This window comes from Orycteropus afer, unplaced genomic scaffold, assembly GCF_000298275.1.
Source record: "Orycteropus afer afer isolate SDZICR_OR568_19922 unplaced genomic scaffold, OryAfe1.0 scaffold00282, whole genome shotgun sequence".
Classification (NCBI taxonomy): Eukaryota; Metazoa; Chordata; class Mammalia; order Tubulidentata; family Orycteropodidae; genus Orycteropus; species Orycteropus afer.
Window position 1 is genome coordinate 1,578,890 of NW_006921869.1, and position 134,239 is coordinate 1,713,128.

A 134,239-nucleotide genomic window follows, 5' to 3' on the forward strand; every position below is an offset into this window, starting at 1 on the left:
TTCTGTAAAGATTTACAGAATCTTGAAAACCCTATGAGGCAGTTCTACCCTGTCCTAAAGGGTTGCTATGGTTGGAATTGACTCAGTGGCTGTGGGTTTGGGTTGTACTATTAAAAAAATAGTTGCTGTAGAGTTGATTCTGACTCATGGTGACCACACGTACGTCAGAGTAGAACTGTGCTCCATAGAGTTTTCAATGGCTGAATTTTTGAAAGTAGATTGCCAGGCCTTTCTTTCAAGGTTCTTGTAGATGGATTCAAACCTCCAACCTTTTGGTTAGCAGCCAAGAGCATTAACTATTTGCACCACCCAGGGATAATACTTACTTAAAGTATGTTTTCTCTATGGATGGAGTTTTAAAATGTAAACACATTTTTAAAAGGAGACTTTTATTCACAACTAAACCTAAACCAAAACCAAACCCACTGCCAACGAGTTGATTCTGACTCATAGAGACCCTGTAGGACAGAGTAGAACTGCCCCATAGGGTTTCTCAGGCTATAATCTTTATGGAAGCAGATTGCCTCATCTTTCTCCTGTGGAATGGCTGGTGGGTTTGGATGGCCATGCTTTTGGTTAGCCACCCAGTGCCTTAACCACTATGCCACTAAAGCTCCTTGTATTCACAATTAGGAATGAAAATCCAGTATCCTTTGCTTAAAGTAAAAGGACACAGAGGCGGGAAAAAAAACACGGGGAAGTGGGAAGAGAGCTGTTACATTTTGGAGATTGCAATCCATGTCATGAAACAAAATGTGTATGAACTGTTGAATGGAAAATGAATTTGTTTTGTAAACTTTTACCAAATCATAATAAAAAGTAATAAATAAATAAAAATAAAAGGTGTATGTAAAATACACATGCATGGAAACAAGATAATGGCACTATATTCTAGCCAGGAGGCTCTCAGTGTGTGGCCTGTGCTTCTCTGTTACAAAGGAGAGAAGCAAGTGCTGGAGTCTGAGAAAGATGTATTAGCACCTTCCTAAGCCACTCCTCGGAAGGAAGGTTGGGCAATCCTACTTCCGTAATGATACTGCCTCGGAAACCCAAGGAGGGGTCGCTATGAGTCGGGGCCAACTCGATGGCAAATAACAACAACAACAACAAGACTTTCTCTGTGATAAAGATTAGAAGAGAGTTAAATGAAGAATGATTTCCTCCATAAGTGTGTGTTGTGATTTGCCTGCCCTTGGGTCTGGGTAAGGATGGGGCTGGCATTTTAGGAAACACTACAATCTCCTACCCCAGGCTTAGCTGACCTGTTCTGTCCTTGGTTTGTGCTCTGTGCAGGTCAACCACGTTCGCACACGGGACTTTGACTGCTGCCTAGCAGTGCCGCTCCTAGCTGAGGCGGGTGACGTCTTGGAGCTGGTGGTCAGCCGCAACCCACTGGCCCAGGCCAGCCGGGCCCCGCGCACACCAGGCCCCCGCAGCCCCCGCATGCTCTGAAGTCAACTTGTGGTCCAACACTCAAGGGGCGGATCCTGGCTCCCAGACCTGTAGCCACTCGGAAAAGTGGCCACTCATTCGGGCATCTGTCTGCCCAGCAGGCTTTGAGTCAGGGATGGGATTGTGTCTCTGTTCCCTAGTTCTGTGGAGACTGGGTGCCAGGCACGGGGTCTGTGTACTCCAGCTGGAATGTCTTCTGGATCTTTTGTCAACCTGGGTCTCCGAGATGCCCAGAAGAGCCCTGCTTGTGTGTGTTTCGGGGGGGTATCAGGGACAGGCTGTTCAGCCAGGATTCCCTGCTGGACTTCCTTGGAAGGGTCACAGGTTGTGGGAATGCCCAGCTCAGTGTAGGGAGTGCCTTCTCCCAGCCAAAGCCATGAGACTGGAATGAGTTGCCAGGAAGGATAAGTTCCCTACAGGAAAAGGGGATTCCCTATCCGAGGAGGTGAGCAAGTGCGAGCTGATGCAATTATGGACATGCTGGGGATACATCCACACAGGCTTACCATGCGTATCAGCACACTGTGCAGATGGTGAGTTTCCTTACATGGGGAGGATTCAAGGTAAGGTTGAGGGAGGTGGCACACCATATGGATAGCATGAAGCAAGGAAGGATGTTGCTCTGGGTGAGAGCTCAACCCTTTCCCAGGCTCCACAATGCCGGTTTTTGAGGATTGTATTCCTACTCATAAGACTCTGAGCTGGAGCATCTGTGATCCCAGGAAGCACTGGTACTCAGAAAGTCCACGACTCTCTCATTCCAGTGTCTCTTGTCCAAAGCTTCTGTGATTTGAGACTGTGGTTCTGAGCTCATTGAGAAGCTCAGGGTCCAGCTTCTGGCCTCAGCTCCTCCTGCATCTTTTTTAGGGCCTGGGGTCATTGACCCATCAGCACACATGCCTCTCAGCCCAAATCCCTCAATGTGGGAGGGGATAATTTTGGGACTAAGAGGTTCCACTCACTTGCCATTTCAACAAAGATTGGAAACCATGGAACTATGGCATGTATGATACATGTAACCATACAATTCCTCTCCAATACCCAAATCAGTGATGGAGGGGAAAGAGGGGGAGATGCACAGAGACGAAAAAAGACATGGCAGAGCAAGATAGGAGAGATGGAACAAGCTCTACCATCCAAAGGCAACAATATGCAAGGTAGTCAGCTGTTGTCCAGTTCATCCCTACTCACGGTTACCCCATGTGTGTCAGAGTAGAACTGTGCTCCATAGGGTTTTCAGGGACTGATTTTTTGGAAGTAGATCAGGAGGGCTTTCTTCCAAGGTGCCTCTGTGTGATCTTAGGCAAGTGGCCCAGCCTCTATGGGCTCTGTCAAGTAGCAGGGCTGGACAAGACACTCAGGGGCCTCCAGACGAAGGACGATACATCCTGACTCTGACCGACACACTCTTTCCTCCTCAAACTCCAGGTCTCTGCCATCCTCCCAGATGTATGCAGCCAGGCCTTGGTGGGGTTCCTTGCTGCCACCAGGCCTTCTCATATGCAATATTTCTCTGGCTTTTTGTGGGGACTGTTCACCCCAAACTTGACCTTCCCTTACTCCCCTCCCTGGTGAACCTCCTGCCTGCCTATGCATTTTGGGTACAGCCCCTGTGACATGCCCCCAGCCCCCCAAAGCTGTATTTTTCTCTAGCTGAGATTAGAGCATATTCCTTGTAAAGTATTTTTTTACGTGGGATTTTCTTAGGTCTCTTGGGAAGCACAACATGACAAGGGGCTACATTACAAAGGTCATTTGAGGTTTATCTGGGAATGTGTAAATCTCATCCCACCCAGGGTTGCAGTGACTTGGGAATGAGGTAGAGACTATTGGGATGACTTTTTTAAAAAAATAAATAAATAAAATTATTTCAATGCACCTGGAGTAAGTATCTTTTTTTTTTTTTTCTTTTTCTTTACCATGGGTTACTCTTGCCAAAGAGTCAGTTTCTGCTTGGAATACCGGGCAGGATTTTGTGACATCTCACTTGCTTTTGATTGATTGATTCAATCATTCATTCACTCATTCCTATATTCAAAAATTCTGCTGCGCATTAAGCATCGTTATAGTCCTTGGGAAAACAATGTGAACAAGACAGACGAGGTCCTATCTGCATGAACTTATATTCCAGTGGAGGACAGAAAAGGGAACAGGGATAGAGAGTGACTTGGTGGAGAAGGTGGACTTTAGCATAGGAGGTCAGGAGGAGCTTCTCTAAAAGAGTAACATTATATGATGAGACCTGGAAGACAGGAGCCAGCCCTGTGAAAACCTGGAGGAAGAGCGTTCTAGGCAGACTGGACAGCAAATCCAAAGGCCCTGAGGTAGGAATGAGCTTGGAGGGTTTGAGGAAGGGAAAAGTCATGGCTGGAAAGTTGCATGAGGCTTGGCAGGGAAATATGGCTTTTATTCTCAGTGCAGGCAGGGGAAGCCACTGAGGCAGGTGAGTGATGTTTTGCCATAGGAAACCCTTTAGCCAGGGTGGGGAAGAAAGGGACTGGGAGAACGGAGCCCGGCTGCTGCTTCTGAATCTCCACAGGGCCCAGGGCCTGGTGAGCTGAGTGGTTTGGGGCCTCACAGCCTTGTGGTCAGAAGAGCTTCTTCCCATCAGATGTGCAAGATGGGAGTGAGCGCCCAGTCTGGGAGAGGTGTAAGCAGAGATTGGACACCTTATGTGATCATGGGGGGAGGAAGGGAATGCCAGTAGTGTTGACTCTGACTCATGACAAACTCATCTGTCAGAGTAGAACTGTGTGCCACAGGGTTTTCAACGGCTAGTGTTTTGGAAGCAGATCACTAGGCCTTTCTTCCAAGGTGCCTCTGGGTAAACTGGAGCCCATAACCTTTTGCTTAGCAGCCGAGCATGTTAACCATTTGCACCACTCAGGGACTCCATACTATGCTGGGGCAGGAGAGCAGGATCCCAATGCCTCAGTGTTGTGCACAGGGCACTGCTGCTGTTCCTAGTGTGGAGGGGAGGGCTCAGGGGAACAAGGCAGTGGGTGAGGGCCAGGCTAGGGTAGACAGAGAGGGAGGGACCAGGAACCCGCAGCCTTACAGCACCACTCTGAGCACCTTGCATGAACTCACTGGATCCTCTTAATAGCCTCGGATGTAGAATTTGTTATCATTGCCATGTTACAGGTGAGGAAACCAGGCATAAGTAACTTGTCTGCTATGGGTTGAATTGTGACCCTGAGTTGTATGGAAGGCACTCTAGTGGCAAAGTGGTTAAAGCATTTGACTGCTAATCAAAAGGCTAGCAGTTTCAACCTTCCAGCTGCTCCATGGGAGAAAGATGAAGCAGTCTGTTTCCCTAAAGTCTTGGAAACCCTATAGGGCAGTTCTACTCTATCTTAAAGGGTCGCTATGTATCAGAATCTACTCAAAGGCAGTGGGTTAGGGATTTTTTTTTTTTTTTTCTTCAGTAGTGTTGACATTTCAGACTCCCACTATTCTGTTCTCAGCTATGCAAATATAAGAAAGCTCCACTTTTTACTTCTGTGTTAAGTTCTGCCACTAGCTGCCCATGCAGTACTCCTTGGATCCTAGCCAGACTTCATAAGATGGAAGGACACCATCCTTCATACTGCCAAATAGGCAGACACCAGCTGCAAGTTTGGGAGCCCACTCAACAACCTCCTTTCTGACCTGCTGACTACGAATTTGGAGTTTCCCACTACCCCTTCAAGATGCCAGCTGCAAAGCTCAGGAGCCTCCCCTAGGCTTCATCACTTTTGACCTGCCAGCTCCTACTACTCCTTTGGTTAAATAATTTGCTGGAACAAATCAGAACTTGTGGAAAGTGCTATACTTATGATTATGGCTTTATTGTAACAAAAAAGGATACAAATGAAGAGATGCATACATACGCCAAGGAGGGTTACCAGCCTGATGCTTCCATGTCCCAAGGGACACGCTATTCTGCCACATACATCAATCTTTCATCAGCCAGGAAGCCAGTGGAGCTTCTGTGTCTAGAGTCTTTATTGGCTTCATTACTTCAGTCATGGTTGATTGGCTCACCTCCCACTTCCCCTGAGGTCAGCTGATAACAGGCCATGTGGTGGTGGTTCTTGTCAGTCCAGCCCCTACTCATTAGGGCAAACTCCCAGGCGTGGTCTGTTGTTGTTATGTGCCGTCCAGTTGGACTCATAGCGACCCCTCCTTGGGTTGCCGAGGCAGTATCACTATGGAAGTAGATTGCCCAACCTTCCTTCCGAGGAGTGGCTCGTGGGTTTGAACTGCCAGCCTTCTGGTTAGCAGTCAAGTGCCTTAGGCACTATGCTACCAGAGCTCCCAGGTGTGGTCTAGAGGTCTAGATAACAAAGCACCTCAACTACTCAGGAAATCCCAAGGGTTTAGAGCTATCTCTCAGAAACTAAGGACAAAGGCCAAATTATTTTAGGTAAAGTAACAGGAGGCCTTGGGTGGCACAGATAGTAGAGTGCTCCACTGTTAGCCAAAAGGTTGGGAATTCGAGCCCATCCAGAGGCACTTAAAAGACAGGCCTGGCAATCTGCTTCTGTAAGTTTACAGACTTCAAAACATTACAGAGCATTTCTATTGTGCACACGGCTTTACTCCACATCCTCTAAAATAGGTGTTGGAATCCTAAACCCTCTCCTGATGTAATCTAATGTAATGTGATCAGTTGAGGTCCTACTGGTCTACGATGGATCCTAAATCTAATCACTTGAGTTACGTGACAATTAGACAGAGATGTGCATGCAGACGCAGGAGTGAAAGACACTTACTGAGGAGGATGCAGGTAGATGCATATACAAGTCCAGGAACCTCAAGGACTGCTGGAAGCTACTAGAAACTGAAATAGACAAAGAAGGACTCCCTCTAGAACCACATCTTGGTATCGGACTTCTAGACACCTGAACTGTGGGAAATTTCTGTTCATTAAAGCCATCCTCTTGCAGTATTTGTTACAGCAGCACTAGGAAACCAATACTGTTGCCCAAGATGACGCAGGTGGTAAGGAATGGAGTAAGGACTAGAACACTAATCATGTGGCAAAACTGTTAAGAGGAAGGGAGGTGGGCAGAGGCCATCAGAAAGGCAGAGACAGCCAGAACAAAGGAGTTTGTGTTTTAACACATTGTCTGTACATAGTTAGGGAGCTCTGGTGGCATAGTGCCTAAGGCATTTGACTGCTAACCAGAAGGCTGGTGGTTCAAACCCACCAGCCACTCCTCAGAAGGAAGTGGGCAACCTACTTCCGTAGCGATACCACCTCAGAAACCCAAGGAGGGGTTGCTATGAGTCAGATCCAACTGGATGGCAGTGAAAAAGAAACAAACAAACATAGTTAAGGAGGCTTGGTGGTACAATAGTTAAGCACTCAGCTGCTAACTGAAAGGTTGGGGGTTTGAACCCATTCAGCAGCTTTGTGGAAAAGACCTATTTACTTCCATAAAGATTCCAAACCAAAAACCAAATCAAACACACTGCCATTGAGTCAATGCCTACTCATATTGACCCTATAAGACAGAGTAGAACCACCTCATAGAGTTTCCAAGGCTGTTATATTTTAATGGAAGCAGATTGCCTCATCTTTCTCCCACAGAATGGCTGGTGGATTTGAACCATTGACCTCTTGGTTAGCAGCCCAATGTCTTAACCACAGTGCCACCAGAGCTCCTTCCATAAAGATTAGAAAACACTATGGAGCAGTTGTATTTTGTCACATGGTGTTGCTATGAGTTGAAAACCAACTCCATAGCATGTAACAACTAACAATATAGTTACTAAGAATGAGTTTTTTTCCCTCTAGAAATTGGGGGAGGGGACCTAGCAGGCTCTACCAGCCTTGCAAACTCACAAAGGGGGCAGTTGGCTGAAAGGCTGCCCAAAATAACCTGCTCTGTGTCCCTAGCGAGGCCTATCCTCTCCTCTAGCTTCTTTCCCCATCTATAACATGAGAATGTGCGTACCAATCATTGACCTTTTGAGGTTATGGTGTCCTTCCTTCTAAGGTCCCAAACCGGATGCAAATAGGCATCATCCCTATTTGCATCCTCTCAGGGCCAGTTCACCCCTACTAGCTTGTTACATCCTGGACTCAGCTGTCAGAGGGAGGTCATCAGTGACTGCACCTGGGGGAGTATCTGGGTGGCACAAATGGTTGAGCACTCGATTACTAACTGAAAGGTTGACAGTTTGAACCCATCAAGAAAGGCTTTAGAAAAAAGTCCTGGTGATCTGCTTCCAAAATGTCATAGCCTTGGAAACCCTAAAGAGCACAGTTCTACTCTGAAACACATGGGGTCGCTATGAGTTGGAATTGACTTCACAGCAACTGGTTTGGGTTTCCAATTTGCACTTAGGGAAAGGTCGGGGAAGGACAATCTTCTCAGATTAGTATTCCCTCTTCCACACCGCTTCCTGGACCTCCAAGGTTCTGTCCCTGCCTCCAGATGGATAACCCTTGGCTAAAAAGAGGGGAGGAAGGCTTTTCACCTGAACTTCTGAATGCTTTATGGCATTACCTCTAATCATCCTATCAGTTTATTGATAGGGGAAACTAAGGCTCAGAAAATGTGTGTGAGATCTCTCAGCTGTACAGAGCTTGGCTTGAATCAGTAGCCCTAGAATCTGCTGAAACACACCCAAGTGTCTGAAGACATGGGTGCAAATCAGGCTCTTTTCTGCCTTGCTGTGTTCCCTTGGACAAACAACTTATTCCCTGGATAAAAATACCCACCTTTCATGAGCATCTGAGGATGGGACTCAAAATCCTTTGCAAAAGGCAGAATTTGCACAGGGAGAAAAGTTGGGAGGCAGGAACACATAGGCAAGAAGGACACAGGGAAAGGGTAACCACAGGAAGGAGGTAGGAGGCAAGATGTTACACTGTGGAGAACGTCACCAATATCACAAAACAAAATGTGTATGAACTGTTGAATGTAAAATTAATCTGCTTTGTAAAATTTCACCCAAATCACACATACATACACACACACAAATCCTCTGCAAACTTTAAAGCACCTGCTAAATGTGAACAATCAGAACCAGAATCAACATGTGTTGGATTTTAAAAAGGAAATGTTTATTTTCATGTTATAAGGTGAGTACAAACTCCTCTAAAAAAAGCAAAGATGAATTTAAAATATCAATATACATATTTATCTAAAAAGCAAAAGAAGAAAAACTCTGCAAAATGCAGAGATTCATATCATAAAACATTTATACACAAAAGCTTGTATACTGCAAGAATGAATTACACACCAAGGATCTTGTTCAAATACAAAGGTTCCTCCTCAGGAGAGTCTCCTGTTGGTTGATTTTATTTAAAAAAGTTTAAAATATCTTAAAAATATTTTGAGGATTAAAAAAAAAGTCCTGATAAGCCAGACATATTTCTGGAAGGAGGCAAGACCCATGTTCTCAGCTTTCCCTTGTGCTAAATACAGAGTCACAGTTGCTAGGGATTGGAAAATTAATTGCGTTAAAAAAAAAAAAAAAAAATTGGATCCAACATCTCCACCTGAAGCCAGATAACAAGATACTCCATCCCCAAGGGAACACATCCAAACCGTCTGTAGTGACATTCACAAGAGAACAATGAAAACTAGTTTCCTATTGGAACAATGAAAAATAGCCTCCTGTTGAAACAAGATACATTCCAGGGTTGAGCATTGGGAGAAATGGAGAAAGGAAGAGAAAGGACCACTGTTCCTGAGCCTCTGGGTTGCCTAAACCCCTCTCCAAGTTTTGAAATCTGGGTTTTGTTTTTTGGAGGGCTTTTGCATTGTTGGACTTCTGCACAAGGTGATTTTTTTTTCCTCTTCATTTTCCCCCCTACATTTTATTTTGTTATTGTTGAGAATTTACACAGCAAAACACACAGCAACTCAACAGTTTGTACATGCACAATTTAGTGACATTCTTTGACTTGTGCAACCGTGCTTACCCTCATTTTCTGAGTTGTTCCTTCTTCCTTAATATCACCTCCCTGCCCCCTAATGTTCCTATCTAATCTTTCGAGTTGCTATTGTCAGTTTGATCCCATATACATAGTTCCTTAAAAGAGCATAATGCTCAAGGCAGATTTCTTTCTTTTTTTTTTTACTAGTTCAACTAAACTGTATTGTTTGGCTTTAAGACGATTTCAGGGGATATTTTTGGTTTCAGTTTTAAAGATTATCTCAGGGCAATAGTTTCAGGGGTTCATTCACCCTCTATGGCTCCAGAGAGTCTAGAGTCAATGAGAATATGAAATTCTGTTCTTCATTTTCCCCTTTTGATCAAGATTCTACTGTGTAATCTTTTATCAAAATGTTCAGTTATGGTAGCTGGGCACCATCCATTTCTGGCTTCATGGCAAAAGGAGGCAATTAGCTACATTTCATATCTTCTTTCTATTCCTTCCTGACTTTCCTCCTTTCTCTGTTGCTGCAGGTGAATAGAGACCAATTGTTGTGCCTTGGATGGCCACTTGTGAGTTCTTAAGAACCCAGGCCCTATGCAATGAACTAGGAGGTAGAAGCACGAAACATGGTATTAGGCCAATTAACTGGGATGCCCCATGAAACCATGACCCTAAACCTCCAAATCAAGGAACCAAATTCCATGAGGTGTTTGGTTGTATATAAGCAGCCTCAGAGTTATAGTTTTTGTTTTATTTTTCAGTTGTAAATATATTTATCACACAATTTTTGCCAATTGAACTGTGTACAAGTGTACAGCTTATTGACAACAATTACAATAATTGACTGTGCAACTCTATCCTTAATGTGATTTTCCCATCACTGTTAACCCTCTTTTTCCCCTTCCTTTCTACCCCTGGTAACCACTAAACTTTGGTCTCTATACACTTTCCATTTCTTCTCTTTTTATATACGTGAGATCATACAATAATTTTCCTTTTTTAATTGGTTTATTTCACTCAGCATAATATCTTTAAGCTCTTCCATACTGTAGCACATATTGAGACTTCATTTCTCCTACTGGCTAAGTAATATTTCATTGTATGCATATATCACATTTTGTTAATCCATTCATCTGTTGATGAGCATTTAGGTTGTCACCACCCTCTGGCTGCAGTGCTGCAATAAACACTAGTGCACAAGTCCTTTTTGAGACTCTGCTTTTGAGTCTTTTGGGTATTCTCTGAGGAGTGGAATTGCTGGGTCATATGGTAGTTCCTGGTGGTACAGTGGGTAAAGTGGTGGGCTGCTAATAATAAAGGTGACTAGTGGTTCAAACCCACCAGCCACACCATGAGAGAAAGAGGTGGCAGTCGATTCCATAAAGATTCACAGCCTTGGAAAGACTATGGAGCAGTTCTTCTCTGTCCAATAGAGGCCCTATGAGTTAGAATTGACTAAACAGCAGTGGGTTTTGGTTTTGATTTTATAGTAGTTCTACTTTTAGTTTGAGGAACTGCCACATGGTTTCCCACAACAGCTATACCATTTTGGGTTCCAATTTTCCCATATCCTTGCTCTCCATTTATTTTATTTTTAATTTCAGTCATCCTAGGGGGAGTGAAATGGTATCTCATTGTGGTTTTGATTTACATCTGATAGCTAATGACACTGAGCTTCTTTTCATGTGTTTGGGGGCCACTTGAATGTCTTCTTTGGTGAAATGACTATTCAAGTCCTTTGTGTATTTTATGATTGGGTTGTCTTTTTGTTGTCAGGCTGTCAAAGTTTTTTATATATTTTGTTTATTAGACTTTTGTTGGCTACATGGTTTCTGGAGATATTCTCCCAGTTGGTAACTTGTCTTTTCACATTTTTGTTAAATTCTTTTGATGAACGAAAGTTTTTAATTTTTATGAGGTCCCATTTATTTTGTCTTTTGCTGTTTGTACTTGTGTTATTGTATAGATAATCCATTCTTAAAAGCTGTGTCTGAAAGCATTGTCCCTGCCTATTCTCCTAAGAATTTTATACTTTTAGTTCACACATTTAGGTGCTCAATTCATTTTCAATTTGTTTTTGTGTATGTGTAAGGCATGGGTCCTGTTTCATTTTCCTGCATGTAGAAATCCAATTTTTCCAGCACCATTTGCTGAAGAGACTCTTCTTTCCCCATCGACAGGACTTAGCACCCTTGTCAAAAACTGGTTGGCCACAGATGTGTGGGTTTGTAAACCTCTGGACTCTTAGTTCTATTCCACTGGTCTACGTATCTATTGTTATATCAGTACCAGGCTGTTTTGATTACTGTAGCTGTATAATATGTTTTGAAATCAGGGAATGTGAAGTCTCTTACTTTGTTCTTCTCTTTCAACATTGTTTTAGCTATTTAGGACCTCTTGCCATTCCATATAAAGTTGGGAACTGGTTTTTCTATTTCTGTAAAGAAGGCTATTGGAATTATGTTGAAACTATGGATTATTTTGAATAGTATAGGCATTTTAACAATATTAAGTTTTCCAAGAAATGAACATGGAACATTTTTCCATTTATTTTAGTCTTCTTTAATCTCTTTCAGCAGTGTTTTATAGTTTTTACTGTATAAGTTCTTCACATCCCTAGTTAGATTTATTAATAGGCATTTTATTCTCTTAAATGCTATTGTAAATGGAATTGTTTTCCTAATTTCCCTTTCAGGTTTCCCTTCGTTGGAGAAACCCAATTGATTTTTGTTTGTTGGCCTTATACCCTGCAACTTTACTAAATTTCTTCCTCTATTAGCTCTAGAAGTTTTCTTTTGGACTCTTTGGATATACATAGGATCATGTCATCCACAAGTAGAGATAATTTTATTTCTGCTTTTAAAATCTATATACATTTTATTTCTTTTTCTTGTCTTATTGCTCTGGCTAAGACTTCTAATGCAATATTGAATAGAAGTGGTGAGAGCAAGCACCCTTGTCTTGTTCCTGATTTTAAGGGGAAAGCTCTCAGTCTTTCTCTGTTAAGTATGTTGGCAATTGGCTTTTCATATATGCCCTGAATTATGTTGAGGTATTTCCTTTCTATTCCAATCTTCTTTTCATCAAGAAATAGTGTTGGATTTTATCAAATGCTTTTTCTGCATCCATAGAGATGATCATGTGATTCTTTTCCTTTGTTCTACTGATGTGGTGTATTACATTGGTTGATTTGCTAATGTTGAACCATCCCCACATTCCTGGAATAAAACTCACTTGGTCATGCTGTATGACTCTTTTAATATGCTATTGGATTCTGTTTACTAATATTGTGTTGAGGATTTCTGCATCTATATTCATAAGAGATATTGGCCTGTAGTTTTCTTTTCCTGTAGTGTCTTTGTCTGATTTGGTTATCAGGGTTATTTTTGCTTCATATAATAAATTAGGGACTATTCTTTCCTTCTCTATCTTTTGCAAGAGTTTAAACAAGATTGCTATTAATTCTTCTCTTAATGTTTAGTAGAATTCCCCAGTGAAGCCATCTGGTCCAGGGCTTTTCTTTTATTGGGAGGTTTTTGATCACTAACTTGATTAATTCATTTGTCATGGGTCTGTTCAAACTTTCTATTCTCTTTTGAGTCAGTTTAGGTAGTTTGTGTGCTTTTAAGAATTAATCCATTTTATCTAGGTTATCCAGTTTGATGCCATACAGTTAATATTCTGTCATAAGTCTGTCAGTTGTAATGTCCCCTGTTTAATTTTTTTTTTAATTTTGGTTATTTGCATATTTTCTTTTCTTTGTTAGTCTAGCAAAAGGATTGTCAATTTTATTGATCTTTTCAAAGCAACTGCTTCTGGTTTTATTGCTTTTGTGTTTTGTTCGTTTATTGCAGTGAGACTTTTTGGTTCCCTTCTCCCTTCCTTTTTTAAACCATTAAGAAAATAATGGTTGCAGTGAATATTACATTTAAGAGCTTGTATTTGTAACATTCTAGGCTAAATTGGAAGGAGTGCTGGTGGCATTGTGATTAAAGCTGATGAGCTGCTAACTAAAAGGGTCAGTGGTTTGAACCCATCAACTCTTCCTCTGGAGAAAGGTGAAGCAGTCTGTTTCCATAAAGATTTAGAGCCTTGGAAATGTTATGGGGCAGTTCTACTTTGCCCCATAGGGTCACTATGAGTCAGAATTGACACAATGGCAGTGGGTTTGTTTTTCTTCTTTTGGTTTTAGGGTAAGTTGGTAGCAACTTAATTTTAGTAACAAGCCAGAAATTCTGTATCTATACCATTCCTCTTCTCCCCTTGTGTTGCTACTATCACTAATTATATCTTGGCTGTAAAAAGACCTCTTTAAAGTGTTAAAGAGCAAAAATGTCACTTTAAAGACTAAGGTATGCCTGAGCCAAGCCACATATGCATGTGAAAGCTGAACAATGAATAAGGAAGACCAAAACATTGATACATATGCATTGTGGTGATGGCAAAAAAATATTGAAAATATCATGGACTGCCATACTGAAAAAATCTGTCTTGGAAGATGTATAGCTGGAATGCTCCTTAGAGGTGAGAATGGCCATCTTTGTCTCATGTATATTGGTCATGTTGTCAGAAGGGACTAGTCCCTGGAGAAGGATATTAAGCTTAGTAGAGGGTCAATGAAAATGGGGAAGACCCTCAATGAGATGGAGTGACACAGTGGCTGCAATGATGGGCTCAACCATAGTCAGGATAGTGAGAATGGAGCAGGACTGGACATTGTTTTGTTCTGTTGCACAAAGAGTCACTATGAGTTGGAACTGACTTGATGGCACCTAACAACAACATTTCACATGCCCTGTAACCTAATTATCCTTGCCTTATGTGTGTGTGAGTATGTGTGTGTGTATGTGTGTGTGTATGTGTGTGTGTGTGTGTGTGTGTATATATATTATTAAAAAACATGAAGGACAAAACATTTGGTGTTAACAAGCATAAATAATTTATTACTAGCCCTTATACTTGTTCATGCATTTCCCTTTATCAGGGATCTTTCTCTTTATGTATAGCTTTGAATTACTTTCTTGTATCTTTTCCTTCCATTCACAGAACTCTCATTAGTACTGTTTGTATGGCCAGTATGGTGGATATGAACTTTCTCAGCTTCAGTTTTGTCTGGGAATGTTTTAATTCTACCCTTATTCGTGAAGGATAGTTTCACTGGGTATAGTATTCTTGGTTGACAGTTTCATTTTTCTTTCTGCACTTTGATGGCCACTTCTGGCCACCAATGTTTCTGAGTTAAAATCAGTACTTAATCTTATTGGGGATCCTTTGTATGTGACTATTTGCTTCTCACTGCTTTCAGGAATCTCTCTTTATCTTTAATTTTTGAGAGCCTAACTATGATGTGTCTTGGTGTAGATCTGTTTGGGTTTATCTTGCTTGGGATTCTTTGAGCTTCTTGGATTTGTAGATTTACTTCCTTCATTAGACTGGGGATATTTTATGTCATTATTTCTTCAGATATTCTTTCTGTCCATTTCTCTCCTTCCCACAATTCATGTTAGGTCTCCTGTTGTCGCATAATGCCATTAAACTGTGCTCAGCCTTCTTCACTTCCATTCTTGTTTGCTTTTCATTGGCTGTAATTTTAACTATTTTATCTTCTACTTAGCTGATTCTTTCTTCTGTCAGATTAAATCTGCTGGTAAATCCTTCTATTGTATTCCTCATTTATGTTATTGTCCCTTTCAGTTGCATTTTGTTCTTGCATTGTTTTCCTTGTTTCTTTTAGCACTTTTTGCTTTTCCACAATTCTTTAATCATTTAATGGTGTTGTATTATATTCTTTTCACTCCCTTTATCATGTTTATTTGGATGAGCCATTATTTCTCTGTTCTTTCTGTGTCTTGTGATTTTTTTGTTGCAAAGGTGTTAACTTTCACAGTTTTTCCTGAGTATTTGGTGGTTTTTGCCTGTACTGTTTTCTGCAAGAAACTCTTAGGAAGGCCTTTGGCCTTTCCTTACAATTTGTTCTCCCACTCTGTGATAGCTCCTTATCCTTCCCTGGTTTAATTAGGATTAGAAAGTTCCAGATCTTGTTTTTTTTTTATTACCTCTCAGTCTCTTCCAAACACACCAGAAAACATGCTGTGGTCAGTCTGTCCATGAGCAGGCTCTGTCACTTTGGCATGGTACTGTGTACTAACCAATCTTTCCACCAGAAGTACAGGCCCCTCTCCCTAGTTATCACTCCCTTTCCATCTCTGTTTCTGCAATCACATTTTTAGTCAGAAAACTCATACCCAGTGAGCCCCTTCAGGGCTAGGTATTGCCCTCTGGTTTTGTCCAATGTTTTCTTCCCTGTACTGTGAGGGCTTCTTATATCTAAGCTGGCATTCAGGGAAAGCACAGACAGACTTTCCTCTATTTCTGGAAGAGGAGGAGCTATGACTCCCCAGAAAGACCACTGAGAGATTTGTCTTATTGGTTTCAGAGTCCCAGCGGCCCTGTGGTGGTTAGGGGAGCAATGTCCACTTAGTTGATCCACCTCTTGACTTGACTTTAGGGAATTTTCTGTGAGAGTTCCTACCAGTCCAGCATCTGACATTTACTCATTGAAGGAGGGGTGGTCACAATTTACAGCAGTCTTGCAGTTGACAGTGTCCAGGCAGGGGAGGGTCTATCATGCTTCACCAGGTCTCCAGGAAGTCTGCCTTATTGTTATCAGAGCCTTCCCTAATATCTTGGCTGTGGGTGTAGGCTTCACTACAGATGTCTGCTTCTTAATACATAGCAGCCTCAGTCAGCACTCCTCAGCACTGGCCAAAAGGGGGAGTGGACAGACCTGAACTGACTCCTCAGGAGTTCCGTCCTGTTGGCTTCAGAAGTCTGAGCTATAGAGTATGCAGGGAGTCTGGTGGATTGTTTACTATAGGAGCAGACTCTACTGCAAGGGCGTTCTGTAGCAAATTGCAATAGGCTTCTAGCCAACAGTGTCTGGGTATGGGTCATGATAACATATTCCAAATGGACCCCTGGGGAGATCTGCCTTGTTGCCATCATAGCTCCTCTTGGAGTATATTGGCTGCTTTCCTCTGCTCCCCAAAACAGAGTTCATTTTCCTTGCTGTATTTGTGGAGGAGAGTTGGAACAATGGTTTGTTTATGCCATTATCTTCCTGAATTTGCACATGTGTTCTTTACAACATCCCTATAGACAATAAGCTCTGGGCCACTTGGGCTAGGGTCTGAGGGGTGGATGGGACCTCTAGCCACCTCAAGAGGGTCTCTGCTGAGTCCTTCTTGGACTTTTTGTCTGAATCTTGTGGGGCAAGGAGGCACCTTTGGCTTTAGCCCTCATTGCCCAGAGCATTTATCTACCCAAAAGAAGCAGTGCTCGCAGATTCTGGCTATGAGACAAGGATGTCGTAGGGACATACTGTTCCCTTGTGCTTCACCATCATCTTCTGGGGTATGATGGGGATCTAGCGGGGAGAACCAAGGACAAAGGGGATGGAGAGGTGCGGCCCATCACACAAGGAACATTGAAAAAAAATTAACCAAGACAGCAGCTGGGAATTTCTGATATGGCCTCAGGGTGAGTGTAGAACTGAGAGGCCTTCATTTAAACATTCTTGTACACCAACTCACTTCTGTGGGCCTCAGTTTCTCAGGAGCAAATAAAGATCTCAGTTCCTATCTCACAGATGACTGATAGGAGGAAAAAGGGTTGGTGAAGAGCCAGGGTGGATATAGTCCCTTGAGGCCGGAGGCACCTGCATGTCTGAGCCACAGCTTGATGTCCAGTCAGCTATGAGGATAGTGGAAGGGGGCGAGGTGCTCCTCACCTCATCCTTCCAAACTGGGAGCTGGTGTTTCCTTTTCCATGAAGATTCATCCATGACTGTCAGAGAAGACACTGAGGAATTCCACAGAATTAGTCCTGGTCACACCCTCACACTCAAAGCAGACATCTCAGAGCCTTACATCAGGAGAGCTGGAAGCTGAAGTTGACTTGACAAAGTCCAGTTTGAATTCTAGCTTGCTGTGTGAAAGTCCTTTCCCTTCTCTGGGTCTCAATTTCCCCATTTTATGAGGGTGTTGGATTAGGGGCCTCCAATATTGGCTGGGCCCACCTGTAGTGACTACCTCAGCTGATCTGCCTGGGAGAGATTTATCCTGAGAACCTTCTCCATTTCTGCATCTTTGATTCTGTCTTCCCTCCTTTCTAGATGTGGCTGGCAGGGTCCAGTGCAGGCCTCAGAACCTCTACTCCAACCCAGGCACAGAGCAGGTGGAGCACAGTGTCCATTCTTCAGAGACAGGCAGACTAGAGTTGTGAGCTCTAGTGAAAAGTTTCATTTATATAGGGTCATATAAAAGTCAAGCACTGTTACACATTGTACTCATAGAGCCAAGTTCTACAGGTATGCAAGAGCAGGGGTTGGGGAAGAGGAACTATAATTGGAGACAGGTGCCCCAGGTGAGTGTTAAGGATTGGTCTTGGGGAAAGTGGCAACCTTCCTTCCAGGTGGAGCCCGGGGTCTTGGGGTCTTGGTCTGCAATTGTCTTTGGTCTATAATTTGGTCTGGGAATCTTCTAAGAAGACACCTTCTTATAATCTGGAAATCCTCAGGCAGTTTCCAGAATGTTGCAATTTGCCTACCAACCTGAAATACTGCAGCCTCTCACCCAAGGGTGTGAGTCCTTGGTGGGGGAAGGGGTATATGTTGCAGACTGAAATGACCACAAATACCCAGGTAGCCATGCTCGCCAAGCCCCCCTTCTAACCCACATGTCACCTGTCCCCAATCATGACAGTGGTTAGTTTACTAAAGCTAAATAAGACAAAAGAAAACAAGTCACATTGCTACTCAGTAAAATTAGGAAAACACAGTAAAATAAAACCAGACATGGCGCAAACATAAATACATAGAAAAATAGGAACACATTAGAATTGTTCATGTTTTAGACTAAGATTGGATGCTGTTTGGCAGAGTACATGGCTTAGGAAACAATAAATGTGTATACCTGCCAAAGACAAGAGGTTTAGCATTGCCTCTGCCCCTTGTGGGCAGGACACCAAAGGCTCTTCTCCCTCCCACATCTGGGGGATTCTGGGGTCCAGAGAGCTCCTGCTTAGAAAACCTGAGCCAGATTTCACTCTCTACCCCCTCCAGGCAGTCGCTGCCTCTGGGCTTGACAATGTTTCCATTATTTTAGACTCTGAACTTGCAAACGACTATTAAATGGCACAGTTTATGTCCAAGCAGGGGAAAAGTAGGGGTGGTATCTGCGGTGTGATTTTAAAGATGTTGTACCTTCTCTCCTGGTTCAGGAAGGAATTCCACTCTGCATAAGGCTGTTGATCAAGCCAGTTTTGGGGTGCCAGCACCCTGGTCAAGCCCAACTACCCAGAAAAACTCTCCCATTCCTGTTTCCTCAGTCCCCATGTATGTCTGACACCAACCATTGCAGGGGTTCTGAAATGAAGAGTTTTATTATATCCCAGGTCTGCACTGATGACTGCTTTGGACCTGAACTGGGAAGGAGGGAAGCACTTCCTGCTTTGGGGAACATTTTATCCAAATCCAAGATCAAACTTCAAAACCTGTTCTTGGCATTCCTTGCTAGGAATGGGTCTTTAACAAAAGCTGGTCAGGAGCTTCCCAGCCTGTGGGAAGTGAGGACAGAGTTGAGGGTGGGGAGATGAGAAAGGAAAAGCATCCCTAGCCACAGCGGCCCATCTGAATACAGGCCCCATGCCCTTTGGTCCACGCACCGTCCCACCTCACCCCATCCCTAACTGCATATACATCAAGTTTCCCACAGGCAGCTTCCAGAGGGAGGAACCACCTGAATCTACCATATTTCCCTTCCAGTGTAACAGACCCACCCTGTGCAAAGTCCCCTACCTTAGAGTTGGGCAGCCAGGGCTTCACCTGGGGTACCCAAGGAAACCCCAGGAAGGACTGTGGGCTGGCCCTGCCTCTTCCAATGCTAGTACGGAGCTTCATAACGGCTCCCAAACCTGAGCTCATTCTCATTGGCTCTCTCAGATATCTCATTTCTCCCTCTTGGATGAATTGTGCTGATAGTTCTACTGACAATCCCTTCTCAATCTCAAAATAAAAGGTGGGATTTTGCTCCCAGTGCGAATCAGACTTCTGCAAGAAGGCCTCATCTTTCTTGGAGGGGGGTTTATTCATTATTTTGGCATCTCTCTTCTTGGCTAAGACAAGTTTAATGAGGTGTCGACTCATGAGCCTACTTTTTCTTCAACCCCTCTGGATTTGGCCGGCTAGTGGGACCCTCTTCCCCTGCTGTTTTCTTCCACCTGAACCAGGCTTTAGAAGGTACTACACCTTTGAAATAGGTCTGCTGCTCCAGGGAAATTCCACCCTGGATGTTTTGGGCAGAACTTTCTGCCAGCTACACAAGCACCGAAGAATTGCTTTTGAAATGAGAGCTATTGCTGGCAAGATCAATTCAAGTGGTCAAATGTACAAGAATCTCTAAGTGTATATATAGTTATATGTAAAAAATAATACAAAGAAAAATTTAACAAGTTCCCATAAAATACATCTAATTCGGTATGAAAGCTCTACCACTCCCCAGATATCTGCCTGGGGGGAGGGGGGTTCTTTTCGTACAAAATATCCTCAAATCAAAACAAAACACACACACACACAACACACACACACAGTAACATTTTCTGTGACAATTAAAAAAAAAATCCTAGTGCAAATGTAAAGCTCTGTAAACCTGGTCCTATGAGAATCTAATGTTAGTAAACAGCAGGAAAGCGGCCCGTCAACCCGAGAGCTCACATCATAGTCTCCACAATGATGTGGGTCGGCTTCATGAGAATGCCATTGGCAGTGGAGGGAGAGTTGAAGGGGAGGGCCCCCTCGTGCTCCACAGCCCAGCGGTTGGGGTCCCTCGGGGTCAGCAGGTACTTGAATCTCTGAAAAAGGAAGGGAGGGAAAATCAGAAGTGGTTCCCTCATCACCCTGGCACCTCATCATCTACCTCCTTCTGGTCCTGTCTGTGTGCTGTTTGGCCTTCACACAACTACTGCCCTCTCTGGACTTCTCCTTTCTCATCCTCTTGGGAAACAAAGAGGTTGAACTAAGGTGACTTCTATGCTTGAGTCAGGGCTGACCCCTGCTTACAATGCCTCCAGGGCTGTGGGGTTCACGACCTCCATTTTCTGGCTTCTTTCACCTTTGGAGCTGAAATATACCTTCTTATGAGTTCCTTCCCCAGATTTCTTTGACTTGCAAAGCAGCCAAATTTCAGCAATTTGTGTATCAGTTTATTGTACTTTGGATGGCTTGTGTGTTGCTATGATTCTGGCAGCTATACCATCAGTATTTCAAATAGCAGCAGAGTCACACTAGGTGGGCAGGTATCAGTGGACAGATTTCCAGACTAAGAAAGACTAGGAGAAAGGTCTACTGAACTGCTTCCAAAAATTAGCCAGTGAAAACCCCACGAATCATAACAGAACACTGTCCAGTACGGTGCCGGAGGTTGAGTCCCTTAGGTCGGAAGACAATCAAAATACACAGTGGCTGCAATAACGGACTGAAGCTTACCAGCAATTATGAAGACGGTGCAGGATCAAGCAACATTTTGTTCTACTGTACATGGGGTCGCTGTGAATCGAAGCCACCTTGACGGCAACCAACAAGAGGCATGATAACTGTCTTAAGGCTCCAATGACTCATGACTCTCACCTTCCTAAAGGAGCAATTCAACTCCTCTCAACCTCCCAACAAGCTACTTTTCCTACCTTATCCCAGAGAGGGCTCTTTACCCTGCAGGCATCCCATTCTTGGCCCTGTGCTTCACCTTAAAAGAGTGGGGACACTATAACCTTTAAATCTTAAACTAAAAATATCCCAAAGTCTTTTTTAAAACCAAACAAAAAACTAGTGCGGGGGGGGGGGGAAAGAAAGCCTGCCTTGAGCATTAAGAACTCTCTATAAGACTCCTTGGAAGTAAGGTTGGGCAATCCTACTTCTGTAGCGATACTGCCTCGGAAACCCAAGGAGGGGTCGCTATGAGTCAGGGCTGACTCGACAGCACATAACAACAACAACATATGGAATCATGGAGCCCTGGTGGCACAATGTTTGAAGTGCTGGGCTGCTAACTGAAAGGTTGGCAGTTCAAACCCACCCACCAATAGCTCTGTGGAAGAAAGATGTGGCAGTCTGCTTCCACAAAGATTTACAGCCTATAGAGTCACTATGATTCAAAATCAACTCAATGGCAATGGGTTGGTTTTGGATATGGGATCAAAATGACAACAGCAACTTGAAAGATGGGATAGGAACCTTAGGGGGCAGTGAGTTTATGTTAACGAGGGAAGAACAACTGAGAAGAGAGCAAGAATGGTTGCACAACTCTGAGAATGTAATCATTGTCACTGCATAGTACAAGTAGAATGGTCGAATTAGTATATGTTTTGCTGTGTATATTCTCAACAAACAACAACAAAATACAGTTTTAAGAAATTAAAGACAAAAAAAAAAAAAAAAGTATGAGTAACACTGCTTATGCTCAAATCTGCACCTTCAACACAGAAGAGCCGAAGGTGGGACTGGGTATGAATTTTTAGATCGCTTCTGGCCAGGGTGAGTTTTATGTTCCCACAGCTGGTTGCCTGCTCATGGAATCAGTGTGGAAAGGACACCCAGAAATCAATGGTTGAACCCAGGGCTCCTGCTTCCCACTCTACTTCCTTGTAAATAGAAGCTTTAATAGGCTAGCAGTTGCAAACAAATGTCCCCTCAGCATTTTACCTTCAATTTAGGTGTATTATTTTTTAAAATAAGGTGCTTATTAAAAACTATAATATTTCAGTTGAAAACCCAGATTTCTATCTTCTCTTGAAAAACTAGAAGACCTGGGAACCCCAGGCCCATGCTCCCTCTTGGCCAGCACTGAAGGGAATCACTGCCTGTTGCTGATGGAGTTGTCTTTTCCTGTATACTACCAGCTGCTAGGGCCTTTCTGGTCCCTAAAGGGATCAGACTGGAGACTCCAAGTGAAGGGGTAGGGGGAAATGCCAGCAGGAAGTGGGTGGCTTCTATTTATCTTTCTCTACTCTCCTCAGTCTCTACATCTCTAAAACTGAAAAAACCAAACTCACTGCCAATGAGTTGATTCCAACTCATAGCAACCCCTCCTTGCATCTCCAAGGCAGTGCCTCTATGGAAGTAGATTGCCCAGTCTTCCTTCTGAGGAGTGACTGGTGAGTTTGAACTACCAGCCTTCTGGTTAGCAGTCAAATACCTTAGACACTATGCCACCAGAGTTCCTTACATCTATAAAGTGAGTGTGAATGTGGAAGTACAGCCAAGATGCAGGCCTGGGGGTGGGAGTGGGGGGTGGGAGGGGGCATCCATGCTCCATTTGGATGGGAGGCTCAGGTGCCACTACAGTCAGCCCAGGATGGAGAAAGCTGGGCTTGCCAGCCAGGGTCATGGTTAGGCAGTACCTTGGGATACCTTGCAACCTTGCAGATGGAAGCCCCTGAGGGTCATGGGCAAAGACAGGGGCTCTAGTGGCTTCAGAGAAGGAGGTTTGATTAACAGGTCAGGCTTCTAGATGTGGAAAAAATGCAAGTCAAAGGTGGAATGGAATTCATTGCCTGTGCTCTCCTCCTTATCTCATGCCAATCCCACTCTTATCAGATCTCTAAACATGGGCTGTGCTAACATTGTGTTGTGTAATGGATTGCTTTTATATTTCCTTTATAGCCATGGTCTTGTAATTCTCCCCAAATGATTTGGTTGGTACTATGCAAATAAGGTGCATGAGATCCTAATGAGGGGATTGGTTTTTTAGTTTTGCTGTCCTACTAGGCTTAAAATGAGCCATCCTAGAGGCAGAAAAGGGGACCTCACTACCACCAAGAAGAAGAGACCAGAACAGAACACGTCCTTTGGACCGATGGTCCCTAGACCCAGAGGCAGCGAGGGGTGGGGGAAGTGTTGCATAACATAAGAGATGGCACAAGATGGTGAGAAGTAGTGGCAGAGAAATGGTGGCAGCAGAACCAGGAGACTGGTATGAGATGACATGTTGGGCTTCCCAGCCCATGGAGAGAGGTGGCTACAGTGGGTGTGCCAACCCATGCAGCCAGAGAGCTGAGAACATTCAGAAAGGAGGCTTCCTGGTGGAGTGGGGTACCTCCAGGCACTTGTCAGTGGAGTAAGGATTGCTGACCCACAGAGCACCTTTGGGCCAAGGCTTCCTGGCAGAGTGCAGTGCCCTTGGGCACTTATTGGTGGAGCTAAAGAGTTTTGTAACACTTGCCCAAGCAGGGCAGGGGCACAGGGGTTAAAGGGCCACGGGGCCAACAACCAGAGAGGCCTGCCCACAAGCACAACTGAAAAGAGGCAGTCCAGATCGAAGAACTATCCTGAGTCATTCCTGATCCTGAATTGTAATCTGTTACTTCCCTAATAATCATGCCATGAATTATCAAACCCAGCAGAGAAGTAAAGAATGCTGTGAGAGGGACAGGTGGTGTCAGAATTGGTGAAATGTTAGAGGGTGGAAGTATGTTTGACTTCCAGCATAAGATTTAGCTTTGGGCCGATGCTGATAACAATTCTCTCTCTTTCCCCTCAAAGTTAGCTGAGGAGGTGTAATGCTACCACCATGCCATTTTTAGAGTTGACACCATTTTTCTTATATACTGTAAAAAGTTAGTAGGTGTTCTACTCCCCCCACCAAATAGTTGAAATACATTATTGCTATGGACAATGAAAGGAGCTCTGACAGCACAGTGCTTCAGGCACCCGGCTGCTAACCACAAGGTCAGCGGTTTGTACCCAACAGTTGTTCCATGGAAGAAAGATTAGGCAGTCTGCTTATGTAAAGATTTATAGCCTTGGAAACTTTATGGGGCAATTCTACTCTGACTCAATGGCAGCAGGTTTGGGCTGTATTTTCTCTTTTTTTGGTTTGAGCAGTGACCAATCAAAACAGATATCTAGATAACCTCTACTGTGCCCAAATTAACCTTTTAGTTTCCATGTGGTGAGGACATTTTGGAAGCTCCCAGGGAAGGGCTGGGATATTTAGGGAAGAAACTGGGAGGCTCAGGGAAGTAGCCTTTACTCCCTGACTTGAACAACTGATGGGCCTTTCAGTGTCTGGCTGCAGATTGGGGTCTTACTGAAAAACAATAAAAGTGAAAAAGACAATGGGGGTCCAATGCTCCAGGAACACCCAAGGGCTAACTGGCTCAGACACACCCCAGCTTCATGATTTCCTCCCTGCCGCACCCTGACTTCCTCGATCTCCAGAAGGCTGGTCCCTGTCAGCTTGGTCTCCCCTCTCCCCCACTAGGTCTCGTTGTCCCAAACCCACCTTCAAGCCATCCCCCAGTAATGAGGAAATGTGTCCCAGCCTGAGGAGGAGCCAGGGCCAGGACATCCTGGCTCCAGATTTTAAAAAAGAGAATAACAATAAAACAACTCAAAACAAAACAGGGACATCTTGGAGCCTGCCCAAGCCCAAAGGTTAAGGGCGATTCTGAGAAAAAGATTTCTTGGAAAGAGCCCATACTTTTGCCAGGGCCTGGAGTCTCCAGCATTGTTAGAGGAGTTTCTCAGAGGAGGCTGGAGGAAGGGGAGGAGGCTGGGGAGCAGAGATCTGGAGGGAGGACATGGGCTGGCACAGGAGCCTGGACACAGGGACTTGGCCCTGGGCAGAGGTGGCTTTCCAAGGTATGGCCACAGACACAGCAGGAGACCCTAGGGAAGGATACTGGCTTTGGCTGGGCTTACCCTAAGTTTGGCTCCACAGTAAGGGCAGGCAACTGGGTGGGGCTCAGCTTCCTCCCAGAGCCTGTATCCTATCTCCCTGCTTTATATATCCAGCCTCCACTGTTCCTAGATAAAGCCTAAGCTCTTGAGGGGGACACTTAACGCCACATCCATCTCTCTAGCCTCATAAGTCAACCTTCAGGGCTTATTGCTGCTGCCCAAGTGCTGTCACACCTCCCCAACTGTGACTACACCACACCCCATCCAGGAATACTCTCCCTTCTCATCTCTCTGCCTGGTAAATTCCTCCTCTTGCTCAAAAGCCTGCTTTGAATGCCACCACAAAGCCATCTTTGGTGTAAACTGTACTTTTCTCACATTGCACTGACCACAATCTCAATAACTTCATTCAGTAGGACTCAGAGAGGGTAAGCAACTATCTCAAGGTCACATAGCAAACTGAGGGCTAGCCAGCCTATGGCCTCCTGGCCCCCAGCATAGGTCCCACATGTGCTTACTTACCATGGACAGAGATCCTTGTGCCTGGCAGAGGGAGATGAGGAACACCAGGGGGATGCACACCATGGAGGACAGGGCCAGGCCCCAGCCCAGCCCAATGGCCCAGTCAGGATACACGTAGACTTTATTATATGTCAGGGGCTGGTACTTGACGAGAGAGAAGATAAAACATCCCTGCAGAGAGATGGAGGCAGTCAGGGGGTCCTAGGCATGGGGAGCAAAGGAGAGGTTAGTGGGGCCAGGGCAGGCCTCAATCCGAGGGGAGAGCTTCTCTCCTTGGGGGAGGACCAGTTTATGCCTTGCATCCTTCTCACTTAACTGCTATAAGAATCTCCATCACTGCAAATCTGACCACATTGCTTCCCTTGCTCATGCTCAAAATCTTTCTATGACTCCCCAGTGCTTTCAGGATATGGTCCAAATTCCTCAGCTTGGTCAGTGATGTTTGCCAGCAGCTGTGGTCCTTCGCCTCTCCTCTTTTCTGTACTGTGCACGCATGCCTTCAGAATGTAGACATGACTTCCTCCACATCTACACTCCAGCCATCTGACTTATTCCATTTCCTTAGCTACCAGCCTCAGGGCCTTAGCACAGTCTATTCCTGCTTTTCCTCTCCTCTTCACCTGGCTGATGCCTCCTCATTTTAACTTAGTTCTAGTGGCCCTGCTTCTTGGAAGCATTATTTTCCCCAGCCCTACCCAGACTCAGGCACCCATGTTTCCACACCAGAACTACCTGTGATTGTAAGCATTCTTCATCACACACCACCCCCATCAGACCATGAGTCCATGAGGGTGTCTGTAACATCCCCCTCCATTTCTGTAACATCTGGCAGAGATCCAGGTGCACGTTGTTGTTGTTGTTGTTTGCCGTCGAGTCGGCCCCGACTGATAGCGACCCCTCCTTGGGTTTCCGAGGCAGTATCACTACGGAAGTAGGATTGTCCAACCTTCCTTCCGAGGAGTGGCTGGTGGTTTTGAACCGCCAGCCTTCTGGTAACATGGTAGGTATATAATAAATACTCACTGGTGCATTAATCAAAGGCTTTCCCTTCCTGGCCTGCTGCTGCCTGCCCATCTCTGAGTCATAAGCTTCAAGGCAAACCTTAGGCCCAGCCACTAGGCCAGGGTGTGGCCCTGGACCTTGCCCTGTTCAGTGGCACACCTCAACCCTAACCCAGGCTAATGGCAGCCTAGGCTGGCCACAGCTATTGCTCTGGTTGGAATAGGACTATTTCTGCGTTTAACTTGGGGTTGCCTTGGATTGATCCACAATGTAAAAATGACTCACATTCTCATTGTCTAATAACTAGCATTTGATGAATCCAAATGTTTTAAACAGACAAACATACTTAAGCATAGACTTGATGATGGGGGCAGGAAGAGCATTAGACTCAAGACACCTTCTATTGGGCACCTATTGGATGCTTGGCCTGTCATGCTTCTGTACTTATGCATGGGGCTGTGGCTCAGGCAGGGCGAGTCCCAGCAGAGGGCTGATCTGGGCTCTGCAAGAACAGGGATGCTTTGTATCCACCCAAGACCTGCACCCATCCGTGCCACACTCCTTTTCCCACGAGTGGGCCTCAGCCCATTCTCTCGGAAGGCTGCCTAGCACTAATCTACCCAACTCCTCAGGGAAGGATAAGGAAAAACCTGAGGGTCAGAGGTGAAAGGAGCTGCCCATGAACAAATATTAAGTGAGGATGAGAACCCTAGCTTGTACTCAACTCAATTCATCTCCATCAACAAACTCATCAAGTGCTGTGGTTACCAGCTGCTATGATTATTTATTTCTTGTGGAGAAAATAGTCTTGAGAAAACATGTACTTCTGATGAAAAGAGCACAGTCATGTTAGATAATAACACAAATGACCTCAAGTTGCCAGATGCCTCTCAAGTCCCACTTAAGAACCTCCTCATTTTACAAATGGGGACACTGAGAGCCAAAGAAGAGAAATACCTTGCTTAACGTCACACAGTGAATTAATGGCAACAAGGATTTAGTCTGTTCTCAGAATAGAGGTCACTGAGAGGAAGATCCGTTTATCCCTCAGTACCAGTTCCTAAATGCAAGGAACATTCCTGCCATTTGTTCACCCCATACTGTGAGCCGAGAATGGTACAACGGTGTTGTCTTTCCCTGTAATAAGCTCCAAAGCTCACAGCTGGTTTCCAACATTGAGATTAAGCAGCTCTTACTGCAGAGTATCCCATTTGCCAGCATCTCCTAAGTGGAACTTCAAAGGAGGGTGCCTGGTACACTCCAAGGCCATATTCCAAGATGGAGTGAGATAATCCTTATGGGAAGAGGAATGTGATACATCCCTGCCTTTGAGTCCTGCACTGATGCAAAGCATCTTTGTGTTTAGAAGAACCCAGATCATCTTCTATTGAGCCTTTCCCTCTCTAAGCTGCACCACCAGCCCACCACAGAAACACCAAATATCCAATGTCCATGACCTGTCCATTAGATGTTCTCAAGGACCCTTAACCAACTACTCATGAGCTCATGAGCTCTGGAGGGCTTAGGGGAAAGGTTATACACTCAGTCTTGGATCCCTGAATTTCTCAGTATGCCCCAAGTACATCTTCCTCTTCCAGAACTCTGTGCCTTTACACAGGTTGGTTCTTCAGCTGAATGTCCTTCCTGACAATCTCCTACTCATCCTTCAAAACCCAACTAAAGGTAACCTGAGAGCAGTCTTCCCCACCTCTCCCAGGCAGAGCATACCACTAAGCTTGCTACTGCCCTGCACTTAACAGATGCTGAATAGATGGTGATGAGCAGGTGACAATGTCAAGAACCAGGGAGAAAAAGCCACCCATAGACAGGCAGGATGAAACTCACAACACAGAGAACTGGAGTGATGACAGCCCAGCTGTACTTCATCCAGGGCCCAGGCCGATAGCCAATCATGTCCTCAATACCATTATAAAAGTTATCAGCGCCTGCAAGAGACAGAGGTAGGCACAAGGTAACACAGTGCCCAATGCTAGCATCAGCCCTGGGAATAATAGCAAAGCAGAGAATCAAGGGCCATGGTGGGGGGAGTGTTTCTGGGGGCCTGATCCAAGCCTCTACACCATGTAGACCAAAGTGGTAGATCTTTATCTGAAATTATCTGAAATTCAAATTTTACTGGCTGATATGAATTCTTCTGGCAACACTGGGCAGACCTCAAATCCTGGTGTGGGCAACCAAGGTCTCAAAGAGATTGAAATGGACCATTCTTGATCCCCAGGGTAATTAATCATAGGCCCCTGCACAGCTAAGTACGTGTTTGAACAAAAAAAAATGTGTTGTACCCTTGACATGGGAAAAATCTGTAGCATGGCTACAAAGGTATTATTTATGTGGGAAGGGTCTGTCTCAAGAGGAAGAGTCCAGATAGGGCCTCTGTGTTCTACATAGGCTGAGTCCCCTTTAGGATTCTCTGCTTCTGAAGTTCAAGCTCAAAGGAAAAACTTGAGAAGGGATATGCAGAAATCTGTACTCACCATATACCCAGGCAATAGTAACACATTCAAAGAATGCAACCCACAAAAGGCATACACCGCTAGCTGCATAGTAGTCAAAGAGTTGAAACACATACATGCCACCCTGGGAAGAAAAAAACCACAGAGAAGGCTGATTTGTTATTTAGTATCTAATTCCTTTCATTTATAAAGAACTCTGGCATATCAATAAGAAATAAAAAAAAAAAAAAAAAAGAAAGAAAGAAAAACGAGCAAAAGCTTTGGCCACACAGTTGAAAGATAAACGTGTAAAAAGATGTCCAACTTCATATGTAAGCAACTGAATGAAAAACACAAACAAAGAAAAATGAAAACAACATATATTTCCTAACAAAAAATGATGGCTTCACTGAAGTCTGCTTTCAAAGGTGATGCATAAAACCAATTGTGGCAGACACAGAAGACTTCAGCGGTATCCAGCTATTAAGCATCTGGAGCTATGATCTGCTTTTACGAAGGTTTTCTCAAAGACATCTCCAGAAAACAAAACCAAACCAAACAAAAACATTTATTTTTACTCCTGGTAAGTAAAGTGGTGACTAAGAGAGGTTTGGGGGCGATTGTTAAATGCAACCCTTTGCTAGAGAATACTGGGAGGAGTGGCATGTAGCAGACAGCAGGTCTCAGCCTGACTCTAAAGGTTGTGTTCTTTTTCTTTCTGGGCTGGCCTAATACTAGACATGCTGATCTACTGATGCCTTGGACACTCTTGCTCCCTTCCTCTTTCTGCTTCTCTTTTTCCTGTTCTGAACTGAATCTCCCTGGGGCGCCTACCACCCTCTGAATTGTGTACCCTCCCCATCAGCCAGATAACCCCAGGACACAGGTCTTGGACCTGGGCCCATGGTCTGCAGTCAGATGCTGGTCTGGAAATCAGTGCATCTTCACCAGGTACCACCCAAGGTCTCTACCCAGGAAATTTGCATCTACTCTTACAAATGGCTCCACTTGCCTTCCTAGGTCTGAGAAGGGCTGTTATACACAATTGTGGTGAACAGAACTATTATTACAATGGATTTTGGTTGGAGTTTCTTTTCCCTGTGCCTCCCAGGATGAGGGAGAAGCCACAAGGCAGAGAGTGTCCACAGTCATAGGAAAAAGGGGCAGGGTAGTTTGGGGATTGAAAAGACCACATTTGGATTCAGTTGCTGGGTCCTGAGCCTCCTTGTGCTGGCCCCAGCATAGGCCTGAGCCCTACAAGCAGAGTGGATCCCCTAAACTGGGACGACTGGGTGACCACTCCTCCCTTGTCCTCTCAACATCTCCTGTCTCCACCAGTGCGTAGATGTGGACTTGAACTGCTCTGAGGTATCAGGGCCTTGCAGAGGAAAGTCTCTTGTGCCAGGTGGGAGTGCCACTTACCTCTGTCACCATTGTCAGCCCCAGCAGGTAGCTGGCACAACACATGAGGGCAATGAAGATTTCCCGATGCTTCCTTAGGAAGGATGGGTAAAGATCAACCAAGGACGTGATCTGTCCTTCAACTTCAACAAACTGAGGAGGAAAGGAGATGGGAGAGCGAAAGAGAATGGCTAAGTGTCAGATGTCCACTGAAGGCCCTTGCTCAGAGGAGGGCTCAGGATGTGTGCAGCATGGCAAAGGGCAGGGAGATGTGTCTGTGCCCGGAATTTGCCTGTGGGATCAAGTCCAAATACATGAAACCTGGTCTTTCAGGCTCTCACTGCAAGAGGAGTCCTTTCTGCTGCTCCTTGGAGCCACACCCTGCACCATATGGTCACCCTGCACCACATGGTTTATGACCCATACACCCAACCAGTTACCCAGTTGCCATCAAGTTGATTCTAACTGTGACCCCATGTGTGTCAGAGTAGAACTATGCTCCATAAGGTTTTCAGTGGCTGAGTTTTTTGGAATCTAATTAGCAGTCCTTCCTTCCAAGGCACCTCTGGGTAGACTTGAACCTGTAACCTTCTGGTGAGCAGCCGAGCACATTAACCCTGATGCACACACAGCTTGCCAAATATTACACACCTCCATATCTTCATTTAAGCTGTTCTCACTGCCAGAATGCCTTTTCCTCATCATTCAAGACTCAGCTCAAGAACTGCCTCTTCTCTGAAGTCACTTCGCCTTGGCACACCCAAGGGCTGTCTCAGACTTCTTGGGAGGTATGAGCAGTGCCACACTCGTTTTCAGCTCAGGGCCAGGCACATGAGGCTGCTCGATAAATATGTGATGAATGAGTAAGTGGTCCTTGATGCTAAATTGCTGGGTGCCTCAGGGCAAATCTGAGCCTCAGTTTCTCCATCAGTGAAATGGAGGGTGGTCTTGATCCTTTTTGGGGATCATGGGCCCATTAGAGATTTCACAGGCATGCACACACACCCCCGGGCCCACATGTGTAAGCCAAGGGCTGTACATGATTCTAGATACCACATGAACCCTAGGAACCCACCCTGAACTCCCAGAGATAAAGGTGACATGAAAAAGTTCAGGAAATGTTCTAGGACTGGATGATCTATCTATCTTTTCACTTGATCCATCTTGAAGACTGTTCCATACCATTCTATAGAGAGCTGCTTCATTTTTCAAGTGGCTGCATAACATTCCATCCTATGGATATACCATCAGGGATTCACCTTGTCCCTGAATGATGGACATTTAGGTTGTTTCCATCTCCTGCTGCATGTCTGTAGGCATGTGTGCATTGGTATCTGCAGCAGTCTTAGAGGTGAAACCGTTAAGTCTAAAGGGCACATACAAGCATTTTATATTTGGATGGCTACTGCCAACTCACTCAGCCAGCCAACTAGATTCTTTTACATGTTGAAAAGCTAAAGCCTTGCCTTGTCCATCTGCTGTTTGATTGGGGAGAGGCTTTTATGAAAGGATGACTTCCCAACTATCCACAAAACAAATCTAACTGCTTGTTCCTTTGGGACTACTACAGGAGGATCAAGAAAGGAATACAAAAAAAAGCAGAAAACCTCATTCATGAGCTGGAAGGGAGCAGGAGATGACACTGTGCTGCCAGGAATGCAAAGAAATTATGGCCAAAGGCTCTTGGAAGGGTCCAGAGAGAAGGGGTCAGCCTTTTAACTCCTGACTGATATATCAATTAAAGGAGTTTGGAACCTAAATAGCAACTAAATTATAATAAATCTGAAGCTCAAACATGTGTCTTAAGCTTCAACAGGAGTTATTATCAAGGTTCTTTCCTGTTCTGAGATGGAGAATTAGAGATAGGTATGTCCAGCATCACTGGTGGCCACGCCAACACTTTCAAGTTCCCAAAGTGTCTTTCACAGAGAACACTGCCCCCACCTCACACTAGGTGCAAATTCAAGCACCCTCACTTAATAGCCATGTGACCCTGACTTCTCTGAACCTGTTTCCTCCTCTATAAAATGGGAAGCCTTGCTTGCTCAGTAGGGAGGTTGAGAAAGATTTGTTATTCTAAGAATAAATTGGCAATTACAGTACTATGCAAGTTGCTATTGTTGTTGGTTGTAGTCAAATTGGCCCCTAATTCATGGCAATCCCAAGAACAATGGAATAAAACATTGCCCTTCTAATGCCATTCTCATGATTGAATGAAGATTGGACCATTGTGATCCATAGGGTTTTCACTGACTGATTTTTAGAAGTTCATCACCAGGTCTTTCTTCCTAGTCTGTCTTAATCTGGAAGCTCCATTGCACCATCACTACAATACACAAGTCTCCACTGGCAGCCGGGTGGTGGTTGCTCATGAGATGCACTGGCTGGGCATCGAACCTGAGTCTCCCACATGGAAGGTTAGAGTTCTTCCACTGAGCAACCACTGCCCTCCCCATGCATGGAGTAGGGGTGGGGTTCAATTCCAAGGAAGGGTGGCTACTCTCACCCTATGTCAAGAGGGACTGAGAGAGGTGAGCTTCTTGATGATGGGCTCCAGCTTTCTTTTCCTCGCTGTTTGTTCACAACATGTGTCTGCTTGGGCAGCCCAAACAGAAACAGGCACCTGCCTCCACAGCAGTGACTTCCCTACGCCAAGAAACACAGCAGCAGAGTGGTCCTAAACCACAATGCAATTCTCCAAATGTTGCTCACCTAAGCTAGGAATCTTGGGAGAGTGGTTCCTCTCACAAGCAAGGCTCACACTCACTAGAACGCAGTAACGCACACAAGAGGCCTCTGCCTGAGGTTGGCTGTCATCTCCAGAGCTCGAGAGGAAGTAATTTGGGGGCAGTCAAAGGGAAGGCTGACAGACTAGTAGGTAAGAGGATAGGTTATGGAAACAGATAGACAGGGTCACATTCTGGTTCCATGCCTTAACTGCACGTGTGAGTCCTTAGTGTCTCTCTGCTATGGAACAGAAACCAGTGGCCGTGGGATCAACTGTGACTGATGGTGACTCCATGTGTGTGAGGGTAGAACTGAGATCCATAGGGTTTGAATGGCTGATTTTTGGGAAGTAGATCACCAGGACTTTCATCTGAGGTACCTCTAGGTGGACTCAAGCCTCCAACCTTCTGGTTAGCAGTGTTAACAGTGCACCACCAGGGACTCCCGTAGTCACTAAGCCTCTCCTAGTCTTGTGTTCCATGCCCTGTGAAGTAGGCTGGCTTTGAGAACTAAACAGGGTTCTCCCAGTGCACTGGCTGACCTGAGTTGGGCAACTTCACACAAGCCCCACACATCGCCCTAGGAGAAAATCTAAGGAATAACGACTTCTGCCTGGGGAGCAGTTTCAAAAGCCTGAGCCGTACATTCTAGGCCCAAGGAAATGTCACTTATTAACTTCTCTGTTTTTGTTTTTTTTCTTTCACTTAGAACTCTTGAAGAATTTATATATGAGAGCCATTTGCTTGGGGCCTGGGAAGGCCAAACTCATTAATTAGAAATGATTAATGGCGTCCTCTTGCTTGTTTACACAGCTCAAGCCAGTCAACAACTGCAGAAATATTTTGTTTTCAGCATCCAAATTGTTTTCATTCTGTCTTCTCCACTAATCCTGGTCCCCTTTCGCCAAATCCTTTGCTAGGTTCTTGACCTTGCTCACTGACCGCCTCCTCTTCTGGAATCCCTCTCCTCAGCCTGACCTTGTAAGAGTTTCCTCCTCCCTGGGCCTGGCTCCCCTGGCTCCCCAGGGACCTGCCTTGGGCACTGGCTTTGCAGGCGGTTTCCTGTGGGGAGGACAGTGAAGCTCTCTTTTGAACTAGCCTCAGACTGGGACCTCTTACAGGGTCTCCACTGACCAGCAACTTGCCACAAGACAGTCATACTCCCAGAGCACACAGAAGGTCCTATAGCTTTCATGTTGGCTAACCTCAGCTGATGGCCCCTAAGTGGCACCACTTGAAGGGCTTGCCAGCCTGCCCTGCATACCATAATGCCCTGGAATCATTCTTGTGCCTAAAAATTTTGTCTCAAGAAGGCCCCAATGAAATGAACAACCTTCCAGGGAAAGGGCACCTGGCAGTTCATGTTAATTGTCCCCCAAACACAGCTGACTGCTCTGTACCAGCCACTGTGCCTTGTGCTTCATGCAAGGTAGGCCACGGGGCTCTCATAATACCCTGTGAGGTGGGCACAATCATACCATTTACCCAGTGAGGAGATGAAGCTCAGGTTAGGAAATGTGCCCTAAGTCACACAGCAGCATGGGTTGGCTGGCAGAAGTACAGGGAACAAGCCAGTGTAGAAGAAGCCCTGTCTGGGGAGGGCAAACCAGAATGGCCAGAGAGCAGGCAGGTTTGAGTGAAGCACCTAACATTTAGCCATTGATAAAACCCTGGAAGATGCACTGTTTTGCTGGAAGGACAATGCTTCTTTCCTCATTCGCTCCCAAACTGGTAAAATACCAGCTGCTGTTGAGTCAACTGCAACTAATGACAACCTGTATGAGTCAGAGCAGAACTGCACTCCATAGGGTTTCCAGTGGCTGTTTTTTTCAGAATTAGATCACCAGGCCTTTCTTTTGAGGGGATTCTAGGTGGACTCAAACCTCCAACCTTTTGGTTAGCAGCTGACAGCTTAACCATTTGTACTACCCAGGGACTCCCTTGATTTGTTCCGTAAGCACAATATTCTGATTCTGATTTAGATTTCTCTTGCATTTATCATGTTTGACTGCATTTAATGATGATGGCCTGGAAGTGTCCTCTGATACCTTTTCCCTCAATTATCCCTCTGTCCTGTGCCCTGATCCTTGCCTGGATGGACGCTCCACTGTAATTCATCATGACTGCTTCCATCATGTCCTTCTATTTCCCATCAACAGCTTCATTTTAACCCTACCTCCAGTCATCCGTCTTCTCCCAGGTTTGGTAAAAGATTAGAGCTTTATGGAAGATGCCCTCTCCTGCTGCCCTATGGTCTTTTCTGTCCCTGGACTCCTGGAGGAACCCTCGCTGGCCACTGGAAGTCTGATCTGGGGTGGGAAGGGGTGTGACTACCTCCCAGCCCCAACAGGAAGGCTTTTCCAGAACCAGCTTCCCTGCAGGAAGTCCCACCCTGGGGGCTGATTCTCAGACTTGCACCTACCTGGCTATCCAGTCCAAGCAAGAGAAGCATAATAAAAAAAAGAATGGACCAAAACGTGGGCAGTGGCATCATCGTCACAGCTTTGGGATAGGCAATGAAGGCCAAGCCAGGACCTAGAGGAGAGAGAAAATGGGGTGGGGAACAGGGAAGAAGATGTCAGCCACCGAGCCCCCGACACTGGGGCTCATGCACAGACACTTGGTCCTGAGGTGGGGCTCCCAACCCAAAGTGCAGGCAGGGGCCGGGTCTGAGCTCCTGCCTGGGGATGGAGCCGGGGACGCACAGGGGCTGGGTAGGGCCCCGTTTTAGCATCTGTCTCCTACACAGCACAAGCAGCTTCCTCACAAACCAGCCTCCTGAGAACACTGGTTATAGAGGGCAGGATGTGGGACTGAGCCTGGGACTCAGTCTGCTGGCTTGGAAAAGGGAGGTCCCCAAACCAAACCAAGCAAGTCAGCTTCTGCTGGAAGGAAGCAAGGGTGAAAGGTCTGGTTATCTGACCACTCAAGCCCTTGTTTGTGAGAGAGATCTCTGAGTTGAGTTAATGGCTAAACCATTACATGACTAGCAACAAAAAAGAACACTGAGCCATGCCCTGTAGGGTCCATGACATCCTCCTGAACAATCCAGGTTGGGCCTGACCAGGTCCCAACACAAAGGGAAGTATGGGTAGTGGAGATCCTGGGCCTGGTCATCCCAAGGCCTGGATCCTGGTCCTTAGTCCGCCATTTCCTCATTATACCACCATACCCCCTCTCAGAGTCTCTGGTTCCCCATCTCTAAATGAGGAGTTGGTTCCAGAAAGGACTCTCAAGGAGCCTTTCATGTTCAGATGCTTAGAGGTTGAAGCCACTTTGCTTTTGAGAGGAGACTCTGACAGAACTTTGAGGCCAGCCAGGCTGGGGAGAGAGAAACACCATCAGCTCAGCACTGGCTTCCTGACTGGGAACATTCCAGAAACATAAAAAAAGAAAAAAACAAAAACTCCTGTCTCCCAGCCATCCGATCAGTCTAAGAGAAGACCTCAGGGGCAAAAATTCAATAGTCAGAGCCTTGTGGGTCCAAGAAACATTTAGGAGGAGAAGTTGAGTTGGCTGAAAGAGCCTGGGCTGAAAAATATAAAGTAAAAACTCACAACTAAAAAAACACAACAAGAAATGTGAAACAAAAAGGGTTGGAGAGCAGGAAATATGGAAGATTTCATAAAGCAAGTATCAGAAACCAAATCAATGGTTTATGAAAAAAACAATAAAAAACCCAAAACTCTGAAATAAATTGGAACCAGAAACTACATTGTACAGTGTTAACAGTCACAAACATGACGAAAAGCAAGTCCTTTTACAGTCCAGAGTTCACTTGCCCTGGGGAAAACCTGATCAAAATGGAACCTTCTTGAGGTGGCCACAGAGTGGTTGGTCCCACGATGCTATAAAAACCCATAAACAGAAGTAGATAGGGGTGCTCTTACCAGCCCCCAAAGCTGCCTGAGAGGACAAGTGTGAGGGAAGAGAGCTTGGTCAGGAAAAACACGGCCCTCCAGGCCATTGAAGTCAACTTTGGAAACCAAAAGCCAAGTGGGAATCAAAAGTGTAGCATTCCCACCCAGGTCAGGACCCTTCAGCCCCCCAGCACACTGACTGGTGGGCATCACTGCAGGGCGACCAAGTCCTGTGAGACAGATGTAAAATGGGGCCCCCCGCAGCCCCACCCACTGGGATGTTGGAAGTTCTCAATTCACTCAGTTCTGTATTTCAGTTTTGCCCTTCTCAAGCCAGCCTGTGGGAGCGGGTCTGAGCTCCTTTCTCTAAAAGCACATTGTGAACTATATAGAGAGAAGTCCAAGTGAAAGAATGCAGCCACTCCGAGCGCCTCTGGATACCTCTCCCTTAAGGGAGGCCACATCACGCTGAGTCTCGTGCGCACTCTATTCGACTAAATAATTATCTTGTTCAAATGCACTTCACTCAATATGGTGCTTGTTAATAGCTTATTAGAGAAATAATTACCCTTGATTTGTCAGCTGTTGGGCTATCACCATGGGGAATAAATGGTATGGTCTTCTTTGAAGTGGACAGGAGGAAGAAAACAACTCAGGTTGACGATATATACATATATAAAAATACCCAGTTGTTCACAGAGAAAGACGTATTTTATATATCTATATATATCTCCACACCACCAAGTTCCCTCCGTGCACGTGGCGATGCCATCAATCAGGAATGGTTTGCAAACCCTCGACTGGAAGAAAGCCAGCTTCAAGGTGGTATTAACTATCCTAGATTCCCCCTCATCACTCAGCTGCCATGTAGAAACTTCTAGGATTACTGTGTGCTTCACTCCAGTCTTCCTGGAGGTTCTCTGTAAAGGGAAAGTCTATCTGAAGGTTCTCTTTGGGGATGTATGGGGTTGTGCTGCACAGCTCAGTGTCTTTGCCAAGTGAGGAGGAATGTAGGGCTAAGCCGTGAGCAGTCAGAGGAGCTGGCAGATTCTCACACAAGAAGGGCTTGACCTTGTATATGTCCTGGGTGGGGTGGGAAGGCAGGTATGGGCACCCTCATGTCTGAAGAGCCTGTGCGTCATGTGGTGAGAGGAACAGAGGAGAGGGTGCTGCCAGAACCCTGAGCCCTGATCCTAACTAGCCTGCTCCCAGGCCATTGGTTTTCTCACCTGGGAAATGGACATCTGAATGCATGTAGTCAAGAAGCCTTCTGACTCTAAAATGTCTGTCCCTGGGAGCTGGACCTGACCCCATCTCTGGTTTCACACACAGAATGATGAGGACAAGGACAAGCTGTGGGGACTCCAGCTGGGCCTTTCCTTGGACCATGGCAGCCCCTGGCCTCTGAGAGAAGTATTGGCCCAGGGCCCCAGAGAGGTGTAGGAAATCAGGAGGTAAGAGGAAAGGGAATAACAAAACCTACCAGCCTACCAACAACCACCATCCAAGTGAACTGGGCAAAACAGGAAAGGGCAGAGAAGCCAGAAAGGTGAACTTTATGGATCTTGGGAGTCTAATGTTCTCAATCGCACATCTAAGCCCCTGCAGTGTTAAACCTTAAGATTCCAAACATGTAAGCATCCATGGGCAAGTTTTAGAGTCTGGATACCTACGATGCTGTGGTTTGTAGGCTCTGGGATTCTAGCAACGGAAGACCCAATAATTCTTAAGTTCCAGGTCCATCTTGCTGGAGCTGTTGGACCCTAGGTTACTAATGTCCCATATTCCACAGACTCCATGTTTCTGAAACTCTGATTCTCCACTCCCATGATCCAGGTGTCCTGGGCATGCTCGTTAACAGGGTCCACCTCTGAGGGGTGACAGGGTCCTCACAACCTACTTCAAAATGGGATTTGTCATCTGCTTCTCCAAAACTATGCTTCACCACTCTAATTTATTCCAACTGGAGGGTGTCATCCCCCCTTCACTCTTTCTCCCTCATCTGTCCCATCCCCACAGGGCCTCAGTGCCCACAGCAGTACCTGACACAGAGTAGACACTCAATAAATGTCGATGGAATGAATGAATGAATGTGTCCGCTTAGAGGGAGCACACTGGGGGCAAAGTACAAAATACAGAAACCAAGGCTGAGAAGGTGGCAATGACCTGTTGGTTGGTGGCTGACTTGGGCCTGAGTTAAGAAAGAGGTTCATAGCTGAAACTAGGACTTTGCTGGGAAAATGGGGGGCAGGGGAAAGACTACAAGCAAGTAGCTAAGTAATTCCCAACTTTAACCACCCCCATGTTCCTGTCACCTTTTAGACTAAATCACAATGAAAATATTTAAAGTTTTGCTGTTGTACACTTTGATATCTGGGGGAGTCTTGGGGGGGGTCCATTTTGAAAACCAGGCTTGTCCCCCCCAAATCCCCCTGGGGTCTGGCTTCATGCCTACAGTACTTGGCTCACACACTAGGTGGCAGTGCCCACCACCACTGCCACCAATACCACCATACCTGACTCAGCCACATCAGCAATGTCCACCCCTTGCTCTTGTGCCATGAAGCCCAGGATGGAAAAAATTGCGAAGCCAGACACAAAACTGGTACCACTGTTCAGGCATCCCAGCAGCATACAGTCCCTAAGTTACACATATGTCAGGGAGCAAGTTAATTCACAACACATGGAAGCCACGCTCCCTACTTCTTTCTTTTTCTTTAAACATCATCATCATCATCATCATCATCATCATCATCATCATCAACTCTAAGGTGCACCAGGCCCGCCGGGACGACACTTGCCTGTACGAGTTGTACTTGTACTTGTTGTAGCTCCCCAAAGAGGTCATGGCCCCCAGGCAGATCGCATAGGAGAAGAATATCTGGGTCCCGGCATCAATCCACACCTAGTTGGGTAAAGGCAGGGTGGGAAGAGAGAGAGAAGGGCCATTAGAGCAAGCTTCATGGAGCAGTCAGTGTCGGTTCTTGGTCATCTGGCAACGATCGGCCTGAGGACTGGATCTCCAAATAAGCCACTCTCTGTACTCCTGCCCCACAGCCAAAGGAAAAAGAGCTGGCAGCTTCTCCATGGCAAATGGACCTTTTGTATTAGAATCCAAGAGGCCTTTCTAGGCAATTCTGAGATGTAAGGAACCCCAGAAGTCGAAGAAACCCCCCAGTCACTTAGCATCAGGGTTGAAGCTGGGGTTTTAAAGCAGGTGGATCTGGATTCCAACCCTGGAATGATCCTGGGTAAGAAAACATCACTCCCAGATCCTGGATAGAGTGGGGGAACAACATGGAACAAAACTCAAAATCATAAAAAATGACCAGGTTTGCTAGTCTGATAGAGCCTAGTAAGACCCTGAGACCCCTAGTTACCCTTCAGGTCTGGAACTGAACTCACTCCTATGGCTTCCAGCCAAACAATAAATAGGCATATGGGATGAACATTTACATCAGGTAGATACACCCCTTGGAGTGATCAGTCAGTCAATCAATGATCAATGATGGGAGAACGGAAGGGCAGTGTTTGCACAGGGAGACAGCTTAGGGGGTGGAAGTGCATGGGAGGGAAGGACACAGGGAAGAGGTAACTATGGAGAGGAAAGGGGAGGAGAGCTGTTACATTGTAGGGAATTGCAGTCAATGTCATGAAGCAAAATGTACATGAACTGCTGGATGGAAAATGAATTTGCTCTGTAAATTTTCACCCAAATCACAATCAAATTAAAAAAAAAGAAAAAGAAAGAAAATATCACTCTGCAGCCTCTGTTTTCACATATGTAAAATGCGCATCACTGCTCTAGCCCACAGAGCTATTCTGCAGGTTCAGAGAGGATGTAGCCCAGTGCCATAGTAAGCCCAGGAGTTGAGGCTGCTATTATTATTGTTATTATCTGGGGATCCCCAACATGGAATAGGAAATAATTCCCTAATGAATTATGCAGACAAAGCTGCTCTCCAGAACCTTCACCTAATAACTCCTGATTGCCACAAAGCTGCCTTCCCAGTTGCCCTTTGATGCTGGCCACATACCCACCTACCTAACACCTACACAGGGAGTACAGTGAGAAAGAGCCCTGAATAGGCACAGCCCCTAGAAGGCAACCCTGGGAGAGCCCAAGAGCCTGGGGACAAAAGGTCCTCAAATGGGCCATTCCAATCTCCCACAGTTTTCTCCAATTCCCTGAGGTCGTGTGGCAGATACCTGCAGAGGTACTTTAAGTATCTGCCCCTCAACCTTCCAAGAGGTCGCTGGCCACGTATTCCACTCTGAGCCGAGGAAGCCAGCATCTCTCCCTGGCTCGGCTCTCCCACTTTCTTGGCTCAGCTTTCTCGAGTCACTGTGGGCAGAGGACCAGACCAAAGGGAGACAAGCTCTTCACAAGAGTCCTTTCCCTTACCTGGCACAGGGCCTGAGGCAGACACTATAATTGATCAGCCTCAGGAATTCTCAAGATTAAAAGATACAAACAGGCCTGGAAGGGGCAGAGGACAAAAGGAACAACAGGGCCCACCACAAGCTCAATGGAAAAATACCAGGGTGAAGGCCTGGGGCTAGGTTTGTGCATCCAAGAATACAAGAGCATGTCTCTAGCTGTCCTCAGTGCCCACCCCATCCTTCACTGGTCTGGCCCTGGGTAGAAGAGAGGATGGGCATGGCGCCTGCCCCACAGTACCTGGGGGTCCTCGAGGCGGGAGATGTCGGGGTACAGATAGAATTTGATGCCTGCACCAGCCCCAGGTAGTGTGAGTCCACGGACAAGCAGCACCAGGAGCATGATGAATGGGAACGTGGCTGTGATGTAGACAACCTGCAAGGGGACAGGGAAGGATTCAGGCTGGCTGTGGGCATCACCAGCCGCTGCTTAATCTGAGAGAAGGAGTGTGCCGGTCAAGAGCATGGTTCTAGAGCCAGGCTCCCTGTGTCCAAGCCTCCACTCCACCTGGGTGGGCATCCATTTCCTCACCTGTAACTTGGGTATAATGCAAGCACCTACCTTGTAGATTTACTGAGAGTAAATGAAAAAACCTTATAAATATTTATTAGCACCTATTTCGTCCTAGAGTCCTTGGTGGTACACATGGTTAAGACACCCAGCTGTGTATGCAAAAAGGCTTAGCTCAGTGCTGGCACATGGCACTTTTAGTACCTATTAGCTAACATCACAACTGTATGTATGACTCATGGTTACAACAAGTGTGGGTTCAAATCGGCACCCATCACAGGCCCAGCAGAAAAAAATGCCCCGCACTTGGCACATAACAACAACAACACTTGCTGTGTAACCTTGAGCATGCTGCAACGTCTCTGAGACTCAGTTTCCTCATGTGTAAAATGGGGATAAGAGTAGCAGAAGCCATCAAATGGTGAGGTGAGGACCCAATGGTATGATGTTAAAATGCCCTTGAAATAGCACCTGGTACTTAGTAGGAGCTGGGGAAATGGCGTGTGTTACTGGTATCATGATCCTGTGGGAAGTACACAGGAACTTCTAAGAAGCAAATAAGGCCTCTCAAAGGCCCTCAGCCAGGATCCAGGAGCCTTCCCTGGGTCACAGTGCATATCTGGAGGTAGGTCAGGGTCTAGGTAGAGAAAAGAGATGACCTCTCCCAAACAGAAATGACCTGGTTGGGGCTTTTTTACCCCCAAGAACCTGCCCTCCTCACTCCCCCTCACCTGTCCTAAAAGTGTTGGGCTGTGGCTTCAATTCATATGGATACATTCAGGATCTTTTTATTCAACACAAGATGTATCCACACAGTATCTATGCCTGGGAGAAGCTCAAAGGGGCCTGGCCAACTGGACAGGCACAAACGCACTTCGTCCTCACCAAGGTCCCAATGGCAGTGAGCTGGCAGGACGACTCAGTGGAGGCCCCAAGGCTCAATTGGCCTCAAGACCTTGCTTAGGTCATCTACAGGGCACAACTTGAACCTAGGGTCCTTGGAAGGTTAAACACCTTGCTCTGAGCACAGATGCAAGGTACTCGCCAGTGGGGAGAAATACAGAAATTCTGTGGTAGCCTTTCAGAGACTGGCTCTTAGAGCCTCTGGCTACCTGAGGGCCATGGGAACCTGGGGACCAGAGGAGAGAACTGCTGTATGTTCAACAAGCCCATTTCACAGGTGAGGAAACTGAGAACTAAAGAGCAGGAAGAAGGTCCTCGTTGCATTGGGACCATGCCAGGATAGGCTGCCAGCCTCCACCTGTCCCTTCACAGTATTTTGGGGGCCCAGGACCTAGCACATGCCAACAGATGCTGAGAGAGCCTAGAGTCTCACCTGCCTCACAGGAGCCTCCCACAGAGCAGATTTTTCAGGCCACAATCCCCTTCAGTACAAGCAACCAAAAAGGGAGTTCCTAAGGGCAGGAAGGATACTCTCAGGGCCTACCTGGCCCACTGCCCTCAGCCTAACAATATACCTAGCATGTATTGAGCATTTACTATGTGCCTGGCCCAATTCACATGCTCATTTTATCCTACTGTTGATCCTTATCACTGACCCCATTTTGTCACTGACTCCATTTTGTAGGTGAAGACATGGAGGCCCATAAGAGGGTCACACAGTGCAGATGTGGCACAGAGTTGGCCTCTCAGCACTGCCTCCCGATGACAACAGAGCACCAACAGTGAACTCTTTCAGTCAAAGCCTTTCGTATCTGGCAGTTTATTTAAACATCCCAACAACCGAAGGGTGCTGGGGTTCAAGAGCCTTGGGTCTTATGTGAGCCCAATAGCTGGCTGGCTGTGAGACCTTGAGCAAGTTATGGCCACCTCCCCAAGCATATTGTTGTTGTGATGTAGGGAATTTGGTTCAATGAGCTGTCTCTGGCTCTGTCTCTCTGGGGGAGGAGTGGTTGAGAGGGCCAGCCACCCACTAGCTGTGCAACTTGGCTCCTAGTCTGTGCAATAAGGATCATGAGAGGGCTCACCCTGCCTGCTACCTGGCCCACAGTGACCACCCCAGAAACCTGAATCATTACTACTATTGTGATAGTACTATATAGCTAAGAGGGTGACTCCCAACCCTGCCTCTGCCACTCCCTCCTGGACACCAGTCTTCTTCCTGACCTCAGTTTCCCTAGCCATTCTTATTTTCTTCTTGAGGCAGGGAACCCTCCCAATTTCCACAGGATGAGAAGGTGGTTATGGAGGGTGGGGATAGGTCAGGAAACTCCAGAAGGGGTGAAAGAAATAATACCAGCCCAACCCAAAAGCCTATCCCTCCCTTCCTGCAGACAGGCACCCCCAACCAGTGTCCAGTCCTGGGGCCCTGCCAGCTGCACCATGTCTGGCTGCTAGTGAACAATAGTGGCTGAAAGTGTCCCCACACCAATCCCCAGAGGGCCACCACTTCAAAGTCAGCTGGGCCCCCATTGGTTGGGCAGTCCAGGCTGTAGCCAGCAGATCCATGCCAGGGACACAGGACAGGAGCAGGGAGCGTGGGCGGCTTCTTGTTTTCATGTATATTGAAGAAACGGTTATGCGGCAACAGTAAGTGTGCTAAAACATAGCACATATTAACTCATTTAATCCTCACAACACCTTGAAGAGGTAAAGAGGTAGGTGCTACCACTACTTTTAGTTCCTAGATGAGGAAACTGAGGCCTAGGGTTGGCAGGTAGCTGAGGTGGACCTTGAGTTCAGGCCACCTGGCAGCAGAGCTCACATACTGTACGTGTGTATTGGAGTATGACAGTGTGTATGTGTGTATGTTAAGTGTATGTGGTGTCCCTCCCCTGAATCCAGAACTGGCAGCCCCACCTAATAACTCCTAAGGTCATACCACCTCAGCCACCTCTTTGGAAAGCTACCCTTGTTTTGCAGAATTTGCTGCTCTGGGGACAAACCCCTGAGAGCCATTCTCTCAACTTTTCTGTGACTCCCCTGGGATCTCTGCAGGAGACACGGTGCCAGCTGCTGCCAGGGGGCCTCTGACAGGTGACCCAACAGGCCTTGCCATGGGATATGGTATTTTTCCATTCTTGCTGGTGAACTTCCAAGGCTTCTCCGAGCCCTCAACCCAAAGCCCTATGGCCAACTGCCTTGGAAACTTGCAAGGACAACTTCTCCCCATTCCATCAGGACAGTGGCCTGAGAGGCAGGTAGGGGCCACTCATACCACAGGATAAAGGCCCTGAGGTGGGGGTCACCTGGGGGAAGATATCATGAACTCATTTTACACAAAGGGAAACTGAGGCTCTGAAAGGGAAAGGGAATTGCCCATTCATGCAGCTTGTGAGGTGGGGATAGAGGACAGAGTTGAAATCCAAAGCCAGGTCAGTCTGGCTCTGAATTCCTCTTTGCTTCTAACGAGGGAACATAGAACAGTCTGAACAGGATCCCAGCCACAGGAAGTGGTTTGCTCACTTCTGTGGCTTTGCTCCCCTTTGGTCCACAAGGTTGGACTTCCAGGGTAAGAGTCTGGATTTCTGTTCCATGCCTGGACCATGTGCCCTTTGGGAACAGGTCTATGCCTGCCTCATGCCCTCCTGTATCCTCAGGCCAGCATGAGGTAGGAGCGAGCTGAGGCCAAGTGACTGTCGGACAGTGGGAGAGCATGGGAGCTAGATGCCTGAGTTCAAATGCCAGCTTAGCCACCAACAAGCTGTGTGACTTTGGGCTTTAACTTATGAGCCTCTCTAGCCTTCAGTTCTTCCATCTATAAAACAGGAATAACAATTGTACTGTCCTTAGAATGGTGTGAAGATTAAATGAGCTACAGAATAGCTCCCAGCACACACATGCTGCTAGTATTATCACTATTGGTTGAATTAATTGAGCTATAGCATATTCTGGAGCCAAGTTTCAGACCACCAGACAGAGAAGCAAGGAGCTCTGGTAGCACAGTGCCTAAGGCATCTGACTGCTAACCAGAAGGTTGGTGGTTCAAACCCACCAGCCACTCCGTGGAAGCAAGACTGGACAATCTACCACCGTAAAGATTTACTGCCTCGGAAACCCAATGGGGGTCACTATGAGTCAGAATCGACTCAGTGGCAGTGGGTTTAGACAGAGAAGCAAAGTAATTTGAACTTGGGTCTCATGCCTCGCTGGCTGGACCCTTCTGCCATCCACCTCCTGTGATATGGAGGTAGCCTGATAGTGGGGCCACAGCCAGGGTGGGGCCCTCTTGCTGGCCATGGCCTGGGCTGCCACCAGAGCTGGAAGCCACAGCCAGTGGTGGGCAGGTGGGTAGGCGGTATCTTAGGCACAGAGCTCAAGGAAATCCACAGAGCCCTCACTGTATTTGTCTTGGCTTCTCTGAGCTGGTGAAGTCTTGTTATTTTTCTGGTAACCACACCTGCCCCAAAGAGGAGGGCATCAGTAGGGGTGGTAGAGGTACCACTGGCAAGTCATATATGTGTCGGATCTCAGTTGCAGGCAGGCATCCCATGCTATCAGTTTTGGCTCCTATTCTCCCATTCACTTCATTTTCTCTCAATTATCACCAACTGTTCCCAGGACACATTAGCTTCCTCCATCACACTGGGGGCTCCCTAAGGGTCTGGATCAGTCACAACTCAGGGCCTTTGCACTGCCTGTCCCTTCTATCTGAAATGTTTCCCTCCAGATAGCTGCATGGCTAACTCCCTCACTTCCTTCTGATCTTTGCCCCAAAGTCACCTCCTCCCTGGTCACCTTATTTGAAATGCACCTACAATCTCCCTGTTCTCCTTCACCACTCTAATTTATTCCAATAGCTTGTCACTATCTGACTCCTGAATTCAAACGCCACCTCAGCCATCTGCCAGCTCTGTGACCTCAGGCAGATGACTTCAACTCCCTGGGTCTCAGTTTCCTCATCTAGAAAAGGGAGGGAGGTAGTAGTACCTGGAGCCATGGTGGCACAATGGTTAAAGCACTTGGCTGCTAACCAAAAGTTCAGCAGTTAGAACCTAGCAGCCACTCCAGGGGGAGAAAGATGTGGCAGTCTGCCTCCGTAAAGATTTATAGCCCGTGAACTAGTTCTACTCTGTCCTACAAGGTTGCTATGCATCAGAATCAACTTGAGGGCGGTGGGTTTAATAGTACCTACACCTTCAAGTTGTTCTGAGGATTCAATGAGTTAATGAGTAGAAAGCTCTTAGTATAGTGCCTGGCACATAGGAAGTGCTACATGAGTGTTTGCTCAGTATATTGAATATATGAGCTTGTTAACGATTCTTCCTGCTTTTTGTCAGTTGCTTGATGACAGAGAATTCTGTCCATTTTGTTGGTCTCTGCACGCCCTTGACCCTATTCTTAGAACAGTACCTGGCACATGGTACAGGCTCAAAACCATTAGTGAAGAAGTAAATGATTATGTCTCCAGCATGCCCAGGCCCAAAGCTCCAGAAAAACTTCCCAACGGATGCACTTCTATCTGGGGAAACTGAGGTGGAGTGAAGCAGGGAATTAGCATTTACTGAGCTGTCTGTTACAAGCATTGTGCTAGGTGCTTAACACAACTTACTCTAACCCTCACCAAAGCCCATTTTATAAATAAAGAAACTGAATTCAGAGATGAGGGTGTGATCTTGGACAGACCTGTGACTACTTATGCTCTCTGAGCCTCAGTTTCTTCATCATTTAAAGAAAGGTAAGAACATTAATGTTTTTCTCCTAAAACCAAAGAGGAAATAGGGTAACAGGTAGTGCAGAAATAACTTGCATTCCCCAGGGTCAGGGGAAGTGTCATATGGAGCTTCTGCGGAGGCACACCGAGATTTCTGAGGCCTGACCTGCTCCCTTTTCCAGATGGGCTTTAGGATTGCAGTATGACTCTGCCTGAGAGCAGACAGAGGGGTGGGTGGTGGTACAGGACCCCATGCCAGGGCATTACTGTTTCACCTTGCAACCCTAGTGCATGGATCTTGCCAAGTTCTTGGGTCTGTTCAGATCAAGGACATCACCTCTGAGGCAGCTCTTTATCCAGGGAAGGGTATGCACTGTGATGCTAGATTCAACTACAGGGCTGGTGCAGCAAAGGCCCTTTCTCCAATGCCTGTCACTCTGGCTGCAATGCCACCTTCAGATGCTCTTTTGACTGTTCCAGGCTTTTTGGTCTAGAAGAGGTACAAATGCTTCTGTGAATGGTGACTCTATAGGCAGATGACCAACATCTTTGTTATGGGTTATACCTGGGATCAGAACAGACACTTGGCACCACCCTATCAGGCAGCAGCTAGGTTATCAGGTAATTGCTCTGCTCCACTGTTACTAGGTAACATTTGCATTATTGCCAATATATCAGTTACACATAAAAACTTAGTAAAACAAACAAAAACTTTTTGCCTCAGCTTTACTCCATTGGTGCAAGCCCCTCTTTAAGTGCATGGGCTCTAGGGCCAGATAAAAAAAAAAAAAAAAAAAACAGTTGCCACTGAGCCAATTCCAACTCAGGGTTTGTGTTCCATAGTGTTTTCCATGTGTTTTCCATAGGGCTTTCAATGGCTGTGACCTTATGGAAAGAAGCCCTGGTGGTGCAAGTAGTTCTGTAAAGATCCCATGAAGACTACAGCCCAGAAAACCCTATGGAGCAGTTCTATGCTGTAAAGCATGAAGTTGCCATTGTCGGGGGCCAACTCAACAGCAGCTAACAATAACAATCTCATGGACATTGTTCACCAGGTTTTTCTTCCACACTTCCACTGGGTGTATTCGAACTGTCCCTGAAGTTACCTTTAGTTAGTAGCCGAGGGCAAACTGTTTACACCATGCAAGACCCTTAAAACCTTATTTACAAGCTACCATATTTGTTGATAGCTAACTTTGAAGGCTGTGTAACATATTCATCATCAGCAAATATCTGTGATAGCTGATACTTTTGCTAACAGCAACATCTTGTTTTTTAGCTAATGATTACATTATCAGGTAACATGGCAGTTACCAGGTAAAATGTTAGTTATAACTCAGTGCATCTTGAATGAGCAGGAAATACCTAAGTCAGTGCATCTCAAACCATACTGTGCATGAGAATGATCTAGGGGCCTTGTTAAAGTGCAGAACCTGACTCTGTAGGTCAGGGCCAGGCCCCTGGGTCTGTATTTCTGACCAGTTCCCCAGTGATGCTGAGGCTACTGGTCACAGCACACTTTGAGAAGTGGAGTCCCTGCTGTCAGCTAGTAGCTTATAATCAGCAATGCAGATGCTGGTTAACTTCATTACCAGCTAACTTTGTAGTTATAACTATGCTGGTTTTATGTGTGAAACTTGTTGTTGGCTGGAGCTGCTGGCATGGCTCAAGAGAATGTCAAGATACATTTTCAGGAATTTTCTGAGCTGGTTGTAAAACCATTAATAACTCTAAATAAGACATAATGAGAGTATTTACACCACAAAATGGGCAGGTACTACAAACCAGTGCTTTTTATTTTTTCAGAGGACTGGTTATCAGCATATCACTGGCAAACTCCCTCCTCGATGCTCTTTGCTAAGGGCAGGAGACGGACAGAAGTTCAACTTACTTTCCCTGTGGACTTGACACCTTTCCAGATGCAGAAGAAACAGGCCAGCCAGACAAGGAGGAGGCAGAGAGCGAGGTCCCACTTCAGAGCACCTGGGTGGTCGATTCCAGAGGACAGACTCAGTACGTTGCGCCTTCAAGCAAACACAGAGGGAGAAGCCTGTCAGTACTGGCCAGGGCACTCAGACTGGGGCGGGGGAGATGTGGCCTGAAGTACATCAGGCTGAGTTCAGATCCTGGGTGAGGTGCTGAATTTGTGAAAGCCAGTCTACCTACCTAACACTTGGAGTCCCCATCTATCTCACAGACATGTCACAGCGTTGTTGGGAAGTCAAGAAACGAATCGATTTAGACTCCTGAGTCAGGCAAACCTGAGTTCAATCCAGCATAGCCTTGGGCAATTAAGTAATCTACAAGCCTGTTTCCTCATCTATAAAATGGGTACTGTGTGACCTCAGCAAAACCTTTTTTTCAGTGTCTAAGCCAAATCCAAGGGAGTTGTGGTAGCATAGTGCCTAAGGCACTGGACTGCTAACCAGAAGGCTGGCGGTTCAAACCCACCAGCCACTCCTCAGAAGGAAGATAGGGCAATCTACTTCCATAGTGATACTGCCTTGGAAACCCAAGGAGGGGTCACTACGAGTCGGGTCCAACTCGACGGCACATAACAACAACAACAACAAGCCAAAACCATTGAGTTGATTCTGACTCATGGTGATGCCATATAGTACAGAGTAGAACTGCTCCATAGGGTTTTCTTGGCTGGAATCTTTACAAAAGCAGATTACCAGGGCTCTCTTCCATGGCACCACTGGGTGGGTTTGAAACACCCATCTTTAGGCTAGTAGTTGAATACAAACCATTTGTGCCACCCAGGGACCTTTTCTTCCAAATATTGGCACTATCATCCAATCACTGACTTTGGGCAAGATACCCAATGTGGTCATTAACTTCTGTGTCAGCTTGGCTGGGCCTGGTTTTGAGTGGCTGGGCAGCTGGATATAGTATTCCTCATGGTGAGACTGGTAATCAACTCCGTGATAGAATCTACTGGAACAGCTGAGTAGCTGCCTTAGGGATGTGGTCTGCTTCCAGTATATAAGGAGAAGTTTTGAGAAAGGTCTTTGAGCTTTTTGGCATGCTTGGACCCTGCATGTAGCTGAGTCTTCACTCAGCAGCAGCCTGCCATGCTGCCTGCCAATCTTGGGACTGTCTCTGGACTTGAACTAATGGCCTAACATGTCATTTGGTAATCTTGGGACTGTGCCATTTTTTGTTGACCTTGGGTTTGTCGGCCTCAGCAGCCAACAGCTGCCTGAGTAAGAGAAGCCTCCAGCTTCAGTGGGCTGGGAGCAAGAGGCAGAGCTGAAGCCCAAGGTTGAGGGGCCTTCACCTGGCCCATAGAGTCAGCACTTTGAACCTGGGCTTCTAGCTTCTGAAACTATAAGAGGATAAACTCCTGTCTGTTAAGCCACCCACTTGTGATATTTTCTGTTAGAGCGGCAATAGATGACCAAAACACCCATCCTGTCTGAGGCTCAGTTTCCTTGTCTATAAAATGGGGATAACTAACCTGCCCTAAAATTCTCTGCCCATCACTCTTTTATTCATCTCTGTTTTTCTTTCTTTCTCTCTTTCTTTTAATGCATTTTATTGAAATAAAATTTATGAAATACACAAAACAGTAAAATACACAAAACTAAAACTAAAGTGACATGGGTCAAGGCACTTTTTTTTTTGCAGTGTTCCTTCCCCTCCCCTCCCACCCTTGGCAACCAACAAAGAAAGTTTCCCTTCATATATAAACTTTTCTTCACCCTCCACAACAACAAACTAATACTGTATTTATCCTTCTGTGACTGACTTATTTCACTCAGCATAATGTCCTCCAGGTTCATCCATATTATGCAGTGTTTTGCAGACTCTATGTTATTCCTTAGTGCTGCATAGCATTCCATTATGTGTATGTATCATAGTTTAGTCATCCACTCTTCCGCTATAAATCTTGGAGATAAGTCCCTTGCCAGATACGTAATTATCGGCAAATATGAATTTGTTGCTGTCATTTTTGTTATGTGCTTTTTTGTGGTGTCGATTTGTTTGTTCCATATAATTTTCTATGCTGAGCTTGTTTTGTTTATGAATTGTGTTATCACTTCCTTCATTGCTATTGTTCTAGCATTTGCTGAATATTTATGCTGGTCCTCTTTTTTGATGTGAAGGTTTATCATTTTTCTTTGAGGTGACCCCGTGATTTATAGTTTTCTTCCCAAGTTTAGAAGAGTCTGTTCTATCTTGTAGTTGTCTTGACTTTCCTACCATCTAGAAGTTCTGTAATGACACAGTTTTTCCCCTCTTTTTAGTTTGTAGTTGTCCTCATTATGATGTCTCTGGTTTCCTGTTCATAATCTTGTAGCCTTTTTACTTTGCATGCTTCCATAGCTGGGTTGATTTCTGGGTTATATCATCATGTGTGTTAATGGTCAGTTGTTGGCTGTTGCTGCTTCTCTGTCCAAAGGGCTCCCTTTAGCATCTCTTGTAAGGTTGGTCTGGTTTTAACAAATTCCCTTAATTTCCGCTTGTCTGGAAATGTCCTAATTTCACCATCATATTTGAGGAACAATTTTGCTGGGTATGTAATTCTTGGTTGGAAATTTTTCTCTTTCAGGGTTTTATATATACCATCCCATTGTCTTCTCGCCTGCCTGGTTTCTGCTGAGAAATCCGAGCTTAGTCTTATTGGTTTCCCCTTGTAGGTAAGTTTTTGTTTTTCCCATGCTTTCAGGATTCTTTCTTTGTATTTGGTTTTGGTGAGTTTGATGATGATACGTCTGGGTGATTTTCTTTTGGGATCTATCCTGTTTGGGGTTTGTTGGATTTTCTGAATGGATATATTCTCATCTTTCGTCATACCAGGAAAATTCTCTTCCAACAAATCTTCCACAATTTTCTCTGTGGTTTTATTTTTCTCTTCCTGTTCTGGAATTCCAATTACACATAGGTTATTCCTTTTGATGGAATCCCACATGAACCTTAGGCTTTCTTCATTTTGTCTTGATCTTTTTTCTGATTGATCCCTTTCCAAACAAGTGTTCAGGTATTTGGCTTCAATCTCACCAATTCTGTCTTCCATTGATTCAATTCTGCTCCTTTGCCCATTCAATGTCTTATCTATTTCTGAAAATTTAGTATTAATCTTCTGGATTTCTGTCTGTAGATTTTGTATCATCTCTAATTTTTCATTTATTTTGTCATTTTGTTCTTGTACTGTCTTTTGAAATTGTTCTTGGATTTTCTCTGTGTTTTCCTTGATCTGTCTCTCAATTCATTGAAGGTACCTAAATATAATTCTTTTGAATTCCTTATCAGGAATTCCCCATCACCAATGCTGTGTCTTCCTCAAGGATGTGTTTTGGGTCTGTATCCTGGTCCCTTGTTTCTCCTGCTTTATCTTGCTTCTTTGTGTGGACTGTGATGCGCTGTTGTCTTCGAGACATTGTGATGTTTTTGTGTTTATATTCAATTGGTGATTGCATGTTGTAGTGACTTGCCCATGATTTTTGTTGTCTTTGTTTTGTTTGTATGGTATATATGCAAGCAGGGTACTGTGCTGTGCTCCTCTATTCATTAGTTGACAGCACTTATATACCTACCACCTGTCTCCTTTCCTGTTGTCAGTCTCTCATATGTCCCTGGCAACCTTGGCAAACAGAGCCTATTCTTAGGTTCCTGAAATCCGAATGAGAATGCTGTCACTTTAAAATCCAAAATGGTTGCCACTTGTAAAGGTTCAAAATGACTATGCCCTTAGTCACTTTAAATATCTAAAATGGCCACCGTTTGTAAACAATCAAAATGCCTTGCTGTCAGTCACTTTAAATATCCAAAATGACCACCACTTGTAAACATTCAAAATGGTTGCACCCTCGGTCACTTTAAATATCTAAAATGGCTGCCGTGTGTAAACAATCAAAATGGCTATGCCCTCCAGACAGCAGAAAGTCAACAGCTCAGGTTTTCTCCCTCCTTCCTACTCATAGGGCACCAGTGCAGTCATCCCTGCAGCCTGTGGTGACCTTTAGGGCTGACCTTTAGGTCAATTCTCAGGTCCCAACACTACTGGGAAATATTCAGGCTGTTGGTCCCGTCAGAGTGGCTGACAATCCGCAGCTCTGACCATCTCTGTACTCACTGTTTTTGTTCAGGTTTTTCCAATAGTTGGTGCCTAATCCACTTCTGTATAGTTCCTTTCAAACCTCAGGGCTCCAGGATTATCTTCTGTATCTCTGTCAATTGGTTTTTCTTTTCTTTGTTGAAGAGGGTCTGTGCCATTTGTCTGCCTATTCCTCCATCTTACTGGAAGTCCCTCTCATTTCTGTTTCTTTATCTCACATTAAAATATACGATTCAAGAGGGCAGGGTCTTTGTTCTACCCATGGCTATGTAACACCTATCTTTTTGCAGGGCTTGCTGTAAAGAGAAAATCCATACAAAGTACTAACTACAGTGCTTAGGATGTAGGAAACACTTGATACACCTTAGCTGCTATTGCTATCATTATATTCAGATGCCCAGGACCATCCCTGGCACACAGCTGGTGCTTAAGCAGTGTTGGTTTTCTTTTCCCACTCCCTGCCAGGGTTTTAGAGTTCTGGAAGGAGTCAGAGATATGGTGTTAAAGATAGTTAGCACAGCGCAGCCACCAACCCTGTGCAGAAGAGAGGTACCTGCCCAAACTCACACATGCTCAGGTCACTGATACCTAGAGAAACTGTCCCATTGTCCCAGAACTCAGGCACCTGATAGTGATTGAGAGCAGCCATTCTGAGCACAGGAACACCAGCTTTGCCCACTGCCCACCTGCACTACTTGCCCACCGAACTTCCAGGCCAAGGCAGGGTGTTCATATACCCTTGAAAGAAATTAATTTTCCTTCTAATGGAGTCAGCCCTCTGTTTGAAGGCCACATTCATGGGCAGGAGAGACGGAGAGGAAGGAGTATGACCTTGTGCCTCAGTTTCTTCTCCTGTAAAATGGAAATGATAGTTCCTGCCCTTGGATGTTGCTTGGCAAAGAATTCCAGAACATCCAAGGCCCTTGGCCAATTCATGGGACTATCCTCATAGTGAGGGCTCCAGTTTTTGAAATGCCTGCTGGCCCAGGATCAGGGGCAGATTAATTCTTTGTAAAGTCCTGTAAATTTGAAAAGAGGCTTTGCTTCTGTAGGAAGGTGCTGTGGAATTGGAAAAGAAACAAATGGCAGCCATACCTAGAAGCAGAATCTTTGTTATACTGAAAAAATGTGGAATTGTTCCCTAGAGATTAGTAAATAAGTCCAAGCAAGCCCATGCTTACTTGTTTATTGGGTAATCAGATACTGGCCAGGACCCTTATATATCTTTTTAGGTTTTTCCAGAACTTTTTTTGATACTGAAAAAAAAAAAAAAAACCAAATGCACTACCATCGAGTCAATTTGACTCATAACAACCACTCCTTGGGTTTCAGAGGCGGTATCTCTATGGAAGTAGATTGCCCAATCTTCCTTCCGAGGAGTGGCTGGTGGGTTTGAACTGTCAGGCTTCCAGTTAGCAGTCAAATACCTTTTTGATATGGGAGCCTTTAAATGTATGCAATATTCTCATCTCAAAAGATATTCAAGCAAGATCTTTTTTCGTTCACAGATGTGCTGGGATGGCACCTGGCACATAGTAGAGACTCAATAACTATTGAATGAATGAAAAAGCTCAGATGGAATGAACGGCAAATATACATATCACTCTGATATGTGTATCACCATGAAATGTTCCCACTAATAAGCCTTAGAAGAGTGCCTGGGTGGGGCCAGTAGTGCTCCACTACCAATCAAAAGGTTGGCTGTTGGAGTCCACCCAGAGGCATCTTGGAGTAAAGGCCTGATGACCTACTTCTAAAAACTAAGCCACTGAAAACCCTGTGGAGCACAGTTGTATTCTCATACACATGGAGTTGTCATGAGTTGGAATTGACTTGACTGGTTTTAACAAGCCTTAGGAAGGGGCAGCTCTCAGATAATTCCTTTGCTGGTCACAACAACACATATGGGTCCACCTGGTTGTGTAGGATGGTGTGTGCTCAGGCTATCTCAGCATAATTACAAAAACAGCCAGCTAGTGCCAGCTTGTTGAAGTCTTTCCAGTGTATCTCAGCTGATCCAAGGATTAGAGGTTAATCATTCCATTTTACAGATGAAAACTGAAGCTGAGAAGGTCAGCTTGCCGAGGGTCAAATAGACAGTAGGCAGCAAAGCTGCTGCCTCAAACCCAAATCCTGCTGGATTCCAAAGCCAATAGTGCTCTCTCTATGTCACATCAAAGCTCTTATTTAAAATAATAAAATAAAGCCTTTTAAAAAGAGCGCTTTCTCCAGCACTCTGCTATGGTCAGGAGGTTACCTGGAGCCCCAGGGCAGGAGGTGTCCCTGTGAAGCCAGTTGTTGGCCAAGAGCATCTCACTGGGGCCCTGCCAAGCATGTGGACCTGGAGGCTGCTACAGCTTCAGAACAAACAATGAGCCCATGGTATGGTGGGTATGGAGCCCAAGGCTTCTCTGTGAATGGGCAGAGTGGGAGGAGCAGCTCCTCTAATACCTCTGCCCCCTTCCCGGTGATGGGCACTCCTCTCCTAAGCTCCAAGGCTCTGGGTAGCCTTTCCCAATGTTTCCTCCAATGATGACCAGAGAGGGTCTCTGTTCATCTTTTGGACTGCTCTCTCACTTTGGAAGAAGGCCACCCTATGCTAAAATGACTACCTGATTTTGCACCAAGGATATGGTACACAGTAGGTGCTCAGTTAATGGCATTCATAAACTTAAGTTTAAACCCCCAGAGCCCTGCTTCTGACCCCACCCAGCCTGAAGCCAGTGAACACACCACTTCTCTGCAGATGACGCCCCTGTGACAGGGGAAGGAGAAACGGTGATGTGATGGCCTGTTCCAGGCACTTGACTACAGAGGTCCCACACAGATACTGAATCACATCCTCGCTCCCCCCTGCTGGCAGCAGTCCCTTTGTAGAGGCTCATGGTGCCATCCAGGAATACCTTAGTTCATTTTCTTGGACTCAGTGATTCCACTTCTAAGACTTTCTCCTACATCCTACATCTATACTTAAACATGTGAATAAAGACATGGTGTCTACCAAAAGCTATTCATCCTGGCATTGTGTGTAATAGTAGCATCTTGAAAAGAAGCCAAATGTCCCTCCCACTACCCACACCCAGAGGCCCTTACACCATGGAGCAGTACACAATGGAATATCACATGGTAGTAAAAACAACAGGGATGGGCTCCATGTAGTGATAAGGAAGCATATCTTGAAGATAAAATAAGTGAAATAAGTGAACAAAGCAAGACCAGTTCCTACAGTACCCATTGTGCATAAAATGCAGGGGATGACAGACATATGTGTGTTTGACTAAGTATGAACTATTTTTGGCAGGACACAAACTGGGTGCAGTGGTTGCCTCTGGGGAGGGGACAGGGTAGCAGGGACGTGGAAATGGGAGAGGGACTCATTTCTCAATGAATACGTTTTTTACTATTTGAATTTTTTAATGTGCACATATTACCTTTATAAAAATTATTTTAAATGTTAAAAATGTGTTTAATGGGTCATGCACACATCCCGGGGATAGAACAAATGTGTCTTATTCATCAGGGGTTGTCAGAACAGAGCGTCACACAGGAGCAGGGCCGGGCTGACCCACATCTGTCCAGACATCTGGGGACAGCCATGGAGGCTGGAGAATGTCAGATCAGATGGGCCTGAGTTTGAATCCTAGCCCAGACCCTCCACAAGTTCCTTCCCCTGTCTGAGTCCCCCAGTGTCCTCACCCACAGAGGCAGACCAGGAAACCTAGTGGGACATGCGGCACATGGGGGTGGTCAGTAAACTGTGGAGTGCAGTGCCTGAGATGCCTCCCAATCACTCCAGCAGGAGATGGACTTTGTTATCTGAAATCTAACCCTACCCCCTCTCCACTGCCACCACTCTGGTCCAGGTTTCCAACGCTCCCTGGGATTATCTCAAGAGCTTCCTCACTAGATCCAGGATAGAGTGGGAAAACAATGTGGAACAAAACTCAAAATCATAAAAAAGACCAGGTTCTGATAGAGCCTGGTGAGACTCCTGAGACTATGGCCCCTAGTTACCATTCAGGTCTGGAACTGAACTCACTCCTATGGCTTCCAGCCAAACAACAGACAGGCATACGGGTTGACCATTTACACCAGGTAGATACACTCCTTAGAATGATCAATCATGGGAGAGCAGATGGGCAGTATTTGCACAGGGAGATAGCTCAGGGGACAGGAATGCACAGGAAAGAAGGACACAGGGAAGAGGTTAACTACAGGGAAGATGTGAGAAGAGAGCTGTTACACTATGGGGATTGCAGTCAATGTCATGAAACTAAATGTGTATGAACTGCTGCATGGAAAATGAATTTGCTCTGTAAACTTTCACCCAAATCACAATTTAAAACAAACAAACAAAAAACAGCCTCCTCACTGGCCTTCCTACCTCTGCCACTGCTCTGACAGTCTAGCCCCTTCTCTGCTCAACACCCTTCCATGGCTCCCACCTCCTTGGCCTACAAGGCCTGCCGATCTGTCCCATTCCTCTGTCACCTCCCTGATAGGGTGACAGAATACTCTATCATTCAAATCTAGGTACTTTAGTGGAAGGGGGACCTATCAATGACAATGTTAGGACAGCAGGGGTGAACTGGGACAGTCCCGAGCAAGCAGGATGGACACTTATCCCATCTCTAACCTTGTCCTCCACGCTCCTCTTTACTTCCTCCTTCAGCCACATTGGCCTGTGGTATCATCTCCTAATAGGTTGTGCAGACTCCTGCCTTAGGCCCTTTGCCCTAGTTGTTCCATCAGTCACACATCACATGGTTCGTTCACTCCCTTCCTTCAGGTCTCTGCTCAAATGCCACCTCCAATGAGCATGTAAGAAGTGTGTAAAAAGCATTTCTTCCCTTGCTCTGGCTTTATTTTTCTTCAGAACACTTATCACTACTTGACTTATAGTTATTTGTGTATCTGTTTAATGTCTATCGGCTCCAGTGGAAAAGACTGTCTAGTTCACTGCTGGTTCCCAGAACAGTATCTGGCACACAGTAGGTGCTCAATAGTCAAGTGATCTAATTATATACATTTGGGTGATGAGGAAATTGAGGCTCTGAGAGGTTTAGGAATTCACCTAAACTCACCCAGATAAAAATCAACCCTGGGGCTCAGTTCCTTTTTCCTTATGTCACCCTAGGGACCAGCCACCCCGTGTGTTGGTCCGATGCTGTCCTTCTCAAAGGCCTCAGCATCCCAGGCATCCTTGCCATCCCTCTTACAGGAGAGGCAAGATAGAGAGGTGAGCTACATTCTTGTCCAAGAATAGTAATGATTCAATCCAGGGCGGGATCCAAAACAGAATTGGCTGCACGTCTGTTTTGAGCCGGCCGCCCCACTGCCGTCCAGCCGGCACTCAGAGATGTAAATACGTCCTCTGAGTGGGCCAAATCGTTTCCTTTTGACTGTGGTCCAGCCATTTATTGGCGATGGCTCTCCCCTGGAGACCGGTGGAGGCAACGATTATAAAAGCACCCGTCCGCCCAAGCACAGAGCCATGCAAGGCTTTCGCTACTGCCCCCCTTCCGACAGCTGCAGCGGAAGATTGGCTGTGCAGGGCTTGTTTGCAAATATGACTCATTTCTTTGATTCGAATAAAGTCTAATGATACGTGCTGAGCTCCCGGGGGCTTTGGAGGAGCCGGGGGAGGAAGGCACGGCTCCGGCCTGATGGAGGGCATTGGGCCAGGGCTAGCCCTGTCTGTCCTTGAGGGCCTGTAGAGAAGCAAGGTCCTTAGGACAGAGGTGACCCCAGAAAGCAGGGACTGGGGGCTTACGCTGACTAGGGACAGAGCTGTGCTTCTCTAACACAGAGCAACTCAGCATGAAATGACAGTCTCTGGGGCCCAGTGGTTTCTTAAGGGGACCTGAAGGACGTCTCATCTGCTCCTTGCCAAGAATGGTAGTATAGCATTGCAGATAGGGTAGGGGAGGGGGCCCAGGCTGAGAGAAGATCCCACAGTCACCTGGTAGTGGGGTCACCCAAATGGTACATTACCTGTGACTAGGGTCTTGGGCTCCAAGGTCTTCCTTGGGCTTATGGCTGGTCGTGGGGGAAAGAGTTCGAAAGAGGACACAGACAAGGTTGATTGAACTGGGGGCCAGTGTGGGAGGTCAGAGCCAGGAACTTCACCACTTCCAACTGGGTGTGTAACTTTGGGTAAGTCGCTTGACCTCTCTGGGACTTAGTATCCTCATAAGCAGCATCCAGAGGTCCTATCCTAAGACATAGCTTGTCTGAGTTCATTAATCCTCTAGCAAGGCTATAAGGAGCTGGGGCCACCCTGTGTCCAGTTCATAAAGAACGAAAATGAGGTTTGGAGAGTAGGTGGTTTACCAAGGTCATGTAACTCAGAAGTGTGGGAGCCAAGGAGTACAGCTGGGTCTCTCACCTCTGGGGATGGGAAGTATTACCCATGGTGGTTTCATGGCCTCCTCTTTATAGAATTGAGGTGGGGAGGGGGGGCAGCAGAGATGATCAATAAGAAGCAGCCAGGGAGGAGTCCCAACTCCAACCTTGCTTCATTATCCTTGATGCTCTAGGAGAACTTCTGAGCACCCCCATCAGTCAATGTTTACCAAAGGGAAGGTTGGGCTAGGGATCTGAGCATCAGGGGCAGGTAAAAGAATGGATAGGAAACATTAGTTCATGTCAAAGAGAACCAGACTCACTGATGGCTGAACCCCCTGAGGCCCTGTACATAGCCTGTGCTCAATACATGTCCTAGCCTGTCTCTCCTACCAATGTGCCCTGAGTAATGTCCAGAAACATACAGATTCAATCACGTCATTCCTATTCTCATATACCTTCCGTGATTCCCCTCCTACAGAACAAAGGTCAAACTTATCAGTCTAACATTCCAGGCCTTTATCACCAAGCCTCAACCTTTCTCCTGGCCCCACCTCCTATCACTTTCCCATGAATCCTATGCTCTGGCCAAACCAATTACTTGCTGTTCCCAAATACTCATGTGCTTTCAGAATTTCATGGCCCTGCATGGGTAGTTTTTCTGTCTAGAATGCCTTTTCTCTCTCTTTTTCTGCCTAGTGAGCTCCTACTCATCCCTCAAAGCTCTTAGTTCATAGGGCTCCTCCATTTGCTAATGGAGAAACAGGCCCAAGAAGTGCTGATGTGCTGTTTCAGATTGCAGAGTCAAGTGGATGCAGACATGAAACTAAGAAGAATCAGCACTGGGTGAATACTTACTTTGTGCCAGACATTGCATCAAAATACCTTTGCTTAATAACCCTTTCTGGCAGAGTCAGATCATAGTGTGGAGAAAACCATGAGAGCATTTTAAGCTGGGAAATGATGTGTCCATACTCACATTTGATTAGAAACATGCAAGGGTAAAGCAGGAAGAGCAGCAGAGATCCAGTGCTGGTGTCCAGAAGAGTGAGGGTGTGCCAATGCAAATAAGGAGGGACTCTGGATATACTTTGAAAATAGAGCCAAGAGGATATATGCACTGAGTGTGGGATTTGAGTAAGGAAGGAGAGTTTTGGAAGATTCCTAGGTATTATTCAACTTAAAATGTCTCTGCAACGATTTGCTGGGTGGAATAAATGGTTAATGTGCTCAGCTGTTAACCAAAAGGTTAGAGGTTCAAAAGTCTATCCAGTAGTGCTGTGGAAGAAAGTCCTGGTGATCTATTTCTGAAAATCATCCATTGAAAACCCTGTAGAGCCCAGTTCTCCTCTGCCACATACATGATCACCATGAATTAGAATTGACTCCATGGGATGTAGTGCAGCCAGAATGCTCCTTGGAAGTAAGAATGGCCAGACTTCATCTCACTGACTTTGGTCATGTTTTCAGAAGGGACCATTCCCCCTGGAGAAGGATATCATGCTTGGTAAAGTGGAGAGTCAATGAAAAAGGGGAAGGCCCTCAATGAGATACATCGATAAAGTGGCTGCAACGATGGGCTCAGGTATAGCAAGGATTGTGAGGCTGGTGCAGGACCAGGCAGTGCTTCGTTCTGTTGTACATAGGGTCACCATGAGATGAAGCCAACTCCATGGCACCTAACAGCAATAACCATGGCAACTAGTGGTGGCAAAGATTAAATAAAATGATAGAGCAAGTTCCTAGCACAGTGTTCTTAGTGGTTGATGGTTATTCCACATTAGTTCTCTTTCCTTTTCATTGCTTCATGAAAAGAAAACAGCAGGCTCCTGAAGGCAGGAGGCCATCCCCCCGCTCCTAGTTCACCCCATGGTGCCTGGCTCAGGGATGCAATGAGCTGTTTGACATCCCCTTGCCCATGTCTGGCTTCACATTCTCTGTTCCCATAGGCTGCAGGTCCTTTCACCCAAGTCTTCCCAGGCTCCTTCTTTGTGGACGCTGGTCCTCCCAGGGTTCTAGAAAGGTGGGATAGTCAGGTGGTCTCATGTGGCTCTGGCAGAACGCAGTAGAGTGCAGGGCACAAAGGCCAGAAGGGAGGGAGGCCAGCACCAGGCAGGCAGCCAGCACACCCTGGACAGAGCAAGTCCATCTGGATCATATAAGGGACTTGGGAAGGTGCCTGTGGAACTAGGAAATGTCCAAAGATAAACAACCGTCTCAGCCTCTTCCGTGCCAGAAAAGGAGATGGGGAGTTGGATAAGAACTTTGGGAGGCAGAGGTCCCAGAATCCCCCAGGAGGTGCCAGAGTGGGTGTATGGGGAAAAGTGGAGGTGAGGCCTGGGCACTGCAGGACCTCATGTCTCTTACATGAGCACCTTCCCTAAGACCACTATGTCCTGAAGGTCATGGGGAGGTGAACAAAGCCACAAAGCAGGCCCTGGTGCAACAGGGGGAAGGACTTATGGACATTGAAGAAGAGACAATTCTTAGTCCCCAACGTCAGTAGCATCCTCTGTTATTGTGACACTTCCACACATTTCAAATGTCCCTGGGAGTAGTTTGACCCTCTGTGAGGACCCTAAATAATAATACCAAAACAAAAAACCAAACTCACTGCTGTCAAGTCGGATCCAACTCATAGCGACCCCTCCTTTGGCTTCCGAGGTGGTAACAGTATGGAAGTAGATTGCCCCAACCTTCCTTCCAAGGAGTGGCTGGTGGGTTTGAACTGCCAGCCTTCCGGTCAGCAGTCAAACGCCTTAGTGGCACTATGCCACTAGAGCTCCCAATAATAATAATAATAATAAAGACCCAAAAACGGAGTCTTTACAAGTGCTAGGAGTCCCTGGGTGGTGCAAACTGTTAACATGCTTGGCTGCTTACCAAGTCCACCCAGAAGTGTCTCAGAAGAAAAGCCTACTTCTGAAAAATCAGCCATTGAAAGCCCCGTGGAGTGTAGTTATACTCTGGCACACATGAAGTCACCATGCCTTGGAATAGACAATGGCAACTGGTTATCACGTTCTAAGGACTGGTCATGCATAGTGTCATTCACTTGGGCCTCCCTACAGTCCTGAGAGGGCAGTGCTGTGATACCTCACTTACAGGCAAGGACCCCGAAGCCCAGAGAGGTGAAGGCACTCTCCCAAGCAGAAAAGGTAGGGTGAAGGTTTGACCCCAGGCAGTGAAGTCCATGGCCGAGGGGAGAAGGCTCTGGGAGTCACTCACTGAGCAAAGGCTACCATTGGAGCCAGTGCCCTGGGTGGGTCAGGCCCTGATTTGTGAGGCCTGTGCCAAGAACACCACAGAAAGGATAGGGCTGTGGCCTCTGGCCCCATTCAAGTGAGAAGAATGAAGTGCCAGCCTTTCTTTGTCTGGCCTCTGGAGGCTCCAGTCCCTTGTAAACTCAGCTTGCCAGAGGGTGGGGAGATGAAGGAGTGAGGAATGTGCTTTTACTGCCCTCTTTGTTTGCAAGTAGTAAATATATACACATACGGAGCTAAGTAGCCCCAGGGACCATGGACAAATACTAAAGGCCCACATGTCATGAGAGGGACATGAGCCACCCAAATGAGGGCTCCACACCCAAATGAGAGCAGTTGACCCTTTGCCTGTGACTTCCCAGCCCTAGCACCGAAGCATGATGGGACCAGTCAGTTGGGCAGCTCCCTGCTCTCTGGGCCTATTTCTATGGCCAGGTTCTAAGAGATGGACTGTTGTTAGTAGCTGCTGTCCAGTCAGCCCCTAACTCATGGTGACTCCCTGCACAATGGGATCAGATAGATCACTGTAATCTATAGTGTTTGCATTGATTGATTTTTGGAAGTACATTACCAGGCCTCTCTTCCTAGTTTATCTTGTTCTGGTAGCTCCACTGAAACCTGGTCAGCATTGAAGCAACACACAAGCCTCCATTAACAGACAGGTGGTGGCTGCACATGAGGTTGGTGCATTCTCTGGGAACAGAACCAGGGTCTCCTGCATGGAAGATGAAAATTCTACCACTGAACCACCACTGTCCCCAAGATGTGGGCAAACACCTTGAAAACAGCAAAGCCACACACAAAAAAAGGGAGATAACTAAGGGCCACACCTCCTTTCTTTGTAGCTCTCAACCTTGCCCATGAGGACTTAGTTCAGCCATTCTTGGGTTGAGGTGGCCACATCTCAGAGCTGAGCCCCAGATTTAAGAACTCATGAACAGGGAATGTGATGTATTAATACATATTTTGATCAGCATTCAACCACTGTGTTAGGTCCTACCTGTATATCAGCTAAGCACAATTGAGGCCTCCACCTCTGCCTTCATGGTGCTTGTCCTCTGGTGCCTAAGGCATTTGACTACTAACCAGAAGGCTTGAGGTTCAAATCCACCAGACACTCCTCGGAAGGAAGACTGGGCAATCTACTTCCATAGAAATATCACCTTGGAAACCCAAGGAGGGGCTGCTAACTCATGACAGGGAGTTTACCGAGTTATTAAAGAGTCCTACTGGTTAAGGCATTTGGCTGCTAACCAAAAGACTGTGGTTCAAACCCACCAGCTGCTCCACAGAAGATGAGGCAGTCTGCTTTTATAAAGATTTACAGCCTTGGAACTGGTGCACCATGTCATTCTCACCCTATATGACTATGAGACCAGAAGAACTAGATGGTGCCCGGCTACCATTGTCAACCATTCAGGGGGATTTATGTAGGAGATCCTGGATAGAGTGGGAGAACAATGTGGAACAAAACTCAAAATCATCAAAAAAAAAAAAAAAAAAAAGGACCAGGTTTGCTGGTCTGATAGAAGCTGATGCAACCCCTGAGACTGTTGCCCCTAGGTGCCCTTCAGGTCTGGAATCGAATCCACTCCTGTGGCTTCCAGCCAAACAAAAGTCAGGCATATGAGGTGAATATTTACATTAGGTAGATACACTCCTTGGAGAGATCAATCATGGGAGAATAGAAGGGCTATGTATGTACAGGGAGACAGCTCAGGGGGCAGGAGTGCATGGGAGGGAAAGATATAGGGAAGAGGTAACTATGGAGAGGAAGTGGAAGGGGAGTTCTTGCATTGTAGGCAACTACGTCAATATCATGAGACAAAGTGTATGTGAACTGCTGTATGGAAAATGAATTTGTTCTGTAAACAGTCACCCATATCACAATACAAATTTAAAAAATAAAAAAGATTTACAGCCTTGGAAACCCAGTGGGGGTTGCTATGAGTTGGAAGTGACTTCATGGCAGTGAGCTTGGTTTTGTACAGTTATTAACTAGGTTGTGGCAAATTATGAAAAATGCCCATAATTCTCCACTCTTCTCATATAGAGGCAGAGCCTGTTATGGATTGAATTGTGTCCCTATATCAATGTGTTTAAATCCTGTTGTTGTTGTTGTTATGTGCCGTCGAGTCAAACCCGACTCATAGCGACCCCTCCTTGGGTTTCTGAGGCAGTATCACTACAGAAGTAGGATTGCCCAACCTTCCTTCAGAGGAGTGGCTGGTGAGTTTGAACCGCCAGCTATCTGGTTAGCAGGCAAGAGTCTTAGCCACTATGCTACCAGAGCTTTTAGCCCCTGTATTTATAGATAAGGCGCTCTGGTGGTGTAGTGCCTAAGGCATTTGACTTGTAACCAGAAGGTTGGTGGTTCAAACCCACCAGCTGCTCTGTGGAAGGAAGATAGGGCAATCTACTTCTGCAAAGATTTACTGTCTTGGAAACCTACTGGGGTTGCTATGAGTGGGAATCGACTCAATGATGTTGAGTTTTTTTTTTTTTTAATATATCTACAGACATAGATCCGATTGAGAATAGGGTTTTGTTATGTCAATGAGGCCATATCAGCATAGGATGTGTCCTAAACTTAATCACTGCTGAGTTATGAGAAACAGCATAGACACAGAGACAAGAAAGCAGATATAGGGGATAAATAAATGCTAGCTGATGATGGAGGTAGAATGTACAAGTCCAGAAACTGCAAAGATTGCTAGCTACTAGAAACTGAAATAGACAAAGAAGAACTTTCCCCTAGAGCCACGCCCTGAATTGGGACTTCTAGCCTCCTGAAAATTAGTTCCTGTTCTTTAAAGCCACCCATTTGTGGTATTCGTGTTACAGCAGCACTACATCACCTCTTGAATTTGGGTTAGTCATGTGACTTTCTTTGGCCAATGGGGTATTAGCAAAAATGACAAAAGCAGAGATTTAAAAAGTACAAGCTTTCCCATTTTCTGTTCTTGGAATGCTGAGCTAACTCAGGCTAGCCTGAAGGGTAAAGAGACCACATGGACTAGCCACCCCTAGTGCCCCAGCCAAGAGCCAGCCAATCCCCAGAAGACCCTGATGGCCTACAGCTAACCCCAGACACATGAGGGAGCCCAACCAAGACCCAAAGAACTGTCTGCCTGAGCTACCTCACAGTGCCAACCAGCAGAACCATGAACTAAATAACTGGTTGTTGCTTAACACCCAAGCTTTGGGATGATTGTTACACAGCAAAAGTTAACTGAAAAATACATATTTTTCACTCTATCTGCTCACCTTTTCACTTGAATAACTAATTCAGCTTCATATAAGCATTTTTATCTGTGCACTAAAAGGTTTGATATGCTACCTTTACCTTTCATTAAGAAAACCACATTTTCAGACAACATATGTTTCATCTAAAGTAACTGCAAATATATATCTGGAAAACAATTCTCACAGCTATCCTGTGAGAGTAAGAGGTAAGAATGATTTGTTACCCTCATGCTAACAGGTAAAGAAGCCAAGCCTCAGAAAAGGGAAGTGACTTGCATGAAGTCAAACAGTCAGTAAATGGCCGAACTGGGATTTGATTATAGGCCTGTCTGAGACCAAGAGCATGGCTATATCTCCAAATCTGTGTCTTCCTACCCACAAAAGACAGTGGCTCCCACATCCTCAGGGGGAAGAGGAGGAAGTAGGCTGCCCCCACACCCATTCCCTCTTTCCCTCCCTCCATGAAGCCAGTCTTACTCCCAGAACTCGATGACAGGGGAGGTATAGTTGGTGGTGTTGGAGGTGCTGAGGGTGATCCACATGCTCTTGTTCTTTCGCATGGTGTCCTCCATGCAGTGGGGCGTGTTCCAGCTGTGGTTGCAATGAGCCCAGGGCAGATCAGTCTGGAAGGAGTGGAACAGGTAGTACATGGCCCAGGCCAGGATGATGATGTAGTACACGTTCAGCAGGGAGACGATCACGATGGAGGCATAACCAATGCCTGCAGGTATGGGCAAGTGAGACATGCATCAGGAGTGAGGCCAGACCCACCTTCACCACATACACAGCTAGAAAGCCTTGCATCCCCAAGGGCCTGGAGCCAGCAGAGGTCCTTCAAAAATGACTAGCAAACATGTATAGGATGAATGGATGATTGGATGAATGGACAAGTAAAAGAATGGATGGCTAAATGTGATGGATGGTTAGATTAAACAAAAAATAGATGGAAGACAGGATAAGCAAATGGATGGTGTGATGGACTGAATTATGTCTCAAAAAAAATAAATGCTGTAAATCCTAACCTCTATGCTTATGGTTATAATCCCATTTGGGAACAGGTTGTCTTTGTCATGTTAATTAGGCATGTCATTAGACAGGATTAATGTAAGGTGTATTTTGAGTCAATCTCTTTTGAGATATAAAAGAGATTAAACTCAAGTTAGAAGTAGAGATGGAGTAAGATAAATGTCAAGACACATGGAGATCTCTAAGGAACCAGGAAGCAGAAGCTGAAGAGACAAAGACATTCCTCCAGACCCAACAAAGAGAGAAAGTCTTCCCCTACAGCTGGCATTCTGAATTCAGACTTCTAACCTCCTAAACTGTGAGAAAATAAATTTTTGTCTGTTAAAAACACCAATTTGTAGTATTTCTGTTATAGTAGTACTAGATAACTAATACAGATAGTTAAATAGGTGAATGGTTGGATGGTTTGATGAATAAATGGTTAAACAAATGGATAAATCAATGAATGGCTAGTTGGCTGGCTGGTCAGATGGATGGATAGATAACTAAATGGATGGATGTTTGACTAATGGATAAATATTGGACTTATTGGGTGGGTGTATAGATGGTGGTTGGTTGGAAGGCTCAATGGATAAATGCATGGATAAATAATGAGTACATGAATGGGTTATTGGATGAATGAATGGATGGTTGTAGGATGGGTGGTCTAATTATTAAATGGCTTAATGCAAGAAAGGTTCATTGAATAAACTCATATATACTTCCATTCCTGCCAATTATAATCATAACTGATTACTTCATGAGTGCCAATGTTATAATGAAAATCATAGCTACCATTAATTTGGAAAGGTTGGGCAATCTACTTCCATAGTGATACTGCCTCAGAAACCCAAGGAGTGGTCACTATGAGTCGGGTCCAACTCAATGGCACATAACAACAACAACATGTGCACAAAGCATTTTTACCTGGCTATATCATTGTCTTCATAGCACCCCTATGAAATAAGCATATTATTTTCATCTCACAGATGAGAATATGAAGGCACTAAGAGGTTAAGTGGCTTTCCCAAAGTCACAAAGCTGCCAACAGGAGGAAGTAGGGCTTGAATTCAGACAGAAAGACTCTTGACCTTGAGTGCTGATCTTTCCTTCAACAACCATGCAGGACAGAACAGCTGGTCCTTAGGCAGCCAGTGCTTACCATGTTCCCCCTACTATTAATCATCAGCAGAGGCAGCAGCAGTGCAGGTGTAACGTATTGGCTGCTACCTCGTATCAGGCAGTGCCGAGTGATTTCATGAGGATTCAATGTGCCTAGCAAATAGTAGGTTCTTAATAAAACCTTGCTTAACCAATGAACACCAGGCCCCCAGTGTCTTCAGTCCCATACTCACCAGTGAACAAGGGGCAGATCTTTTCCCAGCAGGTGATGCCCCCTTGAGAGGTATACTGGCCAATGACCACCTCCAGGAAAAACACAGGTAGGCCGCCGCCGAACAGGAAAATAAAATACGGTATGAGAAACGCACCTGCAGAGAAAGCAGAGTGGCGGCAAGTATTGGTTGAACTGTGGCTGCCATGAGGACGATGCTTCTGAGAACCGCAACTAGAAGGTGCTCATTCCCAAGGCCCCTAGCCAGTGGAATCAGAGTGAGTGAGTGATATGAGGAACATGGACTTGAGAATCCTGCAGGCCATATTCACCTGTGAGGCTGGCATCTTTTTTGCAGTATGCCTGTGACTTCTCAAATATGTCAGGGCCTCTGAGCATTTGCTTAAGCTGAGCCTGCCTGCCTTCTTGTATCCATCAAGTACTGCTCAGCCTTTAAGATCAATGTCAAAAGTGACTTCCTCACTGAAGCTTTTCTCTACTTTTCCCCAGGCTTCTCTGGGGCAGGAAGCTAAGAACTATCTAGAAGAATAGTTAAAAAACAGGAGGCAGATGTCTCCAATCAAGGGGTGGGAGCCAAGAGAGGTGAGAGGGGCAAAGAATCTAGGTGGGACTCCTTTCTGTTGTCTGCTAATAGTTTCAGCAGGTCCATGAACCTTCTGAGGCTGTATGACTTGGGTCCATGAATTTGTACTTTGGTCTGAGAAGCAGCAAGGGAATTCAGAGTCCCAAAGAGGTCTGTGACCTACAAAGGCTACAAACGAGGCTCTAATGCAGACTTCCCCAATGTGGTGGCATGTTACATTCCTTCATTTACTGGTGGTGACTGAGGGGACCAGCTCCTCTTGTTGCATCAGCAAGCATGTCTCTATTCTTTAACACCACTGTTGTTGCTGTTGTTATGTGCCGTTAAGTCAGACCTGACTCATAGCGACCTCTCCTTGGGTTTCTGACGCAGTATCACTATGGAAGTAGATTGCCCCATCTTCCTTCCGAGGAGTGGCTGGTGGGTTTGAACCACCAGGCTTTCTGGTTAGCAGTCAAGTGCCTTAGGCACTATGCTACTAGAGCTCCCTTAACACCACTAAATAGGTGTATTAAAGCGGGACAGGATTCTAGCTCAAACCTTTAAAGCCAAACTCACTGCCATCAAGTCAATTCCGACTCACAGTGACCCACATTGGGTTTCTGAGGCTATAAATCTATATGGAAGTAGATCACCCCATCTTCCTTCCACAGAGCAGCTGGTAGGTTTGAATCACTGACCTTCTGGTTAGCAGCCAATGCCTTCTCTACTATGCCACCATAGCTCCTTTAGTAGGCCTTTAGCAGGCCAAAAAACAAAAACAAAACACCCCAAACCAATCAACCAACCAACCAACCAAAGACCTTACATTTTTTAAAAAAAAAAAACTTCACCATACTTTGTTTTTCTGGATATCTTTCCATTATGGCAAATGATAGTGGCTTTCCATTTATTTAGAGGTGAAAACAAGCTTGCTTTTGAACTACATTTGGTTAAGTTAGAAAAGCAAAAGCAAATGTAAGAAAGATTTCAAATAAAGACCAGTTAGGAGGCATGTGGATATGGGAAAATTTATGAATGGAGCATGTGAATGTCTGAGGCTTAGGAGACATGGGTCTTGCCCAGTCTCACCTCTTCAGAGATGACAAACTGGAGGATCAGAGAGGGTAAAGGACTTGCTGAAGTCATACAATAAAACCCTGATAGAGCACCACCTGAGTGATAAAGCACCTACCTTGGAGGTGAGGTGGGAAGGGACAAGGGCAGGAATGGGTAAAGTGGGCTGTAAGAGATACCCACACTTGGAACCCACCCATTATTCCCCCTCCCACAGCCCAGCCCTGGATTACCTCCACCATTTTTGTAGCAGAGATATGGGAAACGCCAGACATTGCCCAAGCCGATGAAGCCGCCAGCCACAGAGAGCACGAAGTCAATCTTGCTGGACCACTTCTCCCTCTGTGGGTGCTTGCCCTCTGCCTCATCCTCAGGCCGTGTGCCTGGGCTCTTCCCTGGTGATGGTTTCAGGATGTCCTTGTGGAAATCTTTCAGGCACTGCAGCTTCTCCTTGGTGGCCATCTCCTCACTTTCTATGGAGACAAAATCAAATCCAGCATGCGGTTAGTCTACAAGACATCACTCACCTGTTCTTTCTCACCCGTGGGCTGGCTTTAACCTGGCTGGGCTGTGACAGGAGGCCCAGCTCCTCCCAACTGCCCAGTGCTTTGACCACAACACCCTGAGTTACTCAGATTCCCTGCGATCAAAGACCTCATGATTCAGGCTGGGGATTCTGGGGTCACTTGGGACCCACAGAATTGACAGGCTTCATTCCCTAGGCACGTGCTGAACAGAAACACTGGAGATCCTAAAGGGTTATACTTCAGCCTGCATCTGCTGACAGATAAGGAATCTAAAATCATCTATATGAAACCAAACAGTCAACAACTACTTCAAAACAAAGATGAGAATGTATAAGGGCAGGGAAACAAGAGTAGTGGAAACAGTATAACCAGAACAGAAATACTGAGAATGTTCATGGGTTGTGAAAAATGTAACCAATGTCATTGAACAGCTTGTGAAGAAACTGTTGAACAGGAAACTAAACTGCTGTGTAAACCTTCACCAAAAACACAATAAAATATTTTAAAGAAATAAAATTAAAAAAAAAAAAAAAGATAAGGGATCTATCTGTCCCAGTGAGGGTTATGCCAGAGGGCTAGTCATCCTCTACCTGCTACCTACCCCTCCACCTGTTCCCTGACCTGGCTCTGGGACTTGGCGAGCTGATCACATGACAGCACCACCTCCTCAGACTTTGTGCCCTCTCATTGGCTTCAACCAATGGGAGGTCCCAGAGGAGATCAGAGAATGAGAGGAGAGCTTTTTCTCCCCTTTTTTCCCCATGTGGTGTCACATATTTTGGTGGTAGCTGTGACCCTTCATGACTATAGCCCCTGTCAGTGGCCCCTCCACGACTCCAGACCTCTCTCCAGATTCTGTTACAAGCTCCCTTCAGGCTTCCAAGTATTAACAGCCCCCACCACCACGGGGTTCTGGGTGCTGGATCATCCTTTCTTCCTACTGGCTTCCTCTAACCCTGCGTAGTAAAGTCTCTGGAATCATCCAGTTGGGCTCTGAGTGATCCAGCAGTCAAGTCCTCAGGAACTGCTCCCGGTCACCTCTACTCCATCCCAGTTCAGACACCACTCTAAAGGGGGTCTACTACCAGCCAGGGCACAACTGCTTCTTTCTGTGCTTCCTCAGGTCCCTGAGTCTGCACCCTCCCTGGTAGCTCAACCCTGAGGTCCACAGTCTCATCCAGAACCTTCTATCCGTGTGCAGAGAACTGCTCAAGGCTTACAGGGCACATCAGGAGGCCCAGCCCAGAGGGAGAGGACAGAGGGTTTACCATGAAGTGGCAGAGGGCCATGGAAGACAAATGAACTGAGGAAAACCAGAGCTAGGGGGCCTACTTTCCCCTCTCTGGGCTTCAGTTTCCCTATTTGCAAAATGAAATGAATGACAGCAAAGGTGGCCAACTAATAGCCAAGCAGCCTGGGGCATAAACTTATCATGTCTGCATGATCCAAATTGGTAGCCAACAATGAAACATTAGGAGAGCTCAGGCCTCTCTTAAAATATTGGAGGGTCTGGCAACATGGGGCTCCTACTTCCTCAGGGCGACCACTAGCTGGAGCTGATGTGGTCATCCTTCACACTGGCAGCCTGGAGACAATCTACCCACATGATGGATTTGCGTGTCTGATTCCAGTAGGCATCATTTGACAAAAAAAGAGTTTGTCTTTTTGTCAGCGCACATATCATTACCTGAAAATGCCCTGTTCATTGACTCATTAACTGACTCCTCCTCAACTAGGATAGAGACTGCAGGGAAGGCAAGGACCCTGTCTGCCTTGTCCATGCCATGTCCCTGGAGCCTGGTACTGTGACAGCACACAGCAGATGGTCATGCAAGAGCTGACAGCTCACAAAGAGGAATCTTAGAGCAAGCAGTAACAAGTTCAAATCCCAGTGCCACTTCTGACTGTGAACTTGGGTGAGCCCTTAGCCTCTGGGCCTCACTTCCCTTTCTGACCAGTGCTGGGGAGGTAGGTATTTCAATATCAGCTCCCATGGGGCTAGATAGGGCCAGACAGGGGCTATGTGAGTAGTCACCGTGCATGGAGGAGACACGAAGGGCAGTGTGGGCCTGGCTGCTGAAACCAAGCGCCTGTAGGGTCATGCTAAGGAGCTGAGACACAACAGCACATAGAAACCCATTTCCCCCACGCCTCCTTCCTCTCCCAGGCTGGGGTGGGGGTTTCCGATTGTTTAGCTATCTGGTGGTGAGCAGAACAAGAAAAGGTTTCCTGGTGGGGTTGGTCACTCACTGAGACCTTGCCGGTTCCCTGGAGTGCAGACGCGAGCCTCCACGGCGGCCCCTGAGTTGGCACCCGGCATGCCTTTCTCTGTTGTGCTCCCTTGGGGCAAGGCTCGAGCCTGGTCGGCAGAGGCTCCTGCAAAAATAGCCCTGGCGGTATGCTCATTGTTCCAGTGCTGATGTACGCGCCTGATGGTTATCTGAGGGCCCATTGTGGCCCGCACCATGGAGCATAATTGGAGGATGTGAGACTCAACTCCCTCCTCATGAAGATGTTGTTCAGAGAATGACCCCCAGGGCCTCTACTCCCAAAAGGGCTGGTTCCACCCTGTAGGAGCCTCCTTGAATCTCAGAGCTGGAAGGGGCTTCACAAGTTCAGCCAGGCCTTCATATTTAAGGGGATGTGGGGGGAGTGGGGTGATGGGTGTGGAGTGCACCAGCTTCTTCTTGCATTTCTGGTAAGGGGCTTGCAAATTCACAGTAGGTCATCTCCACTAGAGCTGGGTCAGCTTCCCTATGGTGACATGAAGAGGTTTGGCTCTGTCCTCTGAGTCCCCAGGCCCACCTGCACATTAGCACTTAGAGAATGTTCCAGAAACTTGGGAAGCAGCAACTGCAGTTCTCTGAAATTGCTTTGCTCCAGGCTCTGGTTTCTTACAAAACAGATTCTCTAGCCTTGACTACATTGAGCACCTTCTCCGGTGGGACCCACTTTCCTGAATCCTGTGGCTGAGCTAGGAAGTATGTCTGTGTTGGGGTGTGGGTTGTTTGAACAGGCAAAGCACCATGGATATGCGCCCAAGTCACCGCTCCCACCAGGCCCAACTGCCCTTGGAGCCAGTACCCACCTCTGCCCCTACCTAGAGCCAGTTGCCAGTGGGGTCACTGCCCATGGCTTAACACAAGCCTAGATGAGGTCAGAAAAAGTTAGATGCAGATGTAGGTGCCCTCCCATGCCCTTTTGGGTGTCTGACCCAGGCCTGTGTCTGTAAAGCCCCTTTCAGTGAACCTCGCTCTTGGCAACCACCCACATCTCTCCATTACCATGGCAACCACCCTGCTCAGGGTGTCAGCCCTCACATGGGCATCTGCGCAGTCTCTTTGTAGGTCTCCATGTTGCCATGCTGTACCCCCTTCAATCTATTCTTGACACAGCAGCTGAAGGGGACTCATTACAGCACACATCAGACCAAAATGCCCTCCCACCCCAAACCTTCCAGTCACACAAAGCTCCTTACCCAAGCCTCTGCTGATGCTTAGGCTTCATCTGCTCATTCCTCTTTCTCTTGGGGTATCGGTTGCACAAGTACTTTAGTCTCTCCCAGGCCTCATGCCTGCCTGGGTCATCTCTGATCTTTCCCATTTGCTGTCATGACCTTCACCTACTCCATGCATTTCTAGGGGCAGCCTGGCCCAAAAAAGAATCTGAGAGTGTGAGCCCTGGCCAGAAGCTGGGAGCTACTTCCTAGCTGGATGACCTCAGACAAGTTACTCAGCCTCCATAGGCCTCAGTGTTCTCATATGTAAAATGGGCATAATTGTGCCTACCTCATAAGGATATTGTAAGGCTACAATGGGGGGAGTGTGTGCACAGAATGAACTTAGAACAGCATTTGGCCTGGGGCAGGTATTCCTAATAACCTGCTGTTATTAGTGTTGTTATCACTGCTACAATGATCATCAAGCTCACCCCTGACCTTAGGATTCATAAGGCCTTAGCTTTACTTAAGGTGACATCAGCAAGGGCTAGAGATACCAAGGCACACTCCAAGGTGCCTCAGCTGACAGTGGCAGTGACCAGTGCACCCAAGCCCTTAGCTTCTGCCCAATCACACTATCCGTTTGCCGAACCAGACTGACCTCAGACAACACCTTCCCTGGAATATCTCTGTCCACCTTTGCAGATCTGCAAATGGCCCACTAGTCCTCATCCATCAACCCCACCAACCCATTGTCCCGTGGTGCAGTAAGTGCTTAGGAACAAGTCCCCTCCGCATGCATTTGAGCAACCTGCTTCCCTGCCATCCACCAAGTAGAGATGGAACTGTTTTCCTTGGCCCTGGGCCCAGGGTTATTTTGTGGCGGCTGATACATAATTCCCTATTTTAAGGGCTTCCTCTTTGGTTATTACAGCTACAAGGGATTAGAAGCAGCTCTGATAAAAAGGCTCCAGGATGAAGTCTTCCTCCTTGCCCCACAGAAAACTCTCTGTCTCTGTTTCAGAAATTGTAGCCTAAGCCAGCCATGCCTGAAGACTACCTTGCTAATCATCTGGTCAGTTTGGCACAAACATGGACAGATTTAACCCACTTCCGGAGACATCATGGGTTTCCCTTGCGAAGATGTTCCTTTGCTCCCCCCTTTTAAAAACTACCAGGTTTCTGAGTACTTCCTCTGCACTGAGGTATTTACAAATATGATTTCCTATTCACTGCTCAAACAACCTTATTATGGAAGGGATTTTTAGTCCAGTTTTATAGATGAGGGAAGTTGAGGCTCAAGCAGGGAAGAAGGGACTGCCTGAGGCTACAAACCTAAAAGGAAGATGTGGAGTCAGAATTCCAAGTTTGCTGTGCCTAACGCCTAAGGCACTGGAGCAGAAGGAAGCTTAGGAAAGTTTCCTAAGGGGCAGAATAGGATGGGGACCAGATGACCTGGCCTATGTCCCTCAACTCACTGACCTTCAGGTACCCACACAAAAGCCAGTTTGACCTTGAACCGAGTTGCCAGTGCTGTTGTGGCTGCTTCCATCCAGCACTTGCCACTCAGTCTGAAGTCTAAGGCTTTGGAGGAAACCACATTCTTTTTTTTTTTTTCTTTTTATTGTGATTTGGGTGAAAATTGACAGAGCAAATACACTTTCCATACAGCAGTTCACATACACTTTGTCTCATGACATTGACCACAATTTACCATGAGGCAACATCTCCCCTCCTACTTCCTCCCGATAGTTACCTCTTCCCTGTGTCCATCCCTCCATGCACTCCTGCCGCCTCAGCTGTGTCCCTGTGCATAAGCAGCCCTTCTTTCTCCCATGATCGTTCTCTCCAAGAAGTGTATCACCTCAGGTAAATGTTCAACTCATATGCCTGTCTACTGTTTGGCTGGAGGCCACAGGCATGCATTCAATTCCAGACCTGAAGGGCAGCTAGGAGCCACACAGTCTCAGTGGTTCCACCAGGCTCTATCGGGCCAGCAAACCTGGTCCCCCCCTTTTTTTTTTTCCCCAAATGATTTTGAGTTTTGTTCCACATTGTTCTCCCTGTCTATCCAGGGGGAAACCACGTTCTTGCCTCTCTGTCCTAGACAAGCTGCCCAGGAACTCTGGAGTACATGACATGGCTTGCCAGGCTGTCTCGCTCTCCTCTGCAGAACCTGAACCTCCACAAGGAAACAACAGGCATCTGACATGTCTCTTTCTCTAGTATGGTGTGAAAATGGTATAATGGCATGCCCAGGCCTTCTCATCTAACTTCACAAGGGGGATGAGAGAGAATCAAGATCATCAGCCCAAAAGCGACTCCTATGAGATGGAGATCAAACCTATCTCCACCCTCCAACCATTTTTTCACGAATTCTGACACCAGCTACCCCTCTCACAGCACTCTCTACTTCTCTGCTAGGTTTGATCATTTGTTGCAATGGCCAAACAGAACTCACAAACCATACTCAGTTATGAGGTTTATTAGGAAGGTAACTGGTTATAATTTAGGATAGGGAACGACTCGGGATACAATTCAGGACAGCCTCTTCTTAGCCATGCCCACAGCAGGCCTCTCTCTGGCCTGCGCTGCTCAGGCAAGTGTTACAAAGTTCTTTAGCTCCACTGAGAAGTGTCCACACTCTGCCAGAAAGCCTCAGTCCAAAGGCGCTCAGCTCTCTCGCTCTGTGGGTCAGCACACCCACTGTAAATGCCTGCTCCATAGGCCAGGAAGCCTACCACACCATCTTGCACCAGTCTCTTGGTTCACTGTCACCATTTTTCTGCCACTGCTCCTCACTCTCTGGCACTGTCTCTGGTGTTACAACTCTCTCTCTCTCCTGGGTATTGGAGGCTCTCAGCACAGGAACCCTGGGTGTAAAGGACACACTCTGCTTCCATCTCTTCTTTGTGTAGTGAAGTCCCCCCTTTGCTCTAGGATTCATTTAAGTTTAGCAGTATGGCAATAATAACCAATCCCCTTGTTAAGGTTCCATGTACCTTATTTGCATGGTTCCACCCCCACAGGGGTTCCATGCTCCTTATTTGCGTTATTACTAAGTTCTCCAACCCTGTTGGTGGGCCACAAACACCTTATTTGCATGGTCCCACCAATCATTTTGTAGGAGCCACAGACCATGGAAGAAAGGCCATTAAAAGCAATTCATCCCACCGCATATGGAGAGACTGAAATCTCTTATCACTGATTTAACCACTTGTGACCTTTTACCTGTTTTCTATTTTCCCAGGAGGGCAGAGTCTTTGTCTTTTTCTTCTTTGGAATGCTTTCCCTACCCTAAGAGCACAGAGCTGGCCTCTAAGAAAGGTTTCAGAGTTTACTGTTCCGCAGTAAATCTTGAAGCACTGCTGTTCTGTGGATTGGACAAGTGGCTCCCAAAATTCCAGAACTGGGGGACAGAAAAAAACCTGGAGGGCAGACCTATTTCATAGGTGAGGAAATAAACCTGAGGTCTGAGTGGCCCCCAGCCTGTTGTGCTCACTGCAGAAGCAAACAGGTGGCTGGATTGCTTTGCCATGTCCTTTCTGGAGCAAGCATCTGTCTTCTCACTCTGGGCTCACTGGGGCCACGACTGAGCAAATAACAACTTTCCTGTGCCTCAGTTTCCTCACAGGTGAAAGAAGGGGATAAATATAATACTCACTACATAGGGATTAAATAGGATGATGCCTGTAAAACTCTCAGCTCAGGGCCTAGCATATACTAAGAGAACAAAATTATTAGCTTTATTGAAAAAAATAGCTGATGACATTGCAATTTTATTATACTGTATTTCCAGGCATTGTATCCTGTTTGTTTTAAAAATAAGAAAGTTGCATTTATTGATTACTTACTACATGTGAGGCACTGTACTAAGAACTTTGCATGCATTTTCTTAGTATCCTCCGTGGATGCCTTTGCAACTGCATTTTGCTGATGAAGAAACAGAGGCACAGAGGGGTGAAGTCACTTGTCCAGGGACACACAGTGAGTAAATGGCCACTTAGCTACAACGGGCTTCCTGGTCAGTCCATCAAAGTCTCAATCCCCTAGTGTCTTGAGTCACTTAACTTGGTGACTTTACAAAGTGAAATGGTCTGGCTCCTTTAAGAAGGCTGCCCCAGGCCTCAGGCCAGGCTGACAAATTAGGGAAGTAGGCAAACAGGGAAGTGAGGGCCAGGCAGGGCTCCTGGGGAATAGGCAGGGCCCAAGGCCACAGGGATAGGCTGGGTGGCAGCAAAGGCCTTTGTGCTGATTAAACAGCACAGACTTAGGCAGGACAGTTACCTCTATGGACAGCAGCCTTCCTCTAGCAAAGAGGGGTGTCTCCAGACTTCTTGGTAGATTTGACAGGGCTCATTTGAGCATTGTGTCCACAGATTCCACGGTAAGGCACAGGCTCAGTGAGGTGTGCTGGGATCAACTAGTAATGCCTGCACAAGCATGTTACTTGTGTACCCTCCCTAGTCAGTCAGTGGGGGAGTGGTAACAATTACCAAAAAAAAAAAAAAAAAATATATATCCAAATCTGTTGCCATCAAGTTGACTCTGAATTATGGTGACTCTACATGTTCAGAGTAGAACTGTGCTCCATAGGATTTTCAATGGCTGTAATTCTATGCAAGTATATCGCCAGGACTTTCTTCTACAGCACCACTGAGTAGATTCAAATCACCTGCCTTTCAGTTACCAGCTAAGTACAAATCATTTGTGCCACTCAGGTAACAATTAAGTACTGGGCAAAAAATAAAATGTAAGTTGTGTGTTAAGAGTATTGTTTTGTGCTCCGGGGTAACTGTTCTTGAAAAGAAAGGAGAAATTAATCAAAAGTTTTTTTTAACTCATAAAAAATTATACTTCAAAAGATTTAATATAATTTGGTGGATCATGTGGCTAGTATTCTTCTAGCTTGGTTATATATTCTTGAGGAAAGGCTAACTCAAGCATAACAAGCTCAAATACCTCCAGGGCCTGGAGGGCAAAGGCCATAAGACAAGTGGGCCTGATGGGGGAGGCAGCAGGCACGAATGTGAACTTCGAATTTCGCTAAGCTGAGGAATGGCTGCTCCTCAGCGCCAGCAACCATAGCTGCCCTCTGGGAAGGTGGCCTACTGGGGCCAGATAGTCCAATTTCTCAACAGAAGTTGAAATCTGGATTTGTGTTTACATATACAATAACTAATTTGTGCTTACTGCCCCCTGAAGCAAAGGTGGGCTGGGGAACAGAAGCACTCCAAATTTTAACACACTGTGTGGCCAGACATATACATATGTGAGGACTGACTCAGCTTACGGCCAGTTTGTTCTTTTTGGTCATACATTTGCTACAGGTCACCTAAGGTGGCACAGCCAAGTGCAGACAGGCTCGCCTAGAGCTGCTGATGGGCCTGCCTCACAGCCCACTCACTCCTCTTCCCGGTGAAGTCATCCCGGAATGTAGGCATTGTTTTGTCCAGAACAAAACCAAAACAATGAGCAACAATCTTCCAGACACAGTGAAAGTGAATTCTGTTTGGGGAATTGTTCTCATAATGACATCTCTAGGGACAAGCCTTGTTATCTACCTGGGGTCCAGGGTCTCCTTATCACTAACTGTAGCCCTAAGCCAGTGGCTTCTCACCACCCCTTGCAAGCCCAGCATCTGCCCCCGGCAACCCCATACACCTCTGCTCCTGGTCATCCCTTAGCCTGCAGAAATTTCTATTTCTCCCTAAGCCTCTCCCTTTCATAGATAAGGAAACCGAGGCTCAGAAAAGGAGCAGACTTGCTGTAGGTCACACAGCTAGGAGGTGGCACCAGGATTTGCAGTGAGGTGACCACTGTATCAAGACCTGCCAGAGCAGGTAGACTTTATGGTCTATGGTGTGCAGAGGAAAGAGTGTGTGAGGGTGGAGTGGTGTCACTAGTGTTGGTAGAGGAGGATGCAGACCTGGAGTAACTCCTAGTGTCACCTCCTCCCCCATGGACCTTTTCTCATACCCAGACCATACAGATTCTTTAGTAATGTTTATTATCAAATCTAATCATATAGCAATATGTGATATAGATGTATGTTGTTTAAATGTAATATTTCTTAAATTAATGAATATTAACATCAAAATGTTTTGTAAAATCTTTCTATATTGAATTACAACGTTACTAGTTCTAACATTATTAGTAACTGAGCAGAAGCCTTCTTTGATTTTTCTCTTTCTTTTCCTTTAATTGCTACTTAATTCTCAAAGTTATTGATACAGGGTCCATAAATACTAATGACCACAATTTGTAGCTAAAACACTAGAAAATACGACAAAAATCAGTGACTATAAAAACACAGCTGCAATGAAAACAACAGTGTATGCTTGTATAAGCACATGCAGATAAAACCACATCATTGTAATTGGCTAATAATGACAGCTCTGACTGGAGCATAGTAAGTAGAAGTTTCAAAAAATAAGTTAGCATAGAGTTTTAGCCTTGTAGGCACATTGATTGTTATAAGCTGGGCTTGCGGGGGAAAAAAAAAAAGTTTTTGTTGTTCTAACAATTATAAAAATATTTTTATACAAAATAAAAAATTTCTGCTGAAACACTGCACACACATTTTATAAACAAGTAATTTTGGTGTCACTCTTTCCGACAGCATCACCTGGTGGGGTCCATACCCTCCCCCCAGTGACGTCATTGCGAGGATGAACAGGTTTTGCGAATAAATGGCCACTGGGACAATGCAGGGCTTATGGACAGGATTGTGGGTCCAACGGTAGCTACTATGCCATCTTCCCCACACAAAAAAAACGTGTAGAAAAATACAAAGTCTGGAACCTGAGTCCAAATTGTTTTCTTAGCTCCTTGGAGGCTATGGTACTGAACTCCAAAGTCCCAGAGGCCAGAAATGAAAACAGAGAGGAGGATGCAGACCTGTAAACTGTGGACACCCCAGAAGGGCAAGGAAGGCACAAGCCAAAGCTGTTGTGCAGGGCTGGCCCCAGTGAAGCACTGAGGTGGAGGTATAGAATGGCTAGCACTGCCCCCTGAAGTGAAGGTGGGCTGGGGAACAGAGGCACTCCAAGGCAGAATCAAGCAGGCCACTGAGTTGGTAGAAAGGGCAGTACGCTGGGAATCAGAGCATGGTTCTTGACCACTCTCCTGGGTCACGCGGGCCAGGCCACTTCCCCTCTCATCATCTCAGTAGTCAGTGGGGGAGGTGAAGGAAGGCAGGGCAAAATGTGGCAAGCTGTGACTGTCCAATAAATACTAACTGAGAACTACCCTACTGTGCGTGTCACAGCACTGCTCTAAGAATTAAGGACCCAGAGGAGCGTTCTAAGGAGGTGACATTCCAGAAAGGAGATAAACATAAAATAAACAAATGAACGAATACTTTGACAGTGATAAGCATGCGTTGTAGTTGTGTGGTGTAATGTAGATTCTGTCTATGGCAGAGTAGAACTGCTCCACAGGGTTTCTAAGGCTATCATCTTTACAGGAGCAGATCACTAGGTATTTTCTCCCTCAGAGAGGCTGGTGGGTTAAAATCACAGATCTTTGAATTACCAGCCAAGTGCTTAACTATTGTGCCCCTAGGGTTCATTGACAAGCACATAGGAGATAACAAAGCAGGCAGCTTTGTGTGTGATGGGGCCAGTGTTGTATTCATCTAAGAGCAGATGCTTTCTGAGGATTCTCTGTGGGCCAGACACTGCACTTAGCCCTTTCCAGGCATTGACTCATTTACTTTTCAGCATAGGCAATGAAGCCCAGAGAGGGGAAGTCCCTTACCCAAGATCACGCAGCTGGGATTCGAACCCTGATGGCTCAGCATTGAAGCTGAGATCTGTCTGGCAGAGATCAGAGGGTAGGGTGTTCTAAGAATAGGGAATAGCATGTGCAAAGAGAGTCATGCTGGGCATATTAAAGGAACAGAGAGAAGACCAATGTGGGACACAGAGGGGAGGTGAGGCCTGGGAGGTCATGGTTAGATCCTGGATTCTGTCCCATGATGGTGAGGCTAAAAGCCCCAGGTTTTCTGTGACTGCCTGCCAAACTCCCCCTTCACTCTGGAAGAGGCAGAAAGAAGTTGCCTAAGTTGAGCTCTTTCCTGTAAGCAATTGCAACTTTCTGGTAGAGGCCAACCCATAGAGCTTGAACCTGAACGCCAATACCCTGAAGCCACTGGCTTTCTCATCATTAGTGGAATTCCTCTAAGATGGGCTGGAGATGGCACCTTTTTCTGCAATTAGGGACCAGCCAAGGGTGAATGGCTTGGAATTCCTTCCTCAAGATCCAAGGCTAAAAACACTGGTGACACAGAGAAAAAACCATCCAGGCATAGATCCCCTGTTCCTAGTGGGTGAAACTCATGGCTTTGGAAAGGGATGGTACCCTTCCATGTTACGTGACCTTGGATAAGTCACCTTCCCCCTCTGAGCTGACATTCACCTGTGGCAAGACTCCCTATGGATGGGGACATGGAAGGAAAAGCCCCCACTGTTATGGAGTCGCTATGAGTTGGAATTGACTCGACAGCACTGGTTTGGGTCATCTGACCCATGCTCCTGCAGCATGCATTGAGTCCGTACTTCATGCCTAGCTCAGTAACACAGCTGGGAACATGAGGTCATCCTCCTGCCCTCATGTTGCTGGTGTTCAGCAACAGGTGGGAGGTGTTCGTTGTTCTAAAGCAATACAAGAATTATTCTACACATTCAGAGGCAGGACAGGAGTGCCATGTCTGGCCAAGAGCACAGAGAAAGATTTTGAGGTACTGTGACACTATTAAGCTGGGCCCTCACAGCCTGGTTGGAATTGGATTCATGGAGGAAGGCAAAATTCCAAGGAAAGAGAACAGTTAAGTCTCTCAGGTCCTAACTGAGGAGACTTGGACCCCAAATAACACTTAGTAAATTCCCAGCATACACTGTAACCACAGCTTAGCTAAAGACAGAGGTGGAGGAGGAGGACTGGCTGGGGTGTCTAAAGTAGACATGCAAGGGCTTGCTTTCATGTACATCTGTTGATGCTGCACACGGGGCTCAGAACAGCTGGCATCTGACCTTTGAGTCATGTGTGCCCTCCTTGAGCACACTGTTGGACTGGCTTATCACATTGAGGTGTTTGGTTTTGTTTTCCTGTTGTTCGGTGGCCAGTAACAGCACAATAGTTAGACTGCAGCCTGCTCTAGGGCATGAAGGTTGGAATAAAGGGTTGGAGGAGTCAGTGAAGCCCCTTCTCCATCCCCTTCCCCACACTCAGGCCTGCTCCAGTCAGCAGCTGGAGGAGCCTGGCCTCACAGCGAAGAAGGTGAGTCAGCAGGCAGCAGCTTCTGGGCACTGAGTCACTGACAACTAGCTTGTCACTTCTCTCTCATCAGTTTCCCCACCACTCTGGGCCCCCCCTCTGCAGCAGCCTGGTTTTGCCGGAAGTGGGGGTGGGTGAGGTCAACAATGATCCCGGGTTCTACAGAACCCAGGATTATTTGTGGAAGCCGCAAAAAAAAAAAAAAAAAGAGAGACAAGAAAAAAAACAGAAAGGTTCATTTTCCATTTTCTCAAATTTCCCTTTTAGCTGTAAGCACTCTGAAGTGGCCCTCCCCTTGCTGCCTGTGAGAAGCAAACAGACAGTCCCTCCCTTGCTCTATAGAAACTGGAAGCAGACAGGCTGTCAGTGACAAGGTCAGCCAAGGGTACCTGTGGCTCAATGGGTCCCAGAGCCCAGTCACCCCAAATGTGTCACCAAGACTCAGCCAGAAGTCACAGCTCCATGGAAACCAGTCAACATTCTTCACAATGTGGCATTGAGCAAGTCACCTGCTTTCTCTCAACCTCAGTGTTATTATCTGTAAAATGGGCAGAATATCCAGTCTACAGTGTATAAAACTCCTAGCTTATCAAATGTAAACAACCTCCATGTTCTTCTTGTTCCTCTTTCAAACACATTTCTCCTCAAAGAGGAAGGACCTTCTTATTCCTTCCTCACACACTCAGAATCTGAGCTCAATGAGAGTTTAGTTCCAGTAAAATGAAACAGCTGGGGATTTAGTAAAACTGAGGGATGATCGACTAATCATGTCTGCCTCTGGTGCCTAAAGTAATAGGTAGAGATTGACTAGCAAAGTCTGTCACTTGTGCCCAAGGTGCACCAAGTTTATCCCAGAGCATAGTGGTTTGTTGCTCGGAATTTTGTTCCACTTATCTGGCTGGGTTTCTGGTACCCTCCACCATCTAGAACCCACCTAGATACCCCCCACCTCACCCTAGGGATCATTGAACCACAGATTCCAGGCTTTCTCAGGCCTCCACACCTTTGCTTATGCTACACCCTCGGTGAGCCCTATCCCTGAGTAACTCACAGGCAACCTTCAAATCTCATCTGGGGGCCAGTCTCTGGGTCAACTTCCCTGAGTGCTCATAGAACCTCTCAGGTTCCATGGCCAGGTCACTTCCACATGGTACTTGTCATCTCATGCTATAACTGTCTGTGACAAGCTTGTGAGCAAGAACTATGTTATTATTAAGCTGTTTCCTGACACCTAGTACAGGTCGTGGCATAGTAAGTATTATGTTGTACTGAACGTTTAGGGCTCTGAGGACGCTCGGTCTCAGGGCAAAAAGCCCTCACATCCCAGTAACTCTCAGAACTCCTCTATAGGGTGAGAGCGAAAAGAACAATGGCAGATGGCAGAATACTGACAGAGAGAGGAAGGGTGGGCCATATCCTCTGCTGAAGAAAGAAGGGATGTGTTCCCAACATTTGAGCATAGTTTCCACAAAAATTTTCAAATCTCTACAAGCTGTGCCTTTTTCTGAGGCAATCTTTAAACCAGTTACCATCAAGTCAATGTGTCACATTAGAACTGTGCTTCTAAGGACATTTAGTGGCAGATTTTCTGGAAGTAGATCACCAGGTCTTTCTTCCAAGAAGAATTTGAGGCACCAACCGTTTGATTAACACCCAAGCATAGAACCACTTGCACCACTCAGGGACTCCTCAAACCTTTAGGAAAATCAATTTTTCTAATGTGTTCCCTGAGCATCTTCCATAAAGAAATGAATGTTCGCTGGCCCTTTCAGGGTTTGCCAAAACCAAAAACTAAAACCAAACTCACAGCCATAGAGTCGATTCCTACTCATAGCAACCCACATTTGGGATTCCAAGGAAGTCAATCTTTACAGAAGTAGATTGCCCAGTCTTCCTTCTGTGGAATGGCTGATGGGTTTGAACCACCAACCTTCTGGTTTGCAACCAAATGCCTTAGCCACTATGCCACCAGTGCTCCTTAGGGTTTGCTAACTGCTGGGGAAACCCCATTGTATCCTGCACAAAGTCAAGGACTCAAAATGAGGTTTACAGGTTTTTGTGTATTCAACTGCAAGCCCATTTTATAGACGAGGAAACAGAAGCCTGGAATCCACAAGAAATCCATGATATAGCAAAGGTGCGCACACCAGCCTCTTCTATAGATAGACCATCAGAGCAGGGGAAACTTGTGTTACAGATGAGGAAACTGAGGCCCAAAGGAGAGGGTGGAGGGTGGGGATGTTCCCAGAAACCCCAGCCCTGTGAGATACAGTGGGTGCCAGAGGCTGAAAGTTAAAGCTCTTGTTCCAAACCTGGGTGGACCGGATTCATATCTTATTCTGTCAGGTTGCAGATGTTGGTACAGTGGTGACGGCGACTTCCAGCACTACAAGATGGTGTCTAACAGCAGCTACTGCTCAGCTAGAAGAAAAACTCAGCATTAAAATCCACACTAGGGGCAGGGGGAAGGCTCAAGGGAGGATTGATATTGCTCAAGTCTGGTCTTCCTACAGGTGAAGACCATCTTCCAGGACATTCTCTGTCTCCCTTAACATTTCATTGCCAGCCATGTGAGCTTTAACAGTGCCTGCATAACATAGTGCTGCCATCTTATAGCCCACCACCTGTGCTGTATCTCAAAACAAGGCCATTCCAACCAGTGGACACCTTATTGGGGGCACATGTTGCCCTTTGCTCCCAACACTTGCCATGTCAGCCCTAGCTCAAGAGCTATCAGTGACTCCCAGCTGCCTGGAGAATAATCTCTACATTTTTTTCATCTGAATCCAAGGCCCCACCCTCATCTGTCACTCTCCTCTTGCCCTGCATGAATACTGGGGCCTCCTTACTCAACCCTGTGTCTGCCTTGTGGGTTCTCTATGTAGCTTGATCCCATCCACCTTGAAGAACTGTCCCAAGTGCTACTTCTTCCTGGAAGCCCTTTCTGCTCACCCCAGACTCTCTTACCACCTGCAAGCCACGCCACCCCATCATTCACCAGGCACTAGGCTCTCAGAAGACTTGGGAAACCTCTTTCCTCATCTTTAAAATGGTCCCTGCTAAAGTCTCTGGGCTCTTGGCAGGAGCAGGTGGTAACCACGTTTTCCACATGTTTCTGAACATCACCTGGGACATAGTCGAAAAATGCAGACTCCTAGTCATTCCACACACACACACCCCCACGACCTATCAATTGAATCTCCAGGGCAGGAATCTGTACTGTTAACCAGCTCCCCAAGTGAATCTTAGAGTCAAGGGAGGTTCTGGATCCTAATGGACCAGGAGATACTTGGTAAAATGTAAAACAAAATTGACCGATGAAAGAGATGATCACTGGCTGATGGGAATACGTGCCTGTGTGTATAAACAAGTACACGTGTGTGTGTGTATGGCCTCCTTTGTCAGACTGTGCCCATCTGGGGGCAAGGGCCAAGCTAGAGTTCACTTGGGCCAGGCCTACCAAGTCCAAGCCTAACCTAATAACCACTTGCTCCAGCCTTGACAGTTTACCAGAGGGCCTCCAACACCCAAGTGATTCTGCTCCTTATAATCCCCTGGGAGATGTGCATGCATTCCCCATTTTACCGATGAGGAAACTGAAGTTCAGAAAGAAGGTTATGACCTGGCCCAAGGTTACCTAGTGAGCAAATGATAGAGCAAGGACTTGAGTCCAGGGCAAGGTCAGCCCTTTAATCTGCTTGCTAAATGCCTCTTGAGGGTGCCGGAGTTGGAAAGTCAAGTAGGGCCTGTATGTTCTGATCTTGGGGGCCAAGTGTCAGAGCACCTCTCCCCCCAGGGCCAAAGGAAGCCTGAGCCTGGCTCCACACCCTGAAGAGCAGCAGCTTCCAGCTGGGCAGGGCTCAGGAAGGCCCTAGTCCACAGCAACAGCTCTGGGAGCATCTCCAAAAACAGAGATTAGCCACTGGGCACATTGCCTAAAATTTAGGGTCTCTACCACCTTGGCTCCAGGAATGTAGTCACTTCCTCCCTGAAGTGGAGGCCCTCTCAAAAGGAGAAGCATGTGCCAGTGTAATACATGTTCCCTAAGCATAGGACCAGCAGCAGCAAAGGCCACAGGAGGCCTTTGTAGCTCTGCTACTGACCACTGTTTTACCAGAGCAAGGCCTGCTTTTCTCTGGGTTATGGTTTAGACCAGTTGATCTCACACACATGTACACACATACAAGCATATACACACCATCATGCACACATGCATGTATACGGGCCCCTCTCTCTGCAAAGGGAACCCTTTCCAGCAAAGGAAATTCCACAATGTATATCAACCTCTTTGTGCCTCAATATCCTCAAATACCAAATGCAGAACATAGTTCCTACCTCTTAGGGCTATTTTGAGGATAAAAGGAGAATGTGAATGCTAATAGAATGTCTAGAGCAGTGCCTGGCACATAGTAGGTGCCTACACAGTATGAACTGTCATGATTACAACCAAATTGATAAACATTCTCCCTAAAACCAGCTAAAACCTTGTCTCAAAGCTGAGTCCCTGACAAGCAACTCTGATAGGCTGCTGGGTGCTTTCCTGGGTCACCTCACTGTAAAACCCTGGCAAGCACTCTTTGCAGCTGAGGAAATGGAAGGCTTATTGGAGTGAGGGGGGGTCCATATAGTATTCAAATCAGCTAAAAAATTCAGGGCTTCCCCCAACACTCTTGCTCCTCCCAACTGCTCCTTCCTTCTATTGCAACTTTCCCTCCAGGACCTCTCAGGGACTCAGCCTCCCTTTGCACAGTGTGCGTGGAATCTGGGGATCCTAGCTTCTTGGGACTATAGTGCTGACTGAGCAACAATAGGGGTCCCGTGGGCTGGGGGGTCCTGGGTATCTGAGCATAATGTGAAAAATTTCCTGTCATCATCATCTTCTTAGAGAGCCTTGGAGTAGTGTTGGCAGGGAGGTGGGGTGAAGAGAGAACAGATGACACTTCAGATAGCCACACCAGGGGCTTGCAGTTCCCTATACAAAGCATTGGTAACCTTTTGGTCGTTGGGGGTAGTGTCCACCAGACCGGAGAGAAGGACATTACAGGAGCTGATGCTGGGCCTGAGGACAGAAACAGGCTTTGCTGCTAATACTGCAGGTGTTGTGGTTACCTAGTGCCGCTCTGACAAAAATTTACCACAAATGGGATGGCTTTAACAAAGAGGAGTTTATTCTCTTACAGTTTGGAGGCTTTAAGTCCAAGTTCAAAGTGCCAGGTTCTAGCAGTTGGGTGAAAGCCCCTCAACCTTGGGGTCCAGCTCTGCCTCCTGCTCCTGGCCCACTGAAGCTAGAGGCTTTCCTTCATTCAGACAGCTGCTGGCTGCTGAGGCTGAGAAGCCCAAGGTTGACAAGCAAAAAGGCACAGTCCCCATGTTACCAAACCACATGGCAGGGCATTAATTTAAATCCATTTAAGTCCCAAGGTCGGCAGAGCATGGCAGGCTGCTGAACAATGACACGGCTACATGCAGGGTCCAAGCGTGCCATAAACCTAGAGACCATTCCCCAAGGCTTCTGCTTACATACAGGAAGCAGACCACACTCCCTAAGGCAGCTACTCAGCTGCCTGTGGTAGATCCCACCAAGGAACTGACTGCCAGTCTCACCAAGGGGAATAACTACCACCAGCTGCCCGGCCATTCAACCAGGCCCAGCCAAGCTGACACACAAACTGAACTACCACAGCTGGGAAACAGGGTGCAGAGCCCCTAGCCAGGCTGGGCCACCTGCAGGAGGGGGCTATGCACTAGCTAGCTACCTGGAGCAGAATGGTCAGGGGACCTCATGCCATCACAGCCCAGGACTTTGGGTAGCTGTGAATAAAACCATTAGGAGAGGAAGGTGGCCTTACTGGTGTCCCCCAGGCTGACTGCCATTGCAGAGATCTGATACTGTGATCCTCAACCCAGGAACCTGGCTGAGGTCCCTGGGCCACTAAATGACAGTTCTACTCGGCCATCCAAACCCAGGGTTTGCAGAAAAGGAGAACAGTAAAGTGAATTGCCAGGCTGCCCACCCCTGTTCCCCTGGCCACCTACCTTCTGGTAACTCAGGAGCTGAGAGGCTCCATCAAGCAAGGGTATGGCCTCCAATGGCAGGAAAACAGAGGCTGCCATTGGGGAGCTTGCTGAGGCGGGGACTTGGGCAGGAGTTCTTAGTAAGGGGAGCCATGCCCTGCTCCAAGGTGGATGCCTCTGAAAAGACCCCTACGTTCCCCACCTCTGGATGGGCCATGTAGGTCTCAGAGAGTTAGGAAGCACTGAGGGGTTCCCACATTTGTCCCTGCCCTCTTCCCTCTCCCATGGCTGACTCCCTGAACTCCTCCCAGAATGCTGTTTCCCAGGTAACTGTGACTGTTGGTGACATCACAAGGTGCATCACAGAAGGCAGCATGCTGTGCTGTAAGGGGACAGAGGGATCTGTGAGCCATGGGGACACCTTTGGCACCAGGAAACAAGGCACAGAGTAGACAAGGCCCAGAGCACCAGGCCATGAAGTCACAGTGCAGGTCACAGCCCAGGACTGAAGGGCTTCACCACAGAGGGGCCTAGAAACTGTTCTCCAGAAAACGTCAACATGGAAAGCTCTTAGCAGCACAAAAGTCAGAGGGGGCCCCGTAATCCTGGAACTGATTCTCATCACACATACTGCCACCTACAAGGGTAAGGGTGTTCCAGGCCTTGGAGTTCACATCTGTCCTTCTCCACTCTCCAGTGCCATCTTCTCCCAGAGACCTTCCCTGACCATCCTGTGCCTGACTCTCAACAGAACTAGTAGCTCAGTCTGCATTTGTAAACCTTGTTTCTTCCTTGGTGACTCTCAACAGTTAGAGGTCACAAATTGCAAAAGGGCAGGGACAGACCTCATCCCGGGCAGGAATGAGGAAGGAGCTGGTTTACCATTGTCATAGCAACCCTTTGTTCTCTTAATTCCAACTGCTCTCAATCCTTTGTAATAATGGTACTACGAAGAATTATAGTGATTACAGAAGAAAAAATCCAAGCCTCAAGTTGCAATATTAAAGGATTCTATAGGCAAAGTATTGAATGACGCAGGAAGCATCAAAAGCAAATGAATACACAGAGTCACTGCACCAAAACTAATTGGTTGATCTTCAACTATTTCAGGAGATAGCATATGATCAAGAACCAAAGGTATTGAAGGAAGAAGTTGAAGCTGCACTGAAGGGATTGGAGAAAAACAAGGCTCCAGGAATTAATCAAATACTCAATAAGATGTTTCAACAAACAGATACAGTGCTGGGGCCACTTACTCATTTATGCAAATAAATTTGGAAGACAGCTAACTGGCCAACTGACTGGAGGAAATCCCTATTTTGCCCATTCCAAAGAAAAGTGATACACCAGAATGTGGAAATTATCAAACAATATCATTAATACCACATGCAAGTAAACTCTTGCTAAAGATAATTCAAAAATGGTTGCAGCAGTATATTGACAGGGAACTTGTAGAAATTCAAGCTGGATTCAAAAGAGGACGTGGAATGAAGGATATCACTGCTGATGTTAGATGGATCTTGGCTGAAAGCAAAGAATACCAGAAAGATGTTTACCTGTGTTTCATTGACTATTCAAAGGCATTTGTGTGGATCATATCAAATTATGGATAACACTGCAAAGAATGAGAATTCCAGAACACTTAAATGTGCTCATGAGGAATCTGAATGTAGACCAGGAGGCTGTCGTTTGAACAGAACAAGGGGATACTGTATAGTGTAAAATCAGAAAGGGTATGTGTCAGGGCTGTATCCTTTCACCGTACTTATTCAATCTGTATGCTGAGCAAATAATTCAAGAAGCTGGACTACATGAAGAAGAATGTGGCATCAGGATTTGAAGAAGATCCATTAACGATCTGTACTATGCAGATAACACAACCTTGCTTGCTGAAAGTGAAGAGGACTTGAAGCACTTACTGATGAAGATTAAAGACTACAGTCTGCAGTATGGATTACAATTCAACATAAAGATTTTTCTGCACAACTGGACAAAAAAATCACAATAAATGAAGAAAAGATTGAAGTTGTCAGGAATTTCATTTTACTTGTATCCATAATCACACCTATGGAAGCAGCAGTCAAGAAATCATATGTCATATTGGACTGGGCAAATCTGCTGCAAAAGACCTCTTTAAAGTGTTGAAGAGCAAAGGTATTTCTTTGAAGACTAAGGTGCACCTAATCCAAGCCATGGTATTTTCAGTCACCACATATGCATGTGTGAGAGAGGAATACCGTAGAAGAGCTGATGCCTTTGAATTAAGGTATTGGCGAAGAATACTGAAAATACCATGGACTGCCAGAAGAACAAACAAATCTGTCCTGGAAGGATGCAGCCAGAATGCTCCTTTGAAGCGATAATGGCCAGACTTCATCTCACCTACGTTAGTCATATTGGTGGAAAGGACCATTCCCTGGAGGAGGAAGATAGCATGCGTGGTAAAGTAGAGGGTCAGTCAAGAAGGGGAAGACCCTCAATGGCATGGATTGACAGTGGCTGCAAAGATGGGCTCAAGTATATATAGCAAGGATTGTAAGAATGGAGGACAACTGGGCAGTTTTTTGTTCTGTTGTACCTAGGGTCACTATGTTGTTGTTGTTGTTGTTGTTGTTTGCCATCGAGTCGGACCCGACTCACAGCGACCCCTCCTTGCGTTTCCAAGGCAGTATCACTACAGAAGTAGATTGCCCCATCTTCCTTCCGAGGAGTGGCTGGTGGGTTTGAACCACCAGCCTTCTGGTTAGCAGTCAAGTGCCTTAGCCACTATGCTACCAGAGGGTCACTATGAGTAGGAGCCAACTCGACAGCACCTAACAATAACAACAAAGCAGTAGGACAGGAGCTGATGTCATGTGCCTGGCACTGTGCCGAGCACTTTATATAACACTAGCTATTATGGATTGAATTGTGTCCCCAAAAAATATGTGTTGTCAATAATCCTAACCTCTATGCCTGTGGTTATAATCCCATTTGGGGCACTCTGTAATGTTTATGATAATGAGACAGGATTAGTGAAGGGTATATTTTGAGTCAATCTCTTTTGAGATATAAAAGAGATTAAACAAGCAAGCCAGGAAGCAGAGATCACCCAGAAGCAGAAGCTGAAGTGACAAGGCCCTTCTTCCTGAGCTAACAGAGAGAGAAAACCTTTCCCCTAGAGCTGGCTCTCTGAATTCAGATCTCTAGCCTCCTAAACTGTGAGAGAATAAATTTCTGCTTGTTAAAGGTACTCATCTGTGGAATTTCACTATTTTCCTAATTGATCCAAAGATAATGAGGCTATTGTATTTCCAGAGATTTTGAGATGACACAAAATACACAAGAAATGCTTTAATTGTATGCAAAATCCCCAAATCATGCAGTCTAAGACCAGTGAAGAGTTCCAGCTCTGGGAGTGAGGGATCATGTGGACCAGACCTCATCTGACCTGGCTCTTCCCAACTGCCCCATGAAAGAAGGGAAGGATCATCCCTCACTTTGGAGATGGGGAACTTTGGCTCAGAGATGTCAAGCAACTTGACCAAGAGACAGACTCCAGAGCCCTGGGCTCTTAACCACTGGGCTCTGGGACACCACTTGGCCATGACCTTTGACATCATGAAATATCACCCCCTCACCAAACATGGGAGGAAAGTGAAGCCTGCAGGAGGAGGTAGGGGTGTCATTTCAAGAGTCAACCAGGGAGGGTTAGAATCAAAGATCCTGGAATTGGCCATCTTCTTGGAACTTCACCCCCATCAATAGTTATAACCATAGCAATAGCCAGGGCATTACTGTGCACCTGGGACTAAGGATTGTCTCATTTAACTCGTAATCAGTGACTGACAGGTATACCTGCTACAGTTTCTAACTGCTGCTCCCTCCCACTGTTCTAGTTATCTAGTACCGCTCTGACAAGAAATATACCACAAATGGGATGGCCTTAACAAACAGGAGTTTATTCTTACAATTTGGAGGCTTTAAGTTTGAAGTGCCAGGCTCTAGGGGCTGGGTGAAAGCCCCTCAACCTTAGGGTCCAGCTCTGTCTCCTGCTCCTGGCCCACTGGAGCTAGAGGCATTTCTTCACTCAGACAGCTGTAGGCTGCTGAGGCTAAGAAGCCCCAAGGTTGACAAGTAAAAAGGCACAGTCCCAATGTTACCAAACCACACAGCAGGCCATTAACTTAAGTCCACTGTATGTCCCAAGGTTGGCAGAGCATGGCAGGCTGCTGAGCGACGACATAGCTATATGCAGAGCCCAAGCGTGCCATAGGCTGGATACCATTCTGAAAGCTTCTCCTTATATACAGGAAGCAGACCACATCCCAAAGGCAGCTACTCAGCTGCTTGTGGTAGATCCCACCATGTAGATGATTGCCAGTCTCATAATGGGGAGTAACTACCACCAGCTGCCCAGCCACTCAACCAGGCTCAGCCAAGTTGACACACAAACTGAACTACCACACCTACCAAAGTAGAACTCTTAACCTCTGAAATTCGGCTGGGTCCCAGCAATCAGGAGCTAATGTCTGGGATGTGGCTAATCTCAATGAGCTGATGAGGCGAAGGGAGAGAAGAACCCTGATGTGCTGTCTCCCAGCCCATACAGTTTCAGGAAATGTAATAGCAGCCTCTCTGCCTGCCCCTTACACCCCTGCCCCTCTTGCCCACCTCCCCCCATATTGCTCCTCTGCAAGTCTCTCACCTGGATCCTCCAGCCCAAGTGTCCCATCCCACTGCAGCCCAGGAACCTAATCAGCTTATTCACTGGGTAGATGGCCTGCGCCATCTGAAATGTCTCCTTCTTACTCCTTGGGGGCAAGGATCCTTGAGATTTAGGTCATGACTATAAATAGCCAAGAAAACCACTGTCCTTCTTAATTAACTCATCTATATATTTGGTCAATCAGTTCCTGCTGACCCCCAGATGGCCGAGTTCTACATAATGCCTCCCTGGACACTACTGGTGAGGAGGAGGGGCCCTCCTCACTTCTCCAACCTTATTCTCTGAGTTCTCCAGCAGGTCCTTCCCTGCAAAACATTCCTCTCCAAGCATGTCTTACATGGTTCCACACCTGCACCTCTGCTGCACTGCCAGCCACAGAAGATTCTAGTTGGAACCTAACTCTGACAGGTGCCAGCAGTGAAGGTGACCTCAGGAATGTTACTTCCCTCTTGGGGCCTCAGTTGGCATCACCTGTAAAATGGGCCATCTCTTATGACACAGGGGAGGGAATGGAAGTGCCACAACACATGAGTGAACTGGCCTTCAGGAGAAACAGTATACCCCCTGCCTGCCAGAGAAAGATCAGCCATATTCCATTTCATGCAGTTGTTCACCAAACACTGACTAAGCCCCTTCCTAGCATTAAGCTGAGTGCTGGAAGAGGCAGAAACATAAACACCCAGGGTGCAAGATCCACTACGCAGGTAAAATACCAGATAAACAGTTTCTCCTGTTCTGTGTCAAACAAATAGCATCCGAATGGAGCGGGGCTAGTTGATGCTGCGCCCCCTCCTGAGGCACTTCACACTCTCCCCAAACCACGTGAGTCAGCAGAAGTAGGTTAGAAATCTCATTAGAGTGGCTTTCCCCTTGGGACTCTGTAATTCTCCTACAACCCTGTTTGGGTGAGGGCTGGGCTTATCTGTTTTTCTTCCTGAGCAGAAGCCAGTTGTCAAAACAACAGTCACCACCTTTAAGGGGCACTCGCAGTCATTAATAATTTAATGACTTTTGGTTCCAAGCTGTTTCCCCAGAGTAACCCAGACCAAGTGCTCAGTTGTATTTGAGGTCATCGAGCTAGACCACTGACTTGTCCAGCTCCTCTGCCCATCACACTGCCCATAAGCATGACAACTCCAGCCAAGCCATGCTGCTTATTGCATTCATAACACCCTACACTTCACTCTGCCTCCCAGCCTTTGCATATTGCCTCATCCCCACCTGGCATACTTTTCTTTGTTATTCAAGTTTTTCAAACTGTATGTGTTAAAGTATCTTTAACAAATGTGCTGATGGGTGCCCCATTTGCAATGTCTCCCCACTGGCCTGGAATACAGTGCTGGTCATCTCTGGTTCCCAGGCCATACCAGGGCCTAGGCCCCGGGAAAAGTATGTAACTTTTTTTTTTTTTTTTTTAATCAGACTTTCACTCTCAATTTTCAGATGTATACAGGTTTTCCCCAAACTTTCCCTGACATCACACACTCTTGCCTGGGCCTTTCCCCACTCAGCAGGCCTGGAAGGAAGATGAAAATCTGTGTATTTTTCAAATGGTCCTAGATTGGGAAGGTCAAAGGGAAATCAAAGGTCTCTACCCCATGACCTTTAAGAAGGTGGGGTGACCTTTCTTCCTAGAGACATCCTGCAGGCACGTTCCTCAGCTGTGGTGCTCCCAGGGAAGGCCATGTGGGACTGGACAACACAGTTTACACATGAATGGGGATCAGGGCCAAGGAACAACCACCTCGGGACCTTCCCCAGCAAACAACTTTCCTCTGCAAACTCTAGTTTTGTCTGTTTTAGTGTGAGTCTTCACTAAGTAACCCACAAAGCACATTATTAATAAAACACATTAATAAGAAATATCTGCAGCAGGCTTTTCAATATGTCAATGCTTTCTCATACACACGTCAGTTAACCCAGTGAGATCACTATTCCCCTTTTACAGAAGGGGTGACTGAGACGAGACCCAAGCAGGAGACATGACTTCCACGAGGTCACGCAGCCAGGTTATTCTCTTGAGAGCATGACAGGAAAGTGGTGAGGGAGGATGGATGGGAAGGTAGAAGCAGGTAGGTTCGTGAGAAGGAGTGGCTCAAGTCCCCAGACCTTTCCCCTCTCCCACCCTAAGATAAGACCTGGTCTCCTCCTGGTTATACACACTATTGAGTCTTTAGGGTCCTCATCCTAGTTCACAACTGAATAATTCGTTTGTATGGTCATTTATACTGTCTTTTCCTGAGGCTCTGAGCATCTCATCTGCTTTGTTCTGCCCAGCACTGCACATGCTAAATAACATTGCTTAATAAATACTCACCAGTGGAATGAATAAATAAATGCTGAATGAATTAATCAGTTCATTCAGATGTGGTCATCCCAGGGGCAGGAACAGGTCTGAGGGACAAGTCCAGAAAGGGCAGTGAGACTCCACAGGGCTGTGCCCCAAAGGAAAAGGCAGGGCAGGGAACATGGTTGCTAAAGCCAGCAGACCTGTCTCTTTTGTTGTGTGGTCTCAGTGGCATCACTGCTGCCTCTCTGAGCCCCAGCTCCTCCTCCTAACTGCAGAGTGTATGGTAACTCCTCAGGGCAGTCTTGTGGCTCAGGCAAGGAAATGATGGTAACGTTCTGCAGGTGCTTAGTGAGTTCTACATCAGATCTAAAACCAAAACCAAACTCACTGCCATCAAGTCCACTCTGACTCATAGTGACTCCCATTGGGTTTCTGAGGCTGTAATCTTTACGGAAGTAGATTGCCCCATCTTCCTTCTGCAGAGTGGCTGGTGGATTTGAACCACTGACTTTCTGGTTAGCAGCGAAATGCCTTTTTGCTATGCCACCAGAGCTCTTTACATCAGAATTAGACGTAGTAAATCAAATAGGTTGACCCCTTGTTCTCTTGATAAAGAGACAGAGGTCCAAGGTGGCAGGGCCAGGACTAGAATTCACTGCAACTAGATCCACAAGAAAGATCCTAATCCTCGAGAAACAGTTCTCTGAGAGTTTCCTTTGGGATGATCGTTCCCTACCTGGGCTATTGGATGAATGAGGCACCAGAGCTCAGGTTACTAGATTTAGCAAATATTGTAGAGGACATTCAGATACTGAAAAATGATGTGCTGTCTATCCGAAATTCTAATTTAACAGGGTGTTCTGTATTTCATCTGGCAATGCTTTGTGTTATCCAGCACACAAAATATGAGACCCAGGGAATAAGAGTGATCAATCCCCTGCTCCCTGGCTGTCTGCTCTGAAACATTGAGTACAGATCACATGACTCTGACCTAATGGTCACACTTGTTCCTGGGCACGCTCCTTCCTCTCACCCATAAGACGCCTCTTGAGTGCTGGCTGCCCCACACTTATCACAGTCTTCTCCGCTCCTTCTGTTTCCATGTGGTTTTTCCAAAGTATGTGTCCCTAGAAGGATGTCCTCTAGATGGTCTACAGGCCACCTTCACCTATCCTGCCCCCTTGACAGACATTGCTAATTGATCACAGCACCTTCCTCCTGATCTGGACCCAGCCTCAGATTCCTCATCAGAGCCTGGTCTCTCTGGGCCTTAGTAACTCAAGAGACAAGAGATAGTATTCATATGGGGAAGATGGCCAGGGACAGGCAGGGGGCTGAGAAAAGACCAGAAAGAGGTGGGAGAAGGATGATGGGGAGGTGAAACAAGCGGCTTAGAGCACAACCCTTAAGACATAAACTAGAATCACACAGGCTTCACTGTGTCAGGATGCAGCAAAGGTGTGAGCCTTTTACAATGTGGCAACACTAGTAGGACCCTCAGAGGGCTAAGAAAGGAGAGGGAATTTGGAGGAAAGCGAGGACCCAACTGGAGCCTGGGAAATGAAGACAAGAGGAGCAGGACATCTAAAAATACCTTGGGCTACTCCTAAGGACTAAAGCTGTGAAGGTAAGACACCTCAGCATGCAGGCCCCACCTAGGCTGTTCTAGGAGCTGCCAAGCCGAAGGAGGGGCCGAGCTCATCTAAACACCCATGCAGATCTGGGTGCACATATACTTTTGCAGGCCTTACAGAGAACACTCAGCTAGCTCAGAGAGGAAAGCCACTCACACCAGCCACACAGCTAACATGGAATAACTGAGATTCAAGTCCCCACCTCGACACTGCCACCCCAAGAGAAGCTACTTTAGGAATAAATGAATCCAGACTTGTTTTACACATGAGGAAACCCAAGGTCTTAAGAGGGGAAGCGACTTGCTTAATATCCCCCAGAAAGTTGGTGGGGAAATGGGTGTTTAAATGAGGATCCATGGGGGTCCCTCTGGGTGGCTGTGCCTGAATACCAATCCCAGGGCACTTTTCTTCAGGGTAGCCAGCACTTCCAAACTCAGAGGCTGTCTACCCCCAGGGATCCAGCAAGTGCCTGCTTTTGGAACCCTGGGTTTCTGCTGGCCAAGAACAGGCTAACGGATGGGAATACCTTCTAGAAACTGCTCCCAGGTTTCACTGTAGTGAACTGCTCTGGTCTCTGAAAGACCTTGTCAGTTTCTGGGGGGGGGGGGGAGCTCCTTGAAGAAAGTACCACCACCAGACTCCTGTTTAGGCTGAGATCCAAAGCAGGAAGATACACCCAAGGAGTTATCCCTTCACCTGAGCTTTCCCATTACAAGTAAAGCCAGAGGGAAAGAGGCACCTGCTTGCCTTGGTCATTGGGAGGCTCCATCTTCCTGCAGCTGTGTGCAGAAGACTAGAACCAAAGATTCTAGTTCAAACTCAGGCTTCTATCCTGTCCTGAAATATGGCCAACTTCAAGTTTCTCACTGCCTTTTTGAGCCTCAACATACTCATCTGTAACATGGGGATAGTAATAACTACTTTATCAAGATGATGTAAGTACCAAAGATGGGGGAAAAAAGAGAGAGAGAGAGAGAGAACTGCGAATGCTATCATCATCCATATATCTAGACGTCTCTGAGACAGTGGTGTGAAAAAGAACAATAATAGCTCTAGGATTTGCGATAATAATAACTACCATTTATGGAGTCATTGCTATGTACTAGTCACTGTCCTAAAGAAGCTCTGGTGCTGTAGTGGTTAAGGCATTTGGCTGTTAACCAAAAGGTCAGTGGTTTAAACCCACCATGGAAAATGAGGCAATCTTCTTCTGTAAAGATTTACAGCCTTGGAAACCCAACAGGGGTCTCTATAAGTCAGAATCGACTTGATGGCAATGAGTTTTATTTGAGTTTTTGAGTCACTGTTTTAAGAACTTTCACAGTTCTTCCCTGATCCTCACAACCACCAAAGAAAGGAGATTCTACATCATGCCCATTTTAACCAAGGATCCTGTAGCCCAGAGAGGTTGAGTGATGTACCTAGGGTCACAGAGTAAAGTACAGGCTGAATGACATCCATACCTAGACTTGTGGTACAGCTAAGCCCATGGTCTTAACCATAAAGCTCCTCTCTCAAAAGGGTGGTTCCTCAGCCTCCTCCCACCCAAATCTGGCCCAGTATTCATAACCATTTTCTCCCCAGATGAGGCAGGCTGGCAGACTGGGAGTTGCTTCTCTGTGATGGATGATTTGATATCCTTTACTCCCTAAAGCACCGAAGGCAGGAGCTAGCAAGCTGCTACCACTCACTCTGGAAGCCTCCACAGCTGCCACCAATGTCAGGTAGGAGTGTGCAATAGAGCAACTACTAAACCAAAAACCAAACTCACTGCCATCGAGTCAATTCCAACTCACAGTGACCCCCTTTGGGTTTCTGAGGAAGTAAATCTTTACAGAAGTAGATTGCCCAGTCTTATTTCTGTGAAGTGCCTGGTGGGTTTGAACTTCCAACCTTCCAGTTATCAGTCAAATGCCTTAGGCACTATGCCACCAGAGCTCCTTAGGACAACTACTAGAGGAGTGAGTAACTATTGGGCAAAAGGTATCCAAAATCTTAAAAATGGGCATCCCTTTTAACCTCATAATTCCAATTTCTTGGCCAGGCTGATGTATAAAGATGCTCATTGAAAGATGTTCATGCAGTGTAGTTTACAAGAAACTTCAAATGACCAGACTCCCATCACTAGGAGATTAAAGAAATGGTTTATCTAAATAATTCACTATTACTCAATCACTCAAAATGATGACTTAGAACAGGGGCTCAGCATACTATGGTCCCCGAGCCAAATTCAGTGGCATTCTTTTGCAAATAAAATTTTACTGGGACAAAGCCACACCCACTCATTTGCATATAATCTGTGGCTTGTTTCTCCTACAACAGCAGTTGAGACCATATGGTTCACAAACCCAACCTGGTACTCTTAAGTAAAGTTTACCGACCCCTAACTCAGAAGACCAAAGACCCCCCCAAAATTGCTCAGAAATGTTACCTGGAGAAGAAAGCCAGTTCCCAAAACTATGTACTCTGTGAGCTCAATTTTGACAAGAAAATTTAAAATTATTTATATTCACCCACTCTGAGATCACTCCATGGTTATCTCTGGATGCGAGAACAGGGACGATTTTGATTTCTTCTTTAGCTCTTTCTTGGCTTTCTAAATTTTCTGTATTCAAAATGTATTACTTTTATAATCAGGGCAAATAAACAATAAGGATAATTTTATAATGATCTTGGCCCTTCCCAGGATGAAAGGGTGAGGCTGACACTCTTGCAAATAGGCCTGAAGGTGGCATTTTCCAAGGACACTGGAAGTCAAGAGCTGCTGTGCATGCCCCACCCTTGCCAGAGTTTACACACCTGATAGGGGAAGGGGGCAAGGACCCAAGAGAGGTCTCATGTGACTAGTTGCATGAGCAGTGAGGACTGTTATGAATATTTCTTCCTATTTTTGTTATGAATATGTTTGTGTGTGTATGTGAGGTAAAGAATTACTTTGTTGTTGTTGTTACATGCCTTTGAGTTGGGCCCAACTCATAGCAACCTCTCCTTGGGTTTCCGAGGCAGTATCACTACGGAAGTAGATTGCCCAACTTTCCTTCCGAGGTGCTCCGCTGGGGAGCTCTGTTAGTGCCATGTCTAAGGTACTTGACTGCTAACCAGAAGGGTGGCGGTTCAATCCACCAGCCACTCCTCGGAAGGAAGAATTACTTTACCTCAAGCAATTTGTTCCTGAGAGATAACTCTAAACCCTTGGAGTTTCCTGAGTAGCCTTTGTTATCTAGAAATCTAGACTATACCAGTGGGTTTGTACTAATGGGTGGGGGCTGGCCTGACCAGAAAGACCACCACATGACCTGATAACACCTGACCTCAGGAGAGGTAGGGGGCTGATCCAATCAACCATGACTCAAGTGATACAACCAATATAAGTTCTGGACACAGAAGTTCCATGGACTTCCTGGTGAAGGGAGGATGACATACCTCTTTGGGATGAGGAAGCTCCACTTTGGGAACCCTCTCAGACCTTGTCCCATATGTTTCTTGTTTTGATCCCATGTGTATCCTTTTTGCTATAATCAATCTATAAGCCTAAGTATAGCACTTTCTGTGAGTTGTGTGTCATTCCAGAGAATTCTGGAACCTGAGGAAGTAATGGGAGCTAGAAGTCAGAAGTGAGGGAGCATGGGTAAGCCCTGAGCCTTCAGCTGGTATCATGAAGGAATAGAGAAAAAAAAAACTGAATTTGGAGGCCATCAGGTCAGAAGTGAGGCTACTGTGTGGATGCCCAAACTTGTGGCTCGTTTCTGCCTATTTGGCAGTCAAAGGACCTTTTAACTTGTGAGGACTGACCTAGCTTCAGGTGGCTAGGGTATGAGAAATTAAGTGCTGCATGGACAGTTGCATCAGAACTGAATTTAGAAGTGGTAAAAAGTGGAGATTTTCATTTATTTTATTTCCACACAGCACAGATACAAATTTGCCTCTAACCAAAAAACCAAACTCACTGCCATCGAGTCGGATCCGACTCATAGTGATCCCTCCTTGGGTTTCTGAGGCAGTATCACTACGGAAGTAGATTGTCCAACCTTCCTTCTGAGGAGTGGCTGGTGGGTTTGAACCACCAGCCTTCTGGTTAGCAGCCAAATGCCTTAGGCACTATACCACCAGAGCTCCCAACAAATAGATATGGATACATATTATAGCAAATATCTCTTGTTTTCTTCCCTCTCTGATTCATAAAACATAAGATATACTAACTATCTCTGGAAAAAGGGTTAGTACATTTTCAGGATAGTTCTATCACATTAGGCAGAGTAGGACTTGGTTACTGTCTTTGTAGATTATGTATGATTTAAGGAAATGAAGTTGTCATGGGGTGGTTTCTGATGGTTAATTTTATTTGTCAACTTGGCTAGGCCTTGGTGCCCAGCTGTTAGGGTAAACACTAGTCTAGTTGCTGTTTCGAAGCACAGTTGTTGTTAGGTGCCATCAACTTGGTTCTGACTCATAATGACCTTCCGTACAACAGAGCGAAATACTGCCTAGTCCTGCACCATCCTCACAATCGTTCCTGTGTTTGAGCCCACAGCATGATTAAATCAGTTAGCCTTAAGTAAAGCAGAGTATCCTCCGTAAAGTGGGTGTGCCTCATCCAATCAGTTGAAGGACTTAAGAGCAAAAAAAGTTTCCCTATTCTGCCTCCAGACTATAAATAGATATTTTGCCAGAACTCCCTCACTCTTCACTCTTCCCAGCACCTGACCTATAGATTTTGGGACATAAACCTTTCACCTGAACTATAGATTTTGGACTTCCCAGGCCCCACAATTATATAAGCCCATTTCTCACTAGTTCTGCTTCTCTAGAGGACCTTGATGAAGACATTTTGGTTACTTCCTCATATCTGTCATTTCCACTTGGTTGTACATGACCCAGTGAGGGCCTCATGAGCAATCATCACCACCTTCCTCATACGGAAACCTAAGGGTCAGAGGCACCCAGTGACCCACCCCAAAGAGGAGAGAAACATCAGTTATCCTCACACTTCAGAGGTGATAGCTTCTATTCTTCCATTCTGGTCCTCTAGAGATACCCCCTCCAAATCCCACTGAATATCATGTCAGGGAGCCCTTACAGAAAGAATAAACCAAGAGGGCTGCTTGGAGGAGGCATCTGACAGGCCTGAGAGCAAACCAACCTCTCAGCCTCAGCTGCCTGTCCTATAAAATGGGTTCCCACTCAAGTACAGACTGATTAGCAAGCCTTGAAAAAGAGGAACAGTGGCTGGACTCTGTTTATTGCCTGCAAAACCACTAGCCTGGTGGGGGCTGGGGCCTCTTGCACAAGACTATCTTTATCTGGAAGCAGAAGTCACATTCCAGCTTCACAGCAGCAGGCACCTCACTCCCCTGCTGCCCTCTGCTACTCATTAACCAGCAGCCAGGCCTAGAGAGGGGCTGGACTGAGCACCTGCATCCAGCATGGGGGTGGGTAAGGCAGTGCTGGGCAGTGTGGGTAACAGCATCAGATCAACCAGGGCTCAGATCCCCCCTAGCTGTGTGACCTTGGGGGAGTCCATGATCTCTCTGAGCCTCAGTTTTCTCCACCTGGACGATGGAGATAATGTCAGTGCCCATCTCACAGGGCTACTATAAGGATAGCATGAATTTGTAAAATGCTTAGCAGAGTGTGATACACATAGTAGCTTTCAATAAATTTATCTGTCACTTTTACAAAAAGAATAAGAGCACCCACCTCACTAGGCTGTAGAATAAAATGAGCTGAATCTCTTAGTACCATAATAAATGAGCACACAGTTAAGAGTTCAATAAACGTTAATGATTATAACTATTGATACTGATTAGGATGATGATGATGATTACGGAAGCTGACGTGGAGGGTCAACCTCACACCCACTAGCCCACTCGGCAGCTGCTCAGGAAGGCATGAGACACCAAGGACACGCCTGTCTGATTTACCATGGCCAGTGTCACAGGGTGAAGAATATATCTCCATGGGGTTGGGTGGCCTGTGACTGCTCGTGACAGAAGATCCAGGCTGGGGAAATGGATCAATCAAGGCTCAGAAAACTAGTTGCCTCAAAGTTGACTCTGGCTCATGGCATCCCTATGTGTGTCAGAGTAGAACTGTGCTGCATAGGGTTTTCAGTGGCTGCAGGCATTTCTTTTGAGGTACCTTTGGGTAGACTTGAACCTCTAACCTTTCAGTTAGCAAGCAGCCAAGCGGGTTAACCATTTGTACCACCCAAGGACTTCCTTGCTTCAGAAGCAACCCTCTAACCAACTTGCATATCCCTGGACCAATGGGTACTTGGCCGGTGCACTACCTTCCCTCCTAGAAATTTCTGCCCAGGAAGCCAAGGTCTTCAAATTCCAGAGCAGAACCCACCAGTGGGCCAGGCAGTAAATGCAGATGGTCAGGACTCTCATGTTTATGGGACAGAACCAAATGCAACAGAGCAGTGCAGACTGTGAGTGAAGTGCTGCTTGGTAAAACTTTGGTTTCAGTTTCTGTGTGAGCTCACACTGCATCCTGTTGTAAAATATATTTCTTACTCTATGCCCTGACTAAAAGACTTTCAAAGTCCTACAGTAACCAAGACAACATTCTCAATCAGGTGAACGAGAGATAACTGCAGAATGGGCAGGTTCCTGCCCCATTAAACTCCTTTTAAAACACATTATTATGATCCTGAACTGGGGGAGGGGGGGTTGCTGTAAATATGGAGGCAATCAGCAAAATGTCTGCAGATTAGATAACAGAATTGTGTCAATGTTAAATGTCCTGGGGTTGATAACTGTGTTGGGGTTATATAAGAGAATGGCCTTGTTCTTAGGAAATACACTGGATGGCTTAGGGGTAAAGGGGCATGGGTCCTGTGACTTACTCTCCAGTGATTCATAAAAAAAAAAAAACATAAGGAGACTATGATGTAACTACTTTGATGATATATACTGTAGAGAGCCATGAAGCAGGTATGGCAGAGGTTAACAAAGAGAAAATCTAAGTGGATGGGATGGGAGGTCCCTATAACATTCCTACAACTTTTCTGAAGGTGTTCAATTAAAAAAAAAAAGGCCTAAAAAAATAAAACCTTGCCTGTGCTCTTGTGAGGAGCCAAGCATATCTTCACATGTGTCTGATCCCTCATCCTCAGAATCACCATGCTGGGAAGCTGCCTTAAAGCACTCTAGGGGTAAAACAGGGTCAGAAAGTGGCCATAATATCCAGTTTGCAACAAAGAAACAGGCTGAGGGAAGCAAAGAACAGACTTGCCCAAGGCTCCACCGCAGGGTCAGGACAGGATCCAGGCTAGGACCTCACAATCAGTACTTAGCTTTTTGGCTGGGACATCTCCTTCTTGGGGTCTAAGTGAGCATAGGTAGCCAACCCAGCCCCAGAGACAGCCACCTAGAGGTGGAAAGGAGACCAGGTCCTGGGGCCTCAGGAAAGCTGTCCTCTCCCCCTGGGACTCCCACCTCAGGTCACCCACCACACATCGGCAAGACAACACCACCATGGGAAAGGCCAAAATGCCACTTACGTTTTGCTGTCTCCTCAGAAAGGACTGTTGTTCTTGACCTATTGCAAAGAGAGGAAGCAAAGAAGATTCCATCAGGGTCTGACTGTACACAGGAAGTCCTCTTCCTATGTATGACCACCAAACACAGCATGTGCTGGAGAAGGGTCCCATCAACACTAGAACCCAGAAAGAGGACCCAGAAAGCTGGGAAGCTCTGGCTCACACTTCACACACACATGTGCACACACACACATACTCATACACACACACATGATCATAAGTACACATGCTTATACATGTATACACATGTGCTCACATAGACACATAACATCCCAGTCAGACACACAGGTGCATTCGTACAGACACATATGCAGACACATGCAGTATCACACACAGATCCATATGCTCATACACTCAATTAGCTAGTTCATGCCACCTACTAGGTACAGACCCATAATTACATACTCAGACATGTACTCACACAGAGGTATTCACACACAATGTCATACATGCAGACCCATACTCAGAAATATGCTCATACACACATGTTCACACTCACACGCAAGCACAGTGCCTACAGGCTCACATATATGCACACAGATGCACAAATACACACACATTCACACACAAGAGACCCATGTGCAGATATGTGCTCAAATATACACTCCCAAACACACCTCTCCTGGATGCTGTGTCCCTGAAACCTAGTAGGTGGCATGAACTAGCTAATCACCTGACATCCACCTGTCTGCTCAGAGGGTCAAGGGCTCAAGCCCCAGCTACATGGAGAAGGTTCTTTGGCCGGCTACCCCCAGCCCTGACAACCCCCTAAGCTCAAGCAGGAGACCAGACCAGGCCTGTGACTGACCCACCCCTCAAACTCAAAGAACCACCAAGGTTTTGTTGGAGGACCCCAGAGCCCCAGGTTCCTGGAGAACGTGATGCGCAACAATCTGTCAGAGGCTCTGAGAGTAACCCACCAAGAAAACCTGTTACCTTTGTTGGGACAAGCAATCCTCAGTATGCCTGCCTGGAGATTCCCTTTTTCAGTTCTTGTTCTTTGGAACTCAGTTGGGGAAGTAATACAAGTGGGGGGTAAATCACCTTGGCTTCACATTCCACCATCAAAGCCTGAAGCTGGAGGCCCTCCAGGTTTCACAGAATCTAAAAATGTCAAAAAAACTAGGAAAGGCTCCCTATCAACCAAGATTTTACAATTCAATGAACAGTTAAATTGAGATTAGCAGACAAGAGAAGGGGGTAATGGAGGGAGGAGGGAGGGCAGAGAAGCCCTCCAGGGTTGGGCACTTCTTTCTTCTCTTTTCAAACCTCACTTCTTTCCTCCTGGTACTGCAGCTCTGCCCTTAAGCCTCTTCCCATAATCTCACAACACCAAATTGTTAAGCACTGTCCTAGAACACCTCATTCAACGGCTCACACTGTGTTCCAGGGACTGGGGGGTAGCAACAATCAACCAACAATTTATTGAGCAGCTACTATGTGCTTAATAGCACTATGAGCTCAGGTTGCACACTGGTTAAAACATAGCTCCAAGGGAGAAAGATGAGGCAATCTCTTCTATAGATTTACAGACTTGGAAACCCTAGGGGCAGCTCAACCCTGTCCTACATGGTTGCTCTTAGTTGGAATTGACTTGAGGGCAGTGGGTTTGGTTTTGGTTATTATGTGCCAGGTACTTTTCTGGACATAAGGTACATAGCAGTGGGCAAGATAGCTGAGTCCCCTGTTCTTATGGAGCCTGGAACCACATCTGGTTGGATGTGTGGCTTCATGAAGACTAGGGTAGATTAGCAATGTCTGTCACAGGTGCAGACAGTGGAAGTGCCAACAGATACTTGCTGTACTAGACTATACCAAGAGTAGGGGAAAACAGGGAAAGATGAAGTTAAGATGTTTCAAATTCATTTACAAACAGAGTGTTAAGGGAGCCAGAGAAAGGATAGCATAATTTTATCTAGAGTGAAACTTTACCGGGTGAATGAATGCAGCTCAAATCAGAGAGGGTGGAATGGCACTAGGTCATCTGCTGCCACCCATGTCCTTCTGGGGAGAATGGGTATCTCTTCCACCTGGAGATGCAAATACCCCTCTCTCTGTCCATGGGGTTATGATGGGCTGACCCCATATCCTACGTCCAGGGGTGGGCAGTGAGCCAGGCCTAGCCAATCACAAGAAGCTACTGTGATTGGTTGTAGGTTAGAACTTGACTCATGCCTGGTCAATGTCAGTGATGACTGAGACCTCTGCTAAAATATTAGAAAAAGTGAAGGCTCTTTCTCTGCATAGATTGCTAGGCTGGGAGAAGGTTCTTCTCTTGGAGCCATGAGGGGTACCCCAAGAAGAATGAAGCAACATAGAGGGAAATGGAACCCAGAAATGGAGAAAAAGAAACACTGTCCCAATGACATCTCTCAGCACCTGGATCTAGCCATGCCTGAAGTATACCCTGGAGTCAATAAACGTTCTTTCTTTTTAAAATCAGTTTGAACTGATTTCTGCCACTTGGAACCACAGGAGTCCAGTCTAACACTCTGCCTTGAACTTGTTGTATAATTTTATGCATGTCCTCTTATCGCTCTGACACTCAGCCCATCAGAAGAAAAGGGGGAGTGGCACTGATGAAATGACATCCGAGGTCCCCTGCAGCCCTGACATTCTAGCTTATCACATGCTTGTTGCAAAGGTTAGGACTGACCCGACCCCAGATATCCTGCCAAGATGTTGAAATCAGCCCCTCTCAAAGTTAAACAGGAATGGAATCACTTCAAGGGCTCATTAAAACACAGATTGCTAGGCCCCACCACAAGGGAGTCTGAGTCATCAGGTCTGGGTTGGGGCCCAAGACCCTGCTTTTCTAATAGGCTCCCAGGTGACGCCCATGCTGTGAGTCTGGGAACCACAATGAAAACAAAACTCTAAATCTTTGTTCCACTCTTCCCAGTTCCTGAGGGCAGATGCCCAGTGTGAAAATAAAGCCATCTGTCCATGATAGGAGACCCTTCTGTTCTCAAAGCAGGCCCCCAACTGGGGAAAACACCTGTGTGGTTTCAAGGATGGGCCAGTCTTTAAACAATTACAACACCAGTCCCCACTGCCAGCCCTTCCAGCCAGCACTGTGCCCTGGAATTTGTCTAAAGAACATGGAAAGCTATGAGCCTGATTCCAGCAGGCCCCATGCTGGCCTTCCAGGAGCTGTGAACAGCTCACAACGGCGCCCCACCACCACTATCAGGCAGTCTACAGTATCAAATCCCACCTTGGGTCTTAACCTGACACACTGCCACTGTCAGCACCCCTGGCCTGCTGGGCTCTCCCTTGATTTACATCTGACTTGGCCACCTTGAAAAGCTGCCTGTGGTTTTTGGACCGTGGACACCATTCAGAAGAAAAGGGCTTTCCCAGCTGCATCCTTTCCAAGTCAGCGATGGCCGCTTCCCAGCTGTGTGACCTTGTGCAAGTTACCTCCCCTTTCTGGAGCCTCAGGTTTTTATTTGCAAAATAAAATGAAAAAAATAATATCTTTGTTAACATTCAAGGAGCTCTAGTGACATAGTGGTTAAAGCAATTCAGATGCTAACCAAAAGGTTGGCAGTTTGAACCCACTAGCCGCTCTGCAAGAGAAAGATGAGGCAGTCTGCTTCCACAAAGATCTACAGCCTACTGGCGAGTTCTACTCTGTTCTATAGGGTCGCTATGAGTCGGAATCAACTTGATAGCAGTGGGTAGGTTTTGATGAAATCCAAGGAGATGGTACTTACAAAGCACAGGCCCCAGCTTGAGGTTTGGCTCAAGCTGTTGTTGTTGTTGTTATGTGCCGTCGAGTCGGCCCCGACTCATAGCGACCCCTCCTTGGGTTTCCGAGGCAGTATCACTACGGAAGTAGGATTGCCCAACCTTCCTTCCGAGGAGTGGCTGGTGGGTTTGAACCGCCAGCCTTCTGGTTAGCAGTCAAGTGCTTTAGCCACTATGCTACCAGAGCTCCTATGGCTTAAGCTAGTAAGGGCTAATATTTATTGTTACCTAAGTTAGCCCCAGTCCGCCCCTGACTCATGGTGACCCCATTCATTATGGAACTAAACACTGCCCCATCCCCTGTGCCATTCCCATGATTAGTTGCAGACTGAACTATTATGCTCCATAGGCTTTTCACTGGCTGATAAGTGACAGTAGATCCCTAGGCCTTTCTTCCTAGTCTGGAAGTTCTGCTGAAATCTGTTGGGCATCTTAGCAAAATATAACTCTTCATGAAGTACATTAACTAGAAATCAAGGTCAGATCTCCTGTACGGAAGGTGAGAATTCTACCACTGAACCACTACTGCCCCAATAGCAACTATTCATCCCTCAGACTGGCAGCTGCATCAGCACCACCTGGGAGTTGGTTAGAAATGCAGAATCTCATGTCCTACTCTAGACCTACTACGCAGGAAAGGGCATTTTGTCTGCACGCTTTCAGGTCTGAAGAGCGCTGGTACGTGCTATTATTTTTGTTGTTCTTAGTGTTGTGGTGTTGCAAAACAGAGCCAAGATACAACCAAACAAGCCCTGAGCTGCTCCTTTTGGAGTCCCCAGCTTGGGGTAGTGACAAGCAGAGGTCAGAAATGTAATGATATGTTAAAAGGAAGATGAAAAATTCAGACTCCAACCCAATTACTAAGAGGATCACAAGGCTGAGTCTGTCCTTCCGTGAGACTTAATAAGCAGTTACCCTCCTCAGACTAAATTCCATAGCCAAAGTAACAAAATATACTGAAAACAACATTCCAAGTCTCAGATCTGGGGCTGCTGGAAGACACCAGCAGCCTCTGTTTTCTTTGCAAGGCTGAATTTTTTAGGTTCACAAAGGCATATTACCTGCCCTCCCTGCCCAGCTGGGGTCTGGATTTGGGGTGCACTGCTCACAGTTCAAAGCAGAAGGGGGCTCAGGCAGAGTTCTGGATGGGGTGATCCCTAGCATCCAAAGTGAAACGTCTGCAGCCTGATGCTGGAGCCTAATGCTCCCATGGGGAGAATTTCAGGGTGCAGGGCCATGGGGATTTCCCCTGCTCCCTCTTTGAACTGCACCCAGGGAAAGTGCTAGAGGTTGACACCAAACACAAGTCCATTGAGTCAGTGCACCCTGACCCTAAACACAGAACTCACCTCCAGTTTGAGGGGCTGTAAACTGAAAGCATAAGGAAATTCACAAATCACTCTCACTCAGCCCTACTGAATTAAATGGTTGTTGTTGTTGTTGTTGTTACGTGCTGTCAAGTCGGACCCGACTCATAGTGACCCCTCCTTCGGTTTCCAAGGCAGTATCACTACAGAAGTAGATTGTCCCATCTTCCTTAAATGGAGCAGGGATTATTCCAAACATTCAACAGTGACAGGCGGCACATTTCCATACCTCCAGGGCCAGGCTATGACATAATGAGGAGGCAGTCAGTGGGGCTGGGGGCACACTGGAGAGCCTAGGCCATGTCCACATCCAAGGGAATATCTGAGGGAATGGTGGGCCCAGGGCTGCTAACTCTTCCTATTATGTCTACAGACACCTGATAGCCAGGTGCACATGCAAAAAGTGCCCATGTTTAAAAAATATTGGCTCTTACATAAATGTTCACAGCAGCTCTATTTGTAATAGTCTAAAACAAGATGTTTTAAAATGGGTGAAGGGTTAAACAAACTATGGTACATCTATATCATGAAATACTAGGCAGCAATAAAAAGGGACAAGCTATTGCCACATGCAACAACGTGCATGGCTCTCCAAGAGATTATGCTGAGCGAAAAAAGCCAATAGTAAAAAGTCACATGCTGTATGATTCCATTTATATACTGTTCTTGAAATGCCAAAATTATAGAGATGGAGAACTGATTATTATTTTTTTATTTTTATTTTTTATTGTGATTTGGGTGAAGATTTACAGAGCAAATTCACTTTCCATACAGCAGTTCACATATACTTTGTCTCATGTCATTGACCACAGTTTACCACAAGAACTGATTATTTTTAAGGATAATTAGCAGGCTGGAAGATGGAAGTTGGCACTGCTTTCGTAGGGCAATGGGAAGAATCCTTGTGGTGATGTAAGTGTTGTGCATTTTGGCTGTACCAGTTGCTGTGGAGTCAGTTCCACTCATGGTGACCCCATGTGTATCAGTAGAATTGTGCTCCACATGGTCTTCAATGGCTGCTTTTGCAGAAGTCAGTCACCAGGCCTTTCTTCAGAAGCATCTCTGGGTTACCAGTTGAGTGAGTTATTATTTTGACTGCATCAATGTGTCAATATCTTTCTTTGATATTATCCTACAGTTTTGAAGATGTTACCATTACGAGAAACTGGGTAAAGAGTACACAGGCTCTTTCTGTACTATTTCTTACAATGGCAAGTGACTCTACAATGATCTCAAAATAAAAAAAAATTAAGTATGTGTACATGTAAACTCTAGGAGCTCTGGTAGCATAGTGTCTAAGGCACTTGACTGATAACCAGAAGGCTGGAGGTTCAAACCCACCAGCCACTCCTCGGAAGGAAGGTTGGGCAATCCACTTCCGTAGTGATACTGCCTCGGAAACCCAAGGAGGGGTCGCTATGAGTCGGGGCCGACTCGACAGCATATAACAACAACAACAATAATATGTAAACTCTATGTATACTGATAAACTTTTCATATGAAAAAGTAAATTGGCTTGAATTTATAGAGCTCTGTGCAGACAACACAAACACATCTGTGACCAGAGCAGTCCCCAAGAGATCTTTCTGCACAAGAGTGCAAGATAAGAAAATTTAATCTCCTCAGCAACTATGCAAAAGGGCTGCAGGTTCAGAAGATTTTCTTTTCTTTTTTCAGGTCTGTTCTAATTTATGTTCTTCTACCAATGGTGGAAGAAAAATCCATTGTTGTCCAAGGAAATGTTTTTGACTAGGACTCCAGACCTCAGATTGGGAGGGATGCCTCCTTTCAGACTGCATCCTAAAGAATACCCATAGGAACAGCACCCCACATGGTGACGGTGACAGTGTGTACTCCCACAACAGAAAGAAGGAAGGATCTTTTCCCCTTTACTCAGCAGAGAATTTCCCCAAACATGAAGCTGAACCAGGCTGCCCCTTACAGATTAGGAAACTGAGGGCCAGAGAAGACTTGTCTAAGTCACATAGGAAGCCAGGAGCCAACGACATCCAAACCCTGGTGCTATAATGCCCAACACTGGGTCTTTGATTTTAAAAGGTCTCCTATTACACTTCATTAAATATGTAATTTTTTATCTAACATTCATCACCCCCCCTAGAAAGTCTGCTACATTAGGGCCTAGGACAGGGCCTAGGCAAACACATGTTGGATGGGTGAGTTGAGTGGGTAGATGGGAGGGTGGATGATGGACAGGTGACTGGGTGCATGGGTGAATGTGTGGGCAGGTGGGCAAGTGGGCAGATGGGTAGATGGGAAGTGAGTAAATATAATTTCCAAACCTGGACTCACTCAGATACTCAAACTTCAGGCTCTTATTTCAGGACAGAGGGGGTCAGATACTCATTTGTGTGCTGAGCATCTACTTTGTACCAGGCCCTGTGCTAGATGCTAGAGTCCCTCCCTCTATGTGAGTGGACATAAGGCAAGACCACCAAGTCTGAGCTTGGGTGACAGAAAGGTCTATAGGGTCTCAGAGCAGGGATTCAGTCCACTTTGACTCAGGTCATCTTTGGGTACCAGGCACTATTTAGGGTTTTAAGGAAACTTCAAGAGCAGGCAGCATCAAGCTGGCACTTGAAGAGTGAGACTAAGAAAAGAAAGGCAAAAGGTCTTGAGGGCCAATGGAATGGCATGGGCAAGGCTGAGGGACCCACTGCTCAGCATAGAATAGAAACCAGCCAAATCATAGGAGAGAGGAAAGAAGTTGAGGTAGATGAGGATAAACACTGGCCAAGAGCCATGTCAGGAAAGGCCTCAAATGCCAAGCTAAGTTTGGACTCAATTTCCCAAAGTGCTAGGGAACCACTGAAGGCTTTAGAGCAGTAGAGTGACATGTTCAGAGTCAGAACCTGGGTAGTACAGAGAGGTGCCCAGGAAGTATGAAAGCTGGTAAAGAGGCTGCTGTCTTGAGCTGTAGAGGAGAGCACCAGGTGCATCTGATGATGCATTGTCTTTAAAATCATGATTTTGGAATCTTCTGTTAGGCCTAAGCAGCAATCCTCACCAGGTACCAACTGGCTGTGGGGCCAAGAAGGAAGAGCCCTTGGGACCACCCCTTCCTGTGCCCTTCACCCATTAAGCATGACTCTGCTAAAATTCACCAGCCAACCACACCCCTCAATCCCCACCAAACACAAAGGCATCCTCAAATTAAGGACTTTTCTTTGCTGGCCGGGGGATAGAACAAAGCAGCGAGTCATTTAGCTCTTAAATTGTGCTAAAAAAATCCTGGTGGGGACTCTCAGAATGTACCAGAACATGGGATCACTCAGAGATGAGGACCCACCACTCTATCAAATGGGGGCTGAGGCTCAGTGGGGCTGGGGAGGGCCCCAGGTGAGCAGGGTAAGAGTTCAGTTCTTCTGCCTTCCAGCCCAGGCCTGCTCAGACCCCACTTGAGGGAGCAGACAGTCCACAGCCAGGCAGGAGCCACTTATTCTCAGTCCTTTCAGTCCTCTCATTGCTACCTTCTCAGCTCCATGCCAAAAACAGTGGCCAGAGCTGCTCCCCATGTGCTAGGCTCATGTTCATCTCTGAGCAGAAAGCACTGCTTTCCAGGGATCCTCATCCTGGATTCTGGAGGTGTCCATAAGCAGCCAAGCCCTAAGGAATCTCGGCACAGCTTAGCCCTCTTACCCTTTATCCCATTAACTGTGATAAAATCAGGACTAAGAATCATGAGTTTGATTATCAGAAGTTTGATGTAAAGTTTGATGTAAAGTTTGCAAAACCTCTGCAAAGGGGAGTTCTAATCACTGAATGTGGTTCCAACTAGGGAAGAGCAACACATTTATGAACAATAGCCTTTACTATGGTTTTCTGGAGCTCCTGTGTTGCTATATGCCTCACTCAGGACCTCAGTCTTCTCATCCATAAAGTGGGTGGGCACAGAAGGTTAAGTCGATGTTAACCCAAACTCCATAGTGTTCTCCCTGACCTTCCAGGGCATTTCCTGCTCTTGGCATAAACCACCTGGGATCTGTACACTAACCTCTTCCAGAAAAATCTCTTCTCCCTGCCTCCTACAGGACTGTGCTACTGGTCCTGGCACCATGCCTGATACACAGTAGGTGCTCAATAAATATCTGCAGTGCCACCAATGGAACCAAAATGGGCTTTGGTGCCAGGTGGCCTCTGGACCAAATTCTCCTACCATTTCCTAGCTATGTATACAGGGGCAAGTCAATTCTCCAAGCCTCGATGAACTCACCTATAAGATGGGGGTAATAACTCCTAGTTCATAAGATAAATGCATGGATTAAATGCAGAAAGGGCAATAAAGTATAGTGGACACTCAATAAACACTGGTCCTTTCCCTTCCCAGAAAACTAAATGAGCTTGGGCTGCTCCTCCAGGGCAAGTTCAAAGTCAATAGGTAGGAGTGGTTTGTTCACTGAGTGGAGGCACTCATGGTGATTAAGACCAACTATTCAGAATGGCCTGGCTAGATCTCTGTGTTCTGACATGCAGCAGGTCCACAATGGTCTGCTGTTGTTTGATCAGAGCAAGTGACAGAATGAACAGTATGATGTCATTTTTGTTAGAAACAAAAACAAAACTAGAGCTAGCTTGCTGAACTGAGTCTAAACAGATCAAAGAGGAAGTCAAAACTGAAAATAATCTAAAAAGTAATAGAAAGTAGTATTCTTTCATTCAGAAACAATTAAAGCTGCATGCAGAGGAAAATGCATAGCCTCATAGTCTTTATTATACAAAGAAAGCTAGATGATGGACAGTTAGTCAATCTGAAGGACAAACAAAAACCTAGAAAATTTGCATATTTTCTTTTTAATGATCTGAAAGGACATGTGCCAAACTGTTAAAGTGGTGACACTTAGAGAGTGGGCCTTGAATCGAAGAGGGGGACCAGTAGAACTTCACTTTGTTCATTCATAGTTTTAGTTCATACAGTTTTGTATTGCTTGAGGTTTATTATTTTTATAATTAGAAGAGAAGCCTTTGGTAGTTTCTTATAAAGTTAAAAATACATTTACCTTATGACCCAGCAGCTCAACTCCTAAAGAAATGAAAATACATGTCCACAAAAAACTGTACACAAATATTCATAGCAGCTTTATTCATAATAGACCCACACGGGAAACAACCCAAATGTCTAGTTGTTACTTTTTATATAAATTGGCTGGCCAAGTCCAACAGAGCTTTAGGAATATAACATTGATTTGTGACTCTCTGCCCTTCCCACCACCCTCGTGCCCACTCTTCTGAGGTCAGCCTCAGCTCAGATTTCCCAAAGAAGCCTTAGACCAGGTGAGGTGAGCAGGAAACCTCATAGCCCTATCCAGAGCAGATATAACTCAACTGAGGATGCTACTGTGGCTCAGGTGTACCTTAGTCCTCAAAGTGACATCTTTGCTTTTTAACACTTTAAAGATGTCTTTTGCAGATACATCCAATGATTTCAAACAATGTATTGCACTGGGCAAATCTACTGTACTTTAAAGTGTTAAAAAACAAAGATGTCACTTTGAGGACTAAGGTGCACCTGCCCCAAACCATGGTATTTTCCAATCACTTCATATGCATGCAAAAACTGAGCAATTAATAAAGAAGACTAGAAAAGAATTAATGCCTTTGAATTATGGTGTTGGCAAAGAATACTGAAATATACCATAGACTGCCAGAAGAATGAACAAATCTGTCTTAGAAGAAGTATAGTCAGAATGCTCCTTAAAATTGAGGATGGCAAAACTTCATCTCATGTACTTTGGACATGTTATCAGGAGGGATCAGTCCCTGGAGAGGGACATCGTACTTGGTAAAGTAGAGGATCAGTGAAAAAAGCAGACCCTCAATGAGATGGACTGACTCAGTAGCTGTAGCAATGGACTCAAACATAGCAACAGGTGTGGGGATGGTGCGGGACTGGGCAGTGCTTTGTTCTGTTATACACATGGTTGCTATGAGTCGGAACCAACTCAATGGCACCTAATAATAACAACAAAGACGCTGGGCTGTGTGTTCCTGGGAAGGTCAAAGGCAGCGAGTTAATGGTCTGTGTACCTGTTAAACACCATGTCCAAGCCTTCACCCCATGCTCAGAGAAAGCACTCAGGGCAAGACTCCCTGGCACAGAAAATACTTTGTGCCCTACCTACCAGTGACCCAGCCACCCTCTTATCTCCTAGAAGGGCCTTGTTCCTCACTCACCATCAGGGCTCTCCGGCCTGCAAGCTTGCCTAGCTTCTCCATCATTGTCCTCAAACCCAGTCTGACCTGTTTTCAAATCCCTTTTGACCTCAGAATAAAGCTTAAACCCTTTTATCCCACATACCTACATATATACGTGGCTATCAGCCATGAGGCTCCTGCCAAATTCATCCCCCACTCTTTTCCCTCTATCTACCTGGGACTTTGGAGGACTTGTTCCACAAACACATTTGGCTGTTTCATGCCTCTGTGCCTTTAAACCTGCTATGCCCCCTGTCTGGAATGCCAGTCCACCTTGTTTCTCCTGCCTCAGAAAATGACAACTCTGACATCACCTCCTCCAAGAAGTTTGAGTGCCTTTTACTCCACCATCAATACACACTCAGCACTCCTGAGTCTTCTTCCGAGCATGCCACGGATAGCACGGAGGCTGCCACATTATCCCATCTTCCTCGAAAGTCAACATTCTACCCCAAATCAGTGCCTGTCCAGAACTGACCTTAGCCAAGGTTTGTTAACCAACTAAAGGAGCCAATTAAAAAAGCACTCTCGTCCTCACTTGAAGGCCACCCTAGACATTTCCACACCCACAGTTCCACCTTAGAACCCAGACATTTAAACAAATGCTTTGGCCAAGACAGGTTGTCAAACGCAGAGAAGCAAGATACTGCCTCAAAGAATCTTTCTCTCACTTGCGACCTTTGGCAGAAGTGGGAACTGGTCTGTGCCGGCTGGGGTGGGCCTGGGTCTCCAGGCCAGCCTAATCCCCACCCAGACCCCCGCTTGCTGAGGCTGAACTGTGTTCTGGGAAGTCCTTGAGTTTTATTTCCCCTATATAGAGGAAACAGAGCTCTGGTGTGTGCAATAGTTAAAGCATTAGGCTGCTAACCAAAAGGTTGGCAGTTCAAACCACCTACCAACCACTCCATGGGAGAAAGATGAGGCAGTCTGCTTCCGAAAAGATTTATATCCTTGGAAGGCCTATGGGGCAGTTCTACCCTGTCCTATAGGGTCACTATGAGTCAAAATGGACTCAACAGCAGTGGGTTTACATAGAGGAATGTGCGCAATGACTCCCAAGGAGTTCTGACTTCTCATCCTGGGACCTTTGGAAAGACTTTCAGAGTACAGTTCCCAAACCTTCTGGCAGATGGACAGACAAATTGCGGCTAGAAAATATGGTCCCAGAACCCAAACTGCCTTCTAGGGGCTGGAGCCTGGGAGGGACCATATCAGGGGAGATGCAGTGGCCCTAGAGAAGGCACAGAGAATGTATAACTAGGAATAGAATCGAGGTGCCAATGGGCCCATGAGCTCAGCCTCCACTCCTGAGGAGTAGAATACCTTGTCCCTCATTTTCCCCAGACATTAGTCTACTCACAACTTCCCAGGCCATCTAGAGACAAAAGGGTCATGAAGCCAAAACTCACAGTTGGTTGAGGAAAGGTTTTTCAAAGCCCAATCCTGCCACTGCCCAATCAAGACTAAGTCCGTCAGTGGCTCTCAGTTTGCCCATCTGTAAAATGGGCACTACCCGCTGGTACCTGTGGATTCTACAAAGCAGATGTGGTCAAATCCCTGCAGGGTGAAATAAGAGGAGCAAGGCAAGGGAGGTCACCTGCAGCAGCACCACAGGTCAGTGCATGATAAAGACAAAGGCTCAAGAGCTTGAGAATACGCCTCGGCCCCTGGCCCCTACCACATACAACAGTGACCGGGGACCTCATGACACTCATTAATCAGCAGCTCTGCAGCCGAGCCCAGCTTTACAGCTTACCACAGGCTTATTCAGCCTCATCTCCCTCAATCCCCTCAAGGACACAAAGAGGTGGGCGTCGGCGTCCTTGCTGCCCACACAGGAAAGCCAAGGCTGGAGAGGCCGAGAGGACGTGTCCAAGGTCACTGGCCAGCTAAGGCAGGGAACAGTACTGGAACTCAGAAACCTGGGGCCAAGCTCCTGCCACTCAGGCCCCAGCTGACTCCATAACCAGAATCTCCCTAATCCATTTCATAGATGAGAAAACTAAGGCCAAAAGAAGGCAGCCCAAGGTCAGTGAGAAGCTAAGGCAAGTTTAAGACCTCTAGCCTCTCTCAGCCAATCCCACCCTAAGGTCAGTTCTCAGCTGATACCCTCCATCTCCGCCCCTCTACCTTTGCTAAACCATCCTGATGAAATTCTTTCCCTCACCCCTACCCCCTCATGCCCACCCCACACTCCCCAGATGACTCCGTGGTCGAGAGGGAGGTAGGTGGTTGCTAAGCACTCACCCGCACTCTCACTCATAAAAATAAACTCCTTCTGGCTGGGAGACTCTGGACAAGATCCCCTCCCTTCCAGCCAACAAAAAATTAAAAAGAAATTTTAAAAAGATCTCCACCATGACATTTATTTGAACGTCAGCAGTGCCAAAGCGGGGGCCAATTTACCCAAGTCCAAATGGAGCCACGTGCCACTAAGCCTCAGCCCTGAGACCCTCTGCTCTAGCATCTGGGCGGTCACTGAGCTGATTTACTTTCCCCAGGCCAGGAAATGGGGACCCAGGCTGACTCTCAAGCCTTTGGGGCTGGTCCTGGGGGAGGCCAGCACCTGGCAAAGGCCAGCAGTTACCAAAATAGCCAAGCCAGAGGCCCTGCCCAGCACACACCTCCTTCCTCGTGCCTGCGAGGGCTGCTCACAAGTCCCCCTACCAGCCCAGGCTGAAGTCTAGCTTTTGGGCTGTGTACCCCTTGGCTCTGGGCTGGACAAGGGGTCCCTGGGATTTAGCAGCTCTGGCTTCCCTGGTAGGAGGGGGAGGAGAACCTCCTGCCTAAAAGGGGAATCCAAGCAAGGGAGGGGAAAAGTCGGGAGGATGTGTCGGTCAGGCTGTCCCTGTCCCCTGCCCACCTGCCCCCTGGCTGTCCCTCTGGGCCTTGGTCCTGCCACTCAGAATTGCTGGACGCTGGCACTGCCACCTGCATGCTGTACACAGGAACTACCCTCGGAGATATGCCACCCTTTCACCTCTCTCCACTCAGGGCCTGCCCCCAGAGAACCAGCTCTGGCCCTTTGGCCCTCTAGGCACTGGGGAAATTCCTTCAGTATGGCCAGGGACTCTGAGCCACAGCCGCACCTGGAGACATACACGTGGGCATAGCCAGGGACTCAGTCGGAAGCAGAGCCCACTCAGGTACACCCAGACACACATCAGAACACAGAAGTGCACACGGCTGATGGCACGAGGCACTGACACATTCAGCTATCATAGACACACAGGGGAACACACTGACACATAAACACACACCAGGGCACACAGACCGTCCCGGTGCAAAAAAACAGTAGATACACACTGGAACACACAAGTGCACACTGCTAGGGACATGAAGAAACAGCCACACTCAGAGATACACCGACATACACAGGTTCACTGGGACGGACAGGCAGACGGACACATACACACACCTGCCGCCTGCACTAGAAGCCCCAGCCTTTTTGCCAGGGAAACAAAAAGAGCCCAACCAGCGGGATCGATCAGATGATCCTCCGTTCCTTCCTGGTGGTGAAAGGGGCGCCAGAATGGGAACCGGGCAGGCAGGAGGCAGGCTGGCTAGCACGCCAGGCAACAGCTCGCAGCGCGAGGCTGGGGAGGGGGCTTGGAAGAGCAGGGCTACACTGGCCCCCGCGCTCGGCCCGCGCTGTGTCCCAAGCTCTGTATCTGAGGTGGTCTTACTGTCCCTAGCGCTCCGTACCTGGGGTGGCTGCAGTGCTCCTCGCGCTGCGCTCGCCCGTGCTGCCTTCCACTGGCGGGGGGCTGCCCGCCCGCCGGATCTCTGGCCCGCGGGTTCTGGGCTCAGCGCTGCTTCTCTGCACCTCCCAGCCTCTGGAATCCGCGTCTGTGTGTCTCGGTGCTGGCAGCGGCGCGTGGCTGTGCCCAGGGGCCGTAGCTCAGCGCTGGCGGCGTCGCGGAGGAAGCGGTAATTTATAAGCAGCTTCTTCCTGACCTCGCGTGTCTGTTGTCTGAGCAGGCAGCTCTCAGCATCACCCATCCTGCTGGGTGGAAAAATACCAGCTCGGCTGGGCGGGGGGCGGGGGGCGGGGCCGAGGGCGGGCCGGGGTGGGGTCTAGGTGTCCGGCCCCGCCTCACGCGCGGTCACACACTCACACACACTCACACACGCACGCACACGCACGCGCGCACTGGCTTGGACACACAAAGAGCCCGGGCACGCCGAGCGCGCGCACACACCCTCAAGCTGAGCGACAAACACAGCCTCTGCTTCCCCCATTAGCGCACACTTTGCCAGGCAACCCTTCCCCTCAGTTGCTGGAGCTAAGTGGTACAGCCCGTCCTCAGTTCCCCTCCTGCCTACTGGTGAAGGGCAGGAGAGCCCCCCAGTCACCTCTTTCGTAACACCAACCACCAGACGCCACCATGTGCCCAGGCACCTGGTTTATTGGGTAGAGCCTGAGCTCCACGAATTACAAGGTCCAAGCCACTAGATGGATTGACACAGTGGCTACAACTATGGCCTTAAGTATATAAACAAGGATTGTAAGGATGGCTCACAACTGGGCAATGTTTCGTTCTGTTGTAAATAGGGTCACTATGAGTCACTGCCGACTGGACGGCACCTAACAACAAACTAGACTAGACTCAAACAGCACTGCCCTCATGCGCAGTCACACACTCTCTCTCTCTCTCTCTCTCTCTCACACACACACACACACACACGCATGCATGCACGCACGCATGCGGCAGTCATCCATACCTCAGTCTCAGTGCCTCCTTCTGAAAAAGGGGCACAAAATACCCTCCGTCCTTGACTCATTCAGCTGAACGAGGGCAAACTAAGATTATTATTGAAGCCAGGCAAAGAGATCCTAGAATCCTGGCTTTGCCCCACTCCGCTGTGTAACCTCTGCCAAGTTACTCATGCTCTCTGTGCCTAGGTTTCCTCACCTGTAAAATGGAGATGAAAATAAAGAACTGATCCCCTTGGGTTGCCCGTGAGAATTCAAGGTTAACAGCGTGAAGAGCGCAGAACAGTACACAGCACCTAAGAAGTGCCAAACAGGTGCCAGCCAATGGAACTATTTTTAAATGAGGATGAGGAATGTGCCCTTATTCTTGTCCTTATTTGAATGAGCGGGTCCTCAAAGACCATTTTCTAAATCCTAGCACTGAGGGGCTTGAAAGGGAGGCTGTGGGAGCAAGGCTGGTCTTTTCCCTCTCTGAATGCCAGTTTTCTCCTTTCCCTTTCTTTCCCTCTCTGGCCCACGGAGGCTGTGTGAAGAGCATATGAATCCTTCCTCCTCTTAAAACAAGAAATAAAGAAGAAATGCCAAACAGGTGGACACAGAGCTATCCTCCATGTCAAGCCTGGCCCAGACCCCTGCCGGAAAGAGCCCCAGTAACACCTTCGAGTGTGCACCAGGGAGAATAAGGAGCAGTATTTCCAAGGTGACACACGTCTCTTCCTGGTTTGCTCATCCAAATCCCCTGCCATCTGGTTCCAACTTAACCTCCAATAGATTCCCCCCACCCCATCTCCAGCCAAGGCAGCTAAGACAAGCTAAGCCTGTGGCACCACAGCCACCCCAGCTGGCACCTACTCTGGACATCCCAGTTCTCCCCTTGAGTGCAGGGTAATTGCACCCATTCTATAGGTGAGAAAACTGAAGTTGGAGAAGAGAAGCAACTGAGTCCCCACCTCTCTCTGCTTCTCCTGTGTGAGCCAAGTACAGACTCCACACTCCCTTCTGCATGTATGCCTGCACATGGTAGAAGGTGTTGAAGCCAGATGGCAGGTCCCTAGGCCAGGAGGTGGGTGTGGAGTTGAGGATGAGTCAAGAGAGGTTGAGAGTGATGGGCAGCTGGAGGGGGGGCGGGAGCGGAGACACTGTTCTAGGCAAAGGAAACTGCTTGGGCAAAGGCCTGCTGACCAAAGCAGTGGCAGCACTAGGCAGGGGTGGCCTGGACCATACTAAGGGCTATGGAAGGGAATAAGGGCAGTGGAAGCAGTGAGAAGAGGAAGCCAGGATTGTATGACCTTCAGATAGGCCAGCAAAAACTACAGCATGGAGACAGGGGTCTTTGCACCAGGCCAGTGGCCCAGCTTGGGCTGGGGTTGGCTGCATGAGGGTGGGGATTATGGCCTTTTGTGAGGAGCCTTGAATCACAAGCTGCAGGGGTCTGTGTGGCTCTGGGTGAGGCGGTGAGCCAGCGCAGCTGCTGTTGAGCCCCCAGGGAAAGGACTGGGTCTCCCCACACACAGACACTCCTCTGGCCAAGATGGGAATTAAGCCGAAGTTTCCGTGAGAAGGCTGAGTCCTCTGAGCTCTGCCATAGCACCAGTCCTCTGTCTCTACTCTCACCCCTCCAATTTGTACCAGAAAACAGACTTATACAGCCACTTTCATAAATGGTTGAAATGGCAAATAAGTCTTGTTATATATATTTTACTACAATAGAAAGAAAATATAAGCAATTAAAAAAAAAAACAACAACTTAGATGGCTTCCAATTGCGCTTAGGAGAGAAGACCAGAATCCTAACAAGGTCTGGAGTACTGTGGTCTCCTGGTGCTCAAGACCTAGGTAAGTGTTTGGAGAATGAAAAGAGGAAAGAACAGAAACAGCAGGAAAAGGAGAACTAGCAAGAGCCCAGACAGATTCCAAAAGGAGAAGAGGCAGGCAGTAGTTAGGGATGGAAATGAGGCAGGGCCTGGTCTGGGGCCAGTCCAAGTCTTATAAGCTGACAGGACAGAAACACAGCCCAAGCAGGAAATGTTTCTGTATTGATATTGAGTGGAACCAGCATTAACAACTGTGAACAGCTTCTCATGAGTATATCTAGATAAGCATGGTTTGACTCTTCCTCAGTAGGTAAAAAGTGGCCAGAGGACACCTAGGACAAGGCTTGTCCAATCATCTGTCTTCCCCCTTCAGTCTTTCAGCTCTAAGAGGAATGAGACCTGGTCCTCGTGCTCCCGTTCTGAGTTCCAGGGTCTGACACAGGGCCTGGCACACAGTAGATATTCTACAAATGTTTGTGTAGTTTATTTTATTTAACAAATCCCTATATAACACTTAACTATGTGCCTGGCATGGTTCAAAGCACTTTAAATATGTTAACTCATTTAATGCTCACAACAACCCTGTGAGATTGGTACTCCATTTTACAGAAAGGAAAACTGAGCCACAGAGAAGTTAAGTAACTTACCTAAGATCACTCAGCTGAGAAGTAATAGAGTCTGCTGATAGAAGCCACATTCTTGAGTAAGGAGATTTAGGGCATGGGTGATTGCCAGAGAGAAAACCACCCCAGAGGCCAGAGAGAGAAAAAGAAATAAGGAGCCAGGAAGTGCTCCACCCTAGGGAGAGGTGACAAAGAAGGTGAAGGGATGGTCAGACAGGAGGAGAGGACACAGGGGGAGCCAGGTCCTTGAAGCCAGGGTAGGTGAAAAGAGTTCATTTTGGGGGTGGAGACTCTCAGCTCCCATTCCCTGCTCTTAGTGATTTGGCCCTGACATGCTCTCTGTTTCCTCAGTTTCCCCATCTGTTGCATGGGATAATAAGCCCTGTCTTGTTGAGGCATGGTAATGTCAGAGGTCTCAAACTGGGGGACCCTGGGCTGAATCAAGCTCCTAGAAATGCTTTTCCTGCCTCCACTGGGCTTTACAATATCTTGAATTGATTAATATGGATAAAAAAGTGGGAGATTCCACATTTTTCAAAATCGGAATGTCTGGTTTCTCTTGAAAACTGAGAAGATGAGGCCCCCTCAGACCCATCCATCTATGGTCAACAGTTGTCTGGAGCTGAGTGGCAGTGGCTACCCCCTCACATTGGAGCATAGGCTCCCCAGGGGGCCAGAGTCTCACATACCTGCTCCCCCACCCCACCCCCACCCCTGCCACCAAGTGGCTGAGTTTGAAACCCTTGAGATACTTTGTATACAGTTCCCATCTCTTTGCCAGGGACGGGAACTGGAAGCCCCAGGAAGAGGCTGTGGGCACCGAGAAGAATGAAAGTGCTTGGCAACAGAGAATAACCTTCAAGGAAATTCAGGCAGCGTTTCCCTTCCTAAGCCAAATAGTAGCATGAAATTCCGCAGGGACTTGGGCTTCCCATTTTAAAAATGGAAATCTATTGTGGGTGAGTGAAATGGAGGGGGTGTGAGTAGCGAGGCCATGGTTTTGGGCATTGGTCCACAGCCCTTAACTTAAAGGTAGGAAATGAGATATTTTAAAGGCTACTTGATTATAATTTTTTCAGCAGCTGGCAGCGATAAAAGAAAATCGATCCAAAACCTTTTGTCCCTTGCCAAAGACTTTGTCTCAGCTATCAGGCAACCAACAAGAGCTGTGGAAATGGTGCTGGATGTCCTGGTCCTGCTTGTGGGACCTTATGCCTCTCAGAGCATCATTCCTGGAACAGCCCAAAAGAGACCAAGGGACAATGTCCTAGCCACTTTTACTTCTAAGCACAAGCTAGTGTGTCCTCGTCCCTGTAGAAGCAGACCAACCATGTATAACCTAGGCTTGCCATAGCATCCAAGCCTCCACTGACCTTCTTCCTGCCTACCTCCCCTCTTCTTGCCTGCTTGCAAAGTCCCAGCTTTATTTCTCACCACTTGAGTGAGTCACGTGACTCTGTGCCTCAGTTTCCTAATCTATAAAGCTGGACTAATACTGAGCTCTATGCTGTGGGCTGCTGTGAAGATTAAATGGAAATGAGATGACTTATGTGGAGCACTTATCCCAGGGCCCAGCACATGGACACTCAGCAAACATTAACCATAATGCTAGCCATTCCTCTCCACTCATGCCTGGGCTTTCCCACCTCCAGGCTCTTCCCCATGGTGTCCCGGCTCCTAAGCCCAGAAGGCAGCGGTTCCTAGCAGAGCCCAGCATGGAGTGTGGAGTATAGAGGACCCGGGAAACATACATAGAATTAACTTGCGGATGTGGTCTGTGGGCCAGCAGGCCCCCATGGCTTACTTCCTCTTCTCTGCCGGTGGCATGGCCCCTGGGGGCAGGTTTGTGTGTCCTGGCTGGAGACAGAAAAAGGACACACACGAGCACATGCACATACAAACACGACATTTGCCAAAGGCTGTGACAAGCCTTCCAGCACCACAGCCACCACCCTCAGGCCAGGCTACCATGGTCTGCTTCCTCCTGGGTGGCCACAGGAGCCCCCTCCCTGGCTTCTGGCTTCCTTCCCCAGTCTTAACCCATTCTCCACTCAGCATAGAGGGTTGGGTACTCTCTGGGGCATAGAATGACTCAGCCACTGTGGACAACAGTCTGAACATTTTTCATAAGGTTAAACGTACACTTAATCTATGAGCCAGTAATTCCATTCCTAGTATTTAGGGACATGAAATGAAAATACGTCCAAAGACTTGTACAAGAATGGAAATAACAGTATAATTCATACTAGGCCCAAATGGAAATAGCTTAGGTTGTGTGCCTCAACAGAAGAATGAAAAAAGTTATGAAGACTACAATTCAGCAGTAAAAAGGAATGGCCACTGAGACACACAAAAACACAAGTGAAAAATACCAGACATGACAGACCTCTCACTGTCTGTGTGTATAAACTTCTTAGTTCATATACATATACATACACATCTGGTAGCATAGTGCTTAAGGCATTTGACTGCTAACTAGAAGGTTGGCGGTTCAAACCCACCAGCCACTCCTCAGAGGGAAGATTGAGCAATCTGCTTCTGTGGACATATTGCCTCGGAAACCCAAGGCAGGGTCACTATGAGTCGGATTCAACTCAATGGCAGTGAGTTTGGTTTTTGGAGTTATATATCTGTGGGGAAGGGAATAAGAAGAGTGAGGACCTGGGGAGGGAGTTACTGGGAGGATGACGAGAGACTCTCTGAGGGATGGAAATGTGCTGTGTCTTGATCTAGATAAGGGTGACACAAGCGTAAACATATGTAAGAGCCTATCACGCTATAGATTTGGGATTTGTTCATTTCACTGTATTCAATTCTGTATAAAAACAAAACTCACTGCCATTGAGTCGGATCCGATTCATAATGACCCCTCCTTGGGTTTCCATGGTGGTATCACTATGGAAGTAGATTGACCAATCTTTTTTCCAAAAAGTGGCTGGTGAACTTGAACTGCCAGCCTTCTGGTTAGCAGTCAAATGCCTTAGGCACTATGCCACCAGAGCTCCTTCAATTCTATATACATGAGTAAAAAAATAAACAAACAAACAAAATCAAAAGAGATCCCCTCAAATCCCCTTCCTGCTTTCCACTGTCCTACAGCTCCTACTGCACTGGGGCTAAACCCATACTCCCCACACATTCCTGTCTCTCCTCTTCTTCCTCCCCTACCCCCAGTCACCGAGGTCTCCCAGTTTTTCCTCTGAGCTCCCTACTGCTTCAGGGCCTTTGCTGGTACTGCCCCACTCTCAATGCATTTCTCTCAATCTTTCCAGGAGCTGATTCCTTCTCCCTCCTCAGGTCTTAGTTTCTCCTCATCCACCTCAGAAGACCTTCCTTGCCCTCTGTGTTTCATACAGTCACCACTCCTGCCCCACACCAGCATCACCACCTCATGCTATTTACTTTTTACAAATTTACTTTTTGTTAGAGAAGTTTTAGGTTTACAGACCAATTATGCAGAAAAAACAGAATTCCCATGTATCTCCTCCCACTCTACACTTATTAGTAACATCTTGCATGGTGTGGTACTTTTATTACATTTGATGAACCAATATTGATACATTATTATTAACTGAAGTCCATAGTTTACATTGTTACTGGTGGTGGTTGTCATGGAGTCAATTCTGGCTCATGGCGACCATATTCAAGTTTACTGTTTGTTGTACAGTCCTGTGGGTTTTGACAAATGCATCACATCATGTGTCTACTTTTCAGAAAAGTTTCACTGTCCAAAAATGTCCTGCACCAAAAATTCATCACCTCATTTTATTTTCATCATAACTTGGGTACCATGTGACTGCAACTTGATCATTGATGTGTTGACTTGTTTATGTCTGTTTTCTCAACTTCATATAGGCAGAGCTTCATATAGGCAGAGCTATATCTGCCTGGTCCAGCCTAAGTCCCCAGAGCCTAGAGCAATGCTGGGCATGAAGTGGGTGCCCCACAAGTGTCTGTGGAATGATGGGGCTGAGGCTGCACACAGTGGTCACACATACCCACCTATGGGAGCACTCCCCCACACTTGCCCACCTACAGGGGCACTCTCGCATATGGAAATACCTCCGCCCAGACTTGCCTATGTGAGCACTCCCTCACACACACTCACCTTGGGAGCAATTCACCCATATCTACCTACATATGAGAGTACCACCCCCACATGCCCACCTATGGATCATTCCTTGTTCACACATGTATTTAAGGCTCACCTACCCCCTGCCCAGGAGCACTCCCACACACTCACTGACCTATAGGAGTAGTTCCCTCATACATACCCACCTATAAGAGTACTCCTCCTATACATGCCCACCTGCGGGAATACTCTACCTATATGTACCTACCTATAGGAGCACCCCCACTACACACACTTATGGGTCACTCCAATATACACATATACCTACAAGAGCAACCCCCAACATACATTTAGAGGAGTACCCACACACACACCTGTGGGAGCACCTACACACATGCACCTATGGGGGCACTCCTCCCTCAGACACACTTCCACTAACTGCAGAACTGACCATTTGATAGCTGGGGGGAAAGGGGGTCAGTGCATTCAACCCCACCCACAGGAACCCTTCTAGCCATCTTCTTCCCTAGAGAGACCTGGATCTCAGCCCTGACATGATTCTTCATGACTCTATAATCCTGGGCAAGGCCTCCCTGGCTCAGTGCCTCAGTCTCCCCATCTGTAGCAGGAGAAGGTTAGATGAGGTGCCTACCTAGCCCAGTCCTCCTCCAACTGTAATGTGCATATAATCACATGGGGGTCTTGTTAATTTGTCGATTCGACTCAGAAGTCCTGAACTCCAGGGAGACCCTCATGCTGCTGGTCCCCAAATCACAGTTCGAGTCTCAGGAGTCCAGGAGAGTGGCTCTCAGAGTGTGGCGCCAGACCAGCAGGATCAGCATCACCTAGGAACTTGTGAGAAATGCACATTCTTGGACCCTGCCTAGATTTCCTGAATCAGAGACTTAGGTGGGCCCAGCAGCCTGGGTTTTAGCAAACTCTCCAAGGGATCACCCAGGAAGCTTTAAATCATCCAGATGCTTGGGTTCCACCTTCAGAAATGCTAGTTTAATTGGTCTGGGGTACAACCTGGGCATGAGGTTTTTTTTTACAGCTCTCCAGGCACTTAGAATGTCTCCTCAGACACTAGCTGAAAATCCTTGATTTAGAGAGTCCTGGGGCCTCTCCCAGCACCTACCACCTCCTAGACACCCCTGGGCAGTCCTAATTCCTCCACATTCTTGTTGGGGCCTCTATGAGGCTGCCTTCTTGTATTTGGTTATTTTTCCCTCCCTCCCCAAACACAACAATTCAAAATATTCCCAGCTCCCAGACAATAAACAAAGCTGAGGAGGAGAGCTCCCTGACTGTTTTGTTCCCACTTATGGTCTGATCCCAGACTGGACCTGATTGGGCCCTTGGGGCTGGTCATCTGAGCCACAGCAGTGGGCTCAGGATTGCAGGAGGCCCAGCTCTACTCCTGAGATCCCAGAATTCCTCAGCTCTGGGTGACCCCCAATGCTCTCTGAGGCTACTTCCATAGGGAAACAGAGGCTCAGAAAGGGTGAGTAATTTGCCCCATAACACACAGCAGTGCCAGGAAGGCCTTTTAATCTGTGGGTTTCTGGCATAGAACCAGGATGTTTGGGCTTGGGGGTCAGAAAGACATGGGTTCAGTTCCAGGTTCTGCTACTTACTAGCTGTGACCTTAGGCAAGGGATCCAGGCCCACAGCACCTCAGTTTACCCATCTGTAAACTGAAAATGACACTAGAACCCAGTCCAGAGTTACTGGGTCAGTCAGGGCCTCTACAAGGTGAGTGCTTATAATTATTACTGTTGCTCTGGTTATTTTTACCACAATGGCAAAAATAGCTAGAATGAGCAAGAGTGAAGACTACGTGGAGGACGGAGGAGAGGGGGAAACTGGAGGTTTACCATCAGAGTCTCAGATGCCTAACCTAGAAGGGGCTCATTTCAGAGGATGGGAAGAGAAGAGACAGGTCCAGGTTATAAATTACAAAGCGAAATCCTAGATAGACCATGAGGGAGGAGAGACATCAAAGGTCTCTTAGTATAAATGAGGAAATGGAGGCATCCAGAGAGGAGGTGACTTGTCATATAAGACTTGAACCCAGACCCCTGGCTCTGCACATCCAAGGGCAACATTATCACATATGCTTTGATGCTACTTGCATTTTTCAAGCCTGCTAGTCTCCATTGCATATGGAAAGGTTGGGTCCAGCACACTCTTGATTTGAAAGACACTTTGGTTTCTGGGGGGTAGTATGAGGCAGTGATCAAGAAAATAGGGGTGACATCAGACTACCCCTGACCCTTGTGAGGTCTGAGACAAGACTACAGATGGAGGCCCCCATGCATCTGTCTCAGCAGTTAAACATTATTCACCAAATGAATAAGCTATTATCTTCCTCTTCCACCTTGGCAATTGTATTTGCACAATGAGCTAGATAACAGGTTCAAATTTAAAATTTTCAGACTTCTTGGAGTTCCATACCAGCCAGTGGTGGCAGGGGAGAGCCAGCTGTGGTCTGAGGCTGTGACCTAAGGAATCATCATCCCCTCACCACCCCTAGGCTCTATCCTCCCTCTCCTTGGAACAGTTTTACACACATGCAGGTGGACAACCCAGGCTCACTGAAGCTCAGCCATGCCCCACGGCCCCCTCACCCACCCCAGGGTCTAGGGTGCACAAAAGTGGACCATCTACCTCATGTGGATGGATGAGAAAGAGGCCTACAGGAGGGGTCACTGGAGTCTGGTGTATACGAGTGAGCTAGGAAGGGGAAGGTCTTCTCTGGGTGGGCACATCCGCTTGGTCGTGCAGAATCCTCATCTTATGGTGAAGTGGGGAGGCAGAGGAGGGTCGTCAGGGGCTGTCTAAGGCATGGCCCCTCTGCCCAGGGGCTAAGGATAGTAATAGTATCCCTTGTACACAGTTGGTGGGAAGATTAAATGAGTCGGTGGCATCACCAGGGTTGGTGTCACTCAGTGCTTTAACTCATAGTGTCACCTCCTCCACCAAACCACCACGGACCTCCTCCCATACCAGACTACACAGAATCCTTAGTAATGTTTTCTGTACTAACGTTACTTACAAATCCCAATTCCCATATATTACTGAATGTAAGGCAATTGTAGTGACATAAAGAACTAGCAATATGAAAATTACATCTTTAAATTACAATAGTGTGTACAGACTAAACCACATGATTTGAAGCATCATTGTAATTAGATAATAATGACAGCTCTGACCAGAGCGCAATAGAAGATTTAAAAAGTAAATGAACATATAGTTTTAGCCTTGTAGGTATATTGATACATGTAAGTTGGGCTTATGAAAAATGATTTGTGGTTTAACTACAGGGATATTTTTATAAAAACTAAGAAATTTCTGCTGAAACACTACACAAAAACTTTATAGAGAGTCATTTTGGTGTCAACCCCCACAACAGTGTTACTTGTTGCTGTCTGCACTTGCATACCTTATACTGACACCACTGAAATGGGTTAACACAAGAAAGGGCTCACAACAGAATCTGACACACAAAAAGCACAATTCATGTTATTGTTGATGATATTATTGTTATTGAAAACTCCCAGGATAAGCTTTGAATGTGGCAGAGAAAAACTAGAGTCTGGTGGTGGGGGTTAGGGGTGAAATTAATATTTAGTGAGCTTCTACTATGTGTCAGGAGTCCCCAGGTGGTACAAATGGTTCAATACTCAACTACTAAGCAAAAGTTGATGATTCAAACCCATCCAGAGGCACCTTGGAAGAAAGTTCTGGCAATCTGCTTCAGAAAGGTCACAGTTGTGGAAACTTTAAGGAGTGCAGTTCTACCCTGCACACCTGCACTCATGGGGTCCTGAGTCAGAATCAACTTGAAGGCAACTGGTTTTACCATGTGTCAAGCCAAACCAAACACTTACACACATTATTTAGTTGACCCCCTCCTCCCCAACAGCCTGTCACCTAGGGAGTCATTTCATGGATAAGGAAACTGAGGCTTAGAAATGATAAGCCACCTACCCAAAGAAATACAGTGGAGCTGGGATAAGGATCAACATGTATGAGACTCTAAGATATGAGCTTACTCCTCCTCATGGTCCAGAAACCCACCCGCAAAAATACCCCACTGCCATTGAGTTGATTCCAACTCATAGCAACCCCCATTGGGTTTCCAAGGCTATAAATATCTATGGAAGTAGATTCCTCACCTTCCTTCCACAGAGTGGCTAGTGGGTTTGAACCACTGACCTATGGGTTAGTAGCCAAATGCCTTACCCACTACGCCACTAGAAGGGGCAAAGAAAGCAGAGAGGAGTTCCGGTAAGATGGCGGACTAGGCAGAAAGACTGCACAAACCCTCTTCTACAAAGAAAAGGGAAACCAATTAGCACAGACACAGAAGATAATCCTGGACCCCTGAGCCTTGAAGAGAAGGAAATACAAGTGGACTAAACCTGGACTACCAGAAGAATTTGCATGAAAATACCAAAAAAGAAGACATACGGAACTATGGTCTGGCAGTGATCCTGAGCGATCCTGACGGCACGGCACAGACAGCTTGGAGAGTGCCGAGTGGCGGTAGGACCTAAGAATTAACCTAAAAATCAGCCCTGCTAGCCAGGGACTGCACGGAAGACTGCTCTCATAGCTGGGGAATAAACGGAGAAGGTGAAGAGAAACACGGGCTGAGCTGTGGAAGTTTGTCTGTCTGGAGAGCACTGACATTTTGAATGTTTACAAGCATCTTGACCATTTTGGATATTTAAAGAGACAACACACCCACAGTTTCCAGGGACTTAAGAACAGGCTCTTCTTGCCAGCATCCCCAAGGACACTTGGAACTGTAAGACTGAAAAGGTGCAACATTCCTCTTGTTACTCTTATACCCCACACCTGCTTGGTGAACAGAGGTGCAGCCATCCCCCACTCCCACCTACCTTCTGGGCCCACAGGAACTCCATCACAGTCTGTGTGCTCAGATGGAGCCTGGGTGCTCTGCCCTGTCCTCCACCAATTTTTTTCTCTTTATTTATTTTTTTTTCTTTTTCACTTTCTTTTTTTCTGGTGATTAGTTTACTTGTATTTGTCTGTTTTAAAACAACTATTATTATTAATACTTTTGTCCTTTTTACTATTATTCTTATTCTTCACCACCCAGGTCCCAGTTTTTAGCTTTTTTTCTTTTTCCTGTTTCTGGTTGAAATTTTTTTTCTTTTTTAATTGAATTTTTTCCCTTTTTTTCTCATGGTTAACCCTATTCCTTGCTTTCCTTTTTGCATTTTTCCCATTTTTTTCTTCATTATTCTCCTTCTCTACCTTTTTTCTCTTAGTGCCCGATCCCCAAATATTGCACGTTTTCTTGTTTTTTCTTCTTCTTTTTCCCTTTTTTCTTTTTTTTGGTTCTGTTCCTGTGTACATTGTATGTTTTTTGTCCATGTTCTTTTAGTTTTTTGATCGTTATTCAATTATAATTTTTGTCTAACTGAGTGGAGACAGCAATGATCCCCATAAGACACAACTACACCCACACTTCCTGCAACTTCACTTACTGAGTGAGAGCCACTACCTTATTCTCCACCAATGGGCCAATGATAAAAAATCACCAAGAAGACCCTGAATCACCCTTGGCTGCTCTTCACAAACAGTTAACAGAGATCTAAATACAACAAAGCCACAATGCCTCAGAGACAACAGACCATCACAGTCCACAAAGATGCAGGATAAAGTGGTAGAAACAAGGGAGCAGGATACAGACCCAGAA

General features: G+C 46.5%; 2 protein-coding genes across 2 annotated transcripts in view; one reads left to right on the forward strand and one right to left on the reverse strand.

Annotated features, from left to right (window-relative positions):
- Positions 1 to 1,452, forward strand: part of GRIP2 (glutamate receptor interacting protein 2) — a 62,099-nt gene extending 60,647 nt beyond the window's left edge. The window contains exon 24 of the mRNA XM_007950613.1: positions 1,294 to 1,452. Coding sequence (XP_007948804.1) covers positions 1,294 to 1,452 — 159 coding nt within the window. The remainder of the gene's footprint in view (positions 1 to 1,293) is intronic.
- An 18,649-nt stretch (positions 1,453 to 20,101) lies between these two features.
- On the reverse strand, positions 20,102 to 121,282 carry SLC6A6 (solute carrier family 6 member 6). Its single transcript, XM_007950600.1, is given in 16 exon segments — positions 20,102 to 20,242; positions 25,590 to 25,760; positions 28,437 to 28,537; positions 29,087 to 29,189; positions 30,467 to 30,598; positions 35,594 to 35,706; positions 39,548 to 39,672; positions 39,833 to 39,936; positions 41,713 to 41,847; positions 49,488 to 49,620; positions 66,992 to 67,235; positions 68,875 to 69,009; positions 70,746 to 70,981; positions 98,365 to 98,406; positions 120,986 to 121,106; positions 121,150 to 121,282. Coding segments are annotated over 16 exon segments (2,169 nt in total).
- Between the last annotated feature and the right edge of the window lie 12,957 nt (positions 121,283 to 134,239).